We start from the raw sequence: 112,473 nt of genomic DNA, 5'->3' as shown, positions 1-112,473 counted from the left end.
AGTCGGTGCTGCGGTCCCGAGACAGCAGCTGGAGAAGACGAGGCAGGCGGGGAGGCAGCATCGAGTACTGACAGACACCGAATGACTCCCTTTGAAGTTCGCATTTAACTTCATTTCCAGTAAGGCCCAGAAATGCAAATAAACCACAAGCAGGTTTTCCATAAACCTCTTATTGAGAGGTTCACAACCAAGAGTGAGTTACACAACCTCCCCCCTTTGCCATTGTAGGAAGGGTGGAGAAAAAGGAGGAGGGGAGCTACATAGGAGGTTTTGCTTTAGCAGAGCTCTTGTGCAGTGCCCTCTTGCACAGTCAAACCGCCCTGGAGCAGAGCATCCGCTGCTGGCAGCAATACTGCTGCCTGTAATCCTGCTGCCTGTGATCCTGCAGCCTATGATCCTGCTGTCCCACGCAGGAATGGAGCACTGCGCCCCGTTTGAGCTTTGTCTAGCCTCTCCTTTTTTGTCCTAAACACAATGTGTTTTGCTAAGAATCTTAGAAAAAAGTGGATTTGAGACAGCAAAAGCATTGACTCAAGGCCAGACAGGCCTCTTTTCTTCTAACAGACAGCAACAACAACAAAAAAAGCCACAGGTGGATTTTATCAGGAGTTACACATAAGGTTAAACCAGACCCTTAGTGGTTTCATATACAAAGGCTCTTCCAGAGACACCAGAGGGAAAAGTAAATGTGACACCGCGTTCTCTCCATGGATTTGTTCCCCCTCCTGTCGAAGCCCACAGGAGGAGCCACGTCCCCCAACACACGGCACACCCTTTCGTAGCCATCATCCTGTGACAACTGCCTTATAGAGCATGGCCCAGCTGTGAGAAGGCAGCAAGGGTGAGCGTGTGTGCTGGGGAACCTCTCGGCAGCCCGAGGTCACATTGTCCTGTGTGCGGCACACTGGCTCCGCACAGTGCCAGAGCTGCAGAATGGGCCCCGTGCCTGGGAGCGCACACAGGACAGCAGTGCTTACGGGGGCGCCCCTTACAGTCATCTTTAAATGGCTTGAACAGCTCAGATACCATGGTGCGAGCCAGCAAACCAAACCCCCAACCAGAGCCACCAGCACCCAGGTCACAACTGCCTGCTTTCCATCAAAGTCTCTGACTTGGTGAGTGTTTGCTCAGGAGCAAGTTTCAGGCAAACCAATGTGAGCCTCTAGCTCCTTTCAGAAAATGGCCTTGACCACACTCGTTTACTGACCAGCCACTAAGAGCCAGGCAGCCCAGCAAGGATTCACTGTGTGTGGCTTTCTTAGTCCAAAGGTCTTTCATACGCTCCTGTAAGGCTTTACCCGCCCTTTGCAGGCCAGCCCTGCTCCCCAGCGGTACCCAGCACAAGCACTCTGGTTCAGCCCCTGTGGCTGGGGCCATGGAAACAGGGCAGCTGCCCCTGCATCTTCCCCCTGCACAGCTCCGGCAGCAGAAGGGAGCCTCACACCACTTGCAGGTCTGTCTCCTCTGCTAGGAGAGGCTGTTTTTCACGGGCTTGGCAGGATCCAGCTGCTCTCCCTGACACACTCCTAACACAGCTGACTTGACTGAACCAGCCCAGCGGAGCAGAGGGAGGAGTGACGCTGTGCGTTAACCCTGCAAGGGCCTCTGCAACAGAGCTTTCTGCGGCAGTTCATGCAGGGGAGACGCCTTACCCCCCAAACCTTTACAGAGACAGGCAGGTGTCAGTCATACCCATCCCGTGGCCAGCGGAGGACTTGTCCCGCAGGGTATCAGGCTGCAGCTGCATTTGTTCGTTCTACTAGTACCACGTTCAAGGCAGACACAACCCCCGCAGGCCAGCAGCAAGCTGAGCAAGCCCCTGTATCTGGGCTGGCTCCCACAGGCACTGGGGATATCACACACCGCAGCCATCTGTTTGCAAGGAAACAGCCTTAATGATGAGAGGTTCTACAAAACCCACTGGTAAAGAACTACAGTGTTAATCTGGGGAGGATGACAAATGGAGACTGTCACACTTTGTTATTTCAAGACTTCAGCAGTACCACTGCTGTCTCTATAATACAGCAGTTAGACGTATGTTACCTTCATAAAAATGGGGTCCGTAATGCAGCTGGTGTAGCCCCCGAGCAAGGGCAGCCCTTCACAGCACGCCCCTGGAGCCTAAGGACAGCCCTTTCTGGAACAGCAGCACTGCAAGCACCTTGGCAATCACTAAGCAAGCATCCATCCCTCACACCAACTGACATTCTCTCTTCTCAGGGTTGTGCAACAGCCAAAACCCAGTACACGGCTGAGGCACAGAAGGAATTCTAAAGGATGTGTTTGCTGGTTTAGACCTTACAAGTTAGGGACAGACTGGTAAAAATAGGGTTACTCCTCCACACAGTTTCCCCCATGAAGCCCCCAGGATTGCAACTCCTCTTTCTCTTGGGAGATGGGGAAAGGGTCCTGTGCTGGAAGCAGGCAGAGGAGCTAGTCATTACCCGGTCACAAGCAATGCAGCTCTGCAGATGCAAGTTTTCACAGGCAGCTCCAGAACCAGATGTGGTGTTAACAGCTGTTTGGAGCACAGCAGCCTGATCACCTTCAGTACAGCTCTGTCTCCCACCCAACAGCACTTGAACTTTCTCCTCCTTGCCCATCCTCCCCCACCAGAATTTGTTTGTTGTGTTTCGGAGGCCTGACGCGCGACGCAGCGAGCAGGGCATCCCTCCTGGCTGACCCAGCCCTGCACAACAGGTACCTCTGTGAGCTAGGGGTTTGCTGGCTGCAGGTTCAGGAAGAACAGCGAGATAGGGGAGGAGAAAGAGCTTTTTTTATATAAACTTTAAATTAATTCTGTGAGAACACTTAAACACATGAGGAACTTTTCGACCAGCATATGACCCATGTAATCTCTCTCTGTGTAAAACAACTTCCCTTCTGCAAAACAAAGCAATAGCATGACCATATCTTAATACAACTTCCACTGTATGTGGGTGTGAATAAAGGAGATTTTCTTCTTTAAAAATACTGTCTAGTGATTTGGACTCTGGTGGCACAGAGACATTTTCTGCTTGGTGCAAGCAATAAAGATATTTAGTTTAATTTTTAAGCTGATATTTCAATTTTGAGAACACGAAATAATGGATTGCAACCGATGGACTGAGAGAGGTTAGGGTTTCCTACTTCTGCTTAATCACTTGTTTGTACACAGGAAAGCATTCAGGGAGGAAGGCTCCACTCCTGAGCAGGATAAAAGGGACAAAGGCAAATGGGCAGGTCTTCCCCTATCACAGGAAAACCCTTTTGTACAATGCAAAGCGTGCCGCACTGTTTACAGAAGGTGATTGCTTTGGCAGCACATACGTCATATTTTACTTGCAGCAGCACGTACGTTGGCACAACACTGCAGAATTTTGTGCTGCATGTGTTTGGTATAACATATGAAAGCAGTCTTATTAATAAACCAGAACCAGAGTTCACCTACCTATTCACGAGGGACAGCATGTAAGAGGCACCCACAGAGCGATACTTCCACTCCTTTAGTCTCTTGTCAGCCTCTGGCGAGAAACTTCCCGAGACAGTGCTTGATTCTTGACCAGTGTGTTTAATACCCCTCACTGCCATCAGTCTGCCTAATCACTTTCTGAACACATTTTTGTTTTGGCACCTAGAGCATCCTGTGCCAGTTAGCTCCACAATTCCCTGTTATACTGTGCGAACAAGCACTTCCCTTCACCTCTGCCAGTTCAGTTGGTGCACCCTGCCTTCTATGCCACAGTATTGTTCCTCCTGTTCATCTCTGTGCTGTTCACAGCCATGAACAAAGCTCTCCCCATTAGTATCTTTTTCAGGTTGAACAGTTTTAAACTAGCCCATCTCTCTTTACACAGATGCCCTCCCATACTGTGTTATCCCCCTCTGTATCCTTCATAGCTCTACAATGCCCTTTTGACTCCAAAAGGACTAACTGGAGTGGATCAATCAGGCTGCACAGACTACTCAAGATGTGGCTGCTACCTGGATTTATTCAGTGACCTAACAACGTTTACTGCTGCCTTCTCAGTTTCTTTCCCCATCTGTCCTAACCTTGTCGTTGTCTTCTGACCTGCTGCCGAGCACTGAGCTTGTACTGACAGAAATCTGCCCACAGTGACCTCAAGCTCTTTCGTGAGAGAAAATAGGTCACTGCGAGCCCAGCACTGTGACTATATAATCAGGGTTATCTTTCTTCTGGTGGCATTTACCAATACTAATCAATACCTACCATTCTACTGACTGTTGGCTCATATCAATGCTAGCAGCTGATGGCAGGTGCTGGAGTGCTGTGGGCAGGTGGCTTCACTGCCCAGAAAGGCTTTGAAACCTTGCCATTAAAGGAGAGCATCCACTCTATTCCTTGACATGTCAACACAGCACAGTGTGACCTTGTTTTCCTTTGTGACCAGTACACAACAGTACCATACTGTAATTACAACACCACACCAGCAGCACAGAAACCGGGGCTCTTCAGTTAAGCACAGAAATGCCTGGGTTTAACTCAGTGTCACGGGGACTGCATCCTCTGGGCAGGGCTAAGAGACAGTGGAGGCCATATGCACACACGGAAACTGAGCTGCTGCAAAACACTGGGGCCACTTTGTTAAACACAGCATTGTGCTGCTTTGCAGGAATATTTGAGGTTCCCAAAGATGTGCCAAGGGTAACCAAAAGACATGGGGCAGCTCTGAAGCTGGCTCAGTTGTTGGGGTGTGAGCAGCCAGTATTTGGTTAACTGATTTCCTGATTACTATCTGAAGACAACGTCCAATTTTGGTCTATGGCATAACAATATGCTACAGTTAAATTATTCACAGTAGAAACACATACCTTTGTCACAAGGCTGTGTGGCAGCTTAATTAGTTAGTATCAGCAGAGCACTACATAAAGCACATAAAGCACTATGAGAGTGCTCCTTATTATCCTCATTGCTACTTATCACTAGTGGCACAATGTGAAGGCTAATCTTTGCCCTATACTCACTGGGGATGTGCTGCCACCATTGCCAGCAGCCCTGGTCCCATGGGGCCGGGCTGGGGACATGAAAGCCCAAAATTAGGATTAGACTCAGCAGCAGCACAGGCTCCTGCAGAGTTAAACTTCAGAGACAGCAGAAATCCTCAAGTATGCAGGCAGCTGCCAAGCAATGGGAGGCTGTTCGCTGTGGTTATGGAACAAATATTTTTATACACAGATTCCTGGAGAGAATGGCTTGGAAAAAGCAAGCAAGCCCCTTTTATGGAAACCAACAAAATCAGATCCAAGTACTCACCAGTACCCTATTTAGATTTTTATTACTGACTTTGTTCCTGCATAAGCAATTAATAAACTGCAGTTTGGTCAAAAGTCTGCTGTGTGAACTTTAGCTCACGGACAGGCACAGAGCAGGCAGCTGATCCTTACAGATACTCCAGCAATGCTTCTGCCTAAACACAGTATTTGCTGAACCATTTTGCCCTGTCCCCTGCTTTCTAGAGTAACTTGAAGCATTTGCTCTTGCACTCCATCTCTCCCATGACCAAATATTACATTCAGCTGTTGCATCTTTTGTGTCCTTCGCTGCTTTAAAAGGAAGCAAGTCTGTAATTTAGGATTTTGAAAATCTGGTTACGTAGGGCTTAAAATTAACGTGGAAGGGCAAGGTAGAAAAGTTAGATGGCCCTCTCATTTTGGCCTGAAAAAGTAGGATTGTTGGAGCCAAAGAGGTTTGAATAAATGCAGATGGCAGTCAAAAGTCACAGCTGCCCTGGCCTCCTTTCATCTTGCAGAACACTTCCATTAGTACTAAGCAGAATTGCCTGGTGGGGAAAGGGCAGAAATATAGAGGAACTGTCCATTGGCACAGTTAGCTTGGTGAGAACAAAATAATCATGTTGGAAATCTATAAACATATCAGAAGAACAAGCTTACCTACAGCTCTGCACTCAGGATAGGTATCCACTGGCTCACTTCAGCATGCTTCAGCAGGAGACACAGATCACCTCCAGCTGGGAGGGAATGCCGGTGCCTGGAGAGGTATAGTTGAAGCTAAACACACACCTGCCCCAGCTCCCTAATCTCTCTCCCTGGGAACCCTCCTATTTCTGTAAGTGTTCAGGGGCTGATTCTGACTCAGCTGGGTGATTCTCCAATTATTTTGTCGTAACATCTCAACACAAGATGTTCAGGGAGCTCCAGCAGAGTGAGGTTAAAATAAGATCTTCAAAGCTTTTGTTTTGTTAGATGAGTTTTGACCCCAAATTACAACAATTATTCATCATATCTTACTCACTGATACAGAAATAACAAACTCTTCATGCTGTCTTCAGATTACACATACAAGGGAGTATCTGAGAGTGCTCTACTCTGAGGCAGCATATCAGAGCACAGGAAAGATGTATTTTCACCCTAAATGACTCCTCCCCACTGAAGCTGAGCAGAAAATAAAGCATACAAAACATTTGCGTCCTCTTATACACTACTCTGTGGGGTCTCATTGGTTAAGGTCAAACAACAGTGTAAATTTTTCATTCCCCTGCAACAAAGAAAGTAGCTACATTTCAAAACCTCCCACTTTTTTCTTCACCCCAGTTACTGTGAACCCCTACTAACATTTATAGTTCTCCTTCTTTAATGCTCATGTCCTGACTGCAGGATCAGAGGGTGGTTAGATCCATGTCACCACATATTGCTATCACGTTTTTGTAACACACCACTTCCTCTTGAGAGATTACAAAGTGTTTGACCAAAAATGCATTGAGGATCGAGATGGGATGTTACTCAAGGTCACCCAGCAAACAAGCAGAAGAGCCACCGAAGGCGATACCTCTTCTGAGGCCCAGCAGAATGGGCTTTCCACCAAGCCACCCTGCTTTCCCTGCTGAAGCTGAAGGGTTATCTTTGTTGAAAGATCAGCAGTGACACTAGATGAAACCAGACCGTTTTGAGGCAATGGCAAAGGTACAGACAGCCAAATGCAGTGCCTCTACTGAGTGTTGAACGCTGTAATGTTCACGTTTGTCTAAATCCTTCCTGCTGAACAGTCATCCAGAGAAACGAATGCCTTCAGATTTGCAGACTTCAGAATAATTTCATATATTTACCTCTTAGGCTCTTCTGGAACTCATAAGTCACACTTAATGAGAAGTATTAGCCCACACTTACTGCAGTTACGTGATGAATGTTCGATTTCTGGCTTACAGCCTGAACAAGACAGAGATTTCTGTGATCTCTACGTGGGAAAAGATGAAACCTCCTGTTTTAATTAGGGGCCTATAGCTTTAGCTCACTGCAGTGCAAAGGCCTTTGGTTTCTTAAAAGCTTTGCAACCCAGCAGAACATCCGCTATTCAACTAGTCTGGAGTTACACATCAGCTGGTCAAGCCATGACAGCCTTTCTAAGAAGCTATTGCTTTCTCCATCAAGCATTGCTTTTCCATCCTCTGGCTGCACTGGGGCTGCTAAACTGCTGGTGGAGACTGAGCTCAGCAGGTCCTACCACTGCAGCTACGCAGGATTAAACCCTTGAGTCTGCCCATATCTCACGAGTGAGCGCTAACTGGAGCTGCTGCAGCACTGTGAGAAAAAAACCAGAAAAAATGTAGTTTCCACATGGATCTGCATAGTTTTTCACAGAACTATTAAGACTGGTATAAATGAGGTATGCCCAGTAATACATGTACGTGAAAGCAGCAGGGCACCACTCAGAGGAGAGGCTTAATCAGTTTGCTTAATGACTTTGAATAATACAATCCCCTTCCCCTTCCATAAGACCTTTCAGTGAGTTTTGTAACATTGGCTTCCTATAAACCAACCGAAAGGGAGAAGAGGCATGCAAACCACCATTGGGTTGCAATCATCAACAAGGTGTCACCTGAAAGACAGGTGGACATACTGGGTCTCTAGCTTTATGCTGTGTGTGCTGAACAGCATTTCGCTTTCTATTTTGAAATCAAGCAGCATAAAAAAACCCAACAAAGAACAAAAGGCAATTTTTAACTAAGAATACACCACCTGTCAGTGAAAACCTAGCTTGATTCTGTGTGCTGGTTTTGGCTGGGACAGAGTTAACTTCCTTCTTAGTAGCTGGCACAGTGCCGTATTTTGGATTTAGTATGAGAACAATGTTGGTAATGCACTGATGTTTAGTTGTGGCTAAGCAGTGCTTATCCTACCTCAAGGACTGTTCTGTTTCCCCTGCTCTGCCAGCCAGCAGGTGCACAAGAAGCTGGGAGCGAGCATGGCCAGGACAGCTGACCCCAGCTGACCCAGGGGATATCCCAGACCGTATGCTCAGCACATACAGCTGGGGGAAGAAGGACGAAGGGGGGGACGTTCGGAGTAATGGCGTTTGTCTTCCCAAGTCACCGTTACGTGTGACGGAGCCCAGCTGTCCTGGGGAGGGCTGAGCACCTGCCCGCTGATGGGAAGTGGTGAATGAATTCCTTGTTTTGCTTTGCTTGTGCACGCAGCTTTTGCTTTACCTATTAAACTGCCTTTATCTCAACCCACGAGTTTTCTCACTTTTACTCTTCTGAGTCTCTTCCCCCATCCTACAGGAGCCGGGGCGGGGGCAAGAAAGCGACTGTGTGGTCCTTAGATGCCGGCTGGGGTTAAACCACGACTTTCTGTCACATCTCCAACCAAAGCAGGCTAATAACCAGCATCACAGATGGTTTCTTTATAGAAGTATGTACGTCTCCCCACCGTGAGTCTTTCAGATGCTTCCCAAAAGTGCTGGCATGGCGTTACCTCGTTTCCTAGGCGACAGCTGTGCCTTACACGCAGCCTGGACATTATGCAGCTGGAAAGGATTTCAGAAGATGCCATCCCCTGCCTGTGGCTGTTTCCAATACCAACAAGGGATGCAGCGGTGGACAGCCATGTCTCTACCCAAGAACAGCAACAGACGGATATTAATACATTCTTGTGCAGCTGGTCTTCTCCTCAGATGATCAAATCTGCTGAAGAGTTCTTTCAACTTGCCCAAATGCCCGCATAAGGCTACATACCAAACATCATGGTGACCTCGATACCATAGCGTAGGGCTGTAGTCAGAGCATTAGGGCAGAATCTGATCCTTCTGCAGCATTCAACAGTATGAACTGTCATAAACCACTGAAATACAAACAACAAAACCATTGTAGGGTGCCACACTCATTCTCCCTCGGTAGTTATGTATCAAGATCTCCACAATCAGAAGTGGTTATTTCCCAGTTCTCGTACGTCCAAACTCACTTGAGATGAACACTTGAGCTGGATTCTGTTCTTCTTCCGTTACCAGGAGTGAAACGTGTTTCAGATCAGACTGCCATCCTCTCGCTACCACTTTGAAAAGAGGTACCTGCCACCTGCCAGCGAGTTCCACGAGCACCAAACCTGTTAAGCAATGATGCAGAGAACAAACACAATTTGATGCATTTCTTCCTGGTTCTACTTCAGTCGTCTGAAAACCTATGGAAGTGAAATTTGTTACACCAACTAAGAGCATGCTGCTCTGTGGCACGGAGCCTAAAGCTTCTCGGGAGCTCAGGGGCAGCAGGGCTTAACATAAGCCAGACTGGCCCGCGCAGAACTCCCAACTACTTGGACCAAACTGCTATTGGTACCCACATGACACAAGCCCCCTTCGCACAACAGTGAAGGCTGAAAGATCGTTAAAAACTGAACAGACACCGATGTCTGACTTCACATTATAAACTATGGCAGAGTGTGGTGGTGCAACCCCTCCCCACACCTCTTGGGCTGCTTGGTGCTTAGTGCAATATTCCACCCGGCTCACATGCCAGCCCAAGGTGAATAGGGAAAGGTAGTGAACCAGAGCATTAAGGCACTCCTTAACGCTCCTCAGGCCGATCTTCCCTATCGCTTGGAAACGGACTACATGTCAGGTCACATGGATCAGGAACAGCAGTAGACCAGAGTGCTAAGGCGCCCTCTTAGCCCACTTGGTTTCTACCCCCTCCTCTCCAACCGTTTGAGAACAACGACAAAGGCAGTGGACCAGAGTGTTAAGGCACTCCCTTAGCACACTTGGTTCCTGCCCGCCCCCCTCTCTTATCGCTTAACAACAATAGTAAGGATCAGTATCTCCTGACAACTTAGTACATCCATACTTGGGTTGTGGCCCAAACGGGGTGATACCAAAACTCCAAGAGCTAGCAAGTTCTGGGCTTGCACAACTGGTAGAAAGTACCACAACGTTCCATCATCTGCGTTGGGCTGAGATGGTAAAGTACCTGCCAAGAGCCAATTATCTCAGAACCTATAAAACCGATTCTAAGCAAGACCCTTTGAGCTCTCCTGGATCGCAGTGGGCTGTGACCAGCATCTCCCCTGAGCTGGGACCTCTCTCAGGCTCAGACTTCTCAAAGTTTGATGACCCTCTGTCCACAAAGCCAGCGGAAGGCCAGGCTGAAGTCAGACTTCTTCTTGAATCTCAGTTATCACCCATTGAGAAATACCGATGCGAGTATTTGCTCCAGCCTTGAGAAGAGAGAAATTTTAACTGTAGGCTAGCCTCCTCCACCCACCTCTTTACCTATCCATGTGTTTACCTGAGCACATTTGCCTTTACGTGTGTGGATGTCTATATCATTTCCCTTGATATCCAGATGTTTCCACGCTGTTTGTGTGTGTGTGTCTCTGTATCTCTCGTGGTTTACATATATGTACTTTGATTCAGAATACGTTGTAGTAAGACAGTGTGAATCTTGTCATGCTCAAATCTGTAATCAAGTAGCTATTTCAATCATAACATTGTATACAAAATCACTTTGTCAGTCTTTAAATCAATCAACCATTTAGTGCTGCTAAAATTTAACCTTTGACCTACTTCACACCATTAATGATCTTAAATTGCTGTTAAATCATAACCATGTGAGAGACTTTCATCTCTGACACAGCCTAAGGCGTGCCCACTTACCATTCACTTCTGTCTGTCTTTCACGTCACTAGAAAAGTGTTTTCAAATGAGAAGAACAGTCCCTGCCCTGTTAACAGCAAACGGTACCTGCAGAAGTAAATCGATCAAATGTATACAATAGCAACCTCCAAGTTTAAAACTCAGCTTCTAGAAATCTCACCACATACACACAGGTAAGTCTTGATTCTAGGGGAAAAATGGATTCTAGGGGAAAAAATGGTTCATTTAGTTTAAAGCAAAACATAGGCCACGAGGATGCTTCTTATGAACACTTTAATGAAAACAGAGGACCAGCTGTGCAGTTTCAGTCAAAAAACCAATGCTGAAATGACAACCCTAACCCTAGGGATAGTACAAACATGATAGATTCAGCTCCCCATTTTTCAGTTTTTCTTAAAAGAGAATTATTGCAATGCCTTCCCATTCCAGGACACCCAGAACTACTAATTGTGCACAGTTTGTTTACCTGTTGCTTTAAACCTCGTTTAGGCATTGGCTTCACTTCTTACAGAAAGGAATATGTAGTACCTCGAGAGTTACAATCAACATGGGACTAAGAATAAAGTCAGGATTGAGATCTTTGAGTTCACAGTAATGCACTTTCTTGCAACTTTCCTTTCCAGGACTGAAACAGACAGTAGGTAAAATTCTTCAGTGCCCCAACTAATTTGGCACCTAGATGTCATTCACAGAAGAAATTTAAAGCATGTGTACAAACAGGATTAAATCTCCTAACTAAAACACATAGACTTTGAAAAGCTTAACTAGTGATATGTTAGCATAAGAGAATCATGACTCCTTTCATTGATTTTGAATTCAGTCCTACTGCAGAGCAATTCAAAATTAGATTGCAAGTCAGCATTAGGATAATGCAGTAATCTAATACTACCCTTACCAAAAAGAAAAACAAAAAACAAACAAAAAAACTCCAAAACAGAAACCAAACCCCAAACTAATACTGAGATCTGCCTACATTCAAAATTAGTACTGATAATTGTCAGAGTAAAATTCATTACACTGTATAAAACCTGCTCTGGAAAGATTTATCGTGTATACTGAATCTTTGCTCCTAGCTCTTTGGAGAGGTAATTTATCAGCACTGCTGTTAAATTCTCCAGGAGACACATATCTTCCATTACAAGAGTGGTCAGCTCAGCAATATCAGTCCAGTGTAAGCGACTGAGAACAACAACGGCTTTATTATAGAGCTTCTTCTGCTCAGCAGGAGGCAACTGCCATAAAATCTGAGGGACCGGCTTGAACTGTCCAGAAGACATCCTTGCACCAAGCAATCCACCAACTGCTCCTCCTAGAAAAGAGAGAGAGATGTTACTCTTGACCAGTTAATGTTAAAACCTGAAATTCTACCACAGCCTTCATCAACAATGTTCCCACCTTTATTAGAAATCAAGGCAGAGTTGCATATGTGTCTACTTTAACCAGGTTTATACACCATGTTCAATGCACCAAGAAGTATTTTTAAAACTTTTTTCACCCACAGCAATCACAAAGGAACTCTTTACACAATCAAAGCTAATAGCTTCAAGCTAGGAATCAGAAACAAAACAACACTCCTTAGGGCACTGGTCTCCTTCAGGTAAGCTCTACTGCTAAATAAAACCACACCCAGGGAAACACCAGACCCACAATTGCCTTATCAGTGCCATGAACACATAATCTCATCACCTCATTCAAGAATGAGGCCACTTTCATTTTTACTTTTACTTCTGATTTACAGCATACAAATTTTTTACAAAAGCTTAAATTCACTTCTTTGTTCCTGATAACTTCAGTTGTACGTTTGTCAAAATATTATTTCTGACTATTAATTAAGCTCTGTACTTGTAACAGAAGTAAATACACAGCCTCATTTTGCATTCTGCAAAAGGAAGCCTAGAGAGGGTAGAAGCAAGGACAGATGAGAAGTGTACAGAGAAACTGTCCAAACAGCCAGGGATCTGGTTAGAAAAGCCAAAGTCCTGATAGATTTAAATCTGGCCAGGGATGTCAAGGGCAACAAGAAAAGCTTCTACAGGTACAGTGGTGATAAAAGGAGACTAGGGAAAATGTGGGCCCTCTGCAGGAGGAGTAACGGTTTAACCTGAAAGAGGGCAGATTTAGATTAGATGCAAGGAAGAAATTCTTCACTGTGAGGGTGGTGAGACACTGGCACAGGTTGCCCAGAGAAGCTGTGGCTGCCCCCTCCCTGGCAGTGTTCAAGGCCAGGTTGGACGGGGCTTTGAGCAGCCTGGGCTAGTGGAAGGTGTCCCTGCCCATGGCAGGGGGGGTGGAACAAGATGATCTCTAAGGTCCTTTCCAACCCAAAACAGTCTGTGATTCTATGATTTTCTGCTGTCATTCATCACGTATTATTTAGTTCCTTTTTGTAACTCAGCCTTGCTAACCCCCATGCAGGCACACTCCAACTCACTCCAATACCAATAACTTCCCAGGAGTAAGGAGCACTCAGGGACCAAGGCCCACACGACTTCAGTGACAAGGCAGCTTTCAAACTAGACAACTAGTAATGCAGAAAACACAGAGGAGAGACAGCCCTTTCCTACTAGACTCTGGCCTTCCTGTAATTTTCCATACATGGAAAAAAGCAAAGAGACAGGGAATAACAAATTCCAGAGGAAAAAACCAAGTTCACCAGGAAGTGAATATCAGGTACTTTTAACATACAGAAATAAACATCATTTTTAACAAGATCATTGGGAAGATGACCCTGTCCTTGCTAAGGCTGACTAAGAATACTTACACACCCTTGCTTTACACCCCAGTTTTCTTTCTTCTGTGCCACCAGGTACCAACATCCCGCCCCCCCGACTGCTACCATCGCCTCTTGTGCTCCTTCGCCCCTGCCTCACCCCTCTCCTCCTCACTCCCCCACCGCAGCCCTGGAGCAGAGCCCGCTCTAACGAGCTCAGAGCCTGGTAGTTTGCTCTCTGATTCGTCCCACACCCCGGACACTGGTGCACCTCTCCAGATGGGAACCAGGGCTCTACCCACCAAAAGAAAATGACTGGTTAACAGCTTGTTCAAAGGGTTTCAGAGGCACCACCATCTCAGCCTCAGACCTCTGGATGGCTTCCTGTATGCCATGCAGGAGTCCAGGTCGGCAAGGTCACTGTCACCCTAGAAGGGAACACTGACACATGCCTTCCTGACGCACTGCTCATTTCTAATAAGCCAACATGCAAACCAGCATCTTGTTAAAGCCCAGTTACATGAAATCTCAGCACTGCATGCCCCCTTCCTTCAACCCGTACCTACTACACAGACTTCCTCATTTCTTCACTCAGAAATTAACCACGCTTCTTGTTCCTAAAGCAAAACACACTTACCTACAGCGATTCCAACTGGACCTCCCAGCAGACCCCCAAGAAGTGCTGTTGGAATTCCCAGCAGTGCTCCTCGAGCTGAGTGTTTGACAGCAGCTTTCATCCCCTTCACCTGAGAGAGATGGCACAACAGTTGAATCACATCATCAACATTGACAGGCATCTTGGTGATCCTGAAAAAGACGTTTTAAGTTATCTTGTGATCGCTGCAACAGGGACTAACACAGAGTTCAGGAGTCTGTGAGACTAAAAGGACAGAGGCACAATCAGAGGTTTCACTTTCATTTTTGAGGAATCCACACCCATTTTCCAGAGTCAAAGTGCAATTGGCTTAAGAGTAAAAAAAACCCAGACCATAACGAAACAGGAACCACACTGCTATCTGGTGGTGTACAAAGTGTGCCAAACAGGGATTCCTAATAACATATTAGTCTCAAGGTAAAGCAGAAACATACCGGACCTCAAGCAACAGTATGTATTTTTTTCCATAGGAAATTGTTTTACTGCTTTCATCCCCTCAAAACTTCCTCAAAGGGAATTTCCACTGACAAAATTAACACTTTTTTGGGGTTTTTTTGGCTTGATTGAAGAAGGCTGAGGAAATCACAGTAAAGGCTTGTAAATCTCTGCAGCTGGAAACCTCTAACACCTCACAGAGTGGTAGGGTCTGTAAGAAACCAGCTGCAAGAACATGGAGCAGAAAGTTGCAGCTGACAACAACCTAATGATCAGAATCACTGGGTGAGCAGAATAGGAAGAGAAGCATTGTTGAAAATGCCAGTGAACTACAAGGGAGAAAGGATCCCACCCCAGATTAAAAGGAGCTGTAAGTTTTATGTGTCAGAGGTAGAACCAGAGGACAGCCAAAAATATTTATAAACTTTGATGGTGTAGCTGACAAGTAAAGAAAAGCCCAATTTGTTTCTAGCACCAAATTATTTTCTACAGAATCCACCCAGACGTTAAGAAACACTAGGAATGTAAAATACTGGATTTACACTAATGGAGGGATAGAAATGTCAATGACATCCACAAAATTGGGCCTGGCTTTCAGAGGTGCTGAGTCCCCACAGCTCCTACTGACTTCACAAGGCACTGAGAATATTCAGCACCTCAAGAAAAAAAACATACCAAGACTTTTGGAAAATGAAGTTGCTCAGAAACCAGCTTTGCTCTGTAAGAGAACAATGGGTCTTACTAAAAACCAACAGGTTTTACTAAAAAGTACATTCCTCTCAGAACTAGTTTATTACTTCTTAAGAAGAAAAATGCCATAGAAAGAATGAAAATATTTAATTAAAGGATCACATCACACCCAACTCACTGAAAGCCCTATTAATGCAAACAACCAAAGAGGGTCCCCAGATTGTGGCGTGAACTCATTTCAGCTCTTTCCTATTTAACATTCCCATCTCATTACGCCGCTTCCCTCTTCACAGAATTATGCCTTCATACAGGCAAAAGCCCTTTTATCCCCTGGACTCACCGTCCCACTTAGAGAAAAACAAACACCCTCCCAAACATCCACACAGGAGATATCCCAACCACTACACAGCCTGGCCCACCGCTGAGCTGTCCTCACTGCTCCTTACAACCTCCTGATGAGTTAACGGAGTCTACTCTTCAGCAAAACTTTCTACAATGTGCACATACATAGAACAAAAATCACCTACAGGACAAATTCCAAACCAGTTCCAACCAATAGGTTCACTACCTATTGCAATAATAGCTGGTCCATATGCGTAGTGTTGGCTTGAGTAGCCTTTGTCCTCCTAAATCACCACTTTCTGAAAATCCTACCTTTAGAGTCCAGAGCAGAGAGTGGTTAGCTGCAGAAGAGTCCTATCATGATTTTGTAGACAGGTTACAAAGTTTAACCAAAAATGCATTGAGGATCGAGATGGGATGTTACTCAAGGTCACCCAGCAAACAAGCAGAAGAGCCACCGAAGGCGATACCTCTTCTGAGGCCCAGCAGAATGGGCTTTCCACCAAGCCACCCTGCTTTCCCTGCTGAAGCTGAAGGGTTATCTTTGTTGAAAGATCAGCAGTGACACTAGATGAAACCAGACCGTTTTGAGGCAATGGCAAAGGTACAGACAGCCAAATGCAGTGCCTCTACTGAGTGTTGAACGCTGTAATGTTCACGTTTGTCTAAATCCTTCCTGCTGAACAGTCATCCAGAGAAACGAATGCCTTCAGATTTGCAGACTTCAGAATAATTTCATATATTTACCTCTTAGGCTCTTCTGGAATTCATAAGTCACACTTAATGAGAAGTATTAGCCCACACTTACTGCAGTTACGTGATGAATGTTCGATTTCTGGCTTACAGCCTGAACAAGACAGAGATTTCTGTGATCTCTACGTGGGAAAAGATGAAACCTCCTGTTTTAATTAGGGGCCTATAGCTTTAGCTCACTGCAGTGCAAAGGCCTTTGGTTTCTTAAAAGCTTTGCAACCCAGCAGAACATCTGCTATTCAACTAGTCTGGAGTTACACATCAGCTGGTCAAGCCATGACAGCCTTTCTAAGAAGCTATTGCTTTCTCCATCAAGCATTGCTTTTCCATCCTCTGGCTGCACTGGGGCTGCTAAACTGCTGGTGGAGACTGAGCTCAGCAGGTCCTACCACTGCAGCTACGCAGGATTAAACCCTTGAGTCTGCCCATATCTCACGAGTGAGCGCTAACTGGAGCTGCTGCAGCACTGTGAGAAAAAAACCAGAAAAAATGTAGTTTCCACATGGATCTGCATAGTTTTTCACAGAACTATTAAGACTGGTATAAATGAGGTATGCCCAGTAATACATGTACGTGAAAGCAGCAGGGCACCACTCAGAGGAGAGGCTTAATCAGTTTGCTTAATGACTTTGAATAATACAATCCCCTTCCCCTTCCATAAGACCTTTCAGTGAGTTTTGTAACATTGGCTTCCTATAAACCAACCGAAAGGGAGAAGAGGCATGCAAACCACCATTGGGTTGCAATCATCAACAAGGTGTCACCTGAAAGACAGGTGGACATACTGGGTCTCTAGCTTTATGCTGTGTGTGCTGAACAGCATTTCGCTTTCTATTTTGAAATCAAGCAGCATAAAAAAACCCAACAAAGAACAAAAGGCAATTTTTAACTAAGAATACACCACCTGTCAGTGAAAACCTAGCTTGATTCTGTGTGCTGGTTTTGGCTGGGACAGAGTTAACTTCCTTCTTAGTAGCTGGCACAGTGCCGTATTTTGGATTTAGTATGAGAACAATGTTGGTAATGCACTGATGTTTAGTTGTGGCTAAGCAGTGCTTATCCTACCTCAAGGACTGTTCTGTTTCCCCTGCTCTGCCAGCCAGCAGGTGCACAAGAAGCTGGGAGCGAGCATGGCCAGGACAGCTGACCCCAGCTGACCCAGGGGATATCCCAGACCGTATGCTCAGCACATACAGCTGGGGGAAGAAGGACGAAGGGGGGGACGTTCGGAGTAATGGCGTTTGTCTTCCCAAGTCACCGTTACGTGTGACGGAGCCCAGCTGTCCTGGGGAGGGCTGAGCACCTGCCCGCTGATGGGAAGTGGTGAATGAATTCCTTGTTTTGCTTTGCTTGTGCACGCAGCTTTTGCTTTACCTATTAAACTGCCTTTATCTCAACCCACGAGTTTTCTCACTTTTACTCTTCTGAGTCTCTTCCCCCATCCTACAGGAGCCGGGGCGGGGGCAAGAAAGCGACTGTGTGGTCCTTAGATGCCGGCTGGGGTTAAACCACGACTTTCTGTCACATCTCCAACCAAAGCAGGCTAATAACCAGCATCACAGATGGTTTCTTTATAGAAGTATGTACGTCTCCCCACCGTGAGTCTTTCAGATGCTTCCCAAAAGTGCTGGCATGGCGTTACCTCGTTTCCTAGGCGACAGCTGTGCCTTACACGCAGCCTGGACATTATGCAGCTGGAAAGGATTTCAGAAGATGCCATCCCCTGCCTGTGGCTGTTTCCAATACCAACAAGGGATGCAGCGGTGGACAGCCATGTCTCTACCCAAGAACAGCAACAGACGGATATTAATACATTCTTGTGCAGCTGGTCTTCTCCTCAGATGATCAAATCTGCTGAAGAGTTCTTTCAACTTGCCCAAATGCCCGCATAAGGCTACATACCAAACATCATGGTGACCTCGATACCATAGCGTAGGGCTGTAGTCAGAGCATTAGGGCAGAATCTGATCCTTCTGCAGCATTCAACAGTATGAACTGTCATAAACCACTGAAATACAAACAACAAAACCATTGTAGGGTGCCACACTCATTCTCCCTCGGTAGTTATGTATCAAGATCTCCACAATCAGAAGTGGTTATTTCCCAGTTCTCGTACGTCCAAACTCACTTGAGATGAACACTTGAGCTGGATTCTGTTCTTCTTCCGTTACCAGGAGTGAAACGTGTTTCAGATCAGACTGCCATCCTCTCGCTACCACTTTGAAAAGAGGTACCTGCCACCTGCCAGCGAGTTCCACGAGCACCAAACCTGTTAAGCAATGATGCAGAGAACAAACACAATGTGATGCATTTCTTCCTGGTTCTACTTCAGTCGTCTGAAAACCTATGGAAGTGAAATTTGTTACACCAACTAAGAGCATGCTGCTCTGTGGCACGGAGCCTAAAGCTTCTCGGGAGCTCAGGGGCAGCAGGGCTTAACATAAGCCAGACTGGCCCGCGCAGAACTCCCAACTACTTGGACCAAACTGCTATTGGTACCCACATGACACAAGCCCCCTTCGCACAACAGTGAAGGCTGAAAGATCGTTAAAAACTGAACAGACACCGATGTCTGACTTCACATTATAAACTATGGCAGAGTGTGGTGGTGCAACCCCTCCCCACACCTCTTGGGCTGCTTGGTGCTTAGTGCAATATTCCACCCGGCTCACATGCCAGCCCAAGGTGAATAGGGAAAGGTAGTGAACCAGAGCATTAAGGCACTCCTTAACGCTCCTCAGGCCGATCTTCCCTATCGCTTGGAAACGGACTACATGTCAGGTCACATGGATCAGGAACAGCAGTAGACCAGAGTGCTAAGGCGCCCTCTTAGCCCACTTGGTTTCTACCCCCTCCTCTCCAACCGTTTGAGAACAACGACAAAGGCAGTGGACCAGAGAGTTAAGGCACTCCCTTAGCACACTTGGTTCCTGCCCGCCCCCCTCTCTTATCGCTTAACAACAATAGTAAGGATCAGTATCTCCTGACAACTTAGTACATCCATACTTGGGTTGTGGCCCAAACGGGGTGATACCAAAACTCCAAGAGCTAGCAAGTTCTGGGCTTGCACAACTGGTAGAAAGTACCACAACGTTCCATCATCTGCGTTGGGCTGAGATGGTAAAGTACCTGCCAAGAGCCAATTATCTCAGAACCTATAAAACCGATTCTAAGCAAGACCCTTTGAGCTCTCCTGGATCGCAGTGGGCTGTGACCAGCATCTCCCCTGAGCTGGGACCTCTCTCAGGCTCAGACTTCTCAAAGTTTGATGACCCTCTGTCCACAAAGCCAGCGGAAGGCCAGGCTGAAGTCAGACTTCTTCTTGAATCTCAGTTATCACCCATTGAGAAATACCGATGCGAGTATTTGCTCCAGCCTTGAGAAGAGAGAAATTTTAACTGTAGGCTAGCCTCCTCCACCCACCTCTTTACCTATCCATGTGTTTACCTGAGCACATTTGCCTTTACGTGTGTGGATGTCTATATCATTTCCCTTGATATCCAGATGTTTCCACGCTGTTTGTGTGTGTGTCTCTGTATCTCTCGTGGTTTACATATATGTACTTTGATTCAGAATACGTTGTAGTAAGACAGTGTGAATCTTGTCATGCTCAAATCTGTAATCAAGTAGCTATTTCAATCATAACATTGTATACAAAATCACTTTGTCAGTCTTTAAATCAATCAACCATTTAGTGCTGCTAAAATTTAACCTTTGACCTACTTCACACCATTAATGATCTTAAATTGCTGTTAAATCATAACCATGTGAGAGACTTTCATCTCTGACACAGCCTAAGGCGTGCCCACTTACCATTCACTTCTGTCTGTCTTTCACGTCACTAGAAAAGTGTTTTCAAATGAGAAGAACAGTCCCTGCCCTGTTAACAGCAAACGGTACCTGCAGAAGTAAATCGATCAAATGTATACAATAGCAACCTCCAAGTTTAAAACTTAGCTTCTAGAAATCTCACCACATACACACAGGTAAGTCTTGATTCTAGGGGAAAAATGGATTCTAGGGGAAAAAATGGTTCATTTAGTTTAAAGCAAAACATAGGCCACGAGGATGCTTCTTATGAACACTTTAATGAAAACAGAGGACCAGCTGTGCAGTTTCAGTCAAAAAACCAATGCTGAAATGACAACCCTAACCCTAGGGATAGTACAAACATGATAGATTCAGCTCCCCATTTTTCAGTTTTTCTTAAAAGAGAATTATTGCAATGCCTTCCCATTCCAGGACACCCAGAACTACTAATTGTGCACAGTTTGTTTACCTGTTGCTTTAAACCTCGTTTAGGCATTGGCTTCACTTCTTACAGAAAGGAATATGTAGTACCTCGAGAGTTACAATCAACATGGGACTAAGAATAAAGTCAGGATTGAGATCTTTGAGTTCACAGTAATGCACTTTCTTGCAACTTTCCTTTCCAGGACTGAAACAGACAGTAGGTAAAATTCTTCAGTGCCCCAACTAATTTGGCACCTAGATGTCATTCACAGAAGAAATTTAAAGCATGTGTACAAACAGGATTAAATCTCCTAACTAAAACACATAGACTTTGAAAAGCTTAACTAGTGATATGTTAGCATAAGAGAATCATGACTCCTTTCATTGATTTTGAATTCAGTCCTACTGCAGAGCAATTCAAAATTAGATTGCAAGTCAGCATTAGGATAATGCAGTAATCTAATACTACCCTTACCAAAAAGAAAAACAAAAAACAAACAAAAAAACTCCAAAACAGAAACCAAACCCCAAACTAATACTGAGATCTGCCTACATTCAAAATTAGTACTGATAATTGTCAGAGTAAAATTCATTACACTGTATAAAACCTGCTCTGGAAAGATTTATCGTGTATACTGAATCTTTGCTCCTAGCTCTTTGGAGAGGTAATTTATCAGCACTGCTGTTAAATTCTCCAGGAGACACATATCTTCCATTACAAGAGTGGTCAGCTCAGCAATATCAGTCCAGTGTAAGCGACTGAGAACAACAACGGCTTTATTATAGAGCTTCTTCTGCTCAGCAGGAGGCAACTGCCATAAAATCTGAGGGACCGGCTTGAACTGTCCAGAAGACATCCTTGCACCAAGCAATCCACCAACTGCTCCTCCTAGAAAAGAGAGAGAGATGTTACTCTTGACCAGTTAATGTTAAAACCTGAAATTCTACCACAGCCTTCATCAACAATGTTCCCACCTTTATTAGAAATCAAGGCAGAGTTGCATATGTGTCTACTTTAACCAGGTTTATACACCATGTTCAATGCACCAAGAAGTATTTTTAAAACTTTTTTCACCCACAGCAATCACAAAGGAACTCTTTACACAATCAAAGCTAATAGCTTCAAGCTAGGAATCAGAAACAAAACAACACTCCTTAGGGCACTGGTCTCCTTCAGGTAAGCTCTACTGCTAAATAAAACCACACCCAGGGAAACACCAGACCCACAATTGCCTTATCAGTGCCATGAACACATAATCTCATCACCTCATTCAAGAATGAGGCCACTTTCATTTTTACTTTTACTTCTGATTTACAGCATACAAATTTTTTACAAAAGCTTAAATTCACTTCTTTGTTCCTGATAACTTCAGTTGTACGTTTGTCAAAATATTATTTCTGACTATTAATTAAGCTCTGTACTTGTAACAGAAGTAAATACACAGCCTCATTTTGCATTCTGCAAAAGGAAGCCTAGAGAGGGTAGAAGCAAGGACAGATGAGAAGTGTACAGAGAAACTGTCCAAACAGCCAGGGATCTGGTTAGAAAAGCCAAAGTCCTGATAGATTTAAATCTGGCCAGGGATGTCAAGGGCAACAAGAAAAGCTTCTACAGGTACAGTGGTGATAAAAGGAGACTAGGGAAAATGTGGGCCCTCTGCAGGAGGAGTAACGGTTTAACCTGAAAGAGGGCAGATTTAGATTAGATGCAAGGAAGAAATTCTTCACTGTGAGGGTGGTGAGACACTGGCACAGGTTGCCCAGAGAAGCTGTGGCTGCCCCCTCCCTGGCAGTGTTCAAGGCCAGGTTGGACGGGGCTTTGAGCAGCCTGGGCTAGTGGAAGGTGTCCCTGCCCATGGCAGGGGGGGTGGAACAAGATGATCTCTAAGGTCCTTTCCAACCCAAAACAGTCTGTGATTCTATGATTTTCTGCTGTCATTCATCACGTATTATTTAGTTCCTTTTTGTAACTCAGCCTTGCTAACCCCCATGCAGGCACACTCCAACTCACTCCAATACCAATAACTTCCCAGGAGTAAGGAGCACTCAGGGACCAAGGCCCACACGACTTCAGTGACAAGGCAGCTTTCAAACTAGACAACTAGTAATGCAGAAAACACAGAGGAGAGACAGCCCTTTCCTACTAGACTCTGGCCTTCCTGTAATTTTCCATACATGGAAAAAAAGCAAAGAGACAGGGAATAACAAATTCCAGAGGAAAAAACCAAGTTCACCAGGAAGTGAATATCAGGTACTTTTAACATACAGAAATAAACATCATTTTTAACAAGATCATTGGGAAGATGACCCTGTCCTTGCTAAGGCTGACTAAGAATACTTACACACCCTTGCTTTACACCCCAGTTTTCTTTCTTCTGTGCCACCAGGTACCAACATCCCGCCCCCCCGACTGCTACCATCGCCTCTTGTGCTCCTTCGCCCCTGCCTCACCCCTCTCCTCCTCACTCCCCCACCGCAGCCCTGGAGCAGAGCCCGCTCTAACGAGCTCAGAGCCTGGTAGTTTGCTCTCTGATTCGTCCCACACCCCGGACACTGGTGCACCTCTCCAGATGGGAACCAGGGCTCTACCCACCAAAAGAAAATGACTGGTTAACAGCTTGTTCAAAGGGTTTCAGAGGCACCACCATCTCAGCCTCAGACCTCTGGATGGCTTCCTGTATGCCATGCAGGAGTCCAGGTCGGCAAGGTCACTGTCACCCTAGAAGGGAACACTGACACATGCCTTCCTGACGCACTGCTCATTTCTAATAAGCCAACATGCAAACCAGCATCTTGTTAAAGCCCAGTTACATGAAATCTCAGCACTGCATGCCCCCTTCCTTCAACCCGTACCTACTACACAGACTTCCTCATTTCTTCACTCAGAAATTAACCACGCTTCTTGTTCCTAAAGCAAAACACACTTACCTACAGCGATTCCAACTGGACCTCCCAGCAGACCCCCAAGAAGTGCTGTTGGAATTCCCAGCAGTGCTCCTCGAGCTGAGTGTTTGACAGCAGCTTTCATCCCCTTCACCTGAGAGAGATGGCACAACAGTTGAATCACATCATCAACACTGATGGGCATCTTGGTGATCCTGAAAAAGACGTTTTAAGTTATCTTGTGATTGCTGCAACAGGGAGTAAACAGAGATGAGGACTCTGTGAGACTAAAAGAACAGCAGGTAGAGTCAATACAGGAAAAAAAAATTCACTTTCTCTTTCATTTCTGGGAAATCCACACCCATTTCCAAATAGCTAAAGGTTACTGAATCACAGAGTGGACCAGAAAAATCTGCTTATAGGACAAATTCAGAAGACTGAACAAGGACAAGTAGCAGAAATGAGAGACTTAAGAAAGTTTCTATCTAATTCTTCTATCTATCCATTGTCTCTGTCTTGAGCAATTGCCACGTCTGTTCAGCATCGTGCACAGCTCTGGGAAAAAGACAAATCAGAGCCTCACTCTACTGCAACTAGCAGATGATAATGGACAAATCTGTCAGGTATTTTCTCCTTGTCCTAATTCTTGCCACAAATCAGTTGTTTGTTTTCACACCTCAGTCCTTCTCCCCGTTTTGTTACACACTTAAACACTTCCACACTGATTTCTGAAGGCGGGAGGCTGTCTATAGCAAGCAAGGAGAGCCTGAGGAAGGGAACAGATTTCAGAAGGAGTCAGACAAGAGACCTGGGAATAAACGGGGAGCGCTGGAGACAGGGCATCAGAAATGCAGGGGTGTACGTGCACGGCAGTCAGGACTCAGAGCAGACACGAGGGATGACTCTCATGTGTACAAGGAGGCAGAGAGATGGGACCTCAGTCCCCTTAGACGCAGTGACAAGTCCCCAGCACGGGGCAGACACCTGCCCTTGAGAACGATCCCTCCGAGACCAAACCTTTCCCACCTTGTTCACTTGCTGCTGCTGCTGCCTATCTAAGCCCACTCATCTCCATAGAGGCCCACAGAGAGTGTGGCTACCCATCGCCATTGCTGTGGCCACCGGTGACAAAAAGGGCAGCGGGGCAGGCCCGGGTGAAGGTTCCAGCCCCCAATCCTGCAGGCATGGCAAGCCAGGCTATTGCACTTGAACGCAGCCCCAAGAAAAGGCATGTGAACATGACCTGGTTAAAAAAACCCAACTGATAACAGGGCACCTTTTTGGAATTTCTGCATATTAAATATTCTTTTCCCCAGGTTACTCGCCTTGTCATAGCAGGTAAATCAGGAAGCATAACAGAAGCAAACACGGGCCTCAGAGTTGCTGGTGCCAGCAAGTGTAGTTTTAAAAAAGATAAAAGTCTACCTGAAGAAAAGATTTTACCCCTTATTTTGCACCTTATGTTTGCTTGCACTTAAGCCAGTCATCCAAATCAAACTTTTCAGAAACGGCTACTGTGCTCCAACTTCCCCAGGATCCATCCTGCAGTCTCAGAGCAATATTTGCAATAATGCTGAGCCCTCAAAATAACAACCAAATTGAAATGCAGCTCTCCTTAAGTACGGTGTTACACAATGCCAGGCACATCCATCTCTGGCTTTCAGTCTGGCAAACCAAGTGGATACTTTTGACTTTAGCAACTACTTTAATGATAGGAGAACAGATAGAGATACTAAAAATATCCACATCTCATGTTGCAAAAATAGGTTCAATACTAATGAAATACTGATTCAGAGATCAGAGGAAAACCCTTAAAGTCAAGTTATGAAACTCCATCCCTAGAGCAGAGCTGGAGGAGTGTTCAGTAAATAAGGCCCAAGGATTCAGCACCGAACAGTAAGGAAAAGCTTGCTCATTAAGAATTTTTGTTGATTCTGCGTGTCAATTCAGGAAAGGGATTACAGGGCACAAACCACCTTAGATTAACCCATCCATCTGCGTGCTGAAATGAATTTGCTGCTTCTCTTTGGGATAAATGCAGCGAACGTCTCATGAAAAGCTCTTCAGTGTGAAGACTCTGCAGCATGGATGGGAAAACACAAGTTGGAGACCTGACAACACAACACGGCTCTCGCCGAGAGTAACAGAATCTGCTTTCCTGCAATCAAACTGACCAACTCCTACAATTTCCTAAACCATTCTAATGCTAATCACATCATATGATGTTTTGTGAGCAAAGAAACCCAAAGCTGCAGCATCACATTCCTGCAGTGTGTAGAAGCTGCCTGTCAACAGAAGACCATCCCCATTACTCCATCCACCACACTGCCAATAAATGCTAGAACATTTCCTTACAGTGACGTGGCACCTCGAGCAATGCAAAGGTGATCAGCTGCTCTGGGGCTTCTATGAACACATAAAAAACTCTTTCACAGCTAGAGTCAGAGTTCAATTGGCTTAAGAGTAAAAAAACCCAGACCATAACGAAACAGGAACCACACTGCTATCTGGTGGCATACAGAGTGGGGCAAACACAGGGATTCCTAATAACATATTAGTGTCACCAAATTATTTTCTACAGAATCCACCCAGACGTTAAGAAACACTAGGAATGTAAAATGCTGGATTCGCACTAATGGAGGGATAGAAATGTCAGTGACATCCACAAAATTGGGCCTGGCTTTCAGAGGTGCTGAGTCCCCACAGCTCCTACTGACTTCACAAGGCACTGAAAATATTCAGCACCTCAAGAAAAAAACATACCAAGACGTTTGGAAAATGAAATCACTGAGAAACCAGCTTTGTTGTACAACAGACCTACCTTTTCTGTTCTACTGCAATGCAGTGCTGTGTTTGTTTTCTCTTTGTGGTCTCCTCAAATACTCATCTGAGATGTTTGTTAGACTGTACTTCTCCCTGTCTATATTAGATGACACTCTCTCTTCCGCGCCAGGGACTGGGGAGCAAAGTGAGCAATGATCCTGCCCTACTTGTCCAAAGAGAACGATAACCTCATGTGTTTTATCTCATCTTCGAACCTATAACCAACGGGTTTTTAGTAAAAGTACATTCCTCTCAGAACTAGTTTATTACTTCTTAAGAAGAAAAATGCCATAGAAAGAATGAAAATATTTAATTAAAGGATCACATCACACCCAACTCACTGAAAGCCCTATTAATGCAAACAACCAAAGAGGGTCCCCAGATTGTGGCGTGAACTCATTTCAGCTCTTTCCTATTTAACATTCCCATCTCATTACGCTGCTTCCCTCTTCACAGAATTATGCCTTCATACAGGCAAAAGCCCTTTTATCCCCTGGACTCACCGTCCCACTTAGAGAAAAACAAACACCCTCCCAAACATCCACACAGGAGATATCCCAACCACTACACAGCCTGGCCCACCGCTGAGCTGTCCTCACTGCTCCTTACAACCTCCTGATGAGTTAACGGAGTCTACTCTTCAGCAAAACTCTCTACAATGTGCACATACATAGAACAAAAATCACCTACAGGACAAATTCCAAACCTACCAAGCAATGAAGGCATAGGTCTAAGTTCTATTACCAGGAGCTAACTTCATCCTGGTGGACACCACACGGTGATAAGCAAGAACGTGGGGTGACCATCTCCATACAACTGCTAGAAAGCATACGCACGATCCGTGTGGATATTTAGACTGAAACTTCAAGACAACAGCAAACATTTATGCAAGCACAGATGCCCAGGAGGTAACCCAGGACAATTTCTTCTGTCTCAACCATACCGCAACAGCTCTGTCTGTACGGCAACTTTTTGAAATGACAATGAGGTCAGTGCTAGAGCAAAACAAAAACGCAGAGAACTCAGCAACTGAGACAGACTAAAGAACACAACTTCACAAACAACAGCATGCACAAATATCTGACCTGATGATTAAAGAGGCCAGAAGTTCACTACCTATTGCAATAATAGCTGGTGGATGGGCAGGGAATCAGGATATTCCTATCTGCAAATGAGGACTATCTCATCACTGGTCCGTACACATAGTATTGGCTTGAGTAGCCTTTGTCCTCCTAAATCACCACTTTCTGAAAATCCTACCTTTAGAGTCCAGCCTAGTATTTAAAATTGGCAAAGCAGGTGGTCTGTCCAATTTAAATTATGATTGGCATCATCAGTCAGTAAAACTTGGTGGCCAATGTATAAGCTTGGCGATGACAAAACGTGGCCAGATTATGGGACCTTGAATTATACTACTATTTTACAACCGACATTGTTTTGTAGAAGGCTGGATAAATGGGATGAATTTGCCTATGTTGATTTATGTTTTGTTTTAAGACATGATCATGAAACTCATGAAAAATATAGATTGTTGATGTATGATGTCGATGGAATGTATATATTAGCAGAAAGTGTTAATGGAAAGCTAAAGCATAAGAGCTGTTGTAAAAGTTGTGAAATTGGAAAAAAATGTAAAAAGAAATGTATTAAGGATGGTGGGGAGGCTGAGGATGTGGAGATGTTGGTGCCAAAATGGAATCCGGTAAATGTAGAATGAAGGGATGGAAAAAAGAAATCACAGGATACTAGCAATAGTGAAGATGAAGAGCAGTCCACTTCCAGCGCAGGACTGGGAAGTGAGAACTTTAATGTGTACATAATAACTAATGATGATTAACCACCGTCAATGTACTGCACCCATTGCAAAAATGGTAGGAATGTCCATATCATAATCGGTAGAAATAGCACACAAGGTTTACGATAACAGAGATGAGACAGAGAAGAGGAAAAGACTCAAAGAGAATCATAAAGGAATAAAATTACAAGCACTGCTGGTGGCAGCGATGATCTCTTGGAGCCCCAGTGGAGGTGGAGGAAGAGGCCGAAGTGGAGGTGGGAGAAGAGGTGAATGGAATGGAGGATGAGGACGAGGGGTTAACTCCTCAAACTGTAACCCTGTGGGTCATAATCAGCGCGCTTTTTGCAGGAAAGAAGGACACTGGAAATGTGAATGCCCACAGAGAAAAAAATATTTGCTGAATCCTCAGGAAAAGGGGGGCCAGAATCGGATGTTAACCTGATAGTGTTAGGGACATCTGACACCAAATGAAGGGGACTGGGGGAGAATATGAAGATCTCCCCAGATGATCCCCTCGTTCCTGTAAAGCTGGGGAACAAAGTTACAGATTTCCTAGTAGATAGTGGGGCAACCCATTCAGTAGTAACTAGTTGTAAGGGAGCTTTAAGTAAAATGTATATGCCAGTTGTTGGGGTCACAGGAAAGCGAGCTTTTAGGCCATTTTTAAAAACTATGGCATGTACAATTGGAAGTACTACATTAACTCATGAATTTCTATATATGCCAGAATGCCCCCTCCCATCGCTGGCACGTGACTTATTATACAAATTGAAAGCGCAAGTAACTTTTTCTGATGAGTCTATTCAGCTGCACATGCCTGAGGAGACAGTGTGGAGACCTCAATAGTGTCTATTGACTGAAAAGGAGCAGGAAGGGACCAGAATCTCGGAAATAATTTTGGATGCTGTAATACCCCTGGTATGGGCCTCCAAGAAATCTGGACAAGCAAAGAACTCTACACTGGTAAAGGTGGAATTAAAATCAAGATCATAACCAGTAAGGAAAAAGCAGTATCCAACAAAATTAGAGGCTAGAGTAGGACTACAAACGTTAAGCAATGAAGACAGTGTGTATTTTACAGTGCTAGATCTGAAAGATGCTTTCTTTTGCATTTCCCTGGAAGAGGAGAGCCAGAAGATCTTAATCTTTGAATGGGTAAGTCCCACTACCCACTCTGCTGGACTGTGCTGCCCCAAAGATTCAAGAATAGCCCAATACTGTTCGGTAACGTACTTGCCAAAGAATTGGAAGAACGGCAAGGTAAGAATCCCTCTATCACACTGTTGCAGTATGTGGATGATATACTTTTGGGAACCAGAACTGAACAGGAACATAAAATTGCCACAGCTGACTTGCTCAATTTCCTGGGGCTAGCTGCATATTGTGTCTCCCAGAATAAGGCCCAGTTAGCTCAAAGTACAGTGACTTACCTGGGATTTGAAATATCTCAGGGAAAAAGAGAATTGAGTGCAGAATGAAAAGAAGCTCTTTTGTAGAATAGCTACCTCCCTGATCTAAGAAAGAACTGTAAGCGTTCTTGCGAATGGCTTGATGTTGCAGACTCTGCGTACCAAATTTTAGCCTGATTGATAAACCATTATATGTGGCTATCAAGGGGCCTGGAGAAACTCTGGAATGGACACCAGAGTGACGGAAAGGATTTGATTCCATTAAGACTGAATTAATGAGAGCTTCTGCTCTGGGTCTGCCAGACTTGAGTAAACCCTTTATGTTCTATGTCCATGAGACAACAAACAGCACTGGAGGTCCTGACCCAGACTCTAGGAGACCCAAAAAGGCTGGTAGCTTACTTCTCTAAGCAATTGGATGAAGTAAGTAAAGGATGGCCTGCGTGTTTGATAGCAGTAGCTGCAGTGGTGGTGTTAACTAAAGAAGCCCAGAAACTAACCTTGGAACAATCTGTTACAGTTTTTGTACCACATGCAGTGGTAGCTGTACTTGAACAAAAGGGGCATAATTGGGTTTCTCCTAGCAGGTTGGCCCAATATCAGGCAATACTGATTGAACAAGATGATGCCACCTTAAGGATATCTTCAACTTTGAATCCTGCTACTTCAATGCCAGTAGATGAGAGGGGAGAGCTGGAGCATGACTGTCTGCATGTCATGGAGCAAGTATACTCTACTTGACCTGAGCCAAAAGATGTACCATTAACATATCCTGAAGTTGAACTTTCTACAGATAAGGAAGTAGCTTCATGATGAATGGGGAACAGAAGGCTGGATACGCCATGGTAACCCCACAAAAAGAGACTGAAGCATGAGCATTGCCACCCAATACTTTCACTCAAAAGGAAGAAATTATAGCTCTAACTTGAGCCTTGGAGATGTTTATCAGTAAAAGAGTAAACATCTATACAGACACCAAGTATGCATTTGAAGTGGTCTGTGCACATGGAGCCATTGTACCGATGTCTGGCTTCACATTATAAACTATGGCAGAGTGTGGTGGTGCAACCCCTCCCCACACCTCTTGGGCTGCTTGGTGCTTAGTGCAATATTCCGCCCGGCTCACATGCCAGCCCAAGGTGAATAGGGAAAGGTAGTGAACCAGAGCATTAAGGCACTCCTTAACGCTCCTCAGGCCGATCTTCCCTATCGCTTGGAAACGGACTACATGTCAGGTCACATGGATCAGGAACAGCAGTAGACCAGAGTGCTAAGGCGCCCTCTTAGCCCACTTGGTTTCTACCCCCTCCTCTCCAACCGTTTGAGAACAACGACAAAGGCAGTGGACCAGAGTGTTAAGGCACTCCCTTAGCACACTTGGTTCCTGCCCGCCCCCCTCTCTTATCGCTTAACAACAATAGTAAGGATCAGTATCTCCTGACAACTTAGTACATCCATACTTGGGTTGTGGCCCAAACGGGGTGATACCAAAACTCCAAGAGCTAGCAAGTTCTGGGCTTGCACAACTGGTAGAAAGTACCACAACGTTCCATCATCTGCGTTGGGCTGAGATGGTAAAGTACCTGCCAAGAGCCAATTATCTCAGAACCTATAAAACCGATTCTAAGCAAGACCCTTTGAGCTCTCCTGGATCGCAGTGGGCTGTGACCAGCATCTCCCCTGAGCTGGGACCTCTCTCAGGCTCAGACTTCTCAAAGTTTGATGACCCTCTGTCCACAAAGCCAGCGGAAGGCCAGGCTGAAGTCAGACTTCTTCTTGAATCTCAGTTATCACCCATTGAGAAATACCGATGCGAGTATTTGCTCCAGCCTTGAGAAGAGAGAAATTTTAACTGTAGGCTAGCCTCCTCCACCCACCTCTTTACCTATCCATGTGTTTACCATGTGTTTACCTGAGCACATTTGCCTTTACGAGTGTGGATGTCTATATCATTTCACTTGATATCCAGATGTTTCCATGCTCTGTGTGTGTGTGTATGTCTTGTGTTTTACATATATGTACTTTGATTCAGAATATGTTGTAGTAAGATGACTGAAACAGGCAGTAGGCAAAATTCTTCAAAATGTCCCAACTACTTTGGCACCTAGATGTCATTCACAGAAGAAATTGAAATCACATGCAGAAACAGGATTCAATACAAAGACTTTGAAAATTTTATCTAGTGATACATTGACGTAAGAGAAGAATGACTCCCTTCATTGATTTTGAATTCAGTCCTACTGCAGAGTATTTCAAAATTACATTGCAAGACAGTGTCAGGTTAATGCAGTAATCCTTACCAAAAAGAAAAAAAATAAAGACCAAACACCAAAACCCAGCCCCAAAACTGAAAATAATACTGAGATCTGCCTACGTTCATAATTAGTACTGATAACTAATAATTGCTACATTGAAGAATCACAATTGTCAGAGTAAAATTCATTACACTGTATAAAACCTGCTCTGGAAAGATTTATCGTCTATACTGAATCTTTGCTCCTAGCTCTTTGGAGAGGTAATTTATCAGCACTGCTGTTAAATTCTCCAGGAGACCAGCATTTCCCATCACAAGAGCAGTCAGCTGAGCAATATCAGTCCAGTATAAGTGACTGAGAATAACAACAGCTTCATCACAGAGCTTCTTCTGCTCAGCAGGAGGCAATTCCAGTAAAATCTGAGGGACCGGCCTGAACTGTCCAGAAGACATCCTTGCACCAAGCAATCCACCAACTGCTCCTCCTAGAAAAGAGAGAGAGATGTTACTCTTGACCAGTTAATGTTAAAACCTGAAATTCTACCACAGCCTTCATCAACAATGTTCCCACCTTTATTAGAAATCAAGGCAGAGTTGCATATGTGTCTACTTTAACCAGGTTTATACACCATGTTCAATGCACCAAGAAGTATTTTTAAAACTTTTTTCACCCACAGCAATCACAAAGGAACTCTTTACACAATCAAAGCTAATAGCTTCAAGCTAGGAATCAGAAACAAAACAACACTCCTTAGGGCACTGGTCTCCTTCAGGTAAGCTCTACTGCTAAATAAAACCACACCCAGGGAAACACCAGACCCACAATTGCCTTATCAGTGCCATGAACACATAATCTCATCACCTCATTCAAGAATGAGGCCACTTTCATTTTTACTTTTACTTCTGATTTACAGCATACAAATTTTTTACAAAAGCTTAAATTCACTTCTTTGTTCCTGATAACTTCAGTTGTACGTTTGTCAAAATATTATTTCTGACTATTAATTAAGCTCTGTACTTGTAACAGAAGTAAATACACAGCCTCATTTTGCATTCTGCAAAAGGAAGCCTAGAGAGGGTAGAAGCAAGGACAGATGAGAAGTGTACAGAGAAACTGTCCAAACAGCCAGGGATCTGGTTAGAAAAGCCAAAGTCCTGATAGATTTAAATCTGGCCAGGGATGTCAAGGGCAACAAGAAAAGCTTCTACAGGTACAGTGGTGATAAAAGGAGACTAGGGAAAATGTGGGCCCTCTGCAGGAGGAGTAACGGTTTAACCTGAAAGAGGGCAGATTTAGATTAGATGCAAGGAAGAAATTCTTCACTGTGAGGGTGGTGAGACACTGGCACAGGTTGCCCAGAGAAGCTGTGGCTGCCCCCTCCCTGGCAGTGTTCAAGGCCAGGTTGGACGGGGCTTTGAGCAGCCTGGGCTAGTGGAAGGTGTCCCTGCCCATGGCAGGGGGGGTGGAACAAGATGATCTCTAAGGTCCTTTCCAACCCAAAACAGTCTGTGATTCTATGATTTTCTGCTGTCATTCATCACGTATTATTTAGTTCCTTTTTGTAACTCAGCCTTGCTAACCCCCATGCAGGCACACTCCAACTCACTCCAATACCAATAACTTCCCAGGAGTAAGGAGCACTCAGGGACCAAGGCCCACACGACTTCAGTGACAAGGCAGCTTTCAAACTAGACAACTAGTAATGCAGAAAACACAGAGGAGAGACAGCCCTTTCCTACTAGACTCTGGCCTTCCCATAATTTTCCATACATGGAAAAAAGCAAAGAGACAGGGAATAACAAATTCCAGAGGAAAAAACCAAGTTCACCAGGAAGTGAATATCAGGTACTTTTAACATACAGAAATAAACATCATTTTTAACAAGATCATTGGGAAGATGACCCTGTCCTTGCTAAGGCTGACTAAGAATACTTACACACCCTTGCTTTACACCCCAGTTTTCTTTCTTCTGTGCCACCAGGTACCAACATCCCGCCCCCCCGACTGCTACCATCGCCTCTTGTGCTCCTTCGCCCCTGCCTCACCCCTCTCCTCCTCACTCCCCCACCGCAGCCCTGGAGCAGAGCCCGCTCTAACGAGCTCAGAGCCTGGTAGTTTGCTCTCTGATTCGTCCCACACCCCGGACACTGGTGCACCTCTCCAGATGGGAACCAGGGCTCTACCCACCAAAAGAAAATGACTGGTTAACAGCTTGTTCAAAGGGTTTCAGAGGCACCACCATCTCAGCCTCAGACCTCTGGATGGCTTCCTGTATGCCATGCAGGAGTCCAGGTCGGCAAGGTCACTGTCACCCTAGAAGGGAACACTGACACATGCCTTCCTGACGCACTGCTCATTTCTAATAAGCCAACATGCAAACCAGCATCTTGTTAAAGCCCAGTTACATGAAATCTCAGCACTGCATGCCCCCTTCCTTCAACCCGTACCTACTACACAGACTTCCTCATTTCTTCACTCAGAAATTAACCACGCTTCTTGTTCCTAAAGCAAAACACACTTACCTACAGCGATTCCAACTGGACCTCCCAGCAGACCCCCAAGAAGTGCAGTTGCACCCACTACCAGTGCTCCTCGAGCTGAGTGTTTGACAGCAGCTTTCATCCCCTTCACCTGAGAGAGATGGCACAATAGTTGAATCACATCATCAACATTGACGGGCATCTTGGTGATCCTGAAAAAGACGTTTTAAGTTATCTTTTGATCGCTGCAACAGGGACTAACACAGAGTTCAGGAGTCTGTGAGACTAAAAGGACAGAGGCACAATCAGAGGTTTCACTTTCATTTTTGAGAAATCCACACCCATTTTCCAGGTTAATGAATCTGCAAATGAAAGCACAGAGTAGACCAGAAAAATCGTTTTTCTAGCAAATTCAGTAGACTGAACATGGACAAGTAGCAGCAACAAGAGACTTCTAATTCTACTGTCCATTGACTTAGCCTTGAGCAATTCCATGTCTGTTCAGCGTCGTGCACAGCTCAGGGAAAAGACAAATCAGAGCCTCACTCTACTGCAACTACCAGATGATAAGTCACCCCAGCACTGAGAAGACTTAAGTGCTGTAGGAGTTAGTTCCTCCCCTCAGTGAGATGGATGGGAAGTGATTCGTGCTTGTCCTGCACCTCCTTAGCATGAACTCGGACTAACTCAACTGCCTGAATGCTGAAATGAATTTGCTGCTTCTCTTTGGGATAAATCCAGTGAATGTCTCATGAAAAGCTCTTCAGTGTGAAGACTCTGCAGCATGGACGGGAAAACACAAGTTGGAGACCTGACAACACAACACGGCTCTCGCTGAGAGTAACAGAATCTGCTTTCCTGCAATCAAACTGACCAACTCCCACAATTTCCTAAACCATTCTAATGCTAATCACATCATATGATGTTTTGTGAGCAAAGAAACCCAAAGCTGCAGCATCACATTCCTGCAGTGTGTAGAAGCTGCCTGTCAACAGAAGACCATCCCCATTACTCCATCCACCACACTGCCAATAAATGCTAGAACATTTCCTTACAGTGACGTGGCACCTCGAGCAATGCAAAGGTGAACACATAAAAACCACTTTCACAGCTAGAGTCAGAGTTCAATTGGCTTAAGAGTAAAAAAAACCCAGACCATAACGAAACAAGAACCACACTGCTATCTGGTGGTGTACAAAGTGTGCCAAACAGGGATTCCTAGTAACATATTAGTCTCAAGGTAAAGCAGAAACATACTGGACCTCAAGCAACTGTATGTATTTTTTTCCATAGGAAATTGTTTTACTGCTTTCATCCCCTCAAAACTTCCTCAAAGGGAATTTCCACTGACAAAATTAACACTTTTTTGGGGTTTTTTTGGCTTGATTGAAGAAGGCTGAGGAAATCACAGTAAAGGCTTGTAAATCTCTGCAGCTGGAAACCTCTAACACCTCACAGAGTGGTAGGGTCTGTAAGAAACCAGCTGCAAGAACATGGAGCAGAAAGTTGCAGCTGACAACAACCTAATGATCAGAATCACTGGGTGAGCAGAATAGGAAGAGAAGCATTGTTGAAAATGCCAGTGAACTACAAGGGAGAAAGGATCCCACCTCAGATTAAAAGGAGCTGTAAGTTTTATGTGTCAGAGGTAGAACCAGAGGACAGCCAAAAATATTTATAAACTTTGATGGTGTAGCTGACAAGTAAAGAAAAGCCCAATTTGTTTCTAGCACCAAATTATTTTCTACAGAATCCACCCAGACGTTAAGAAACACTAGGAATGTAAAATACTGGATTTACACTAATGGAGGGATAGAAATGTCAATGACATCCACAAAATTGGGCCTGGCTTTCAGAGGTGCTGAGTCCCCACAGCTCCTACTGACTTCACAAGGCACTGAGAATATTCAGCACCTCAAGAAAAAAAACATACCAAGACTTTTGGAAAATGAAGTTGCTCAGAAACCAGCTTTGCTCTGTAAGAGAACAATGGGTCTTACTAAAAACCAACAGGTTTTACTAAAAAGTACATTCCTCTCAGAACTAGTTTATTACTTCTTAAGAAGAAAAATGCCATAGAAAGAATGAAAACATTTAATTAAAGGATCACATCACACCCAACTCACTGAAAGCCCTATTAATGCAAACAACCAAAGAGGGTCCCCAGATTGTGGCGTGAACTCATTTCAGCTCTTTCCTATTTAACATTCCCATCTCATTACGCCGCTTCCCTCTTCACAGAATTATGCCTTCATACAGGCAAAAGCCCTTTTATCCCCTGGACTCACCATCCCACTTAGAGAAAAACAAACACCCTCCCAAACATCCACACAGGAGATATCCCAACCACTACACAGCCTGGCCCACCGCTGAGCTGTCCTCACTGCTCCTTACAACCTCCTGATGAGTTAACGGAGTCTACTCTTCAGCAAAAATTTCTACAATGTGCACATACATAGAACAAAAATCACCTACAGGACAAATTCCAAACCAGTTCCAACCAATAGGTTCACTACCTATTGCAATAATAGCTGGTCCATATGCGTAGTGTTGGCTTGAGTAGCCTTTGTCCTCCTAAATCACCACTTTCTGAAAATCCTACCTTTAGAGTCCAGAGCAGAGAGTGGTTAGCTGCAGAAGAGTCCTATCATGATTTTGTAGACAGGTTACAAAGTTTAACCAAAAATGCATTGAGGATCGAGATGGGATGTTACTCAAGGTCACCCAGCAAACAAGCGGAAGAGCCACCGAAGGCGATACCTCTTCTGAGGCCCAGCAGAATGGGCTTTCCACCAAGCCACCCTGCTTTCCCTGCTGAAGCTGAAGGGTTATCTTTGTTGAAAGATCAGCAGTGACACTAGATGAAACCAGACCGTTTTGAGGCAATGGCAAAGGTACAGACAGCCAAATGCAGTGCCTCTACTGAGTGTTGAACGCTGTAATGTTCACGTTTGTCTAAATCCTTCCTGCTGAACAGTCATCCAGAGAAACGAATGCCTTCAGATTTGCAGACTTCAGAATAATTTCATATATTTACCTCTTAGGCTCTTCTGGAACTCATAAGTCACACTTAATGAGAAGTATTAGCCCACACTTACTGCAGTTACGTGATGAATGTTCGATTTCTGGCTTACAGCCTGAACAAGACAGAGATTTCTGTGATCTCTACGTGGGAAAAGATGAAACCTCCTGTTTTAATTAGGGGCCTATAGCTTTAGCTCACTGCAGTGCAAAGGCCTTTGGTTTCTTAAAAGCTTTGCAACCCAGCAGAACATCTGCTATTCAACTAGTCTGGAGTTACACATCAGCTGGTCAAGCCATGACAGCCTTTCTAAGAAGCTATTGCTTTCTCCATCAAGCATTGCTTTTCCATCCTCTGGCTGCACTGGGGCTGCTAAACTGCTGGTGGAGACTGAGCTCAGCAGGTCCTACCACTGCAGCTACGCAGGATTAAACCCTTGAGTCTGCCCATATCTCACGAGTGAGCGCTAACTGGAGCTGCTGCAGCACTGTGAGAAAAAAACCAGAAAAAATGTAGTTTCCACATGGATCTGCATAGTTTTTCACAGAACTATTAAGACTGGTATAAATGAGGTATGCCCAGTAATACATGTACGTGAAAGCAGCAGGGCACCACTCAGAGGAGAGGCTTAATCAGTTTGCTTAATGACTTTGAATAATACAATCCCCTTCCCCTTCCATAAGACCTTTCAGTGAGTTTTGTAACATTGGCTTCCTATAAACCAACCGAAAGGGAGAAGAGGCATGCAAACCACCATTGGGTTGCAATCATCAACAAGGTGTCACCTGAAAGACAGGTGGACATACTGGGTCTCTAGCTTTATGCTGTGTGTGCTGAACAGCATTTCGCTTTCTATTTTGAAATCAAGCAGCATAAAAAAACCCAACAAAGAACAAAAGGCAATTTTTAACTAAGAATACACCACCTGTCAGTGAAAACCTAGCTTGATTCTGTGTGCTGGTTTTGGCTGGGACAGAGTTAACTTCCTTCTTAGTAGCTGGCACAGTGCCGTATTTTGGATTTAGTATGAGAACAATGTTGGTAATGCACTGATGTTTAGTTGTGGCTAAGCAGTGCTTATCCTACCTCAAGGACTGTTCTGTTTCCCCTGCTCTGCCAGCCAGCAGGTGCACAAGAAGCTGGGAGCGAGCATGGCCAGGACAGCTGACCCCAGCTGACCCAGGGGATATCCCAGACCGTATGCTCAGCACATACAGCTGGGGGAAGAAGGACGAAGGGGGGGACGTTCGGAGTAATGGCGTTTGTCTTCCCAAGTCACCGTTACGTGTGACGGAGCCCAGCTGTCCTGGGGAGGGCTGAGCACCTGCCCGCTGATGGGAAGTGGTGAATGAATTCCTTGTTTTGCTTTGCTTGTGCACGCAGCTTTTGCTTTACCTATTAAACTGCCTTTATCTCAACCCACGAGTTTTCTCACTTTTACTCTTCTGAGTCTCTTCCCCCATCCTACAGGAGCCGGGGCGGGGGCAAGAAAGCGACTGTGTGGTCCTTAGATGCCGGCTGGGGTTAAACCACGACTTTCTGTCACATCTCCAACCAAAGCAGGCTAATAACCAGCATCACAGATGGTTTCTTTATAGAAGTATGTACGTCTCCCCACCGTGAGTCTTTCAGATGCTTCCCAAAAGTGCTGGCATGGCGTTACCTCGTTTCCTAGGCGACAGCTGTGCCTTACACGCAGCCTGGACATTATGCAGCTGGAAAGGATTTCAGAAGATGCCATCCCCTGCCTGTGGCTGTTTCCAATACCAACAAGGGATGCAGCGGTGGACAGCCATGTCTCTACCCAAGAACAGCAACAGACGGATATTAATACATTCTTGTGCAGCTGGTCTTCTCCTCAGATGATCAAATCTGCTGAAGAGTTCTTTCAACTTGCCCAAATGCCCGCATAAGGCTACATACCAAACATCATGGTGACCTCGATACCATAGCGTAGGGCTGTAGTCAGAGCATTAGGGCAGAATCTGATCCTTCTGCAGCATTCAACAGTATGAACTGTCATAAACCACTGAAATACAAACAACAAAACCATTGTGGGGTGCCACACTCATTCTCCCTCGGTAGTTATGTATCAAGATCTCCACAATCAGAAGTGGTTATTTCCCAGTTCTCGTACGTCCAAACTCACTTGAGATGAACACTTGAGCTGGATTCTGTTCTTCTTCCGTTACCAGGAGTGAAACGTGTTTCAGATCAGACTGCCATCCTCTCGCTACCACTTTGAAAAGAGGTACCTGCCACCTGCCAGCGAGTTCCACGAGCACCAAACCTGTTAAGCAATGATGCAGAGAACAAACACAATTTGATGCATTTCTTCCTGGTTCTACTTCAGTCGTCTGAAAACCTATGGAAGTGAAATTTGTTACACCAACTAAGAGCATGCTGCTCTGTGGCACGGAGCCTAAAGCTTCTCGGGAGCTCAGGGGCAGCAGGGCTTAACATAAGCCAGACTGGCCCATGCAGAACTCCCAACTACTTGGACCAAACTGCTATTGGTACCCACATGACACAAGCCCCCTTCGCACAACAGTGAAGGCTGAAAGATCGTTAAAAACTGAACAGACACCGATGTCTGACTTCACATTATAAACTATGGCAGAGTGTGGTGGTGCAATCCCTCCCCACACCTCTTGGGCTGCTCGGTGCTTAGTGCAATATTCCACCCGGCTCACATGCCAGCCCAAGGTGAATAGGGAAAGGTAGTGAACCAGAGCATTAAGGCACTCCTTAACGCTCCTCAGGCCGATCTTCCCTATCGCTTGGAAACGGACTACATGTCAGGCCACATGGATCAGGAACAGCAGTAGACCAGAGTGCTAAGGCGCCCTCTTAGCCCACTTGGTTTCTACCCCCTCCTCTCCAACCGTTTGAGAACAACGACAAAGGCAGTGGACCAGAGTGTTAAGGCACTCCCTTAGCACACTTGGTTCCTACCCCCCTCTCTTATCGCTTAACAACAATAGTAAGGATCAGTATCTCCTGACAACTTAGTACATCCATACTTGGGTTGTGGCCCAAACGGGGTGATACCAAAACTCCAAGAGCTAGCAAGTTCTGGGCTTGCACAACTGGTAGAAAGTACCACAACGTTCCATCATCTGCGTTGGGCTGAGATGGTAAAGTACCTGCCAAGAGCCAATTATCTCAGAACCTATAAAACCGATTCTAAGCAAGACCTTTGAGCTCTCCTGGATCGCAGTGGGCTGTGACCAGCATCTCCCCTGAGCTGGGACCTCTCTCAGGCTCAGAATTCTCAAAGTTTGATGACCCTCTGTCCACAAAGCCAGCGGAAGGCCAGGCTGAAGTCAGACTTCTTCTTGAATCTCAGTTATCACCCATTGAGAAATACCGATGCGAGTATTTGCTCCAGCCTTGAGAAGAGAGAAATTTTAACTGTAGGCTAGCCTCCTCCACCCACCTCTTTACCTATCCATGTGTTTACCTGAGCACATTTGCCTTTACGTGTGTGGATGTCTATATCATTTCCCTTGATATCCAGATGTTTCCACGCTGTTTGTGTGTGTGTGTCTCTGTATCTCTCGTGGTTTACATATATGTACTTTGATTCAGAATGCGTTGCAGTAAGACAGTGTGAATCTTGTCATGCTCAAATCTGTAATCAAGTAGCTATTTCAATCATAACATTGTATACAAAATCACTTTGTCAGTCTTTAAATCAATCAACCATTTAGTGCTGCTAAAATTTAACCTTTGACCTACTTCACACCATTAATGATCTTAAATTGCTGTTAAATCATAACCATGTGAGAGACTTTCATCTCTGACACAGCCTAAGGCGTGCCCACTTACCATTCACTTCTGTCTGTCTTTCACGTCACTAGAAAAGTGTTTTCAAATGAGAAGAACAGTCCCTGCCCTGTTAACAGCAAACGGTACCTGCAGAAGTAAATCGATCAAATGTATACAATAGCAACCTCCAAGTTTAAAACTTAGCTTCTAGAAATCTCACCACATACACACAGGTAAGTCTTGATTCTAGGGGAAAAATGGATTCTAGGGGAAAAAATAGTTCATTTAGTTTAAAGCAAAACATAGGCCACGAGGATGCTTCTTATGAACACTTTAATGAAAACAGAGGACCAGCTGTGCAGTTTCAGTCAAAAAACCAATGCTGAAATGACAACCCTAACCCTAGGGATAGTACAAACATGATAGATTCAGCTCCCCATTTTTCAGTTTTTCTTAAAAGAGAATTATTGCAATGCCTTCCCATTCCAGGACACCCAGAACTACTAATTATGCACAGTTTGTTTACCTGTTGCTTTAAACCTCGTTTAGGCATTGGCTTCACTTCTTACAGAAAGGAATATGTAGTACCTCGAGAGTTACAATCAACATGGGACTAAGAATAAAGTCAGGATTGAGATCTTTGAGTTCACAGTAGAGTAATGCACTTTCTTGCAACTTTCCTTTCCAGGACTGAAACAGACAGTAGGTAAAATTCTTCAAAGTGCCCCAACTAATTTGGCACCTAGATGTCATTCACAGAGGAAATTCAAAGCATGTGTACAAACAGGATTAAATCTCCTAACTAAAACACATAGACTTTGAAAAGCTTAACTAGTGATATGTTAGCATAAGAGAATCATGACTCCTTTCATTGATTTTGAATTCAGTCCTACTGCAGAGTATTTCAAAATTACATTGCAAGACAGTGTCAGGATAATGCAGTAATCTAATACTACCCTTACCATAAAGAAAAAAACCAAACAAAACAAAAAAACCACCAAACCCCCAACTGAGATCTGCCTACGTTCATAATTAGTACTGATAACTAATAATTGCTACATTGAAGAATCACAATTGTCAGAGTAAAATTCATTACACTGTAAAAAGCCTGCTCTGGAAAGGTTCATTCTCCATACTGTATCTCTGCTCTTAGCTCTTTGGAGAGGTAATTTATCAGCACTGCTGTCAACTTCTGCTGGAGACCAGCATTTCCCATTACAAGAGCAGTCAGCTGAGCAATATCAGTCCAATCTAAGTGACTGATAACAACAACAGCTTCATCATAGAGCTTCTTCTGCTCAGCAGGAGGCAATTCCAGTAAAATCTGAGGGACCGGCCTGAACTGTCCAGCAGTCATCCAGGCACCAAGCAATCCACCAAATGCTCCTCCTAGAAAAGAGAGAGAGATGTTACTCTTGACCAGTTAATGTTAAAACCTGAAATTCTACCACAGCCTTCATCAACAATGTTCCCACCTTTATTAGAAATCAAGGCAGAGTTGCATATGTGTCTACTTTAACCAGGTTTATACACCATGTTCAATGCACCAAGAAGTATTTTTAAAACTTTTTTCACCCACAGCAATCACAAAGGAACTCTTTACACAATCAAAGCTAATAGCTTCAAGCTAGGAATCAGAAACAAAACAACACTCCTTAGGGCACTGGTCTCCTTCAGGTAAGCTCTACTGCTAAATAAAACCACACCCAGGGAAACACCAGACCCACAATTGCCTTATCAGTGCCATGAACACATAATCTCTTAGGAGAGATTGCCAGACCCATCCAAGCTTTCTGCGTCTGTAGACCCACACATTGCAGACTCCACTGCCATGAAGTCCTGCCCTCAGAACATGCTCACAGACACCAAACCCACCAGCTTTCTGGGGTTAGACACATTCCTGCTTTCATCTCTCTAATCAACACCTCACTGGAACCACCCACCCCAGCTGGCCGAGAAATGTTCAGGTAAGCAGAGTGGTTTCCAGTCATCAAGGTAACAGCAGCAGGATCCTCTACAGCTGACATGACTGACATGAGAAACCAGCGTTAGCTCCTACATGGCTGTTCTCTTTCACAGCATTACCAGTCTAACTTGCAACACAGCACTGTCCCACACCAGTTCACAGGACTGACACCGTGGCCCGGGGACACAGACATCCTGGTGGAAGGAGGGAGAACCCTCACAACAGAGGGGCAGTGTCAGAGCCCATCCTGCTTCCAAAATTCAGTTTGTCAAAATATTATTTTTGGCTATTAATTAAGATCTGTACTTGTAACAGGAGTGAAAACAGAGTGTCATTTTGCATTTTCTGTTGTCACTCCTCACGTATTATTTAGTTCCTTTTTGTAACTCAGCCTTGCTAACCCTCATGCAGGCACACTCCAACTCACTCCAATACCGATAACCTCACAGGAGTAAGGAGCACTCAGGGACCAAGGCCCACACGACTTCAGTGACAAGGCAGCTTTCAAACTAGACAAATAGTAATGCAGAAAACACAGAGGAGAGACAGCTCTTTCCTACTAGACCCTGGCCTTCTTGTAATTTTCCATACATGGAAAAAAAGCAAAGAGACAGAGAATAACAAATTCCAGAGGAAAAACGAAGTTCACCAGGAAGTGGATAGCAGGTACTTTTAACATACAGAAATAAACATCATTTTTAACAAGATCATTGGGAAGATGACCCTGTCCTTGCTAAGGCTGACTAAGAATACTTACACACCCTCGCTTTACACCCCAGTTTTCTTTCTTCTGTGCCACCAGGTACCAACATCACCCCCCGACTACTACCATAGCCTCCTAAAGCAAAACACACTTACCTACAGCGATTCCAGGCGGACCTCCCATCAGACCCCCAAGAAGTGCTGTTGCACCTGCCAGCAGCGCTCCTTGGGCAGAGTGTTTGACAGCAGCTTTCATCCCCTTCACCTGGGAGAGGTGGCACAACAGTTGCATCACATCATCAACACTGATGGGCATCTTGGCAAAACTGGAAAAGACGTTTTAAGTTATCTTTTGTCTGCTGCAACAGGGACTACATCTTGCTGCTAGATGCATTTTAGGAAGAAAGAGAATTCAGGAGTCTGTGAGACTAAAAGGACAGAGGCACAGCCAATACAGGAAAAAAAAAAATTCACTTTCTCTTTCATTTGTGGAAAACCACACCCATTTGCAAACAGGTTAATGTTACTGAATCTGCAAAAGAAAAGCACAGAGTAGACCAGAAAAGTCTGTTTTTATGACAAATTCAGAAGACTGAACAAGGACAAGTAGCAGAAATGAGAGACTTAAGAAAGTTTCTAATTCTTCTATCTATCCATTGTCTCTGTCTTGAGCAATTGCCACGTCTGTTCAGCATCGTGCACAGCTCTGGGAAAAAGACAAATCAGAGCCTCACTCTACTGCAACTAGCAGATGATAATGGACAAATCTGTCAGGTATTTTCTCCTTGTCCTAATTCTTGCCACAAATCAGTTGTTTGTTTTCACACCTCAGTCCTTCTCCCCGTTTTGTTACACACTTAAACACTTCCACACTGATTTCTGAAGGCGGGAGGCTGTCTATAGCAAGCAAGGAGAGCCTGAGGAAGGGAACAGATTTCAGAAGGAGTCAGACAAGAGACCTGGGAATAAACGGGGAGCGCTGGAGACAGGGCATCAGAAATGCAGGGGTGTACGTGCACGGCAGTCAGGACTCAGAGCAGACACGAGGGATGACTCTCATGTGTACAAGGAGGCAGAGAGATGGGACCTCAGTCCCCTTAGACGCAGTGACAAGTCCCCAGCACGGGGCAGACACCTGCCCTTGAGAACGATCCCTCCGAGACCAAATCCTTCCCACCTTGTTCACTTGCTGCTGCTGCTGCCTATCTAAGCCCACTCATCTCCATAGAGGCCCACAGAGAGTGTGGCTACCCATCGCCATTGCTGTGGCCACCGGTGACAAAAAGGGCAGCGGGGCAGGCCCGGGTGAAGGTTCCAGCCCCCAATCCTGCAGGCATGGCAAGCCAGGCTATTGCACTGAACGCAGCCCCAAGAAAAGGCATGTGAACATGACCTGGTTAAAAAAACCCAACTGATAACAGGGCACCTTTTTGGAATTTCTGCATATTAAATATTCTTTTCCCCAGGTTACTCGCCTTGTCATAGCAGGTAAATCAGGAAGCATAACAGAAGCAAACACGGGCCTCAGAGTTGCTGGTGCCAGCAAGTGTAGTTTTAAAAAAGATAAAAGTCTACCTGAAGAAAAGATTTTACCCCTTATTTTGCACCTTATGTTTGCTTGCACTTAAGCCAGTCATCCAAATCAAACTTTTCAGAAACGGCTACTGTGCTCCAACTTCCCCAGGATCCATCCTGCAGTCTCAGAGCAATATTTGCAATAATGCTGAGCCCTCAAAATAACAACCAAATTGAAATGCAGCTCTCCTTAAGTACGGTGTTACACAATGCCAGGCACATCCATCTCTGGCTTTCAGTTTGGCAAACCAAGTGGATACTTTTGACTTTAGCAACTACTTTAATGATAGGAGAACAGATAGAGATACTAAAAATATCCACATCTCATGTTGCAAAAATAGGTTCAATACTAATGAAATACTGATTCAGAGATCAGAGGAAAACCCCTAAAGTCAAGTTATGAAACTCCATCCCTAGAGCAGAGCTGGAGGAGTGTTCAGTAAATAAGGCCCGAGGACTCAGCACTGAACAGTAAGGAAAAGCTTGCTCATTAAGCAAGTTTCTTCGATTCTTGTGTCAACTGAGGAAAGGGATTACAGGGCAAAAACAAAGAAAAAACATATTCAGTATGATTAAAAATATAATCACGTGTACATAGAAGGTAGATTATTTTTTTCTTTACAAAAGATACAGGTCGCTTGCATCAGGTAGCTGATACTGAAGCCAAACCAATCTGACCTTCCGTTAAGAAAGAAAAAAAGAGCTAACACTTGGAAAACAGGAACAGCAGAGGTTGCTCCCCTGTAGAGATACTTGGCACAGCACACTGCAGTGGTATCTTCCAAATGCAAACTAAACCTGAAAATGAAAGATGCTTTCCCTGACTCACTACAAAAATGTAAGCTTCAGCTCACTAAAATTAATCAACATATCCTGAATATTTTAAAATTTATTAAAATCTTTATGACTAAAATAGGCTGAGCATAAAATGCAATTATAAACTCTTTCAAACAGCTGAAATTTAATCATACTTCACGTATTTTTTTATTTAATTTCCTACAACGTCCATTTCAGGTTCACTATTGCTGAAACGATGATACAGCCGCAATGTAACTTGGGGAAAAGAAACCAGGAATCAAAGGAGAGTTCCACCTGATCTGAAGACTCTCCCAGCTCTGCTCGCCGTCTCCAGATGACGGCCTCAAACCCGGGGGGCCCCAGAGGCTGGAGGGGCCGCCAGGGCCCAGGCCCCCCCGGCCGCTCCAGTCCCATTGCCGCCCGCCCCGGGGCAGCCCCGGCACCCGCCGGACCCTGGGCCGCGGCCCCGCTCCCCACCGCGGTCCCGGCCGGCCTCTCTGGGATCTTCGCGGCCGCCGCAACACGCGCAGCCGGCTGAGGCGGGGCCGGGCCGGGGGGAGCTCCCCGGGAAGCGGAGGGGACAGCGGGGCCCGCCCGGCCGGGGTCGCGCAGCACCGCGGCTGCCAGGCCCCTCGGGCCGAGCCGGCGCCGAGCCCCGCCGCGGCCCTTCCCTCCCTCCTCCTCCCGCCTCCCGGCCGCTTACCTCAGCGGGCGCGGCGCCCGGCTCGCCCAGGGCCGGCCCGGAAACGGCTGCGGCGCCGGGGGAGGAGCGGGCCCCGGCGGGGCGACCCCCGCGCAGCCCGGCCCGGCCCAGCCTCCTGCCCGCCCCGCGGCCCCTCCGGCACCGGCCGCTGCCCCGGGAGGGAGCGCCGAGCCCGCGCAGCCCGCCCGCACCCCCGCGCCTGGCAGCCTCGGGGAGCGGGCGCGGCTCCCTCCGGCCTCTGCAGCAGCTCCCGCGCCGGCTCCGCGGGGAGAACGCGCAGCCCGGAGCGGCGTTAGGCAACCGGCCTCGGCGTGCCCCCGCCTGCCCCCGCGGCGGCACCGACAGCAAACCCGGCCCAGGCGCCCCAGGGCGGCGCTGCCTTACCGGCCCGGCCCAGGCCGGAGGTCAGGCGCGGTGGAACCGCTCTCCTGGAGCCCGGTGCTCACTGGGGAACTGCCCAGCGCGCCCCGGGGCGCTCCCGCGGCTCCTCTGCGCCGACACGGCCTGTGGGAAGGAGACTCCAAAATGCCCCTGGACTGCCCGGTCCGCTGTTCTGCAAGAGCACCTCCCCATCCCCGCGGAGCCGGTCCACCGGGAGGAAGAAAGGGACTGCCGTCCCCAGAATGCTGTTAGGACGTCCCTGGCTGTAATCTGAGAATATCAGCTGAGAATATTTTTGCATACTTTTCATCCAGGTTTATTTCAGCCATCAACTCGGTAAAGCGCAGCCTGCCAGTCTGATATAGCACCATATGTAATCAAACACGATCTGCACTGAAGCAGCGTTAAACAGCTGTGGCACATATGGCTCTTGAAATATCACAGTTTCTTAACACCGGTACAATCTTTGGAAAGTTACTGCCTAATGTTAAAAATGCTGCCATTTCCCAAGAACGGATTATTAACAAAGGTTTAGTTGACAACAACAAAAACCCCTATTAAGATTTCATCTCTGATTTAAGGTAAACCATCTCCCCTCAGTTCCTTGTTGAGAAGATGGAAAAGCAGGATGAGGAAAAGAAGGAGGGATATAACTTGCCATTTTTGTCCATTTCCTGTGGCTGCACTGGGGACTTCTTAACCTCCCCATGCTTTATACGATCACATAAAATAACTCTCTGTGTAACAACTCAAAATGTTACGGGTCTGCTGGTGCTCTTGATTTTTATGATTTGGATGTAAAAAGCAAATGCAATTTCTAAAATGAGCAAAGAACCAAAATGCCATGTACATTTTAAAAAGTAACACCCCAAATTCCAGCTGTAAGCAGCTTTCTGAGGAGGAAAATTAAAAGCAATTAAGTCTGCCAACCATCAAAGGAGGTTGGTTTTTTTTTTTTATCACTTTATACCTCACTACTCCAGTTAAAAATAAATACAGGTTACTAGGACCACATAAGCAGGTGTTTATTATGTCTATTTTTTCCCATGGCAGAAGTTACTAAAGCAAAAATAGCAGATAACAGTGCAGAGTGTATCCTTTAAGGATGTACATGCTGCTGTAAATCATACCACATTCTCAGAGGAATTCTGACTCTGTTGAAGTCAAGGGGAATCTGGTTATTGCAGTCAGCTGGATTAAGATTTGATTCTGTACATAGGGACCAGCCAGCATCTGATTGCATGCCTGGTATTCTCCTTGGTGAGCATTAGCCAATACACGTGAATCAGCACACCACACATTCCACCAAACATTCTGTGAGTTTGAGCTAAACAACAGCGCAGAAGTCCTATTTTTGGTCTTACTGAAGCAGCAAGTCCCGACCACGTTTGCTACCCGGCGGGCTCCATCTGGTGGCTCCCCACACCTCGCCATCGCCGGGGTTCGGCTCCGCGCTCGCCGTTCAGGGAACAGACATCCTGAACGCAAGCAGGGACACCTCTGCTGGCTGTATTCTCTGGTACAGGACTGTGTATTCTGGCTGGATCTGTCACTGTAATTCTAGTGTGTATTTGAGCACATTTCAACATCCACTCTTAACAGATAATTAGTACCCGAGATAAAGGTTCACGTGCTTTTTAAATTCTAGGAGTGGAGTGAGAGCAGTTCAAGGTGGTCCTGCTCCTGCTGCAAATCAGATCCTGCCACTAATCTCACTATATTCACTACAGTATGCTGGGCTCTTACAAGTACTAGATGTTACTGCTATTCCTAGATCATAGTTCTCTTTGTCCCCTTTATCAGGATGTTTTATATCTTTTTCCTCTTCAGGTTACTAGGGACTCTATGCTTTTAAAAAAAATCAAGAGAAAAAAAGTTCCCTTTCACCCCCCAAAATCCTCAAATCATCTGTCAAAAGCAAGCATCAGAAATCAACCGCAGCAATGGTGCATTGCCACTCTGGTTTGATGAGCCGCTTGGCAGATTTCTGCCAAATCCTTCCTTAACATACAGCAGGAACCCAAAACAACCACAAGCCAGTTCAGCATGTCCTCAGCATGCTGGGTTCACTGCATATTTTCGTAGCTTTTGACATACTAGGAGATAGGTCGAGGGGCACCAGGAACGATTTCAGCTGGAGGTGGACTGTTGCTAACAACAGAATGATTCATTCTGGCTTTCAGCTTGCTCCTTACAGGGTCTTGAGAAAATGCCCATCAGGAGCAGGCTCAGTCTGGAGGAACTGTCCAGAAATACCTGATGCAATCATCTGAAATACCTATTACCTTCACAGGAAACCATGACAGATTTTTTTAAGATGAGGCACTTAATCTTGTTGGACAAAAAAAGATGTTTGTCTGAATTTTCTTCTGTGCCAGAGATTCCCGGAGAAAACACAAGGATTAGGCAACGGAAAGTGACAAACTTAGTTTCATCATTTAATCTACTTGCCCTTTTTTTTTTTCTTAAAATCTTTAAATTTCTTATTATCACAATGGCAGGAAAGAAACATACAAAACTTAGGCAAAGGGATCTATATTATTTGCACATGCCTCAAGCTTGCAAAGCACCTAAAAATGCTTGAGATTTCCCTTTTGTGTCAGTGTGTTAACTTGGATATGGGTAAGGATGGTTTAATTTACAATGTTACATCAAAGCAAGAAGGGAAGAGGAAAAAGGAAGAAATGTCACGTGTTCTCCGGAATGCGTGCGTGATGGGAGTGGTCCACAGAGAAGAAAGGGGATGGAAGATGTAACAAAGCAGGTTTCTAATCATATCCAAGTTTAGACAGGTAAGAGATTTCTATCAGTTCCCCCAGAAGTCTGGGAAATCCTATGCTGCAGTGAAGAAAAACTGCTTTGCTTATCCCAGTTTAACATCTAGGGTTCTAGACAACATACATCTCTCCCTAGATACTATATAGCCCCGGTATGCATGATCTGACAGGGTCATGGGGATAACAGCATCTGTTCTGAAAGAGTCTGCCACTTCTGCTTCATATTATATTTATAATTTGAACATTCCCTTCTTGACAACAATACAGTGTTATAACTTCTGGGTTCCTGATATTATGCTCCAGATTATCAAGAAAATGGTGAGCTTCACAAGATCAAACAAGGCACAATGTATATTGAAGGAGAAAATGAATCTAAAAGTAATACTATAGCATTTAAATCCTTAAACAGAGCCACTTAGTATGGGAAATTTTGCAACTGCAGAATGACTGTTTAGAAGGAATGGTGCTTTCTCCGGAACTCTCTACAATGAAAAAAGGCAACATTTCTAAAAGCAGGAACCCAGCTCCAATTTTCATCTATTAACACTCTTCACGTCTGTGCATGCAGGTGTAAATAAAATAGTAAAAATGACCGAATCACTACAGGAAGACACAATAGCAGGTTACAGAGATCCACTACAAGCAAAGCATATGCTTGATGGCAGATCTTTTCCCCATTTCCTACATTAGATATTCATCAGGGTCTGACTTCTAATTGAATGCAAATAAAGGATATAACAGGTTTTTGCATATGAAGTGAAGATATAGAACATCTGTCTCTTCACAGCCTTTCAATGTACCTTATGTGACATTAAGCAAAGAGGAGATTTGCCTCATCAGCTTGTAGGAAACAGTTTGAATTTGAAGAACAGTATCACTAAACTAAATCATTTCACCGCTGCTGTAAAGGTGTTTCTTTGGTCTCCCTGCACAATCTCGGGTGATAAAATGGCAAGTTGGACAAAATCAGTTTCAATGCCAAAAAGATGGACTGCTGGTGCAGAAGGTCACAAAACACTATTAATTGCCTATATCATCTCAGTCTTGAAAGATGATCCAAAAATATAGGCTGGTGCTTTGGAATAAAGCACCCATTGCTAGCTAGCACTATCCAAGTGAGCTGTTAAAGATACTTAAGGCGTATCCTTAACTGCATAACAATCCATAAAGATCCTAAGGCATATCCTTAACAGTGTACCAATCTTCTGCTCTTTCAGACTCTTATTATAGTAGTCATTTATGCTGGTTTTTTACTTCCTCAGAAGCCTAGTTCGGAATTGTGTTTACCGATACAGAGTAGCCATTTTGTGACCTTTTCAGAAAAAGCTACATCAAATCTGAATGTAAAAGTCAGTGTCCTGAAAATAGTTTACATGTTTACATGTATGCATGAACACTGAAGTGGAAATAAAATCCTGGTTAAAAAATAGCTACACAAAATACCTGCAAGGTTTCCCAGACAGGAGCTAAAAAAGTGGTCTCCTACAACCACTACTTCTACTCAACACTCTTTTGCAGAATGTATCCAAGAAAAGTGCATCTGAGCTTTCTTCAAACCTCTAATTAAAGGGCATACATAAAGTGGACAAAGTTCAAAAACAGATCTAAAATGTGTATTGTGAATTCAGTTAAGGAACAAAGCATACTAGTATCAAGGATGGAAGGATGACATTTGAAGGTGTCTGGAATAACATCGGGGATAGATTTCCATGCTTGATACTATTCAGTGGTGTGAGAAATCCGCAGCATAACCTGTGCTCGTGGAGTCTGAGAATAGTAAATGTTCAGCTACATATAATTCTGGCCCCAAACATACAGTACTTCAGAGACACAAAGAGTAAGCACAAAGAAGCTGACTTAAGTCCCATCAGAGTCAAGACTCCTTGGCTGACTTCACTTCCAACCTTACACTGACTTCACCGGTGCTGAATGAGAGCCCAAATTTACAAAGCTGTTAAGACTAAGTTTCCTGTTCTTCTAGGAACACAGAACAATTCTCTCCAGCCTTCCTGGGTCTGAGTTCTGATAACGTGGCAGGCAAGAGGTGAATTCTCAGTCAGCTAGGTAGCAGGGTGGAAGTGAAGAGGCCAGCTTGTACACAGTGTATTGCCCAATTGTCTCTTCTCATATGATAGGTTGGAGGCAAGAAGATGGAAAGGTGAATTTGAATCACTCTCTACAATGATGGACCAGATTCAAAGCTTCCAGAAGTCACTGCAAAATGTATTACAATGGGATTTTCAGACTTAGACAGTTCAGCATGTTATATTTTAATACTGTCTCCTGGGCCACCTCTCTGCTTCACATGGAATCACAAGGGTGTCACCATTTGGGATCACACATAATGCCTATATGGCTATAAGAGTTGTATAAATAGCTATTGCTAAACTAAATGAAGAGCAGGGCAGTGTTTATACCATATTTATAGTTGTACCATAACGTGATCTAGACTTAAGAAACAAAAAGAACTGGAGAGTCTTTGCAAACTACAAAGAGGCCCTTTGCTGGGTTTCTGCAGACCTCAATTTGGGAACCACTGCCTTAAAAACATCACAAATGACTGTCTCGGGAATAAAATGATGTGCATTCAAAACCAGTAATGGGCGTAATTGATAAAGAACACCTAATACCAAATGGCTTTACCTACAACAGTGTGCATATACACAACCATGAGAGACACTGGAGTAGAGGGCATTGGCCAAGCAGATGACTGAATGCTAGAAAGGGAAAGATCTGGGCAGCTCCTTCTCTATGATAAGTTCCAGGGGATCTTTCATTCTGCCCTAAGTAGACAAGCATTAAGTTCTCAAAAGTCTGTTGAAAAGACTCACAGCAGGATGTGTCAATCTCTATGTCACGGAAGAATAAAAGGCTAAGATTTTGCTGCAATTAGAATAAACAACTGTCCTTAATTTCTGTCAAACAGTAGATGTCTCCCTTTGCCAGTATTTGAAATGTGTGTAAAACGTTGTTAGGGTACACATCCACAGCCAGCATTATTAGTCTTTTTTTCAGCCTACATTCCCATCATGCCTTGTAGAAAAATCCATGGGGGACGAAAGATAACACTGAGTCCAAACCCTGAGAACAGAGCCCCATGAAAGCAACAAATTATAAACTCTACTGAAGAGATTTTCTTCAGAAAGATCACAGGTCTCATGCTTTAGTCATGGCCCGTTCCTTTGCCAGCAGGTTCAGAGAGAGTGATCTGTGAGAGCTAAGTGATTTCTTTCAAGTAAGCTGCTCACGATGACTACAGAAACCGCAAGGATTACAGTGCACAAACAATGGGAGAAAAGCTGCTTCAAATAATACACCCAGACAATGGAGTTGCCATTATGGTAGCAATGCAAAAAAATGGACAGGGATTTAAATGAAACGGGTGATATCTGTATACTTTGGAGGGCTCACGTGTGCCAAATTTGGCAGCATGAATGTTCATATTGCTTGTTGCTCCACCCCTTGAACAATGAGGCTAAACCCCATACGTGCAGGAGTTGGTAGAGCACAAGCAGTTTTGCTAATCACACTGCATGCAAAAGCAAAAAGACAAAGGAAACTAGTAATGCTTAGACTAGCATTGGGGAAATAATTAAGCATGAATGAAATATTGTATGTGGATTTGAAATGAATGTTCTTGGAAACAATTGTGCTGTTTCAGTTGTGCTGCTTTCCCCCCAAGTTTCACAAAGTAATTTGCATGTCATTTAAATAAATACCATAAATTATTGCAAACTTTTTGTTTTTATTTACATAAACCAAAATGCTCATTTCCATTATTGTTTGGATTACCTGACAAGAGTGAAATGCAGAGGTCTGAGAGGAAACTTGTCTCTCCACAGAATATTGGAGATTTGTCATGCGTGAGCGAGCCAGAAAGGAGGGCACCACCTTTAGCTTTGCCTTACACAGACAATTAACACTCTGTAGATGTAACAGAGATACAGGACTGGATCTTTCAGCAGAGCCAAGCTGGAGCTGCAAGCTGGTCAAGGGTACTGGTATATGTACTTGTCTGGGCTTCACGGCCCTTCATGAAAATAAGAACAGCCTCAGCACTGCTTGTCTGCTGGCATGCAATGTTCACTGGCCAAACCTGCTTTTTCTGGGATAGCTTAGTTGTCTGGGGCTTAAGCACCCGCAGTGAACAATGACAACAGCAACTCTACAGGCATACTGAACTTGCACAAGCTGCTTGAGAGCCCGACAGCATCTGCAGTGGATACTTGCTACAGCTTTCACTTGCTGGGAGGTTAGGACATTGTTAACTCTCATCTCTCTGATGAATTCTCTGTTTCTCTTTGAGAATTCATGAGATTTAACTTCAACCACTGTAACTTACAAGGCCTACACTCTTCTTCTCTGATGCTCATATTGCTTTCACTTCCATTCAGTGTTATCCACACATCACCACTTTGATTTAATCTCTGATAAATATTTGCCTCCCTCCTTGATAATATAATTAAACTTCCTTCTCAGAGTCCTTCTCAAACCAGCTTTCTCATCTCACCCTACCAGGGGGGTCAAGGGCATCCAATTCATAACCCTTGCCATTCTGTGCATTCAGAAAATTAAAAATAAACCAAATTAACAAAATACAGATCCTAATCCAGAAAAAGGTGAGTGCAAGGTAGCCTAAAAAGTTAAGTAGGTGCACATCCCTCTGCAGGATCATATGGGCCTGTTGGCCACTGAAAACTAAATATAGGTACCATCACCTGAAAAACTAAGTGACCTAACCATCTGTAAAAGCAGGAATTAAATATCTAGCAAAAATTTTAATGCTCTGGCCATAAGACAGTAAATGATCATTTGGGCTTCTGACCTGTGAAGACTGCCTGCAGGTTTCCTCCACAATGCTTTATTTACATCTGGTTGCTCTCTCCATGCTCTCTCCAGTCTGAAAGCGAACGCAACAAATATTCTCTTCCCTTCTCACACAACCCTGGGTTGCTTTTCCCCATGGTCTGTTGTAAAATACATCCAACAATACAGACTGCAGAACAGATAAACTCATTATACAGATGTTCTTTTCACAGAAGAATATCCTGTAGTCTCAATTTCTAAGGCTGTTTTTTGTTTTATAAACCAAGGGATTCAACCCGCTTCACATCTTGGATACAAAAGCATTTATTTTCATGGACTTTCCTTAGTGGAATCTTAAGTTTGCCTTCACCACAAAGGAAGTAAAATTGACTGGGTCTAACTTTGTGATTTCCAGGTATCACTAGGGTGTGCTGTAGATCATGAAATCTCAGTAAAGCACAGTTAACAAGGAAAAATCTAGCTGCTATACTAAATAGTTTAGATTAATAGAAGCAACATAGAAACATCACTGACTCAAATTCCTTTTAAAACAACATACACACTCAGGAGATGTAATATAACTCCTTAACAATCTAGAACATTTTTGTTACACAGGCTTGGTAAGCACAATGTGGTACACAACACAGAACTAACTAGAGTCAGGCAGATAATCACACGCCTAAACTGCACATAGATAACTAAAATCCAGGAACGCAGTCTGATGGGAATTGAAAAAATGGGACTAGAACCAATATCCATAACAAACCAGGTAACAAGCAATAGGGGACTCTTTGTGGAAAAATTTATTTGAAAAAAAATTATGAGACTATTTAAGTCACTGGAACTCACAAGAGTAAGGCCTGGGGATGCAAAGTCAGGGGCTGAATAGTAATTATTTATACTAATTAATGCATAAAAACAATGGTGCTGAAATTCCCAGTGAGTACAACAGTAGAGCTGAACCAAATTAATCACAGGAAACTGCACCTGTCAGGTATCAGTTCTTAGTACAAGGGTGCCCAGCACTGAGTGACACCAGGAAGGGGACCGCAGCCTGAGAAGGTGGGAACCCTTGCTACAACCTACACCCAACCAGCTGCTCAGCTCTTGGGAGGAAGCATCTTCCTGCTCTTGCACCTATAACCTTCAGCCTAGGAAAGAAACATCTATTCTGGCACACCGTCCCATCAACTCCCAGTATAGTCAGGGAGTGGCGGTGGGATAACAAACCCAGCACAATAAGGATGCTGAATCAGAAGAGCTTTTAGGCACACACTCAACTTAAGCATATATTTACACTAACAACCACAGACTCAAATGCAAATTTAAAAACATGCACCTATTTAAATACTAACAAAAGCTTAAATGGTTTACTGGCTGAGGCCCCAACTGTCAAGACATATCCAGTATGCCATAGTTAGTGGTAACAGCAAACAGAATTATCAAGTGATGCTTCAGCAGGCTGTATGAACTGAGTTTGGTAGTCTTACACCATGAACCATGTATTCATTATTATAACAATTTGTATTACTATTTGTAGCATCTAGGGAACCCCAATCAGGGCTCTATTGTGTTACAGGCTGTACAAGCACAGAAAAATAGGATGGCTCTTATAATGAGTACATCACAAGCCCCACTACCATAATTAACATTGATTAGCATCGATGCAAACAGCATGGGAAGACAAAGATTGAGCCAGTCTGGGAGCTGAGGTACTCTCTCACCCTTTAAGGTGACTCCTCTGGTTCCCAACTGCAGAACAGCAGGGAGGCTGTTTCAGTGGGGAAGGCTGCAGTCTCCAGCACTCCCAGTTAGCAGCTCCCATGAGCACATTCTAGGACACGAAATTCAAAGAGGCGTCTTTGTCACTTACTAATCCAGTCTGTATCAAAGGCAACTACATCACACAGTCCTGCCCTTAAATTATCAAGCACCATTTCAAACCTTCTAAGAGTGCCTTTTCTTCCTACTCAGGGCATATACATCTCTCTGAAAACACACCAGGTTGGCTGAAACAGTTGGATTAGACTGTGTATCTATGTGTCAACCTACACACAAAAGAAAGGCTGCTATTCGCTGTCACAGAGCAGTATGAGCGTGAAATGCAATGGCTAGAATTGACCTCAAACAAGAATCAGTCACACTTCCAGGGTATGTAAATCAACTGAAGTCAAAACACCAGTACCAAACCTGCTCCCTAATGTCTGAATGGGATATTTTCCCTGCTTCTCCAAGCCCCCCTCCCAGCATTTGTTACTCTTCCCCAGTACTGCTATGAAGCTGTATGATTGCAACTACCACAATCAATTCTGATCAAAAGGACAGTTAGCAACCTCTGATCCACTTAACGTATTAGAAAAAAGACCCCAAAAATCCAGATCCACTTTAAATGAAATCTCAAAAGAGTGACCTTAATGGACATGGAATGTGGAGTTTCATGTAATAAACTTTCTCCCTCCAATATACAGCCCTTGTTAGATCTATAATTATCACATGCACCTTCTCATCCCAGGCCCATGGCATTTTCCCAGGTTTGCTTTGGATACTAAAGCTGTTTTTCCTTTCCAACTGCAGGAAAGAGCATCAACAGCTCTGTAATACCAGCAAAAAAGATAACATTTTTAAATGGATAGTGTGAAATTATAGGGTTGAATATTTTGATTGTGTAATGACACTACCTTTATTAACCAAATGAGATTCAAGACCCAAAATTTGCTTATGAACCATCCTCTCCCCATAATGTTTCTGCATGTTTTTATTGCATAACCTAACAAAATACAGCCACCTTGAATTTCACTTTCATATCCAGTACCATGGAAAATATATCCACAAAAAATACATTCACACTAGAAATTTAGATCACTTCTCCATGACATCACTCATGTCATGACCTAACCTGCAGTCTGGTGTATCCTCAGACTCTGTGCATATCTGAAGAATTCTCATATGCATTAAACTGAACATGTATGTAAATATTTGCAGGATTACACTGTAGCCACAATTTCAGCTGCAATCCAGACATGTTTACATGCTCAACTGTAGTTAGGTTCTGGTGTTTTGCTACTTTTTGTCATTCTGGTAATGTTTCTTTTTTTTTTTTTTTTTTTTTTTTAAGATACTTCCTACAATTTCACTCAAAGGGAAGTGAAATATAATTCTATAAAGCCTAAAAATAAACTTAGAGTTGCTAAAAAATTCATCATTTCACTCCCAGGCTTCCACCAGCTGGGCTTCTCTGCTTTAGGTTTGACACCCCTGAGAGCTACAAGCACAACTTATAAAGATGAGCAAGTTTACATGAGAATGATTAAGAGATCCAGTTTTTTAATCTTTAATTTGCCAAAATACTGTCTGGGGCACTTATTACTAGAAGACATTTGTTTCTGGTAATTTCTCACTCACTTCTAATACCGAACTTATGTTATTTGCAAATTTGGAGAGGTAACGTCCAAATACGTACGCTTCTCTATGTGTACGTCTTCCAGGTTTGCTCATTACATTCGTTAAACTATTCAATTCTCAAGGATCTACTGGAGATACAGTGAATACCCCCTGAACACCAGTTAAGAATAAACCTGTAATGAGAATAAATTACACACACATATCAATTGCCTCAAGTCCTGTAAGGAGTGAGACCCTTCCACATAAACATCTGCTGCAGAATTAAATCTGATACATTAATAAAAGCCCTCCCCACCCAAATCAAACAATGGAAGTATAACAGTTACCCTATCAGTTAAAAGAATAAACCTTTTAAATAAATAAATTTGCGCTACACCAATTTATGTCACTGTGGTACTTAAGGCGAAACCTTTTAAAGGAATAGATTTACTGTGCATACAGATCTCCACTGGGTATGTGTAATTATGCAAAGGAAAGGCATTACTTTTAAAGTGGATGAATGGCTGATACTTTTTGATTTACTGCTAGAAACAGAAAAATGGTAATGGCATGAAATAAGCATTTGCAAAACCGTTTTGGCAGACAGAAAATGTTTGATTTACCTAGGGCATCCATCAGGTTCTATACTTTAGATCAAAGTAGATAAATGGAAAGGCAAATGGATATTTGGAAAAAAAAATCTACAGCTTTTCTGTCAGCCCTGCAAGTAAGTTAAATGTTTGGAGGTGGAAAAAGCCCAAGGCTCTCTGGATGGATGGAAGTCATGATTCATCACTGCTCTGGCAACTACAGCTTTCCATATTTACCTGGAAAGGTGAGAATGGCATGGAAGTAGCTGTAACTTTCTCATTGTGGGCCTGATTCTGAGAGGTGATTTGAAGGCAACCAGCAAAGCTCAACATTTCCACCTGAGCTGGGAATCGATAATGCATACCCTGGGTCATATTTTCCTCTCAACTCCCAAGTTGTTCACCATCTTTTTCTCTCCTCTTCTGTCTTGAATTTACTTTGGTGAAGAAAATAGGTTCCAGTCAAGACACACATCCCCCAAAACACAAAAACCATTGCCTTCGCAGATCCTTTCAAAATCTGTGCAATAGGAAAGCACACTGAAGGTAGGACAAGGCTTACCGGACTTATCTGTGACAAGTCAGGAGACTGAAGAACCAAAAATCAGCTTCTTTCAGGGGCAGAATTCTTCTTAGAGGTTCCTAGTAAAAAGCATGATTTCTGAGTGTTCCATGATCCCGTTCTGAACTCCTCCTATACTGAAATGCATCATCAGGAGCTGTGTAGTGTATGCATTGTGTCAAAACCCTTAAAGCATCACTAGACCTGTGGTACATGTGTTGCACAGATGGTCTGAACGTGCACAGTAAATCCAAAAATGTTTGGGACACATCCAATTTGTTGTGCTTGTGAAAATTCACAGGAGGGCACATGCACAAGAGCCCCAGCCACATCAGATTTACTGCAAGTGTGCACACCACGTGCAGCAGGCATTTCCAGTAAGTGTCAGATTTGCTATACATGCACGGCAGAAAGGATTTGCTCATGTGCCAAGAAAAGGCTGCGATTACTAGACATCTGGAAATCTTGACAAACATACATAATCCTTGAATATAACCTCTCAACAAAATGTCTGGCTGGGGAAGGACATGTCTGGAGAAATTCAATGTATGTCCCTCTGCTCACTCCATCAGGGAGTAACGCAGAGTACAGTATGGCCTTTCCAGGTCTCTCCACATCATCATGAACATAAGCAGCAAACCCATCTGCTTCTTCTGCATCCATTTATTCTATGGAAGGGTTGCCCAGCTCTTAAGGGGCCAAAGAACAATCAAAACTGACATCTTTTGCCCAGATAAGTAAAAAACCCAGCAGGACGTATAATTACACAACAAGGGAGCTGGCTGCTTTCTAGGATACTCGTTTCATACATTTGTCATAACAAAATTAGCAGATATCTGTTCCTGTTGACTTACATGGCCTGTAGTTTTAACTCAGTAGCTTATCCTTGACCACTGAAATACTGGAACAGGTGACCCAGAGAGGTTGTGGAAACTCCATCCTTGCAGATATTCAAAACCTGTATGGACAAGGTCCTGAGCATCCTTTCTAGTTGTCCGTGCTTTGAGCCAGGGGGCTGGACTAGATGATGCTCCTTCCAGCCTCCACTATTCTGTAATTCTGTGGTGAAGATCTTTGCCTTCAGTTTTGTAGATGCACTTGCCTTCCAAGAAGTAATTAATTGATCATACCTCTACCATAAGCCATGGTTATCACTGTATATGGAAAGCTCAAAGATGATTTGGCCCCCTCCACAAATGCAGCATCTGCAGTGATCTGCAGTTATCAACAAAAAAATGACCAAAAATTATGAAGTTTTACCAACAGAAGAGACCAAGAAGGACGATGCTAGCCTTCTGCTGCATTCCAGTATCTGTGACTGGTAAACAGCCCTTATACATAAGGCTTTACATATACAGCTCCACAGATGAGATGAAAATCAACACATCTTCAGACCAGGCTCAGCAAGCAACACCCTGACCTTTTGTGACTATATGCCTTCCAATCTCACATCCCTAATCCCCAAGCCTATCTTTAGCTATACTTCTCTGAAACAGCAACTCTGCTACAGACTTCTGCATACATAAAGTCTTAAAATCAAGACTCAAGACTGTAAGACCACCAGATGCAGGATGCACGTACACCTATAGCAGTCAATGTACCTGTGCGAGCTGAAGATTTCTGCACATCCAGGGAGATCTGAAAGTTATACACTTTGTCTGTGGAAAAAGTCATTGCAAGCTTCGATGCAAGGAATAAAATAAGTGTTAAAATATTGAGCTAGAAGTAAGGCCAGACTGTATTTCTCCTCCTGTAATAAATCAGCACTATATGTATATATTAAATCCAATCCCTTGGTGTGTCCAGTTTCAGTGATAAAAACTTAGTGAGCAGGGCAAAAGTTATTGGGTAGAAATCGATATGCTTGCTTGTTGTCCTTGATTGGCAATAATGTGACATTTTCTCCTTGACTGTAAGAGGCACTTTTGTGATTTGGGAGCATAAAGAAATTCTGTACCTGACAGATTTATATAGTAGGAATACGCTAATGTCCTTTGACCCGCCTAAGAATAAATACGACCTACCAAATTGTCATTTTTATGGGTATTTACAACTGAGGCACTTTGTAAACCTAAGAACTAATATTTCCCAAAGGAAATCTGTGCTCTCGAATCTTGATAAATTACTGAAAAATACAAGCCGCTACCAGCCCTACAAATTTTCTCTTCTATTTCTCCTATTTTTAGTTACATAGGAGTTGTCAAAGCAGATTGGACCACTGATCTATTTCACCAAGTATGTTGCTGCAGCCATGGCTAGTGCTTCAGAGGAATCCTGTAATATTTTTGGCTATTTGATCAAGGTTGTGTGAAAAAAAATTATTTTCTGAAACTTGAAGGTTTTCAGTGTCCAACTGAAATATTAGTCATATAACTCTTTAAACTCTCAAATTACTATTAGAAAAGTATTAAAACTATAATTTCCACAGCCCAAATGCCAGCAGCTGCATTTGGTCTCATGAATGCTTCAGTTGATACTTTAAACAGACAGTGCAAGCAGTAAAATAAGCCATCCCAGTTCACCCAAACACCAGTGCTCACCAACTCATGGGTGTAGTGTAGATACTCTGTAATTTAACTCGTTACTAACCAACTACATCCCTTGTTTCTTAATTCTCCAGGCCAGGTGACCCAGGAAGCCTTCACTTGATTGCTGTATCACAGCTCCAGTTCATCTCACCTACCCACCCATTTGCCACATAAATTTCTTCCATCACCTTCATACTGTCTCTGCCCACAAAGGCTTTCAGAAAAGACAAACTACCCACAGAGGAGAGATGGAAACTAATGAGATGAGGACCTTTGCCCTTCAGAATCTTCCTCTGGAGGATGGCAGTGCACAACTATACCTCTATAGTTTGGTGTTAAGGAAACAGAAGTTTTTGATATGAAACTGATTATTAATATTGTTGTCCATAACAGAATGGTTGAACACACTGTTTCCTTTTATCACTATTCTCCAGCTAAAAGTTGACAAAAAGTCAGCACTATTCAGGACAGTATCTAAGACACAAGACTTGCAGTATTTTTCTAGCAGAAGCTTATTGTTTCTCCTCTTGGTTATATCCCTGTACAACAGTACAGATCCTCTCAAAGACTTTCAACACATCAGATTTTAACTAAAGCATCATGACGTGGCACTCATCTCTACTTTTACTCCATTTCTAAGGGCAGCTGCTTTTCTATTTTTCTTTGCGCATCTGTGGACAACAAAATCTTTTCTCTATCACAAGAATGTCTTCATTAAGTCAGTTTCTGCCTTCAGCTTATTCTTAGTCTTCTGCATACTCTAATCTATGTATATGCACAAGAAAGGCTTGAGAGGCGAACTGAAAAAGCAGGAAGCTGGAATAAACAATGAGGCAGGAACTGCAGGAAACTCAAGCATTTTTTCTTGCCCTTACTGTGCTGCCTTCCTTTTCATCCTTGTTTACTGTTGAATTTGGGATTCCTCCTACATTTGTATGAAACATGATTTCAATGTCCTCTGTTTTGTGACCTCATTCTGATAGCAGTATGACATGGCACAGCTAATACAGTGACTGCAGCACAAAGTCAAACAATTCTAGCTACTATCCTGAACACTTAATTTCATATCAGATTTGGCAAACTTAGATATTTAAAATTTCTTGTACACTTAACTTACACTTTTACACTAAATGTTGCTCCCTAAGTAATAAAAAGGTCCTAAATAGCCACTGATTCATCAGCTCCTACCCTCTACACTGGATATTCCATCTCCCTTTGCACAGGTAGTAGGACAGAAGTAGAAGTTGCATTTTAATACACAAAACACCCGATAACCCAGCAATCCACGCAACGAAACAGCATCTCTGTCCCATTCATTTCAAGTGGAGTGACATCCTCTAGAAAAATAAATTATGAAACACTAACATTTGCTGTCTGACACTGAATTTACTTTGTGAAACAATGAAAATTCAAGTGACAGGAAAGAGAGAAGTTAAACATAGACAGAGAGTAGTAGTTTTACCCCAAATCAGCAAAATCCCTTTTTAACATCTGGAAAGAAACCTACCTGTTAATAAGATCAACAGATTTTTAATCAAGATAATTACCCTCACACATCTTTTCCTTAAGTGTTTAACAAGAAACATCTTAGGCTCCCCTTACCTTTACTACTTCTAAAGCTTCAAACTGTAAGCAAAGAAACAGACTATGTTGTGAATTGCAATCCTGTTGCCTCATGTGAAAGGCTTTCCTATTTGCATTGCAGAAAAGACTTTTTTCTCCCTAAAATTATCTGTGCATTTAAAGATTGGGGTGAAAAAGCATCTATTGCTCTCAACATTTCACTAGAAACCATCTGGCTTTACTTTTAGTTCAGCTGCTGCCTCTGTTTTCCTCTATTTGCTGCAGACCTGCAGAGGCTGACAGGAAGGAGCAATAGTTTTCTGTCTGCAAGCAAAGCACAGGGGAGAAAGGGAGTCATCTGTGAAGGCTGGAATACTTCAGTGCCCCAAAGGCATCGGTCTGAGATAGTGCATAGGCAAGTAGTAACTTTGCCAGCTGAAGAATAATTGAAAGAAAGTATTTAATAGGTCTGTCTGGACCTGAGTGAGTGCCAAAGTCTCTTTGACAGATGAAGTCAGGAATATGAATGCAATCAGGAAACTATGCAACATTTTCAACTTAATATTGACCAAGTATGGACTTTCCAATAGAAAATTCCCAACCAGTCACCATATGAGAACAATGTGACTGAAGTTATTAGTCCTAACACAAGCCTTTAACAGACATCCTAAGAGAAATAGGCTTTTTATCCCTAAAACAAGTGTTCAAAGGATCAAATAATCATTGTCACTAAGAGTCAAACAATAGTTAAGAGTAGGGGGAAAAAATGGAGAGAAGTTCCCTAATGCCTCAACATGAACAATTTCTTGCAAACCCCAGTACAAGCACTGGTCCTTATAAAAGAAAGGAGCTAATTGGGTACATTTCCCTGTCACCTCTAAGGCAGGAATCCAGCTCTGTCTCTGAAGGATTTTAAGGTCTGATGGTGTTTCTGCAACTGGGACTGTAGAGTGGAAGGGAAGGTCAATTCTACTACACACCATGGCATGTTAGCTCACAAAAAGAATATCTCAGCCCGATTCTCTACCCTTTCTGAACAATATATTATTTAGGTTGCATAGATAAGCACCACAAACATGCAAGAAAAAAAAAAGCCACAGATAGTTCTGTTCTGAAGCTCAGCTTCTAAGTTCCTCAGCACAGCAAACACTGTCTGGATGTTAGGGCAAAGGTGCAGGAAGTAAGTGAAGTTTTTGCAATGCAAACATTCAATGGTTTCTTTTTGAAGATACATACAACTAAATATGCTCTTAAACCCAAGGAACTGTGAATTCCAAGCTGGATTTTGCTACAGATAATCATCCCTTATCGCCGTAATTATCCTGCAAAACTTCAGTTTTCATTTAGGAAAAAACGTCTCCCTAAGCACAAATACCAGCAGAGATGAACTTGGAAACATAACCTAGGTGTGAACTTACAAAGTTTTAACTGAAGAGGCTGCAAACCTGAAACTATGTCAAACATCCCCCCCATGCAATTCTCTGAAGAGAACCATGCAACGTAGAAATTTGTCATGGACCTCGAGATTTCACTAAAGCCAAATATTTTGGTTTCCTTCCCCCTTTCTGCTCTGCCACAACCTGCCTGCAAGTCCTTTCCGTTCCTCAGTTTTCCCCACAGTGAGGAGTTTGTTGGCATAGGTGCAGGAAACAAGAACTGGACTCCAACTTGTAATCAGGGAGTCTGCAGAATCAAAGTAATGGGATGAAAGAACAGCCTAGCAGCTGGATCAACTGCCTAAATCACACAGGGAAGAAAATCTCTGCAAATCATCCATAAATCTTACAAGCTGACATACTTTCAGCACCAAAATACCTAAAAAAACCATTTGTCTTATTAGGTCCAAATAAAAATATTTACATTTTATGAATGGAATGAGGATTTATTAAGATTTATACATTGACTTAGACCACAAAGTCTATTATTACCCGTGAGTTTTATTCATCTATAATTTCACTAGAGACCCTCATTTTCTAGGTATCTTTCCTTAGTAAAGGTGATACTGAATCTTCATGAAAAGTCATTTTGCTACACAAACGGACACTTACATTCTCTCTGCTGGTTTATAAGTTAACAGTGAGAACCACAGGTGAAGTTCAGGTAGGCACATCAGGGAACTGAGCTGTGGGCAATTACTGTTGTATTTTCACAATCTATTTTTAAGTTTTTTCTGCTCAGCACAGAACGGACATGAGTAAGTACAGTAACTATGCAAGAGCAAAACCTGAGAGAAAGAAGAGATCCAACAAGAAAGGGAGGCCACTATCTGACATTTTAAAAGGGCAAATCGAAAGCAATCAACACCCAACAAAATGCTCAATGTAGGATGAGGTGATAGCTTAGGATATACTTAGGATACCGTAATGAGGCTACCAAGTGCTGTGTGTTTTAATGTAAATTAACACAAGATAATCTCTTCACATATTTAAGTGATGCACTTCAAATTAATTAATACATATTTAATAGAAGTCTTCTTGAACAGCTGTTATTTACTTCTGGAGTTTCTACACATTAGCACTGCCTGCTTTGTTCTGCTCTGAAGTTGTTCATGCTCCAAAGTACTTTAACAACTTGGGCTGTATAAAAATTGAACACTCTTCCCAAAAGAGACAGCCTTTCTGATAACTTAATATTTTTACATTAAATATTCAAACACTTTCTGAACAAAAGGTCAAATTCTACTTACAGCATCTGTGTGAAACAGGCAAGCAGATGCTTAATGCTGCTAGACAAATACTTTCGGCACAAAGAATGATAAAGAGTTGGTGATCAGTCACATTTCCAGGCTTTAAAATCAGCTTTCGTTTACTTCCATTCCGTGAATTCTGCACTTACCATTCATATGTAACAATACAGACCCAAATTATGGCCTGTTCCTTCCATAAGTGTTACACAATGGTGTGTTGAATGAAATCCTGAAGTGAAAGTGCTGTGTACAGTATTCACTGCATGTTATGAGTATTACACCAAGTCCTTAGGGTTTTTGTCTTAAAGACTACTGGGTATGACATTACTTCATTCAGACCTTGCATACAGCATTAAAGTAGTTCTCACTTACCACCCCTTTCATTCAGAGGAAAACCCATTTGAGTCCCAGTCACTTCTGAGTTTTTAGGAAGTGAATGAGTAGAAACTAATTCAAGAAAGATGCTGGTAACACATTGTATTTTCACACTCACAGTGATGAATGTGACTTTTGGCAACTGTAATCAGTTTCTTTATACATCACTGAACAATCCTTATCAGTTTATCAGTTCTAGTTTTCAGGTGACTACTTGAAGGTGTTTACTTTTCTTATGGCACTAGAGCACTGGCTAGTGCTTACTGCTTACATGCCAGCCTTTCTAGCTTACAGCTTTACTGAAAATAACTTTCAAAGTTGGTAATAACTGTATGAGAAAATACCTGTTGGGACAACCATCATTAAATCTTCTGTGCAATGATGTATGGAAACATACGCAACTTGTGAAAGGCCTGAAAACAGTCCTAAATACACAAAGGTGAAAAATATGTCCTGATTTAGGCACACTGATATTACTGACATCTAAATTAATTCTTTTTTATTTAATGTGGTGTTTTTCATAATAAAGAGGACATAAGACAGAACTCATTATTCAGGCTAAGAACTTAAAGACTAAACCAGATCAATGCTTTACCCAGTAAATATACTGTGGGTGAATGAGTGTGTGGAAGACAGATTTAGAAAGCATCTTCACGATCCTCAAATAATTCTGCACTGCCTTGGAGTTCGAGCTGCATATGCAAGGAATGAGGAAGATGACCTAAATTCCCCATAAACAACCCCCCCCACCCCCACCCCGAGTGTGGCTGGTACAAGACTGGGTTAGCTTTCAGCTAGAATCAGTTTCCTGATCCCTATGAGGCCACATGAATGCTCCTGCTGACACAAGAGAAATGGTGGGGACAAGTGGTTGGGACGGAACTGTTGGTTTTGATGGAAGTCCAAGCACATGGCAGATTAAAATGCCTGTGTAAATGTAGACTTTTGAAAAAGTAGTGTTGGCACAATAAAAAGGCACCTGAAAGGGTTTCTATGCACTGAAACTTAGGAGGAAAAGGGAGCAAAGCAGAATGCCAAGATTGTCACAGGGTCTGAAGAATCTCTTTTCCAGGTCAGCACACCAAAGACATTTCACTGCTTTGATAGGAGTCATGTGGGAAGCAGACTAGTCCAGAAAAAAGAAATGTGAGAAGACTTGATCTCATGCTGTGATGTTCTAGAATCACCATTATGTTAATGAAACTAAATTTCTTGAAAATCTCTTTGCCTTTGGAAGGAGGGTGTATCTTTTGTTCAGAGAAGCATAGGCACTCTGCCAGCTGATACCAAAAAATGTGTTTGTATACTTGCTTTTGCTTTGATATCTACAATATAGCTTTCATTACCATAATGAAGCCTGATGCATAGATGTCAACGAGAGAGAGAGAGAGAGATCCCAGAGGACAAACTTGGCTCCTAGTCCCAAGGAATGAAAACATATGCCCACATTTTATACAGCCATGACATAACAGATATTGGGTTATTTTAAACTTCCTTAGAGCTAAAAGATCAAATTCAAGGGGAATCTCTTACAACATACACAGTGAGACTGTTATATTTTTCCTCTACATTTTACAGGAAAAATGAAAATCTGTGTTTACCTGTCAGCTTTAGTAGAAAGGTTTCCATCATAATTACACCTTGTTTATTGGAAGGAACCTGGCAGTTTTTAACATCACTAATACTAGTCTGGAGAGGTACAGAGCTGTAGGAGCTTGCTGAAAAATAACAATAAACCTTTATTAAAATTTCCAATTTTTGCAAAAACATTTTGACTAAATTTCAACTCTACTTAAAATGTAATTAAATATTTACATTTATTCTCTAATAAGTATTGTAAGTAAATCAATTTCCCAAGTATCTTAAATTTTTGCATGGTATACAATTACTACATTTTTGTAATAAATGCACTATTCTAATGAAAAAATAATGATCTTGAACTTTAATAGAGCCCTTCATTTGAGATGAAAGTGCTGTACATTCATTCATTTATTATATCTTACAACCCCTGTGTGATGTAGGTACTATTATCATCATTTTACAGATGGGGAAATTGAAAGGCTAATTAACTTGTCCAATTTACAATACTCTTAGCTGTAAACTTAGGGCATCCTATTGTACTCACAGGCAAAACAAAACTCAGCTCACCTGTGATGAATATTTACTACAAATTCTTAAACTCCATAAGCATTTTACCTATAGGGGAGAATATATTACACAAGCCTTTGGAGAGTTGGTTTTGCATTGATGATGGCTTTGAGGGCCACAGAAATGTGCTGCCTAGAAAGAAACATCAGAGCACCAGTTTATTTTAGTGTCATCACGTTTCCCAGCTAGTTATGGAGATGATGTGCGTTTTCATTTAATGTTATTAGGCATTCAAGCACACATTTGTGCTTTAATTCTGTATGATGCATGATACTGCACTTATACACACACAAAAAAATACTGTTTGCTGACAAACTCATTCTCTCAGTTTACTTATGTGTTCCATAAATTTCTTTACTCTGTCAGGATCAACACCATTTGCCCAATAACCTTCTTTCTTGAAATACGAACCAATTATTAGAGCATTTGCATCCAAGTAATTCCTCATATTCTCCAGAGTCACTCCAGACCCAATCAGCACAGGAATCTTCACAGCATGTTTAACCTCTGAAGAGAAGAAAACTAAAATTAGGGTTAAGTCCCATCTTTGAAACTCTATCAAGACTCTAATTTGTATAGTTTTTCAACAATAAAGAAAGGTGAGTATCAAGAAACTCATGATCATGGTATTTCTTACTTCTACTATAGAATGAAACAACTTCTCTAGAAAAAACACCTTTAGCTCTGAACAGCTGTTGAGAAATATCTCACTTTTATTTCATTTTGCATTCTGTTGTTGTATGAAATGGTGCAGAATAATATTCCTGGCCACATATCAGAGGATGGTTTCAGTGCTATGGAAGATATGAAAGTTGGGTCTTGGTACTATACCTGTACCCCTCTTTATTCTCAAGGAACAAGATTTAAGCAAGATTAAGTTGAGCTGGCTGGCAGAGAACGTACTGCATTTTACTATACTCCCTCAAATTCACTTCTATTCCACGACCCTGCTAAGAAGAGATAGTAGATGCAGGAAATTTTTGCACAGCAGGACCAGACCCTTTTACTTACTGTGACTGGTATCATCACCCTTAAAGCCTCCGTTGTGCTTGAGGTACTACACATACACGGGAAGGAGCTATCGTTTACTAGTGTGTTGCAGTAGCACCCAGTACAGATCCCAGGCAAACCAGGTAGGTCTATTGCCTTGAAAAGGATTTACTGATGCTGGAGGGACCATGTGGGCTGCCACGCCCCATCTAGAGTTTTAACTGTGTTCTCTATTTCCCTCACCTTAAGATGGGAATAATCACCTCCCCCAATCTTTCCATGAAGTAATCAAAATACAGCTACAAGAATAAGATGCCAATCTTGTTTCCATTCATTGGAAGCTCAGATTCTTTTCTGCAAGTCTGGTGAGATCGTGACACTGGCAGAACTATTCAGCAGAGCTGTGCTCATTACAATTCTCAGTCATCAGTTTAAATCAGAATAACGGTAGTTGGACTGGTGTGTATTTCTGTCAGGTCTCCTTGCTGAATTTATGCTATGTTGACAATTAGTAGATCTTCAGTGAAGAAACAAGAAGGGCCTTATTCATAGGGAATGGAAAAGGAACGTGCTTGCTGCTTCATGATCCATTTCAGGGACTCCGAAGTAGGAAAGCAAGCGGTGGTCATATAGACTCATTGATAGCTCCAGCTAGTTTACCAGAAAGCAAAAGGTAGTACTGATAAAGACTACTTCTCTTTCTATGAGTGATAATGGAACAAAAAAGAAAATTATTATTTTCTACATACAGCATGTGTTAATTATCTGACCCTATACCTAGGTCCAAAATGAGAAATAGACAAAATATCAAAATATTACAGATCCACTTCACCCCTCACGTACAGGGGTGGATTTCAGTCCATGGTTCAGGTGATCACACTCACTGTGAAATGCATGCATTCTGACAGACCTGACTGTGCAGAAACTGCTCTGTGGATCAGTTACCGGAGTTTAACATTTTTTAGAATAAAACCAAAAGGGAATGGCTGTTTTGACCACGGAAAGGTTCCCCATGGATAAATAAAAGGTTATTAGAGTATTTTCTGCAGGACTTGGGTCAATACTATCTCTTGGAAACAAAAAATTAAAAATCCCTGTTCAAGAATTACTAAGCATCCTTCTCATCCTTTCATTTCAAACTGACCATCCTAAGAGTCACTCACAGGACTGGATGCTTTATCCTTTACTTAGAGAAATGTTGAGGCATTATTTCTGACCTTTAAAAACACACAAATTGATTTAATTGGTGATAAAGTGATGTAAGATGGTTAGAGCTTGAAGTAACTAGGGAAAGCATATATGCAACATATAAGTCTGCCTCAAAACACTGTTTGTTTAAGTGAAGTTTCATCAGAAGCCTAACTTATTAATTATGCTTCAGGGAAGACTAATTATTTATCACCTTCCTACTTCACCGAAGAAAGGGGATCAATTAAAATGCTCTTGAATCTCTTTTTAGGTCACATGCCCTACCATTTTTCTTACAAACATTTTAACACAAAAATAAAACCATTCCACACAGTCCTTATTGAAAATTTTAAACAAATCAGATGGATCATGCATATATGATTAAAACTATAATTATTTCTATGCATATTTTATATTCTTATAGTCATCCTGCTTACAGCAACAAAATAATTCATTTTTAGTTATTTATAGCATTATTACTGAAATACTATCCTATAAAAATCAGAATTTTATTTATATAGTATCTACGTGCCCTTAGAAATATCGTATCTGCTTTACATAGATACCAATGCATAATTAAGGTGCTACGACTGACCGCAGATTTGTGCAACAGTACTTTACTGTATTCCCAGAAGAACTGCATTCCAAGTCAATATTTGTTTTTATGACAAGTGTGTAAGGCACATTAGCAGGTACTTGTTTTATAATTATTCCACATCAGCAGGAAAAGTAAAGAGCCAAATAACTAAACAGAGCATGATCACATGGGTGAGAGACAATAGCTTAGCCCTACCAGGCAAAGAGTAAAAACCAGTGAAACCTGACACTGCTGTGAAACTATAAAAAACCCCAAAGCTTTCCAGAGTAGCAAGGTAACCAACTCCTGCTGCGATCCATAAATGACACAAGAAGCCCATACACACATCTCCTGTGCTGGAGATGTATTCAAGATTGACAACGTAGAGAATGGCAATGAGAGTGCTTGGTCTGCAATGAGACTGGGTTACCTAATTAGGTACACTACAGATGCTACTGTTAAGTCATTTCCAAGCACATCAAGGCCTCAAGTTGATTAGTAGAAGGTGACTTGTCTATTAGCTGTGTTAATACAAATTCTAACTTGTAAAGAAACTAAAGCAACAACAGTGAGATATGCTTTTGTGTGGCAATGTTCAGTCACTGTCAAGATGTCTCTAAACACAGAGCTTTGCTTTAAATCCCTCAGCTTTCTTGGCTTCCTTCTGCTTATGTATTTTTTAACACAAAGAGAAAAAGAGACAATTTTGTGATGTTACAGTAACAAGATCCTAAAGTTTACACAACTTGCACATTTCTCTATTTCAATAAACTGTAACTAGAGGGCACTGTGCTCTTTCTTGTGACAGTACATCTGCAGACATGTCTTTAATAAAATCAAATGAAATAGTGCTTGGTTGCAAAGCACAATGAAAGCATTTGAACTATGGTATACACAAGTTACATGAAATAAAGGCCAAATGCTCCTAGCTTGAAAACAATGGTGAAGAGCAGCGCAAAAATAAGCACCACTGTGCCAATAACTTGCTCAACTACTCTTCAACAGCTTTTTCATATGCAGTAATCACTGTACCGTACACAACACTATGCTTATGGTAATGCTCCACTGTAACACATTTTAGTTTTTTAATTCAAAGGACTTTTTCTCTGTCATTAAATCTAGGGTTTACAAAAAGTACTCATCAGAGACTCACATCTCTCGTTCATCTCTGAGGGTACCGCAAAGGCAGCAGCCTCTATTTTGACCTAAATGTACCATCAAAAGGTGAGAGGGTAAATCAGTCTTGATGCCCCTTTTATGAACAGTAACTAAGGAGGTGACAGTCACAGCCAGCTGTTGGGTTTCATGATGTACCCTGTTTTCCACTGGTTACTCAGCTGAGGCCATTTGCTTTGTTCACACAGATAACTAAGTAGTCATTACACAAAGCTCTGGTCACTTAAAATACAGCCTGGATGTGAAGCAGGTATTTCAGCAGTTACATCCAAACAGAAAACCTGGTAGATTCACTCTCCAACCAAAGAATGTTTCACAATGTAGCAAACTGAAGAAACTTCTATAAACCTCTTAAATGAAAATATGGTTTTTTAAATAAATTAATTGTAATTCAAAATGCTCAGCTATAATTCCTGTTCCACAGTAACCTGAAGTCTGATTTTTAGACCTTGTACTCTGTCAACCACTGGTGCCCCGGTATGCCCAGGGAGCCCTGGACCAAAGCCTGCCAGCCTCTGTGAGGAGCGATGCTGATGGTTGCCTACAAGAAGGCAGAGACACAAACTACAAACAAAACTCTACTGAACACAGTTCTCTGGCTTGACAGGGAAACACTCGTTTCCCACACCCCATCACAAATCAGTCAATTCAACACAAAGACACAAAGGCAAAAACACTTCTATATTACTGCACCACAAAGCTGAAAAAAAGACATGACAAAAATCTCATCTGTCTCTTGGTTCTGTTTTCAAGAGATGCTCTGCAGTGTGATGAAAGGTGCCCAATTGTGTGTATCATCGTAATACAGCACTTTCAGGGCTGCATAAATTCGTGAAATGCAAAATTTCACTCACATCAACACCAACTTTGTAGACTGTAGATCTGATTTGTTTTAAGAATCTGCTGACATAGATATGCCTAATTTGTCATTTCCTTATACTCTGGAATATTGATTTTTAAGTTCTTCTCTTAGCTGTTTTAAACCAACATTCTTCTCACGAGAGGGCCTGCTAACATCAAAAATGCTGTGACCTAAGTAAAATAAACCCATGATCTGCAGACTCTTGCTTTCATAGCATAAATCCAAATACAAAATTAATGCGTGTACTTCATTACAGCCGCCAAGTCTGATTCATTTTGTTCTTTGGACCCAGAAAGAGAACAAGACAGAGACTGACATGTTTGTTCACATGAAAGAAAAGCAGAAGCCACGGTGCTGTCTGGTTGGAGTCCTGTGATAAAAAAAACATGGGCCTAGAGGTCAGGTTTTGCTCTCTGATGCAGGAAATCAGTGGAGGTTGCACGTGCATATGTGAAAGCAGAATTTAACCTAGGATTTTGCCCTAAGACTTATCAAATGCCTTTTTTTTTTTTTTTCCATTATTTAATCTGCATTAAGAGTGATGGGGACATTAATTGCAGGCAGGGATGGAGCTTTAGATTAATGAAATTTTGCAGTGTCTAAAATACGCCTAGTGTTCAGGGTCACCTGTTTCATGTATCATTTCTAGTTTACTATACCAAAAGACTCAACTAATTCAAGAGCTCAGTGTTCACACAAAGCCATCATTTTATTTTTAACATTAGTGATAGAAGCATAGTCATTTATAACCTATTATTTGGCAAAAAGTTTAATATGTATGAAATAAGAACCCATTTTGACAAGTTCAAGATTCGTTTTAAATGCTGTTAAGCACATACAATATAGATAAAATCCTGAAAACACTGAATTATTTCATGTTATTTCAAAAGATGTCTGAGGTCCATGTATCTATGGCAAGCAAATTATGTTCTTCACCCTGATCAGCTAACATAAGTTGAATACAATACATTCTGGAATGGAGCTTCAATACATACTAAGTTAAATAATGCATGTCAACAAAAGTAAAACCTAAAAAAAATACACGTTCTATTTTATGTAGTGAGAGCCTCAAATTTAAGCCCTTAATCTAAATTAAAACTAGTGATGAAAATTAAATACCCTCATGATAGAACTTTAATTCTAGCATGGGAGCAATCCAGTTTCATGAAGACATGCCCAAACTTATGCCAATATAAAAATATGAAGAATCATGTCACACTTCTGCAAAGGTCAGAACTCATAGGTCAAATGATGCTCCCTTGATAAAAAGTCCATACCATTTAAAAATTATCTTGATGTAATAGCTTTCTACCTACCAATGAACTTGTATTCTTTCTGAAAATCTTCTAAGCAGTACTTACCCTGATATTACTGTTTGGAATGCTGCCTTATCAAAATGCCCCTTTTCCTGCAGGACTTCCATTTTCATTGTGAAAGATAAAAATGCTTAACTCTTCAATGGAAAGATTTATAGTTAGTTTTCTAATAAGGCTATAAAGTAGCTTTTTCTTATATTAAGAATTTTTAGAAACGGAAGAGTAATTTTTTTTACATAATTTTACATACCTTTTTTTCATTTAAGCCTCAGCATCATTCAGTGTTTTAAAAGGTTGAAATAATTTTCATTTTTGTCCCGCCAAATTGTTGTTTGGAAACATACGACAGCCAATCTGAATAGCCCCTCAATGACATTAGTTCTGCTGTATCAAATCAAACCTACAGTGAGAGATTCTTTTCCTTCCTTTTTTTTTTTTTCCCCTTAAGGAACAGCGAATATATAGATTTCTTTCTACATTAATCCAGAAGCTGATTCACTGCCTGTTGTCCGACCTTCGTATGACAGCTCTCACCTTTCAGCTCCTGAGGATCTGCGGGCAATCCGGTAGCCGTGCCAGTCAGTACAACCCCATCAGCCATGAAGAGCTCAGCAGCTGAAGCGGTCTCGGCCACGCTGACATCTGCCGTCAGAGCATGAGCACTGTAAACAGCAGGAACGTACCCTGTGGTTACTGCCGGCACACACATTTGTTATCCATCTTGTTGAATGTTTAGACTGCATTTCTTCATCTTCCTGCTGTCAGAACAACCAAAGGCAGGCTTTGTGAGAGAGGGTAAGTGTCCTGTTTTAAATTGGGAAGTAACCCTGCAATACGAACAAGAGGAAAAAACCCAGCCTTTTCCATCAGGGAACCATAACTGATCCGTCTATTGCTCTGGGTCTCCTGTCTCTAAAGAGTGATTGCTAAGTGTGAACTACCAAGTGTCAATTGAGACAGCTGCTTACATGTCGAGCACCTGTATTTCAGAAATGTTGAGCACACGCAGCGCTCTGACTTCAAGTGGGAGTTGTGGATGTGCAGTCATTCATAAATCAGATTCTGTTGCTAGAACAGAATTAACACCCTCCACATCATTTCACAAAGTCCAACTAACAGAAAGTATAGTTATTACCTATGATATAATCACAGGAATCATCTTACACAGCAGTTACAAACACCAATTACCTGCAACCTAGCTTTTCACCAGCGGTCTCTGATATATGGGTGACACACTTTAAAACCTATAGCAATAGCAGCTTTTAATTTAAATGGCTCTAAACCATTGCTGGTTCAACACCAGACTTTATTGTTTCTATATTTCCATTTAAGTAGAAAACAATGGCTATGGCCAACATGTTGCCTTGATGAGTGCTGATGAAGCCAACCGCTTTCCTGGATCAGCCTGGATGGACAATGCTCTTGGAGGGAGACATGCTCTGGCCACATTCAGAGGCAGCACGTGTGTGCAGTGTATGCCACTCGTGGCAATGGGTGCAAAAGGAAGTACAGTAACTCCCTTTCTGCAGCTGGAGACAGGCAGGCCTAAGTACCTAATACATACAATGAGGTTGAAATGGGGCTTAAGAGTAGTAGGCACCCTAAAACCAGCACATGAAGGGTAGCCATAACAGAGCAAACAGACTACAGAAGTAGTTTCTCCCCATTTTAAAGAACAGGAAGCTAGCAGTAAAGTGGCAGGCATATTTTTCTACATTAAAAAACTCAACCAACAAGTCCCTCAACATTTCCTTCTCAGCTTATGCATCTGCCTGAAACAAAAACCTCTTCTCCTTTCTTAAAAGCAAACCCTTTGAAAAACAGGAAGTATAATCCAAATATCAATTCATCAATTGTCAAGACAAAGAAAGAAAATCACATGATGCAATCAATTTTTTACAAAAAAGTCTAGTGCAGTGTGTATATATACACACACACATATATATAAAGAAATCATTAGAAAGAAACCACTCTGAAAGGACCTTAAAAGTTTCATTTGACCACGCTGCATTGTTTCCTTTCTATTTTGAAACTTCTTACCTGTTTATTAGGTATTTAAGATCTTTCAGACTTGGTTATTCTCATGATTACCCACATACTACACACAAACATTTTAATTAGGTTATTTAGCATGTATAATACATAACACTTGAGCAGTTCTTCTGGGGAAAAAACCCAAAGAGTGACATCTAAATAGCTGAAAGTACCACGTGACAGTGATGATAAAGTATCAGCAGAAAAGAAACTGTATTCATCTGTCATAAGTTCATTCTGTTTGATAATCACAGAACATAATCTGTACATAGACAGCACTGATTTAAGTAGAAGAAACCAGTATTATTGGCAGGAAGGGGAAAAAAAAAAGAGAATAGCTTTTTAAAATGCCAAAATATTATGATTTGGATGCATTTATATGGCAACCGCTTGCATAACTAAAAATAAACCTTGAAGCCTAGCCTCCAGACACAAAATTTCCTTAAACATATAGGCATACACACGAGTATCCAAAATCTCACCTAACACCAGATACAAAACTTTTACAGTCTGAATTTATAAATCCTGAAGGTTAAACAACTGCAAATTTCACAGATGCAGCAACCTGCAGCTTACAGGTGCAAATTTATTTTTAAACATATCCCCTAATAGCACTGCAAGACCTTGCTTGAACAGTAAAGTACTCACTATATCATTAACTTTCCTGACACTAAACAGGCATTAAAAAAATCAGAAAGTGGAGAAAAATATAAGGTCATTATTACATTCATATTTACATAAAATATTGCTTGTATTTACCTATGTTTCTTTTTAATATCAGCAAAAATCTGAATTTTCTCCGCTCCAACTTGTTTTCTGTATCGTAGCAGGTTACCTGCACAGGCATTTATAATCCCTTCATCAGCAACATGAGAAAACACAAACCCTTCAGCCCGGATAAAATCAAGACCTGAAAAAAAAAAAAAAAAAATAAAAAATTAGCAGTATCATAGCTAAAACTGAAGACTGAAAAACTGAAATACTAAACCCAAATGAAACCCCACCTTACTGCCCTCTTATTTGATCCCAGCACAAGTTGTTCCATATGCTCTAAGACTAACCAACCTTGCTTTTCCACATATTTAAGTTTTGCATTCTTTATTTTCACTGATATTCTCTGCAACTTCTTTCCATCTTACTTCCTTCCACTCCTGTCTCTCCCATAGAGTCCACCAGTTTTCTCCCTATCCCCATGGTTCCTTTCTCTTTCTCAGCCCCCATCAGTTCGTTTCTGTGTGACTCAGAACAGGCAGCTGCACACCCTGCCCTGCCTCTTGTCATGATGTGCCAGTGAGCATGTGCCAGAGGAGCAGGTAGGTGAAAACATGTTTCTCCTAACAATGTGTCTTCTCTCCAAAAAGGGTCATTAACTTGGGTTCCTCCCCTCTTTCCAGATACTCTTTCATTGTATTCCTTCTTTCCCAACATCTCTTCTCCTGTTAAATATGCCTGAAGTTGTCCATCAAGTCAAAAAGCATCAAGGACATGGACACACAGAGGAATAGCATAAAGTCTTCTTTCTTTAGGAAATTAGGCAAGAAAACACAGCCTGTGACACATTATATACAACCTGTTTGACTCTTCATCTGAACATAGCTTGTGTTTTCTACACAGCAGCACATCAACAAATTACTTCTAGAGCTGTGCCAAAGGTACAAAAAGATAAGGTTTGGGAAGAGTGAAACATTTCCCACTCTACTCCAAACTTACTCTGACCATCAGCTCTACCATGTCTTAGCAACATGGTTTCCATCATATCCTTAATTTTTTTCACTAGGAAGGTTTTGTGAGATGGATACTTAAGAGGAAGATTACAAATAGCAATGACTTCACACAGGCCATTCATCTACTCTCAGGGACCCCCTACAGAGTCTTGAAAATATCTCTGCGTTAAAATACTGAAGCCTTGGGCCATGATGTAATAAGCCCACAGCTGTGAGGCACAAGATTGAATTCTGACTCCCTTATTGTATTCCCCTCTTATCTCCTGTCTTTCATAGCCTTGAAGTTTATTTCACCTGCCACTTAACATTCGTGTCAAAGCTCTGCACTAATCTTGTGCAGCTTTTGCTGTTCTTCCAGTTTGCTTTAGAGGTCTCTTCCAAGCCCTTCTGAAGCTCTGCTGCTGCTCCAGCTTTGGAGTCAGCTGCATGTTTAATTAGAGCTGACATCATACCAAGGAAGCCAATACATGTGAAAGCAGCCATCAAGAAACAGTCCCACCCACCAGAGAACTGCTTAGGCAACAGAGGCCTCACCTTAGCACATTTCAAATATAAATATAAATGATCTTTAAAATGTATTTACCAAATGACAAGGTGCCTGTTTATTTCAAAATTTCAGTTTCATTCCAAAAGCCCTGAAGTTGCAGAAACAGAATCTTATGCCTGATAGAGAAGAGCCTGTATTGCTTAGCAACACAGACTCCAGCTAACAAGAAACATCACAGATGGATGCCGAATCAATTGCAAGCTGTCCTGTGTCTTGAGATTAGTGGGTGAAAAGCATGGAGTATTCTCAGGATCCAAAGAGAAGAGCGTGCCACAAGTATAGTTACAGGTGGGTAATAAACACAGTGCAAAGCTAGATAGAGATTTCTGCATCCAGGAACAAAAGCTATAGGTTCTATTTAAATCACCCAAGTTTACAGTGCAGTTCAGAGTTAAATAAGAAAAATTACTTCTCTAATCATAAGACTATCAATGAATCTAAAGATATGTTACATTTTCACAGCAATCATTATGTCTAACTCAGGCCAGGGGCTTTTCATTGAGTAATTTCATTTATTGAGGTCACTACTTACATGTTTGTTGATGCTTGGTTTGTGTTTCCTCAACTTAGTAATTTAAGACTTTTTGCTAAACATTAGGATTGTACTTAGTTTAACAAGGCTGCACTCTATCTGGGTTTTTGGGGGCTATGAAAATACAAATTTTAACCAAGTGTAATAGGTGCAGGCACCAAATCATTACCCTTCTGTTTTATGAGGCTATAATCAGATTCCGCTAATGAATTCATTTTTACGCTCATAAAATTGTGAGAATGATACTATTGCTTACTTTCACATTTGGCAAGTTGAAAAGTAATAACCGTTGAATAGTTAATAGGCAGTCCCATTTCTGACTTATATGGAAAGAAAAAAAAATTTTGTAATCTCACTGGAAAACAAGAACAGGAAATTTCCAATGAAACCTAATAAACAGAACTTCAAGAGTATAGTAAGATCATGGAATCAAGCAACCAGCAGCTGCAAGGCCTGCTCAAGGAACTAGAGCTTGTCTCTTTTTCAGAAGTTAGTGTTACTCCACTTACTTTAATCCTACTTAAACAGCTTTACCTAAACAGATGTGAAAGTCTATCAATTGCAGAGAACAGTTTTGTTTTTTACTTTCCTTCCCATGATAATTTATGACTAAAAGAAAAAAAATGACAGACTGAAACACTTCTTTTGCTGGGTGAGAAAATATTGCAAGACTGAATTGATGGAGGAAATAGTAATTTTACTTTATGCATCTTAAATGCTGCAGATGTGCATATCTGCATTTTAATGCCCCAAACCACTGAGAAGCCCTTTCTCAGGTATGTTCCTTCCTTCAGTTAAAGTCAAAAGGAGCTGGGAGCCAGGATTTACTGCTTTCATAGAAATGGGATCTGGCCTCTGCAAGGCAGCAGCTCCTGGTTGCTGCTGCATTTTGGACTTCAGGCAAACATCTTTGCCTTTACACAAAGGCAAGATGCTGCAGGTAACTTTACTGGTAGTACCTTTTTTTATGCGCAGTAAATCCTGGCTCCCAGCTCCTCTTGCCTTTCTAATTCAAAAAGAATCTGAAAGACTGATTTTGTGCTGAAAATGAAAATTCAGAGTAGTATTGACTTTGTCTACTATTGATGCTAGAGGCATACAATCTCCATGCTGTGAAGACCCTTTACTACTCAGGACATCATCTTGCAGCAGCTCCTTCCATTCTCAGCATGATTTGCAGGACTGGGAGAAGCATCTCCAGCAGGGCCCCCAGTGCTCACTGCCTTGCTCCACAGCCCCTATGGATGCTCCCAAGGCATGCACACCCCTGCTGCAGTTCTCAGCTTATGAGAGCCATCATATTAATGCTGCCACCCCACCACCACAGCATTAATATGATGGCAGTTAAAAACAAAAAAGCAGTATACAATTCTGTCCAATTTTATACCACCTTAAACAGTGTCATGGGCTGTAGCAAGTGAAATACTGCGGAAAATATCTCTGCTTGTGGGTGAGGGGAAGGAATGGTCTCAGACAGCAAATCTGTGTTTATAAAAGACATGGAGATATCTGGGTACCTGGGATATCTTCTGATATGAAGCCTCACTTAATCAACTACCAACTGTGTCATTATCATTGATGAAGACTAATTCAGAAATGGGATTTCAGTAACATGATCCTTACAGGAAAAAAGGGCAGTTTCACAGTCAGGAGGAGATGCAGTTGGACTAGATGATTATTCTAAGTCCCTTCCAACTGAACTATTCTATTCTAAATTTATGAGTTGAGAGAAGATAAACTTAAAAACTGAGCCCTGATTCATGACAAGTGTAACACAGGCTCACCCAGGTGTAGGGAAGCTCTACTCTACAGTAGCCCCTACAGTCCTTGCTCCCAGGCACCCAGACTGAAGCTGTGGCCAGAACACAAGAGCATAACTTGCCTCTGGCCCATATGTTCAGGTTTTCCACCCTGTGGAGTCAAGATGCACAGGGAGGGGTACCTGGAATATCAGAAGTATTTCTGTGCATCGCTACAGAGATACAGCTATGGGGACTATTTATGCCTCAAAGATCAGCAGATGGCCAGGCCAGTATTTCACAATGGCCATTTTTCTTGAAATCCTTCTTCCCACCATTAACTTTGTCTCCATTATGTTAATGATGGGCCAGTTATTTATTTCTTCTCAATCACTGCTACATGTTGGTAATGGAGAGCATACAGAATATGCAAAATAATAAAGGCACTATCACCAGCATATACTCCCTGTATTATAAAGGCTCTGCGTCTCCTCTGCAGATCTACACTGACAGATTAGAGCCAAGCAGAACACCTCACTAATGCAAGGAAAAACGCAAATATCAGCTGAGGGCTTTTGAGCAATTCCTTTAGACACAACAGTCCCCTATAATATGAATAGTGCTTCATAATTAGCAAACTTTCTATAAAAGAAAAGCCATGAAATTCAGAAGTAGATAACAACACACAACATGAGTACATGAAATTAACACATGGTTAACTTCAGGAAGCAAGACACGCTGATAAATAGCAAAACCAAACACTATACCTAAATCTGACCCAGACTTAGTGAACATATTGTGGACATTCCTGAGCACTGAGAAATGATTACCAGTAATATTTGATAAACAAAAATAAATATGGGAGCATTTGTATTTTTATCTCCTCTACAAATGCTCATAGAACCTGCTTATAATACATCATTCTGTTTCAACCTCAAGCAGATGTAGTTAATTAAATTGGAAACTACAAACAGGAAATTATACACCTCTAAAAAACACATGGTACACCTGTTAATAATGAACCAACTGAACAGTAACCCTAGCAAACAAATTCTGACTTGCTTCTCCACAAAGAGCATTTTAGGAAAGAAGGAAGATAATACAGTCTTTGGAGGATGTCATTAAAATGAACTATTAAGAAGGGTTGTTTTTCTGAGAATAAGTATTTGAGATTAAGATGGCTTCCAGTCAAAAATATAAATACAAAACTGTACTATTCTGCCTCTATGTTCTGTGGCCTACGGTTCCTTAGGGACATTACTGTATTTTATATTAAAATGCCTACATTAGAAGAGTACAAAATTGAGCAGCAGAGTGTGATATGAATTTCCCCCACTATCTGCGTATATAAGGACACGATTTTTGAGTGGGCTGACATTGCCATACCTGCCCTTAGGAACAGAGGAAAACCCAGCAGATTTCAACAGAGCCTCTTGAAGTCAAAAGTGAAAGCAAAAGATCAGACACAGTGACTCTGATTTGTGGGGCAGACAGAGGAGGAACACGGGCCCTGCAGCGAGGCCCATGGCAGGAGGACGCCACAGCCTGCCGGATGGATGCCCCTGGGCAACCACCTCCTTCAGCCCACTGTGGTGGACCTGTCAGTGCGCTGAACCAAGCGCATTCAGCACTGGCTAACAGTCTGCAATAACCTTTTGAAGCTGGGAGGGTGTTGGTAACAACTGTTTCGGCTCAATAGTTGTTTTATGGTAACATGAGGAACTGCTTGTTTCTGTCAGAAGAGTGGAGACACAGCAGTTCCCTTTTTCTTCAAGATCCCCCACTGTTTTCCTACCATTGCCCCATACCCTTGCTGAACTATCCAGCACGAACATGCTTTTGCTGGCATTCCTTCCTTTAGGTGCCTAATTGGATAAATAAATGTTTCCTAAAGAACCAAAATAAATTTTAAAAATTCTCGACCTTCTCAGATGCCTCATCCCTGATTTATTACTGTTATTTTCACATTTATCCAATACCTGGTCAATATGCTAAGAAAATTCAGTAATTTAATCTGTTACTATTTGGCTACCCACAACATATTTATTAACATAACCACACATTGCTGATGTTGAGCTCCTTCTAGTCACACTGCAAACCTGCTGACTTGTTTCCCCCTTTACAAAATAAAATCATTACCTCCACCTAGAGACCACTTAGAATTTCCCTGTGCAGTTCTCTTCAGAACGGCTGTTTCTACCAAAGATAGGAGTTTCCACAGGGAAAGTGAAATGACTACATAGTAGCAGGAGATGCTACATATGCTTTTTAGCTGAAACACGAGCAAGTATTTTTTGTAGTGAAAGCAAGAAAGGGCTTGCTTTATTAATAGCCACCTATTAAAACTGTATTGACATTAAAGTCACTACTAAGTTGCCACAGAAGAACTACTCAAACATTTGCTACCTACAAAGTAGCACTCACTTTCCTATGGTTTTGCTTAAAGTGATTTTCTTTTCTTTTTGCTTTCCTGTTCAGTGAACTTGAGACAATAATTTTTAGAGAAGTGCAATGAAATGCATTAAACACAGGCCCTTCCTAGCTGGTGTTCTCCAGTTACAGAGCAAATAGTGCAGAACAGTAGTAGAGCTGAGCAAAACCCAAGCCCTCCAGGAATTCTCTCCCTCATTAATAATTGCTGAGAAGTAAGAGAAATACACTGTTCCCACACTATATCCCTTATTTAGTGATCAATTTTGCTCCTCAAAGGATGCATAACTCACTAACAGTTTGACTACTGCTTTTAAAAATAAGATGTGTAAATATTTTTGCAAATGCCTGTGTACTCCAACTATCCTACATGTATACAATCCCTAAAAACTAAAACTGGATTCTGTTAGCACTTTTATTTCAGGTTTTCATATAGGTTCTACTGCAGCAATAAAAATTAGGTTTTGTCAGTTTGTCAAGTAGCTAGATACCTTGGAAATGGCAACTTCTGATTTTAAAGCACTCAAAAGAAATATGTTCAAAACACATCTACTAACAAGAATTCCTCCAAGAAAAAAAAGGAATTTAAGACTTTTAGAACATATTCAACATAATTAAAACTGCCACTGCACATAAGTTAGCCTACATTATTTTACCTGAAGTATGATTTTCAATTAACACCAGCATCTTTTAGTTTTTCATTCCTATGAAATTCTGCCTGTTTATAAAATTTGTACATTCAAAAATGTGCAACCTTACTGTAATCACATATGCAATTTGGGCAAAAACAGGCATTAACCCTCAATTTATGAAGTATTTAGGAAGTACAAGTCTTCCATATTAAACCAGCCTCCATCTTTAAATCATGGAACGTTACATATGAAAAACTAAAATTGCTTCAGCAAGCAGTAGGAGCAGAAAGGTTAGCAAGTCTAAGATTCATGCAATAAAGATAGATTAATTTATATTTAATTCCCCCAAATGCAATTTAATTTTAAGTAGTTTCACTAGCTGTACACTCAATTTTTTGTTATTATATAAAAAGCTTCATTCCATCCATTCATTAAAAAAAGGCAATGAAAACTTAGTTTTAATGGATAACAGTAGTAGCAACAAAATATAATTAGATGCTGAAACAGGATGCTTAACCACAGTGGGTTAAATTGATCCTCAAATATAATTTAACTGAAGTAAATAGAGTTACACCAAAGGTGGCTTTTAGACATGAGTAGGTTTAAACTAATCATTATATTTAGACAGGTTTCACCCAGAAAGCTGCAGAGCGGCCTTGGGATTTTTAGCTGCCTCCAACTGAAGCAGTGTGCAAGTATCATCTATTACAATCAAGGAGGCATCTTTCTCAAAATCTAATTTCTGCTTTTTCAGGGTACAGTGAGCTTTTCATGTCTCATTTTTCATGGTATCTATGTTAGTACAATGCACAATTTGCAGAGAGTAAATGCCATAGCAAACAACGGTAATAACTGATGAGTCATTTCTATTACCTGCAGCAAGAGCAACTGCTATCGCCTGTTGATTTGCAGCACACAGGATCTGGACACCCAGCGTGAGATGGGGGCAGGTTTGTCTCACTGCAGCACTAACGACTGTCATTGCTGCAGTTACTTCAGGCCCAGGACACACCGTGTAAGGAAGATCATGCATGTTTTCTACTATCAAGCCATCCTGTGGAGATTATAAAGAACTATGATTCAACTGGGAAAAAAGGAACTTAAAAAACATGGCTAGTTTACCATTACGCTGTTTTGTATTAAAAGACACAGGAGTTTAAAGGTTTTCCTTCAAAGGAAGGATTATCTACAGTAAATTGTGTTGATGCATACAACCACTTATAAAAGTGCTTTCATCAACAGCATGGTATTTGCAGGGAAATCATGAAAAGAAATAAATGTGATTTTAATTATACATTCATCAATTTAGTTTCCTTTGATCCATCCTAAAATGTGAACTATAGGCGAATGAGTTAAATCTTATACCTCATTAAAAATAGTGTAAAGTCAAACTTCAATTATCCAAGTGGAATATAGGATATTGAGTATGTTTGGATAACGGAGGATTTAGAGATAATCAACGCAATTTTCAATTCAATTAATGTCAGAAAATAAGTGTTATTTTGGATAAATAAAGGAATTTTTTGTTTGACTATTATTGTGCCTATTTGCAGTGTGCCTAATACCATAGTATTAACTATTGATATTTCTCCCATTGCGGATTCAGAATTACTTGAAGGAAGATACTGCTATTTATTATCTACTATACCTCTCACTCCACATGGACATAATCTTAGCAAACAATGGAGTGATGATAAAATACTCTGCTGATGTAATTTATACGATTTACTGAAAATCTTTGTACATTATCTGATACCTTGCACTTTTCCAATCATTGTATAGTATATATCAGAAAGTTTTCAACAACTGGAAGTCATATATAATTTTGTCAAGGACTAATAACAAGAGTAAAAGTATAGCCTTGAAACATATTTCAAGCCTGATGTTTTGCATTTGCAGTGAGAATGTTGGAAGAAGATAGAAATTTCTCACCTGATTCACTCTAAAAGTACAAAAAGTTGAACAGGCAAATTAATTGTATATATAGAAAACAAATTCCACTCGAGTTTTATCACACATCTTAATCCTTTAAAATGAGAGCTTTACATTTTAAAGATATTGTAACTGAAGCAGAATAGAAAGAAGAACATTTGAGGAAAAAATACAACAGATTAAACAAAGAAGTTTGGTTAATAATAATGTAGAAAAACAGGAAGGAGAAAAAAGGTTTCCCTTTTAAAAAAAATTTCATACGTAACGCTTCTTTAATCTTTGTTGTAGTGCAGAAGCCCTTTTGGCAGTAAAAGATAAGACAGTATATAAAATGCAGTCAGCATTTAATGGCTGAATTACAGGCTAAACCACAAACATCATAAATGAACACCTAATGTGGAGGATGAGGAAAAGTGAGAATGGAAATAATCCAGTGGAATAATATGGTCAGTCCAAACACACGACCCACATACGTTCAGTGCACCAGGGTACAGCTGCCTTTACCAAATGACTTACAGCTGAGTATTTAAATACACAAAATACATCATGCTACCTTAAAAACAAAAGGACACAACCTATTATCGGAAAAAGTGATCCAATATTATGAGTACCCAGCATTAGACCTACTCACTATTTGGTGCCATTCATCAGCATATTTCATTACAGAATTTCAGTCCAAGAAAACCTCAACTAAGCAAAGGAAAACCAAGTATGACAACTAAACAAAACATCTGTCCTTGACTTTTTTTCTTCATCCAATTCAATGTATAATTTAACATCCACACTTCTCTACCTGTGATAGGAGATAGCCGTATTACAAAGATGACAACCAGTCCTCAGAAAATCCACAGCATTTTCAGAAATGAAAAAACCCCACAAACTTTTAAGTCAGTTTCTCTGAATGAGGTCAGGACTGTTCCAATAAACCTGAACTGACCAAATGGTCTTGTACCTCAGGCACAACTACTGAACACTTTGTGGTACCAACAGAAAGAGAAATGCCTTAACCTTTTGCCCTCTGTAAATGTAAATATATTAGGTCGGTCTAAGCAAGAACGCAAAGTTGGTCAGTAGTGGTATGTGGCGTTAATGTAGAACTATAATATTTTAACAAAACTAAACAAACTCAAAAAATGCAATGAACCTTCAAAACCAGGTAATTCCTTGAGGCTACAAAACCTGGAAGCCCTTGGTCCTTGGCTCAAGAATGCTCTCACTGGCAGACTTCACCAAAACCTGGCTATCTGGGAAACTCCAAGCTTATCGTAAGAGCAAGGAGCTAGGGTCTGCAAACCAGAAGCCCCAGGCTTTCAGGCAGTCAAGAATCAACCTCAATAGGACAAACAGGAAGAAAGCAGAGAGGAAAATTTTTCACAATAAGAACAATCAGTCACTGGAATAATCTCACCAGGGAAGTAGTGGATTCCCTAATATTGGACACTTTTAAGATTCAGTTGGACAAGGTGCTGGACCATCTTATCTCAACAGTGTTTTTGCCAAGAAAGGTTAGACCAGGTGATCCTTGAGGTCTCTTTCAACCTGGTATTCTATGAAAGGCATCTGGGAAGGGGGCTTCAGCTGCTTCACTCCTGAAGAGCCACCCTAGCAGCCGAAAAAGCAGGAGAATGGGCCGGCAGAATTCCACAGGAATTTGACAGTGAAAGTGAGCTTTCCGTGAGTTGCTACTACTCTGACAGCTCGGGATTTGCATAAAGCAAATTATTCCATTAGATACATTAACAAATTAATTAATTTAAAAATTAATTAAAAACCCTAGCCATACTACTGTGCATAAAAAGTATCTGATTGAATTCTAGTTCAAAATGCAGGCATATGGGAGGATTCCAACATTTCTCTCTTCTGCCTTAAATGAACTATATTCACTTTCTAGCAGTTGTTTCTTCCTATGGCCTCAAGGTGCAGTTACAGTGGATATTTTTGGTATTACTTTAATAATGTGTCATTCTTTTGGTACCATCCAATAGACTATGTTCTTTTGCATATTATGTTTTGTTTAATTAAAAAAGAACAACATATGTTCTGCAAGAGAGCTGAATTACACATGCGTTAACTCAAAGCTTCCTTTCATATTTTATATAAAAATATAACATCACAGATTTCTGTGTTTACTGAATTGATATGTATATAAAACAGACTTCAGTACCATCAGACAGCTAATTAAAATGGTGGAAAGAAAACAGTTACATTAAATTAAAGTTCTTAGAACTTAAGCTTATAGTTTAGAAGTCTATGGGAACAGCTACTGTATTACACTCTCCAAAGCAGAATTTATTTAGATAGTATGAGAGAAAACTCTAGCAAATACCTTTTGTGTTCCTTTTCCACTGAATATTAAGAAGATTTAAGTGTTGCTTATATATAATAGCCTTATTATAAAAGTAATTTTCAAACAATATAGGTCCTTTCTACTCTGAATGACTTCTGAAGTGCTATGTATGTGCAAAGTGCCTCCTGTATCACAGTTAGCTATTGGAGAACAGGTCATTCACATAGCTCTCTGATTATATAGAAAAATAATTTCCTTAGCTTTATTCCACTTATAGAAATGACCTCTTAAAACACTTCAGCTGCACACACACATATCACAGCAGAAAAGCCTCAAAAATAGTCACAGCACTATAAGCCACAACAGGTAGAACAATCATAGAAGCTTTAACTCAGCATCTATCTAATACAACTTTTACCTAGGGCAACTTTAACCCCAGTGTTTCCCCTAACAGAAGGGCTCTACCTACAAAAACATACATACTAACACAAACCTTTGCAGGCTTAAAGCAACTACTCTTTCCTACAGGAGGAAAGGGAGCTTTTGTACCATGCCTGTTATTATATAGGCTCAAGTATGCACTAAGGCAATTAAAGCCTTTCCCACCACCACCGTCATGTGCACCTTATAAAGGAAATCAGGTGCTTTGGTAGAGCATTTATTTGCTGTGTCTAGGCACAGCTCCCCAGCAATTCCTTTAAAAGCTCTACCTCCAGAGCAAGCAATTACTGCCTTAATATAGGTAAGTAGATATCTTATGTTCTCCTACATATAACATAAGAGGTAGTAATATAGCTAAGACTTGCAATATTAACCTCTGTAATCCAAGTGATAACTACCTACATGTTTCTATGCAGAAATACTAGTTTATTTGGTCTCAACTGTTATTAAACTTTAAGTAACTTGAATTCTAACTATCATTGTAGTTATAAGAGTAACAGACTTGAAACTTTTCATTTTTTTAAAAACATCAATGTAAAACACTTACTAGCAACTCCCATTCCAAGTTCAGAGACAAAAGAAGTGTTGGGAGGATCAGAATAGCAACAAATGCATCTCCAGAGACAGCATTGGTAAAAGAAGCAAACCTAAACTTTGTGTGACAAGAAACACCATAATATTTGCAACTCAATGTAGCTTTAACTTGGGGATTTTTTTTAAAGAAACAGTTTTACTTATGTATTATCTATTATGTATTATATCTAGTGGTCTTTAATGTCAGCTACTCAAGTAGCTGCAGCTATGTAACAGCAACTAGTAGTAAAGTGATCATATCAATGAAATTATAGGAAACTTGTCCTCTATTCTGTGGCTACAAAGTAAGCATAACTCAGGCTGAACAAAATGAATAAAAGTTAACTTGAATACATATTTTGCATTTTTCTTAAACAAAAGCAGATACAAATTGGAGGGATCATAATGCCTCATAGCTTGCTGCTTATAAAAATCTTGTCTAGGGAATTTCATTGTTTAGCAACACACAAGTACAAAGCATATACATTTTGAGCACAGATGGCTTTCTGACTGAGCACTCGCTTGTTTTCATTACTGTGCTCTAATATCCCAAATCTTTTATATTTATTATGTTAAGCTGCTAATGTGCCAACCAAGTCACCTTTTCTAAATATACTAGGATTCGCTTCAAGTGCAATGCGTATTGAGTGAGCAAGACCATATTTATTTTTAAATGTTAACACCAATTCAAGCAACTTGAGACAATGTGTAAATATCTAGTAGCAGCAAAATGGTTACATATCTTCTTAAAGGCTACTGTCAGCAGCATTTGGAAATACTGTCACTAGAAACATCCATGGAAAAAAACCTTTCAGTTTCTAGCTCTTCTTCCACAAGAAAAACAGATTTTAACAGTTCACTCGGACTACCGATGGGGAAACTCAAATCTATTCCCATTACAGAAGCAGGAGAGTTAGCGTGGAAGAGTGGTGACTTCGGTGCAAAAGCCAGAAAGTTTCTGCAGTATCTATCATGAAAACTTGCATTTCTCTTAAAGTACCAGGAAAAACACCACAAGTGAATTGCAGAAAGTGTTAGGCAACCATACTGGTATTCATGGACACTCTCCGTTATCTCTGACCTGTATGGCATTAATAAAGGATTTGTTTGCCATACTGCTGTAACACTATTGTGTACAGACATTTAGAATGAAGATCAGTGTGGAATGTATACTGATGTTCTTATGACTTCTATAGGAAACAGACTAAGCATAACTTTAAGCCCTGAATTTGTCCAAATGTGTAGAGAAATGACTACATTTACCTCATCTGTCTACCTGAGAGGTAGGTTCGAAAATATATTCTAGTGCAGAGACTGCAATGCAACAGGAGAAAAGGTAAGCCAGTTAGACCTGGAATAGCCAAATTTATTACAACTGTTGAAAAGACAGTAAAGTATAAAACCCAAATTAAAATTTTGCGTTAATACTGATTTTAAAGCTTGTCTTAAAACTGTTCCAGCTTTGTGCATGTCAGCAGTGAAAGTAACTGCTTCTGTACCCTCCCTCACCTTTAGGTATACTTGGTGTTTTCTCCCTGCTGCTAAATGTTTCAATGTGTAATTAGCATGTAAGGGAAATGGGTAAACAAGCACTGGAATGTGGGGCAATGGTTTTACCAGTTACAGATCACTTGTGTAACCACTTCCTCTAACACAGGAAGACAGAGACTTGCCACTGCTCTGCTGTAGATCAAATCACGTTATACCTCATGTTGATACTGTAACTGTGAAGACAAAATATAAAGTCACAGTACAGAATACAGAGCTATTGCACACCTGTTCTTTCAAGAAGCATGAAAAGGAAGAAAACTTACTCATTCTATACAACATGCAGTTAGAGATTATTCTGAGTGGACAGCTTGTCTGGTTCACAGGCACTGAAGTCCACCTATGTAAACATCATTCTTCTGCACTGCTGTTTATCCTTTCAACAATTCTGTTCTTGGGATTCTTTCCTAATTTAGACTTACTAGTGCTCTGCTCATAACCTACTTTGTGTGATTTGTCTTGCATTTTCACCATGGTCTTATATAATTTAGACTAAGCTCTTATATTCGATTTTCTTCACTCTGTAAAGTATCATTCTAATTTATGCCATTAAAAAGGTTTCAACTGACTTGTTGTTAAAGCTTTGCAGAAAACAGCAGCTCAGAGCAGTGACTACTTGTTCATTAAAGACATTTTCAAACATCGGACATTAGGACACCACCTTACCATGCCAGAAAAAGCACATAATACTGTAGGCAGGTCAAAGAAAAAGCACATCAACACCTGAAGACAAGGTGCAATGAAATTTTTAAAACATATCTGACCTTTCAAAAGGACATACACCCTGTTAAAATCTACTGACCTATGAAGATTACTACACCACTTTAGGTCCAACGGCAATTCAGTCAGTAGTACCTGCCTGTTCTTGCCTCTGGCGGAGACTGGCCTTTTGGGCCTTCTCCTCTAGATGTACAAAGCAGGCACGCTTGCTGCCCGGGGGTAGGATAGAAGGGTTAAAGAAGACAGAAAAGGGCCCAAGCTTTTTTCTTTAGTCCCTGAATGATCTGTGATGTTTTGGTACAAACACAAACGTGGGGTGATCCTGCACCCTACAAGTGACTGAGGTATACATGCAGCGCCTTGGCCGTACACACGGCATTCCTCCATGACTTTGTGAAACTGGAGCGTTGTACAGAGCTAAAAATACAGCGTCTTGTCAGACTGGATGATGAAGCATTCTACAGCCAGGTATCTAGAATGCCAGCAACCATCTGTGGTGCAGTCAATTTTCCTTTTTTTTTTTTCCCCCCCACTTAAGATTTGATACTTAGAAATTCTTAAATTGATGGTAATCCAACTTAAGCAACTTGAATTGCACAATTTGAACCTAAGCTTTTTCAATTGTTTTGGGTGTATGTGATATTTATTTTAGGGTTTGTACTCTAGAAGGCCTACTTACCATATGACATAAAAGATGTGGATTTAGGCATCTTCCTAAACAGTGCAGTTTAAAGTGCTTTTGATGAATTATAGACTCAACTTAAGATATTGGCTATGCAGGAGCAGCTTTGTGTAAATGCTGCCATAGGAAGAAGGAAACGAAAACTTACAACTCCAGCATCCTTGTAAGCTTCTGCCTCTTGACAAGCTTGATCAGTGATCTGGGTCAATGGAAGGGAACTTCTTGGTGTCCCTGCAAGAACAATGTTGCTTACCCCAGGGCACACACAAACCAAAACCACGTACAGTAACAGCTTTCAGGTAGGGTAACCACAGGCATACTGAAACAGGGAGAAAGAGGGTAAACTTGCTAGAAGGCTGCTGTTATCTCTTTGTGACATGCCTTGGTGGCATTGCTTTCCTTAGCTGAACTTGACAAATCTGTTGTAACCATTCAGTTCCTAAATCTAACTCACAGACTTGAGGAATATCTGCTATAATCTCTTATTGCACCAGGCCTGCTCTTAGCTTGTTATTCCTGTACTTACTACAGCTTATCCTGCATTAGTGATGCTCCATGCAATACAACCTATGGCAAGACCGACCTCTAGATCTGCAGAATACCTTTGCTAAACACCTGTCAATTTAAAATTAGTTAAAGCTATCTTTAATCTGCAAGGTTGATTGTATCCGATCTGCAGTATAAGCGCTTCATAGTGGAAATGAACACACATGGATTTTGCTGGAGTTCAATGAGTTTTCCTTAAGATCAACTCCAAAGTTTTTTCTGGTATTTGGGTTCCTAAAGCCAGGCACTGAGAGTGTGAAATGGGGACTGTGAAGAGCCCTCTGACATCTGTCAGATGGTCTGATTTCACAGCGTGGGGAAAGCTGGCAGTAGTGCCTGGAGGCTGCTCCTGGGAAAACATGGAGCACGGTGAGCTCCGGGCACCAGCCTGGCAAGGGGAAGGTCAGCTGCTGTAATAAGTTCTGCTTACCCTGAGCCCCGGCAAAGGTGGAGGAGGAGGTCAGGGCGGAAAAAGCCCTGCCTGTCGTCTGAGCTTCTTCTCGCCTCTCACTGCATGTGAGAGCTCTGTCCAACCACTGTCCTGTTCCAACGCTCGTTTGCGTACTTCCTAACCCCTGCCTCTTAAAACACAGCAGCGGAGAGCTCACCACAACCAAGCCCTTGTTTTCTCGGTCCAGCTCCCTACGTGGAAGCGTCTCCTGCCTCTTTTACCTCTAAAGAGGGGAGATGCCCAAACCTGCGGCACTGCACAGGAGCCCGCAGCGGCGGTTTGAAGGGACAGGCTTCCAGGGCAGCGGGCTCTGCCGCGGGGGCCGCACCCGGGCTAACGGGTGACGCCGACGAGAGGGCGGCGCGGCCCGGCCCGGCCCGGTCCCGCCGGCTGGCCGTGCTCGCCGCTTACCTGGCAGCGCTCCCACGTGCACCACCCCGACGACCGCCGCCTTCAGACGCCCGAAGAGCCCGGGCAGACGCATGCCCTGCGGGGGGGAAGGAGGGAGGGGATCAGGGCCGGCCGGCGGGGCGGGCAGGCCCCGGCCGGCCATGGCGGCGGCCCGCCTCCCGCCGCAGGCAGGCTGGTCCCGGACCCGGGCCCGAGCCGGTCCCCGCTCGCGGGCGGGGCGGGGCGGCTCGGCTCGGCTCGGCTCGGCTCCGCTCCGCTCCGCTCAGCTCAGCTCAGCTCAGCTCGGCTCCCCTCCCCTCACCTCCCCTCACCTCCCCTCACCTCACTTCACCCCGCCCCGCCGCCGGCCCAGCCGCCTCCACCTGTGGCGGCCGCGCGCGCTGTCGCTGCTGCCGCTTCCGCGTCGGCGCCGCCGGCCCCGCCCCCGGCCCGGCCCCGGCCCCGCCCCGCCGGCCCCGGCGCGGGATCCCGCGCCCCGCGGCGCCCCGCGCCGCTCCCCCAGGGCCCGCGGGCGCCCCGCCGCGCCCCCCGCAGACCCCGCCCCGCTCGCGCGCCGGCCCCCGGCGCTGCGCGCGGGGCCACGTGTGCGGGCGGGCGGGGAGGCGGCCCCGCGCCGCGCGTTTAAATGTCCCGCTCGGCGCGGGCCGCGCTGTGCGCAGGGACGGGAGCGGCCGCGCCGTGAGGCAGGAGGCGCCCAGCGGAGCCCGCCCGCGCCGCGCTCCCGCCCTGCCCCCGCGCCCCGCCAGCGCTGGCCGGGCACCCACCGGGCACCCACCGCCCTCGGTTGGGAGGGTCCGGGGCGGCGGTGAGCGAGTGAGTGCGCGGGCGGGGGGTGGCGGGCGCCCCTGCCGCCTCCTGGGGTGCCCGGCCGCGGGGCGGGGGGGGGGGGGGGGAAGCCGGCGGGGCCGGCCCGGGGCGGCGGCCGCCCTTTCCGCGCCGTGCGCCCGCGCCTCCGCGGCCCTTTGTGGGGGCTGGGGCCCGGGCCTGCTCGGCTGCTCCCCGCACGGCGCTACCGCTCGCCCCGACCCGGCCCAGGCGGGCACCATGCGCCGGGAGAGGTGAGTCCGCCGGCCGCGCCGGGCCCTGTAGGCCGAGGTCCCCGCCAGGCACCCCTGAGGGGGCTCCCCGCGGCCGGGGCTCTCTCAGCTTCTCCTCTCTTGGCAGCGACTGCGCGGAGGAGAAGGCTCCCGCCAAGGGGGACGGGGGTGCGGACTGCGCCATGCGAGCCCGCAAGAGGAAAGCCGATGTGGCCACGGTGAGTGCGGGCCCGGCCCGGCCCGGCGGCCCACCCGGGTGCCCGCAGGCCCTCGCCTGCCCCACCGCCGGGCTTGGCCTCCGGGCCATCGCCTCCTTTTGTTGGGTGGCTGGGGGCCATGTGGTGGTCTGGGTGTTGGGTAGGCGGTGGTCTGCTGAGGGGCTGTGATCCTGAGGGACTGGGCATGCTTCGTGGTGGTCAACGGTCGCTTGTCCTGCAGCTGGTACTCTTGAAATTATGTATTCCTTTTGGTAGTTCTTACAGGATCCTGATGAAGAAATTGCCAAAGTGGAGATGACTAGAAAAAAGCAGTATGAAAACCAGGTAACTGATTTGGCTTTAGATCATACTTCTGTAATCTTACTTAACCCTATTATTATTTTGCAGTACCTCATTATTATTATGAGCATGGTGCAACAGGTATGTGGCTACCAGATGCTGTATAGCAATGGGCGAGGGAGACTATCAACCCTGGCTGATGAAGAGTGCAAAACACTTCAGCTCATACAGGTTGCTTTGGAGTCTTTGCAAGAGATGAGGACTGTGTTGGTCTAAAACATTATGTTAATACTTCAGTATATCCTGCTGTCCTGGGATTGCAAGGGTGTACCTTACAAAAGCCGTAATATGCATTCAGGCTTACCTGGAGGGACTCTGCATTGACGTCTCTAGAGCATTGCAGCAGTACAGTCACGTGCTTACGTGTTGTACCTTGCAGGCCAAAGCACAAGGCTCTTAAGCATATGAACAGAATCACCTTTTGAGATTATTCTTTTTGCAGTTGTGTCTCTACTCATGGGTCACCTGGGAGAGAGGAAAGGTCCCCTGTTGCTTCCACCATCAGCTCCATTCCTATTGACAGGTGTCATTATAAGACTGACAGAGAGTATGAGGTTACTGATTAGAACTTTGAAGTTTCTACTGGGTGCTAATGCAGTAGTAAAATAGGCTTCATTTCTCTGCAGAACAGGGGGATAATTTCTGTAAAGTCATGTAGCTATGGAAATCAGCTCTGCAGTGGAGGTTAGTAGTGACCGTTGCCAGTTTTCTCAGTAAGACACTTATAATGATTTCAGTTACAAAGTCAAAACTAACTTTAGTAGTGTCCTCTTGCTCCCTTAGTGCCCTTCCTATAATCTTTGAACCTGAGATGCTACTGGTATCTACATTGGATGCTATGTTGGTATATGGTATTGAAAGCACAATGCTTTTGTACATTGAGATGCCCACTCTAAATAAAACAGAGTAGACTGTTTTCTGAAATAGGTTTGTTCCTCTCCTTTTGTTGTTGTTTTTTTTGCTGCACGTACACACATGCTTGCTCAGTCACTGTCACTAGGACTTCAGCCTGTTAATGCACATGCAGGGTGATACTTAAGCTGCAAAAGTCATGATCAGGGAGTACAGACTGTACTCATTTGGTACGCAAGGCTATGCATAATGTGGCACATCTAACCAGAAGTGGCAGCTGGAAGTTCTAAGACTGAAGTGCTACCATAACAGATGGGCATCATTGTTTGGAATGGCCTCTGCTTGTTGCAACTGCGTATACTAGTTATCAGTCAACATATTAAGCGGGGCTCAAATGGTGAGCATTTAATGAGGGGATCTCTCCTTCCCTTCTGTCTTTCTTTTGTGCAGTATATTAAACTAATTTCTCACTTCTGACAAGGAAGAGCTGCCTGTCCTTTACCACAGCTCTCTCCTTCACCAAAACATTCATTCTGTTTGAGCTGAGCAAGGGCTTCTTGTGCATGTTTATTGCATAATAGTAGGTATTGTTAAAAAACCCACAGTGGAGACCCAATTTTACCTTCCTTCAGAAAGACAGTGGAAAGAAACTTGAAACATATTTCGCATACATTGACCTTCAACTCTGAAAGTAGATAAAGACTTCCAATTTCTTTTTGTTTGTGTTCCTGGCATGGTAAGCCATTCAGGGTTACTTCAGGAATGATAGGTAAATTCAAATTTAGATAGTTTAGGCAGTAGGCATCCAGAATATTTACTTGGGAGTTTTTCAAGTTAAGCTTAGGATGCTGGTGGGATTTGGCCCTTTGATTCTGTAAACCATAAATAAAATGGGTACCTGTGTATCCATCCTTACATATAGAAGGTTTTTTGTTGTGACAAAGTAGCCAGATTGTTACAGAGCTGTTTAAAAAAGCTAACATTTGGCTGCACAGCAGCAGCTCTTCAGTCTATGGTGTGACACAAGCTATTTTCTGATATAAATTGCCATGGGCCACTAATGAGAATATGTTTACGGTTCCAGCAGCAGTATAGCAGGCTTGTATGATAGCCAGTGAGATAGTTATTCTGTTGAGGCACAACAATTCTAAAATGCAAGTAGCTATAAATCCACTGCAGCCTATACCACATGACTTCTACATTAAATGAATTGTTTACTGACACTAGTTTATGCACGAGGCAAAATATCATAGTCACATCCCACTTTACAGCATCTTCATAGTCAATTCATTAGTTTGTTTCTGTTGAACATAAGGCCTGAGTTCTTAATTAGGATGCCATTGCCCTTTATGTGATGAAAGGGTGGCTATATCATCAGGTTTGTGACAGCAGAATATTGCATAAATTCTGTGTTTGATTTTAGAGAACTGGCACTGCTGTAATTCTGCTAGCAATTCTCATATTAATTCTGGCTGCTTTCTGTGGACAGATACACTTCCAAGGCTCCGTGTAAAACAAAATTAATCTAACTAGATTAGAGTCATCTGTGCAATTGTGACACAAAATACATAGCCACCTCCATCTAGAGTGGGGAATTGAATCTAGAAGTTGATTTCTTTAGATTAAACTAACTTAATGTTTTCAGGTGGCGAGGAGAAATCATTTTGACCAGTTTTTCACTAGACTTTTTTCCAGAATCTAGACTTACTGTTCTCAAAATGCTCCACCTAACTGGTTTGAAAATATCCTCCAAAAAGTTTCTTTAACTAGTGAAGGTTATCGTTGGAAGATCCAATTTAAAAAACAAAACAAAATCCCAAAAAACAACTTGCAAGTTTTGAGACAAACAGATAAAGAATGTAAACTATATCCAGGTTGAGAGCTTGATTTGGCTTAAATCTGGGGCAGGGCAATATTCAGACTCTTTAGAAAACTAAAAGTGATAGAAGCTCCTGTGCTATTCAGAAAGAATCGAAACAGCTTAATAATGTGAGTTGCTCTTCTCTCCCCTATTTAATAACTCAGGACTCCCTTTCTGATGGCAAAGCAAACCCCTATACTTCAAACCAATGCATCCAGTGAGTGCAAAATGGCTAGAATTACAGGTCTTACTATTTCTGATGGGCAAACTAAAGCTGCAGTGTAGTAGTTGATATTGACATCTGTTATGCAGTGCTGTTTTTTAGGATGAGACAAACAGGCCTGTTCCTCTGCCTTTGATTTCCATGCTGAAAATCCTCTGACCTTGCAGTTTGAATGCAGTTCTGGGTCACTGTCTTCCCCTGCTTTTCTGCTGCCTTCCTTGTCCTGGTCTGTGGAAGCTTGTTCTGGTGGCTCCCAGCTCACACTGACACACACGAGTGTCTCTGCAGCTTGTACTCTTAGGCGTTGCTGCTTCACTGGAGGCTCTGCCTGTAACCGGTAGCCCCAGTGGTCGCTACCTGCTCCATTTTGTGTCTGGCCTTTGTGCCTGAAGAATGTCCAAAAAGAAAATCTGTTTAAATGAACATTTGGTTTATCAGTGAATTATGACATGCTGCAGAAAACACAGATGTGGGAGGGAGCATTTGAGCTTTAAAAAAAAAAACCCAACACCTCTGAACTCCTTTTTTGGAGCTGTATGGGCTTGACTGCTCTGATAGACTTCTCTGGTCACCTACCTTCTGCCCTTCTTGGTGCTCCTTTTCCTAACGAGCCTTTTCATGTCCTCAGTTCAGTTTCTGTAATCTGTATGTAGTTGTTGGGTCTGAGGTACAGATCTGTATCTCTGATCAATTGTTCTGTTTCTGTATCTGGAATATTACTGTAGGTGTCACCAGGCTTTCTTGCTGGGCTCCATATAGATTTGAAGAGGCAGTTTTCCCCATTGATTTTTGGTTTGCATCTTACTCGGCTCCTATTTGCCTCAGAAGTAAGCCCAGGACAGTAGGATTTCCTCCATTAGGCTGCACTGATTCTGTGTAACATCTGTCGCTTTTTGGCAGCTCCCTGCTTTTGGGTTGGCTCTGTGCAAGCCCAGAGGAAGCTCTTCATGGTTTCCTCACACCCTCCCCACCTTAAACTGTTTCTTTTTTCAGTGGTGGCTCCAGTTTCCTTATAGTTCCAGTGTGGTGTAATGCAGTTTCTTGATATTGTTTCTTAGTTCTTGTTGAATGTCTTGCTGAATCTGCTTTAAAGACTCAGTAGTCTGATTAATATGCTCATTCCCTCAATCAAAACCCATGCCAGAGCTATAGTGCTCCCTCACACTAATTCAGACTTGTGTCTCCCTTCCTGGTAGCTTCATGCTTTTGAGGGCCCTGCACATTTCTTTCGTTCTTGTCTCTAGCTAAACCATGTTTTTTTCTGTTGCTTGCATCTTTTCCCCAATTGTCTTGGTGAGTGATATTATCTAGTCAAAAACTTTGTTTTCACTTCTTCTCAAAACGTCTAAGAGGCTCCTGAGTCTTGATTTACATTTCCTTATAGAAGATGGAGGGTAGTGAAATCTCTTAAATCAATTGTTGTTGCTGCAGTATAGTATGTGAGGTATCTACTTTGGTTGAGAACTCTGGAGCAAATCCCTCGTCTTTCAGAAGCTGCTGGCATATTAGTCACCTTTAAATAGACATTATATAAAGTACTGCTCTTCTGTTGGTTTGCTGATTAACTGACAAAGCAGCACTTCTCCAAAGGCTGTTGGCAGCTGGGCTTTCTGTGCAGTTTGGAGGACAAAGTGTAACTAAAGTCTAGTATTGAGGGAGGACAAAAATTAACTTAAAGCAATGCTGATGCGACAATTTTATTCAAACTCTCAGTTCATAAGGAATCTGTCATTTTTAAGATAAAGATACTATTCCCTCTTTTTGCCTTCCCCCACCCAAATGAAGTTGTGGCATGGCTGGGTATATAGCTATGCTAGATTTGCATGTAGATCTCCAAGAAGAAAAACTACCCATCTGTGTGTCAGTAACTCAGAATACAAAGCAGTCTTAGGTGTGAGTGAATTGTGAAGTGTGGGTTTTGTTTCATCAAGTCAGTGGTTTCTATTTCTGAAGCTGGTGCTAGAGGGTAGCCATTTTGCTGGAAAGTGATGTAGCAAGGATAGGACAAATACCAGGTGTGGAACCTTCTTTGCAAGAGGTAAAATTTAATGTAGAGCATTTTACTTGTTAACACCTAATGATTCTTCTGGGGGGGGGGGTTTGTGTTTTTTTTTTTTTTCTCTTGAAGCCCTCTAGGAATCTTGTTAGGGATTTCTGTCCTTTCAGCACTGCAGAACAGGTCAGTTTGCAGCAAGATGGCTGACTTCACTATTAGGCAGAAATGCCAAATTTTAATTTGCTTAGGCATGATGACATGGGGCTGGCTTTGTTTTCTACTGCAAAATAAAACAGAAAAAAAAATGTTAAAAAAAGGTAGTATTTTCCTGGGGAACTGTGTGAAGCGTCCACCAAGATCTTGTTTAAGAAAGTGAGCCGGGGAAAAGTAAACCTAAACTTAAGTTCTGGTCCAAAGAAAAGGTGGAGTGTCAGATGTCTGATGTTTGCAGACCTTGGCAAAATTCTGTATGTGGACTGGTCAACTTGATACTTTAGTGGCAATTGCTTAACATGTGCTTGCTTTATTCTGAAAACAGTTGGATCATAAGTGCTTTGTTTTTTCATCTTAGCACTGCAAGATGAATGAGTAAGAAAAATTCTATAAACTAGTATTTTACTGTGTTCATTGTCAAGGTCGCTTTGCATGGAACCACAACTTCAGGCATTGCATCTACATATTCCTTACCAGAAATCCTGACCTTGTCTTTGTATAATTATAATCACAAATTGGGTTTTTAAAGTTCCATCTGCTCATTCTTTACCTGAAGGCAAGCATCTTGCTTTCAATCAAAATATTTTTGGTAAAAACAAAATGCAATGTGATAACAGGAGACTCTGACTTGGATATTCTTTCATGAAACAGTTGTGGTGCTTCTAAAGGAGAACAGGGTATAAATGTTCTTCAGCTTTAGTTGCAAACTTTCACTACTGTGAAAATAAGCAACATCCCTCTACTCACTGCTGGTTGAGGTCACACCTGGAGTACTGTGTCCAGCTCTGGGCTCCCCAGTGCAAGAGAGACTTGAACATACTAGAAAGAGTCTAGCAAAGGACCATTAAGATGATTAAGGGATCAGAGCATCTGTCCTATAAGGAAAAGCTGAGGGAGCTGAGACTGTTTAGCCTGGAGAAAAGAAGGCTCGGGGAGATTGTATCAATGTATATCAATACTTGAAGGAAGGTTGTAAAGAAGATGGAGCCAGGCTCTTTTTAGTGGTGCCCTGTGACAGGGCAAGAGGAGATGGACACAAACTGAAGCACAGGCTGTTCCCTCTGAACATCAGGAAACACTTTTTTTAGGGCAGGGGTGACCAAGCACTTGCGCATGTTACCCAGAGAGGTTGTGGGGCTTCCATCCTTGGAGATACTCAAAGCCATCTGGACATGGTCCTGGGCCACTGCCTATAGGTGACCCTGCTTGAGCAGAGCAGTTGGACAAAATGACCTACAGAGCTCCCTTCCAATCTTAGTGATTCTGTGCAGTTTAAAGAGGTAATTGTAGTTTCTTGCCAATGTCTTATCTTCTATTTACAACTAAAATGATTATTTAAAAAGGCACAGTGTAAAATCTCATGTTTCATTTAATAGCCATCCTGGAATAATGTTCACAAAAATGCCCATATGCTGATTCCTACTCCGGATAAAGACGACGATCCAGTTGGTGTTGATTACTCTCACTTTATACCTCTAAGTGTTGTTCCAACTAGAGCTTCACCTTTACCAGTTCTAGGGTAAGTGTGCCATTTTGCTGCTGCTTGTCTGCCTTCCTTTAGTCTTATGATTTGAGACTAAACATATTGATCTGTCTTAGCTGGGCAAACAGGGAGGACGTATGGAAAAACATGATAAATAAAGACGAGACATATGTGAGGGATAAACTTTATATGCAAAGGCACCCTCTTCTGCAACCTAAAATGAGAACAATCCTTCTAGACTGGCTAATGGAGGTAAGCTTTTCAATGCTTGTGAGTATTTCAAGTGTGCTTTTGTTGAAGTGTACTAATAACTGTCATGATTATGTTTCATGATCTTTGCATAACCCATTCAGCACTAGACACTTGTCTTTATCTTAAGGTTTGTCAATGGCAGCAAACTTTAAAAAAGAATATATAATGGATTGAGGTGATGTATACAAACTGACAGTATATTCTGATATTCATTTATATTATTGTGGATAATACACAATTTGTCTCTAAAGCTCCACAATGTAAGCTTTTTAAGGTCACACTGCAGATAAAAGCTGCACAAGTGATTATGAAAGTCACTGTAAAAAGGAAGGTGTGGTGTCTTGGAGACCAGATGCATCTCACAACTGCTCTGTTATGGGCACGTGGAATGTAGTACAACTCTGCATGTGAGTCTTTTTTTGCTGTTTGGATGACTTGGTGGCATAGTCTCTGTTCTTAGTTCTAAAGTATTTCTGAGAATTTTCTCTTTTGAGGTGTTGGAATGATGCATCTTTGCAAAAATGAGGAACTGGTGTTCTGACATTGTTAGAACATGTGCTTGCATTTCCTAAAAGGGTTTTCACTCTGATCTGTTTGTTTTGGGAGTTACTGTAGTGGCAGTCATCTTGTGTCAAAGGAAACTGTTTAACTCGTGCTCTTAGTTAACATGTTACTTCATAATAGCAGTGAAGCAGAAAGCCAATATGAATCTTATGTCTAGCTCTTGCTGTTTTTTGAATACATCTGTAGCATCTGTTTTTGTCTCTATAACACTGTTGTTGACCTTTGTAATCTCTGATGTCTCTCCAGGTTTGTGAAGTCTACAAGCTTCATAGAGAAACTTTTTATTTAGCACAAGATTTCTTTGATCGGTTTATGGCAACACAACAGAATGTTGTAAAAACACTATTGCAGCTTATTGGTATCTCTTCTTTATTCATAGCAGCAAAGCTTGAGGTAAGTATAACCAGCTTTATTTAAACATAAAAATGTGAATGGACAAACAGCACACTTATTGTACACTAGATGCATTTTGACAGTCTCTATGGAGTTTGTTGCTATGACTTTTCAGCTAGGAGACAAAAAAAAATCCTTTTTTATTTTCAAAATTCCTCTTTTTTGTTTTTTTTAGAAGTCACTAAAGACTAGCTAACATCACAGTATATCTCTTTAATATTAAAAGGATAGTCTTTTCAGTGTTGGAATAAATATAAAATTTTTAATTGCAGTTGCTAAAGGAGTTTTTGGCTGGCTGCTGTATACAGAGACCACTTGTTGCAATTCTGTTGTCAGTGGAGTACCTACTGGATGATAGTCTCAGCTATTCTTTATTTACTGAAACAAATTGAACTATTAAAATCCATAGTGCTTTTTAGGTTCTTACTGTTTGTCTTTTAAGAGGGCTATTATTCTTCAATCTGTTCTTCTCAAGCAAGGGATAAAAGGCCTTTTCTTTAATATGTATAAAAAAATCTAGACGTCAGTTATGATATTGTCGCAGTGGTGCTGTAGTCAAATATAATGCATGTTGTACTGGTCCATCAAAAGTGAAAGGTGAAGGCTACAAGCAGAAATGTTGAACAAGAAATCTGTGTATGTTAAAGGCAGAGTACAACAACATCAGTTAGGGTGGGGGGTTTGTTCTTTTCTCTTTCTCACTCTGTTTTGAAATGCTGAACTAGTGGTGGGTTGTTCCTTTTTTCTTTTTCTCTTTTTAAGCACATGAGATTAGTTACAACCTATTCCACAAATTAATACTTGATCTCCTATCTTTCAGGAAATTTATCCACCAAAGTTGCACCAGTTTGCCTATGTTACAGATGGAGCTTGTACAGAAGATGAAATCCTCAGTATGGAATTGATCATCATGAAGGTAATATTTCAAAGTGGAATTAGTTCTACTTTAGTTTTTAAAAATGTATAGCATAATCAGACTAAAAGCAGAGAGCCTCAGTTAATCTTATGTGCTGCTAAGAGGCACAATTTCTCTTTCTAATTAGAAAACAGTGTTCTCTAGGTAACAAGTGATTTAAAGCATCCACCAGTATGTGCATATTAACAAAATTAATTGTTCCCCCACCCTATCAGCAGGAGGAGGTACAGGAGAGGATTAGATTTGTGTGTTTCAAAGATGCCTTGATGAACTGGAATTACAGCTTCTGATCTGGAGTACATAAAGTTGCATGGTTTAAGTTAGGAACTCTTTATTAATACTGAAGTTTTGTGCATGTCTACTTTTTCAGGCTCTTAACTGGAACTTAAATCCACTGACAGTTGTATCATGGCTAAACATTTACATGCAAGTTGCATATTTAAATGAGCTTTATGAGGTATTGCTGCCACAATATCCACAGCAAATATTTGTACAAATAGCAGAGGTAAGACTGATTTCCTTCAAATGCTATTTCACTTGGGGGGGGGGGAAAAAGGTGCTCTTCTGGTAGACTTATTAAACATCTGTTGTGTTGTAGCTCTTGGATCTCTGTGTGCTGGATATTGGCTGCTTGGAATATACCTATGGAGTACTTGCAGCTTCTGCTTTGTATCACTTCTCCTCATCTGAGTTGATGCAGAAAGTTTCAGGTATTGGCATTTATAAACTAAGTCTAATGTGTATACAAATGTTAAGCTTCATTCAGGCAGGTAAATATATGTCCTGTCTTCCAGGTTATGAATGGTGTGAGATAGAGGAATGTGTAAAATGGATGGTTCCATTTGCAATGGCTATAAGGGAAGTAGGAAGCTCCAAACTCAAACACTTTAGAGGTATAGCTCCTGAAGACTTGCACAATATACAAACGCACATAAACAGCTTGGATTTGCTGGTATGTATATGCATAATAAAGACAAAAGCTGTCTATAATATCTCTTAACATCTTGTTTCTTCTTTGGTTCAAACTGAACTTAAGTGAAACATTATCAAATTGAGACTTGAGTGTATGCAGATGATAAAAGACGTAAGATTGTACTCCAGTTGCAAAATTCTTGGGAAAGAGACCTAACTTGTTCAGTTTTAGTTTAAAAAAGTGATTGTGATTTAAGCCTCTCATCTCAAACAGAAAATAATTACCCTAGAAATCAGAAGCATATTTCTACCCTTTGAGATGCTTCAAATATTGTATGTTAGACCTTTCTCTATAGGAAATACATGTAATACAACCTTGTCTGATGGAGAAGAGAAAATAAAGACTGATCACTTGACACCGATCTTGTGGGACTGTTATGTGACAGTGGTAGTTGACAAGAAGTTGAGAGAGTGTTTTTTAGCATGAGAAATTTGCAGAGGATCAAAATCTAGTCCAACAAATTGTAGTTAATCTAAGATATTGGAGGTTTTTTTCTATTTACGTCATTTAGTTGTAGAAGAAGTTAAAGCTTTTCCTGTTCAGTTGCTTCCGAATTTTGTTTCCTTGATACAAGTACAGTAATGCTGATTGTTAGATTCCAAAAGTTAATACTGACCTCTTGGGGTTTGTATTCACTACTGTGTACTGCACGATTTATCAGTTCCTGTTAGGGGGGTTAGATACAGATAGCCATTTCCAGATTAGCAATCTATCAAGTTATAAAACACTGAATTATATTGATCTGTTGCATAGATATACCAAAGTGAAGATACTATTATTTTTTTCTCCTTTTCCTGTGCTTTCAGGACAAAGCTCAAGCAAAACAAGCCATATTGGCTGAGCAAAATAGGACTTCACCTTTCCCCACTGGTGTCCTTACACCACCACAAAGTAGTAAGAAGCAGTCTTCTGGGCTGAAGCCAATATGACTTTAGAAGCTGTTGACAGACAATTTTGCTGAAGTGCCTGTTCTGCTCGTTCTAACTCCTGCTCCATTATAGAAATGCTGCCAGTGAAGTTCATAAGCTTTTATGGAATCTGTAAAGGAAACCTTACCTTTTTTGTGACAGAAGAACTTTTCTATTTGAAATATTTTTATTGAACATTAAAATATTTTAAAGAAATGGATCAAGTACACCAGCCACTTAAAAGAACACCGAAGAGTGCTCCAAATGCTGCTATGGAAGGTGATGCTTGATGAGACCAACTGTTGAGAAAAAGGGTTTGAAGTTTAGATTAGTTACTGTGCCTGTTTGTCCTTTGGATAATCTACAGTTATACTGTCCCCTATTGACAAATGGGCAAAAAGTGCTGTGGAAGACATTTCAAAGCCCCTTTTTCAAATAGTTGGCTTACAACTTGATGCCTTTTTAAGAACCCTTTATTGTAAATGCTGCTAAGTCTCTGTGTATCCATTTTTAATAAAAATGCTGTCTAAGACAGCTGGATTTATGTATATTCCTATTTTCTTTTAATTATGGTCAGCTAAGGTTTTTCAGACTGACCACTAGTAGTGTGGGAGTTGGGGATGAACTATGTAGTAACTATGGCTTTATTTATTTACCACTACTGGCTTATCAATTAAAACTTCCTTTTTGGATACTAAGATAAAATTGTCATGTTGGGCTACTTGGATTTCCCTTAGCCAGATGCAGGTGGCTAGGGAGGGGATAATAAACATGACAAGTATCTCGGGAATCCTTCCACAACACACTTTCTAATGATCAGTGTATTGGGAAATTCTTGAATGAGATTGTCTGGATTGTTATGCTTAATAGCAAGAAGTGATCAGTAGGAAAAGCCTACCTTTTCTTAAAACAATCATTTAAACTTTGGTATTTTGTCATAGTCTTTGTCAACTAATAGTCTTCTGTGCAAAATTGAATTCTGGAATGGTGTGTGCTGTTTTACAGGAAGAGTTTTCCTTGACCTTTGCAAGGTCTGAGAACCTGAGAAGTCATAAGAAGATGTTTTCTGGAAAGTCATAGTTCTAGAGAAAAGGGATATAGAGAAATAAATGTTAAAATGGCTGCTTGTTTTTATTGTGTTCACTTTGAAGGTTCAAAAACACTGAACTTTTGTGAGGCTACCAGGATTCATCATGTCCTTCTGTAGATAAATGCTACAACACTTATTTCAGGAAGCTCCTACTCTGCTGTTGGTTATTTTTTCTAAACAATAGTTCCCAGCAAGGCTGCTTTTTTCTTATTTTTTTAAGTTATTCTCCCTTCTGCTCTTCCCTGACCCAGTATTCTGATAAATGTTAAAAGTTTTAATGTAATAAAAATGCCTATGGTAACTAATGGTAAGCAAATTCTTTGCTGTTGCTATTTTTTTTTCCCCCTTGCAATAAATGGTTGTAAATTCTGTGAAAACAAAACAAGTGTAAATGTTAGCTGAACACGTTTGCTGGTGCTAGTTCAGAGAGGTTTTAATTTCTCGGAGAACTACATAGCGTAGGCAAAGGAATGTTATATTTGCCTATTATTGAAAAAGTTTGTAACATTGGAGGAATTGTCAAGACACATTTTGGTACTTTGTCCTTAAATTTAGAACACAAAAAGGAGGGAGGGCAATAACTCTCCTGAAGGGTAGTCTCTAGGCTTAATTTCTAAATCACCAGCCAAGATTAAGTACTAGTCCTTTTACTGTTATTTTTCAGTGCTTAGATGTGTTTAATGTGTCTCTAAAAAAAAAAAATTTAAAAATCATATTTAAACTGTAACTAGCATCTTATAAATGGGGATTGCATTTTCTTTGACTTTTAACTGTTCAAGAAAATATTCTGTAATAACATTACAGGTATGATCTCAGTTTAAGCTACACATAACTTTCTGGTTAATACCTACTCAAGAGTCAATGCAGGTGGGCCACATGTTCTCAGCTGTGTGGGAAACCTGTATCTGAGAGATACATATTTATCTATGAATGAAACTGTTCAGATAACAGGCCTCTTTCTAAATTGGGTCTCTGATTTAGGTGGTAATCCTGCTAATTTTATACTCCCCCCCCCCCCCCCCCCCCCCCCCAAAAAAAAAATGTTACTTGGATGAGAAGCAGCCTGTTCACATTGTGGGGATCACAGCTTTGCAGCAGGTGGGAAGGCAGCAATGTGCCAGAGATGTGGTACCTTCCAGTAAGGGTGACTTACCTTAAGAGCTATTTTCTTACTTTCTCATCTATCTTATGCTTTAAGAATCTTTGTTTCTGATTGTCTTGCAACACATGTGGATACTTCAGTTGGAGTGTGCTGTTGTTCTAAGGTAGCTTGAAAAAATTATGCACTGGTTGCTACAGGCTGAAAATCATTTTACGGAGGAATGGTGCAGCTAATTTTAAGGAAAATAGTTGTCTATTGAGGAGGAAAACAAACAAAAAAAACCCCAAAACAAAACCAAGAGGGAGTTCTCTCCATATTTCTTTGCCTGAGGATACTATTCTCCTAAATTCTGTCTGGTCCTGGACCAATCTGGGGGCAGATTCATAGCAGGCAGGGAGAAGCAAGTGGTCAGTTGTGTCTGGCTAGGTAAGAGAAAAAGGTCTCGTTTGTGGGCTGAAGTTTGTGCAACAAAGATGAGTTAATATCAAATATTACGTTCCTGCAAACTGTCTCTGACTCTAAGCATGTTACCCTGAGAGCTGGGGAGAGGCTCCAGGGGAGGAGGGCCCTGGGGCAATGCGCAAGGTGGCTGTTCCTGGTGCAAGTGTGTGGGGCAGGGGGCTCGATGGCACTGGGGAACCCCAAGAAAGCATTTAGCTGTGCATTGCTGCACACTCCTCAACTGGAAATGTCTCTCCCTTTAATAGCTACAGACCAGCATAAAGCATGCTGCAAAGTAAATTGAATTCTGCAGTAATCCAGGTCGCAAATGATTATCTTCCTCCTCCTGAAAGGTTCACCATAACTATGTATCAAAAGCTCACCTTGGTCTGAAAGCTGGGGGCATGGGAGAAACTGAACAAGAGAAATTAATCCAGTGCTAATTTTGTATTACTGCTACTATAAAATTGAAAGTTGCTTGCAGCTGTGACCGTGTTGAAGGGAATAGCCCCAAATGAGTAAGCTGAGGCTGCAGTTGTGAGCTGGGGTTGAGGAGGAGTGCTGGTGAGCAGAAAGGATGAAGGTGCGGAGGTCTGCACTGTGAGTCTGCAAGGTGCTAAACTGTTGAAAATGCTGTAGTTATCTAACAGTAGTTCATGGAAGTACTTCTGCATAGCCTGTCTCACATAAAGCAGTAGGATGGTCTGCCTGTGGCTATCTATCAGTTCTGAGGTCTCAGGTCAGCATCTCCTCTTGGTTTTGAGGAATTGCACGCGAGGGGGTTTATTACAGCCCTGCTTGCCCGAGGTGGAGGTAAGCAGCCAGCAGGAGTTCAGTGGAGTGCTTCCACCAATGTCCAGCCAGGCATCCCCTGGGAGCTGCAGGCCCTGCAAGCTCTCCTGGCCTGGCTCAAATTTCTCTCAATTCCTGGCTGCTGTTTCCTTCACATACAGCGCAGCTGGCTTGTCTCACAGCAGTAGCAGCCTGAATTCAGGCAGCTGGGTAAAATGCTCTTCCTTCAACTAGGCTGTGAATTTGGACCTTGATGCGAGCATAGGAGGCTTACTGCAGCATTACCTCTTGGTGGGGGAGGCATCAGGGCACCTGAACTTTAGCTTGGGAATTGCCAAAGGCTACAACTGGCTTTCCTCCAGACTTTAATGGGAGTTAACACCCAGTCAGGGCACTGCGAGGCTAGGTAAAAGTCTGTTAGGAAATAGTCAAGGGGCCGATGTGCAGTGCAGCAGGGGAATTGGCAAGTGCACGTGTTGACATTGGATGGACCCGCTTTACCTTGTTTGTTGGCATAAATCTCCTATTTTGGGAACATGCTTCCTCTATGTATTTAACAACATGCATTTAAAGTATCAGATTACACATATCCTCATCTTCAAAGCCTTCCTCCCCCACAACCCTCTCCCCTCAAAAAAAGGGAGATGCTAGTTATCCTGTGAAACAATACAGGTTAACTCAGACTTCATCCAGCCTTGAATTTGTTGGGGATTAAGCACAGCTCCTCCTTGTTGGCAAAGCTGAGGTCAGCTTGACCTGGGCTCTTGTAATCTCTCTGGAGAGATCTCCTGCTCAGACATAGCATGTAAGTAGGGGGTACAGCTCTGTCTGTGACGCCTGTGGCAGGAAGCAGCATGGCTCTTCCTTCCTCTTCTGGTCCTCCTGCCCTCGCCCGGCCAGCATCGCCTGTGCCACAGGGCACAGACCTGTCAAGGTGGAGTGACTGAGAGGTTAGGGTGGGGTTTTTTTGTGTCTATGAGATGGCAGGAGGTGATTACTATACACAAATGCAAGAAGACTTTAATGTCTGTTTCTTGCCATTATAGCACTTGATTTCTAGCCAATTCATGAAACTTCTGTGCTTTGAAGTTAGGACTCCCGCAAAGCAGTCGCCTGGCTTGAGTTGTTGAACAATAAGTATTTTGGCGATGGGCTCTTTCGGCCATGCTACCTGCAAACAAGTCTCATTATATCTTATCTTTAAAGTACGAAACCTGTTTCTCTCAATTTTTGAATTGTCTGCTACTGACACAACTTACGCTTAATCAAACATTTAATTAAGACTGCAGAATATTGTAATACTATGTAATCCATTTCCTTTCAGTCTCTTGAAATAATCAGTTCATGCTAAGCACAAAAGGGTAAGTTTCTATATGAAGCTTTTTATTTCTGTTTATGGTAAAATTGAGTTTATTAAAGTGTTCTTGGTAGACTGAATAAAACCGGGGTTTTCAAACTCTGCAGACTGGCATGTTTTAGGGCAAATTAGATCAAATAGCTATCAAGGAAGGAAGGAAAACCTTTCTGACCCCAGGGGGCTTTGGTCCTACAGCTGCTGGCAATTCAGAGGAGCAGACTGTCTATTGGAACTGTGTATCTGTTTGAAAACAGGTTTTGTTTTACTGAGCTGAACATGATCTCATCTAACTAGTGTAGTAAGAAAGCAAATGTATTTCATAATGTACTGATGTTTCAGCAGGGCTGCAATAATATTCAGGGAGGAAAATTATGAAAGGCCTATTTCTGTTTGGCTTAGGATATGTGATCGCCTGGGATATAAGGAAAAATGATGTGCAGAGCCTCACCCTAACCTCCCCTTTGCCAGTGGACCCTGGCCAGGTAGACCTGTTGTTTCTCCTCCCAGGTATTTCAGTTAAATATCTGCTTGTTTGAACTGAAGAGACTGCTATTGACACATAAGGGGGGTGAAAGTCCCCTACTCCTTGGCATGAGAGTAAGGCCTAGTAAGGCCTTACTTCTACTGACTGGTGTGTGTACTTGAAGACATCTGCACCAGCCTCTGCTCCTGGGATGGAGAAGAGCCTGCAGTTGCCCAACAAGACCTTCTCTTTGTTTGAGGGGTAAGTATCTCCTTTATCAACATGTTTTAGTGTGATGTGTTATGAGTCTCAAATGTTACATTTCTGACTTGGTCTTGGCTAGAGAAATAGGGGCTTAGTTGCTTTCTTAAATTTCCATGACCCTTGGAAAGAGGAGGAGCTAGTGTGTTTACAGACAGTGGCTGTGGTGGTGAAACAGTCCTCTACATCTAAACGCACTTAATGTCTTTCTGGCAATACTGCAGTTGGTCTCCAGTTTGTTTTTTTTTTTTTTAAAAAAGATATTCAGCCACATATGTTAATGAACTTTTAAGCTATAAAGGCAAAATCAAAGGATCAAATGTTTGTTTTTTTACAAATTGTATACAGTAAAATTGCTTGAAACTGAAATGATACTGGGTTTAATCATGAGCTAAAGAATTTTCCAGACAGAAAAAAGCAACAAGCCTAAACATTTTCTGGAAAATCATGCAGCTAAAGGCCACACCACACACATGATTTTCCTGGTACTAAAAGCATATCTTGGTATGTTGTATTTTCTTCCATTGGAGGGAGATTCTTTTATTTTCAGTAGGGCCAGGGGTGCAAAGTAACTTGTATACAGATGTGAGCTTTCAGAAAGAAACCACCATGCACGCTGATGGTGTAAGGATGAGAAATCCACTAAAGCTGAGAGGGTGAGACTGCTGCTGGTTAGCGTGAGCAGGCAGCACACACCACTCTGGATCTAGGACTGT

General features: G+C 42.3%; 6 protein-coding genes across 16 annotated transcripts; 1 reads left to right on the top strand and 5 right to left on the bottom strand.

The window, feature by feature from the left end:
• Nucleotides 1–11,141: 11,141 nt before the first annotated feature.
• LOC141929724 (protein C19orf12-like) lies at nucleotides 11,142–20,476 on the bottom strand. The gene is made up of 6 exons (XM_074839544.1): nucleotides 20,284–20,476; nucleotides 18,599–18,739; nucleotides 18,373–18,478; nucleotides 18,113–18,249; nucleotides 14,233–14,341; nucleotides 11,142–12,194 (listed from the first exon to the last, which is right to left on the bottom strand). The coding sequence occupies exons 3-6, from the start codon at nucleotides 18,470–18,472 to the stop codon at nucleotides 11,929–11,931; spliced, it is 612 nt and encodes a 203-aa protein (XP_074695645.1). The 5' UTR covers nucleotides 18,473–18,478; nucleotides 18,599–18,739; nucleotides 20,284–20,476; the 3' UTR covers nucleotides 11,142–11,928.
• A 63-nt stretch (nucleotides 20,477–20,539) lies between these two features.
• Nucleotides 20,540–23,885, bottom strand: LOC141929725 (protein C19orf12 homolog). Its single transcript, XM_074839545.1, has 2 exons — nucleotides 23,632–23,885; nucleotides 20,540–21,592 (listed from the first exon to the last, which is right to left on the bottom strand). Exons 1-2 carry the CDS (start codon nucleotides 23,789–23,791, stop codon nucleotides 21,327–21,329), a joined length of 426 nt encoding a protein of 141 aa, XP_074695646.1. The 5' UTR covers nucleotides 23,792–23,885; the 3' UTR covers nucleotides 20,540–21,326.
• A 7,886-nt stretch (nucleotides 23,886–31,771) lies between these two features.
• LOC141929851 (protein C19orf12 homolog) lies at nucleotides 31,772–41,402 on the bottom strand. Of its 2 annotated transcripts, XM_074839828.1 has the most exons (6): nucleotides 41,205–41,402; nucleotides 39,523–39,663; nucleotides 39,297–39,402; nucleotides 39,037–39,173; nucleotides 34,394–34,502; nucleotides 31,772–32,355 (listed from the first exon to the last, which is right to left on the bottom strand). In XM_074839828.1, exons 3-6 carry the CDS (start codon nucleotides 39,394–39,396, stop codon nucleotides 32,090–32,092), a joined length of 612 nt encoding a protein of 203 aa, XP_074695929.1. In that variant the 5' UTR covers nucleotides 39,397–39,402; nucleotides 39,523–39,663; nucleotides 41,205–41,402; the 3' UTR covers nucleotides 31,772–32,089. The 2 variants fall into 2 exon arrangements, with proteins under 2 accessions (XP_074695929.1, XP_074695930.1); XM_074839829.1 differs by lacking the exon at nucleotides 39,037–39,173 and having other exon boundaries at nucleotides 34,394–34,563.
• Nucleotides 41,403–41,460: 58 nt separating this feature from the next.
• C14H19orf12 (chromosome 14 C19orf12 homolog) lies at nucleotides 41,461–44,128 on the bottom strand. The gene is made up of 2 exons (XM_074839831.1): nucleotides 43,969–44,128; nucleotides 41,461–42,533 (listed from the first exon to the last, which is right to left on the bottom strand). Exons 1-2 carry the CDS (start codon nucleotides 44,126–44,128, stop codon nucleotides 42,268–42,270), a joined length of 426 nt encoding a protein of 141 aa, XP_074695932.1. The 3' UTR covers nucleotides 41,461–42,267.
• Nucleotides 44,042–94,432, bottom strand: LOC141929850 (uncharacterized protein F13E9.13, mitochondrial-like). Of its 10 annotated transcripts, XM_074839819.1 has the most exons (10): nucleotides 94,024–94,299; nucleotides 92,764–92,846; nucleotides 85,306–85,486; nucleotides 77,588–77,738; nucleotides 75,329–75,456; nucleotides 69,097–69,192; nucleotides 68,139–68,255; nucleotides 59,386–60,600; nucleotides 59,061–59,260; nucleotides 47,435–58,427 (listed from the first exon to the last, which is right to left on the bottom strand). In XM_074839819.1, the coding sequence occupies exons 1-8, from the start codon at nucleotides 94,163–94,165 to the stop codon at nucleotides 60,518–60,520; spliced, it is 981 nt and encodes a 326-aa protein (XP_074695920.1). In that variant the 5' UTR covers nucleotides 94,166–94,299; the 3' UTR covers nucleotides 47,435–58,427; nucleotides 59,061–59,260; nucleotides 59,386–60,517. The 10 variants fall into 10 exon arrangements, with proteins under 10 accessions (XP_074695926.1, XP_074695920.1, XP_074695919.1 ...); XM_074839825.1 differs by lacking the exons at nucleotides 47,435–58,427; nucleotides 59,061–59,260 and adding an exon at nucleotides 44,042–44,138 and having other exon boundaries at nucleotides 59,386–59,465; XM_074839818.1 differs by having other exon boundaries at nucleotides 47,435–59,260.
• A 431-nt stretch (nucleotides 94,433–94,863) lies between these two features.
• Nucleotides 94,864–107,644, top strand: CCNE1 (cyclin E1). Its single transcript, XM_074839816.1, has 11 exons — nucleotides 94,864–95,081; nucleotides 95,188–95,278; nucleotides 95,534–95,602; nucleotides 102,139–102,281; nucleotides 102,362–102,497; nucleotides 103,308–103,454; nucleotides 104,275–104,370; nucleotides 104,741–104,875; nucleotides 104,969–105,080; nucleotides 105,165–105,322; nucleotides 106,150–107,644. The coding sequence occupies exons 1-11, from the start codon at nucleotides 95,068–95,070 to the stop codon at nucleotides 106,270–106,272; spliced, it is 1,224 nt and encodes a 407-aa protein (XP_074695917.1). The 5' UTR covers nucleotides 94,864–95,067; the 3' UTR covers nucleotides 106,273–107,644.
• Nucleotides 107,645–112,473: the final 4,829 nt, after the last annotated feature.

Source organism: Strix aluco, chromosome 14 (assembly GCF_031877795.1).
Source record: "Strix aluco isolate bStrAlu1 chromosome 14, bStrAlu1.hap1, whole genome shotgun sequence".
NCBI lineage: Eukaryota > Metazoa > Chordata > Aves > Strigiformes > Strigidae > Strix > Strix aluco.
The sequence above is the reverse complement of the archived record's forward strand: the minus strand, read 5'-3'. Positions and strand labels throughout refer to the sequence as shown.

Bases quoted from the DNA above. Each gene is read 5' to 3' on its own strand.
- LOC141929724 (XM_074839544.1), bottom strand. From the start codon at position 18,472: ATGACAGTTCATACTGTTGAATGCTGCAGAAGGATCAGATTCTGCCCT. The intron at 18,250-18,372 runs GTATGTAGCCTT...GTTCTTGGGTAG, and splicing joins CGAGGTCACCATGATGTTTG to AGACATGGCTGTCCACCGCT. The intron at 14,342-18,112 runs GTAACGCCATGC...CATCTCTCTCAG, and splicing joins GCTGTCGCCTAGGAAACGAG to GTGAAGGGGATGAAAGCTGC.
- LOC141929725 (XM_074839545.1), bottom strand. From the start codon at position 23,791: ATGCCCATCAGTGTTGATGATGTGATTCAACTGTTGTGCCATCTCTCT. The intron at 21,593-23,631 runs GTAAGTGTGTTT...TCTCTTTTCTAG, and splicing joins TCCAGTTGGAATCGCTGTAG to GAGGAGCAGTTGGTGGATTG.
- LOC141929851 (XM_074839828.1), bottom strand. From the start codon at position 39,396: ATGACAGTTCATACTGTTGAATGCTGCAGAAGGATCAGATTCTGCCCT. The intron at 39,174-39,296 runs GTATGTAGCCTT...GTTCTTGGGTAG, and splicing joins CGAGGTCACCATGATGTTTG to AGACATGGCTGTCCACCGCT. The intron at 34,503-39,036 runs GTAACGCCATGC...CATCTCTCTCAG, and splicing joins GCTGTCGCCTAGGAAACGAG to GTGAAGGGGATGAAAGCTGC.
- C14H19orf12 (XM_074839831.1), bottom strand. From the start codon at position 44,128: ATGCCCATCAGTGTTGATGATGTGATGCAACTGTTGTGCCACCTCTCC. The intron at 42,534-43,968 runs GTAAGTGTGTTT...TCTCTTTTCTAG, and splicing joins TCCGCCTGGAATCGCTGTAG to GAGGAGCATTTGGTGGATTG.
- LOC141929850 (XM_074839817.1), bottom strand. From the start codon at position 94,165: ATGGCCGGCCGGGGCCTGCCCGCCCCGCCGGCCGGCCCTGATCCCCTC. The intron at 92,847-94,023 runs GTAAGCGGCGAG...TTGTTCTTGCAG, and splicing joins GCACGTGGGAGCGCTGCCAG to GGACACCAAGAAGTTCCCTT. The intron at 68,256-69,096 runs GTTCGTATTTCA...GTTATTTTTCAG, and splicing joins TGCAAATGCTCTAATAATTG to CAAGCTCCTACAGCTCTGTA.
- CCNE1 (XM_074839816.1), top strand. The intron at 95,279-95,533 runs GTGAGTGCGGGC...TCCTTTTGGTAG, and splicing joins GGAAAGCCGATGTGGCCACG to TTCTTACAGGATCCTGATGA. The intron at 102,498-103,307 runs GTAAGCTTTTCA...ATGTCTCTCCAG, and splicing joins TTCTAGACTGGCTAATGGAG to GTTTGTGAAGTCTACAAGCT.